Source organism: Lichenostomus cassidix, chromosome 4A (genome assembly GCF_008360975.1).
Source record: "Lichenostomus cassidix isolate B80296 chromosome 4A, HeHo_3.0, whole genome shotgun sequence".
NCBI classification, from domain to species: Eukaryota; Metazoa; Chordata; class Aves; order Passeriformes; family Meliphagidae; genus Lichenostomus; species Lichenostomus cassidix.
The window spans coordinates 6,024,742-6,168,920 of record NC_139485.1 but is presented as its reverse complement, the minus strand read 5'-3'; the positions used below and the strand labels follow the sequence as shown (position 1 = coordinate 6,168,920).

Below are 144,179 nucleotides of genomic sequence, written 5' to 3'. Positions count from 1 at the left end.
ATCTAAACAGGGACAATGGTGGATTCTGAAATCTGATATCACTTTTGGAGAAAAAAGATTATGGGATAAACAGCAAATATACTGACATAAACCCTTGCATTATGTTTGTCCTTTATGAGGTGAAGCCAAGGATTATTCTTAGATGTAAGCAGGATACAAGCCAGGTCTCTGTGTGAGACTCAGCACTTTTTCAGCATCGTTGTGGATGGGGATCAATTACCTGTGTTTTTCTTAGCCTGTGAGGCCTAAGATGATATAATGTTCCAGCTAGAGTAGAAAGCTCCCCATCCTGCTGTTCTTCACTGCTAGAAAGATCCTTTGGGAAATGTAATTCAAGAGTCTGAAGTTTTTTGAGTCCTGGGTAAGAGATCCATGAGAGCTCTTATGTATGAAATTTGCTTTCCCAGCTCCCAGATAGGTTCTGAATGCTGTGATTACAGGGGCACTACATGGTATTCCTGGGACAGACTGGGAAAGATTTGCTAGTGAGATACATCAGTTCAGCTCAAGTTCCTTGTGATATGAGTTGTGTAGAATCACCCAGAGAGGATAATTTAATAAACTCTCAAATATATAAATAAATAAAAATGATCATCAGAACTGCCTGAAATATTAAAGGACATTGATAAATAAATTACAACATTTTAAACTTGGGCCCCTTTATGAAACATGTTTTTAAAATAGCTGTAAATAGCTGCAACTTTATTCTGACTCAAGGAATGGTTGGTAGATTTAATCTACAATTTAATTTGCCTCAGAAAAACATAACAGCAATGAGAAAGAATTGGTCAATCAACTGGCTACATGTTATTGTATCAATGCTAGTGATCAATTCAATTCTTCACAGGCACATACATCACTGTAAACCTGGTCAATTCCTTAACTTCTTTTATATTACCCCTGGTTGGCACAGTCACGAGTGAAAAAATGTTAGACTTTCTAATTTCTCTTCCTGCCCTTGCTCAGAACACCTGCACATCTTATTCAAGGGTTTTGAGTGAAACCCCCAGGCTTTGGCCAAGGGAATAAATAACTCTGTCATCTGTGAATATAAGTGAGATGACAAGATGAAATGTCACCTGGAAATTATTATGCAAAATAGAAGGAATGCAGAACACAAAACAATGTTAAAATTTAATTTGCATGTTTTAATATTATTGTCTTTTTATATTTTAAAGGCACAATATAAAAAAATATGACAAAAGGATAAATGAATGTAGCATAATTAGCACAAAAATTACATTTAATTTGTTTTCTGGATATTGCTTTGTCTGTATTATAAATGGCATGTGGATACAGTAGAAAGTGAAATAACTCAGAATATTAAATTCTTTTAAGATTGGGCCATGGGGGCCTTAATGTCTTGTTTCATTCCTGTCTCTAATTTACTGTTCTTGTGTTGTCAGCAGTAAACCTTGCACAAAAATGTCTCTCTGCCCCAGCTCTGGGCTCTGCTGGTTTCTGGAGCAGTGTCTGCAGTGAAGGCTAATGGTGGGGGTGGTTTATACTATGCAAACCAGGCTCCCTCACTGCCATGTTCCCAGGTAGGAGCTGAGATTGTGCCCATTCCTTTCCTTTCTGAAGTGCCAGCAGAAATTCACAGTCTGGGAGCTTTCTGATGAGATGTGTTGGAGTGATAATGTGAGCTTTGATAAAAGCCTTAAAAGAAAATTTAGTCAGCTGTTGGATATTTGGGTATTATCCAGTGACCCCATATTGGTAGTTGGGAATTACTCAGGACAGTGTTTCCTTGTCCAAGGTAGTGTGTAGAGGTATGTTTTTGTAAACATCAATTTAACACCAAAAATGATGATTCTCCAGCAGCTTTTTGATAGAGGTCAAAATCTATGGGTCTGTTTTTGTTTTAGGAATGCTCTGCCCAAACCTACCTGTGGCACGTGTCAGATTGGGAAAGATTTGGTAGTGAGATACATCAGTTCAGCTTAACTTTCTTGTGATATCAGTTTTGTAGAATCACCCAGAGAGGATGATGGGCATAAAACTCTCTTAGAGACCTTGAGAAGTCATTGAGTCCATCTCTTTTCCCTGAGGCAGAATGAACTATACCTAAAGAATTGTCAAGAGTAATTTATCATTCTAAGCTGTTCTTAAAAACCTGAAATGATGGTGAGGCTATAACCTTACAGTCTAATCCTATTCTTGATATTCTTAGCATTACAATATTTTTCTTATGTTCTACTTAAATCTTCTCTATAGCATTTTAAGTCCATTGTTTTTGTCCTATGCCCACTGGGGAGGAATACAATGAAGCTCTTTCCCACCTTCTGTCTGAGGATGCTCAAGCTGTCTGCAAGCTTTTGTGAGCTCTAAAATAATTTTATTCAACATATGCTGATCTCATAGTGCTAGATTTTTAACGTGGTGTCTAGACACTCCAGATAATTAGCATTTTTACTTATTAATAGGAAACAAGGAGCCACGCAGACATGAGAAGATATTTTATTTTTTAAAGCCTAGAGTTGAGTAATAGCTTGTCTGTGCAAATGGTAGTGGGTTAGCTAACATGGATTTCCATGTTTCCTATAATATGGCACTAACCTTGCTGCAGAGACATCTTGTGAACTCTTGGGGACTTCCAGCAAGGCATCATTTGAAGTGATCATTTGAAGCTGAAAATTTTGGTGTTTTTCTTCACTCCTTCATTCGTGACTAGTATCTGTTGAATAAATATCTGAGGAAGCCAAGGGACATCTTTTTCAGGTTTTACAGTTCATATCACCAGCAGACGTTGACTCTATGAAGCAGGAACTAAGCAATGTGATGGGAATGGATTTGCAATATCAGGAATACTATCTGGATGTAGCTTTAGCTTAGAACAGTAGCCCTTCTTCAGTTTCATTAGTGGTTTCCCTTTTGTTAAATGTGACTAATGTATCAGCTCAGTTTGTGAATACTCAAAGTGAGGCCTCAGAGAACTCATTTGTTACAAAAATCTCAACTCATTTTTTTTTCAGGAATTAAGCTTGATAATGAAATGATAATGTCGATGTTATTATCCTCCAACATCATAATTTTAGAATTGAACATAAAGTCTATTCCAATTAAAATTGTTTCATGGAACATAAAATCAGAATGCTGTGATACTGGAAACATTTAGACATGCACATAAGCTCTTAAAAAAGTTCCCAGGCACAAGAACAAAGGTTTTATTAGTTCCAAGGATAAGTCAGCCAAAGTGATCTTTATACATTAAAACTACTGGTTGCACATTGTGCTAAAGAGGACACACTCATCCCAGGAGTCTGAGCACAATACATTTTTGAAAGAAAATGTAGTAGCATTTTAATAAGAAACACAGTTTTTTTGTGAAGCCAAAATGCTAAATAAGTAAGCAGTGGGCTTTCAGGCCACTGTTAAATGAGGAACAAAGACTGTGATGAGAAGCATCTATATACCAATATTACATACAAATTTCACTCTGTTCTCTGAAGTCTTACTCGTTGTGGAATGAATGCCAACATCATCCCTAAATTACAAACATTATGAAAGACAGCATTTCCCCCTGGAACTTGTTCTCACTAAGAATAAAGGTTTGTAGCAGAATCCTGGTTCCCATCTTCCTTTTTTAAAGGGGATGAGTGGGTAACCCTTGTCCAACTAATACTGCCTTTAATTTCCATGGGAAGAGCATTTTACAGAAAAAAACCATGTGTGGTTTTGTCTCCCTTTAAAATAAATCTTTTATTTGCATCTTATCCACTGGAAAACCAATCCACAGGATGACATCAGGTCACTAACACACCTGTTTGAAGTGGGAATGAGAACATCAGTCACCTGCAGGTGAGAGAGAAAGGTGGGAGTGAAAAATCAATTGAATGAGCAACTCTTTGGTGTGTTCAAGGACAGGATCTGTCTGTCCATACTCCCCATTCCCTTTCTGTCTGGCACTTAGCAGGATCAAACCCTCTCACTGCCTCTGCCAAGCAGGAGTGTTCTGGGAGCAGCTGCAGGAATGTGATTGCCAGTGCAGAAACCTCTGCTTTGCTTGACAAATCTCTGCAATGGACCAGTGGATTGCTGGCCCAGCTCCTTGATTCATTAAAAGCAGGCAGATCAAATCATAATTGGTGACTGATCTTCATGTTAGAAGGACAGTAAATTTATCTCATGTAGTCACCTTGGCAAATCAGATTTCTTCCTGGTTTCCAGACTGAGTTGATGGTAAGACTTATCTGCCTCTGAGGAGTAGCTCCAGGAGCCCCAGTCAGGCACAGGGAGAGGCTGACACCAGCCACAGGAAAGCACCAGCTCTCCAGGGAAAAATTCACCTTTAGAATGCTGGAGCACCTCACAGCGAGCATGTGAGAGCACTTTGAGGTGCTTTTTTGCAGCACGCCTCAGCTCTAATCCTTGCTCCAGTTAGGAGCTGCCTCACCCCTCTCAAAAATCCCTCACCATGCTCAGTGTGTGCCAGGGAAGGCATCAGGGTGGAGGTGCTCAGGAAATGCACTGTTCCTCTGTAACTTATTTGTTCCCCCAAACACAAGCTCTGAGTGAAATTTGAGATGCCTTCTTGCAGGATCACCATGGTAATGGTTGAAGCACTAGTTGGCAAATTTTCTAACAAATTTTTTGTTAGAATTTTTTCTAAAAAAATCTAACAAATGTTTTGTTTTCTTAAAAAGTATTTCCTCCTGCTTTTTGAGCATTGTTTGCAAACCTAATGCCAATGTTCTTTCTTTCAGTTAAGATTTCTAGTATAGTCCATCTTAGAGAAAGAAAAGTATGTCAGGGAGCACATATTTAAGCAGGTTTTAGCTGTGTTTCTAGTTGCACACAGAGTTGTGGAGCTGATTGCAGTACGTAAACAAAAGATAGAGCAGGATGTTGTGACTTCACTCATTGTGACAGCAGTCAGATACAAAATCTGCCTTCAGATGTTGTAGCCCAGAGGAAACAATGAAATCCACTAAGAACCTGACATCTATTTTTTTAAGATCCCTTTTCAAAGAGACAATTGCTCAGACATGTGAGGGTCTATTTCACCTGATGTTTTGAACAAATTGGCAGCAGAAGCTGGTGGCTTTGACAACTGTTTGTCACAGAGGTGTGTAATACATCAGTATTTGCAGTAATTAAGCTTTATGTTTCAAAACATCTCAGCAACTACCAAGCAAATCCCATTAAAAGGAAAGACAGCTATACTCCTTACTGGGTCTTCACTGAAAATATCCCTTCCTCTCAGTCCCCCATACCTGATTACTTTTGGTTGCCAGAAAATATTTGCTGTTTTGTAAAATCCTAGAACTCCTTTGTGGGGAGGTTGACATCATTGATGCTGACTTGTTTGGCACGTATAGCCACTGGGAAATATGGCTGACAAATATAATGGACTCCTAAAAGCAAAAGACTCAGAGAAAGAATAGTCTGCTCTTCTGCATTGAAAAAATAATGTTTGGCAGAATACACAGCAGTTAGTGGAAGGAACTACTGCTTATTTGCTGTCTAACATTTTCTTCTTTAAACAAGTTTTAGCTATGTGCTCTCTCTTATTGTTTTTCTCACAGTGAAGCTACTGTGAAGTGCATGAAATCTGTGCAAGAGCTTAGCTCCCCATGACCACAGAGCAGGACCAAGCCGATTAATTCTGCTTATGCAAAATACTTTCTCAGACTGAAGCTTTTATTCAGGAAAATGTATGAGTGGCTGGGTGAGACACGGCTGTTTCCTCAAATCCACACTGCCCAGAAAGGTAATTATTCAAGGAACAGATGTTAGGGTACTAACCACACTATCTTTGCTCCTGAAGCCAGAGATACAGGAGAGGATAAGGAAAGAACACACATATGTAGTGAGAAAATTTTGTCAGCTCTTATCAATAGTATAGCAAACTGAAGAACCCTTGGCAGAACAGGGGTTATTATGAGTTTCCAGCTCTCAAGCTCTGTGTCTCAAGTGCTGTCCAGAGCACACCATGAGGCGCCTGCCCTTGCCCCAGGAATGCTCTTGGGCCAGGGAGGCAGTGGCTGCTGATGGACAGCCGCAGAGCAGGGCACAGAGCAGCAGCAATGATAAACAGGGACTGCAGCTTTGCAGTCCAGCTGAGAATTCTCTCTGATCTGCAATTAATTGAAAATTCACTGGCAGAGCTGAGTGGCAGAAGATCTTCTGGCTGCGGCTCTGCCTGAGTGAGAGAGAAATTTGGGATTTCTGCAGGTACAGTGGTGAGGAGTCCTCTCCAGTTCAGGGCAGAGATAAAGCCTTGTCTTCCCGCTGCAAACCTTGGGGGTTTGTGTTCATGGCAAATTGACTGTGAGTCAACAGTGTGCCCTGGCAGCCAGAAGAATTCATAGTTCTATGATTCTGTGTAGTTTCCCTGCAGGAAGGCAGGATGGCTAACTTCCCTAGGCTCTTAGGAGACACCCCATAGTGCTGTGATCTTTTGTGCCTGCCTCTTCTTGCATGGCTCATGCATCACTCTTCCCTTCATTAGCCTCATCATTCCTTTCATTATCCAAAAATCATTAGCCTCTCGTGCTGTAGAAACTCAATCCTGCCAAATACCAGGAAAGGTGCCCGTGCAACAGACAAGCCCACAAGCAAACCAGCTATTTAATCTTAAAAATAAGCTACCTCTTCCTTCAATAGCAATACAGGCAAGAAAAATGGAAACACACAAAATTTAGAGAGGGATAGAAGGATGAAAGCAGCTTGTATTCATTTGAAATAATTTCATATTAATATGAGTGGAATCATAATTTTTAGACTTTTTCAGGCTGCCTTTTTTTTTATTTGATACAATCAAGCAGAATCTGCTGCATGGAAATGTCACAGAAATATCTTGGAAGTCTGGTGAATAAAGAATTTCTGCAATAGTGATAGTAAAGGAAAACATTTAACTGAATCTTTTTTTAAGCCTAACTCCTTTTCTTTGGGTTTTACAAGTTAGAGTTTTCTGAGATGTGCTGCTGTCAGTCTATTAGGGAGCACATGCACAAATGCACCTAACAAAAACATAGAAAGTGAAGATGGTTCAGTTACAACACAATTTAAGTTTAGTTTTCATATGTTTACCAAGCTTTCAGCTGCAATTCTTTTAATAACAATCAGAGAAGCCTCCCTCCTACCAAGTACTACTTTCTTACAAAGGTAGCTGGACAAATTTAGGGACCAAAGCTGAAAGACCAAAGGGTGGTTTCGTCTCTGTAGAAATGATTTATTGCATATTTTTTCGCTTCTTCAAGCAACAGAATGAAATTTCACTCTCCTTTGGGAGTGGTAGAGACAAAATATTTGAAAATGATTGAAGTGGCCAAAGTGTGTTCATATGTTGCTTCACAGCAGTGAACTTCACTGGAAATCACAGCTGTTGCCTCGAGCTGAGTTTCTGATCATCGCAATGAACAGCTGTGTCCCAGAGCCCTTGGGTGCCTCTGCCCTCGGGCAGACCTGCAGGACAAGGACAGGAGAGGGGAGCTGGGTGTTGCCAGTCCAGGGGCCTCTCAGGAACAGCACTAAGCACAGATCTGGGCTGTGCTGTCTGTGTAGATTTTTCTGAATTTGTTCATGCCAAAAGATGCAGTTAGTAAGTGCTTGGCACAGCCAGACTGAATCACAGGGAGACATTTCCTTTTCAGCAGAGAGGTGTCTTCCACTTCCCAGCATTAAGGTGCCAGCTGGAGAAAGTATTAACTTAACTCCCTTTGGGAGCCCTCCAGACACCTGTGGGATTAGTTCAAAGGAGTGAGAGTTCAATGGCATGACAAAGAATTACATGCCCATGCCCATGGAGAACCATTTTGATAGAGCTGAAATATGGAAATGAAATGCAATATGTTAAGATCCTTATATAGGGCTCCCACCTGCAGACTTGTCTGGTGCCAGCCCATGAATGTGAATGGGAAGAATTCAGATTCCTCCTATCCTTCCCCTTTCCAAAACAGAGGAAATTACCTATGTAAGATGTACAGAAAAGAGTATTGTTCTTACTGAGACAGAGCAGGACGGGAGTTTTCTTTGACCTGTGACAGACATGGTCAAAACATGTCTCCTGATGGTACACCTTTTTGTCTGGTTGTAATTAACTCAGCTTGAACAGAAATTTGGGAACGGGCTATCATCTCTCCCATACCTTCCAAAGAGGCAAACATAAGATCTTCAAAATGGGGAAAACCGCAGGAAAATATTATGTAAATCCAGTGTCATGTAGCTCTCTTCCCCCTGGGAAATCTTAGCTATATTCCCTAAGTAAAATCATCACAAATTTAACACAACTCACTGCATTTCCTCAAGAGGTAGAGGGCTAAAAAAACACAGAGCCTGAAGTATGTGCTGGCCCCTCTGCAGTAGTTCACTGTGTGGCAGAAAAATCTTCATTATGCCTGCTCAGAGTATATTACTCCCCTGGCCTCCTATTCCTCTTTTAAACTGAGCATTAAATTCAGACTGATTTCATCAGCAAAAGAAGCAACAAAACAAGAAACAAAAATGTCAGAAATGTTACAACATGCTTAATTTAATTGGATTTTCTGTTCTGAATCAGGAGAATGAAAGAAACATTAGACAGAACATGCCCAAATGTTAAGGCAGCATGAACAGCACCATCTGTCACAATATTTCTCTAGTTGTTTTTAATCTCTTACATAGTTAAAATTGTGTTTTCTTAGTGAGAGGCATTATTGTAGAACATTTATCTATTATAAACAGAAGCTAAAGTATTCATTATCCCCAGGATCCATTAGAAAGAATAAATGACTAGAAGAGAGGTAATTGTACACTCTTCATGCTCTGCACCACTTAATATTTGATAGAAATGTTGGAATTGTCATATCGTACTTGAAGGTCTATGAGTTTGTAATCCTTCTTTCAGAGGTGGCCACCCCCATGTATGTCAGGAAGGGTGATAAAATGATAAAATATCTTACAGAATGAACTGGCTTGGAGGAAAAGATTCTTCTTAAACCCTAAGCGGTTACCAGAGACTGAGCTCAGAGAGAACACAGTATTTTACTCCTCTCTTGTTTCTTTAAGTGTGTAAACCTATTTAAATCCCACTGAATTTTTGGCTCAAAGGCCCTAAGTGGTCTGAGTATCATCACACTTGTGAAAAGGCTCATGAAGGGGCTTGAGAGGAGCACAGGCACCTCAGTGGCACTGCCTCCTGCACTGGGACTCACATCCCTACACAACTGTAGGCCTTTGTGGCCAAACAGTGAAAAGCAGCCTTCTGATGAGTGGTCTGCAGATATACTAGTGCAGACATTCAGCTGGGGTGAATGTGTGACATCAGAGCTGCACTGATGTCAGGGCTTTGGACCAACCCAGCATCTGATCTGCTCTGTGCCCATGCACAGCTTCAGATCTTGCATTTCTCTCTTGTGAAAATTATCAAAAGATAAAAAGCAAGTAAAAAGGCTTCTCAAGAGAAGTGCTTTTGAAACACATAAAGAACAGCTTCTGTTAGTACAACTTTGTTAATTTCAGTCTCAGCTCTTAACTTTTCTCTGCTTTTTTTGTCAAATTCCTCATTTCTGCAGAATCTGATTTTGCTTTTAAAACACCTAATGAAGATGCTTTTTGATGAACACACAAGCTAGGAAGCCAAATGTTTAAAACAATTTTATTTGAGCTGCACTTTAGTATATCTAAACCTCTAAACATCCTCTCTGGTAATCCCAGACTGTTAATCCATGCGAAACAGAGGATGGGAATGCAGAGCAGCTGCCCATGTGGCTCAGCGACCAGCTCTGCCTTGATTTGACATATGCTAGCCAGTCCAGGCAGTGGCAGTGCTGGCACAGCCTCTGTCCAAGGGAGATAATTTGAGCTCCTTCCTGGGCACTGCCGTGCTGGTGGAATGGGATGTGTCTCAGCAGGCTGCCGTGCCTGGGCGGTCCCCTCGGTCTGTGCGATGCCACTGGTGGGGGAAGAGTTCAGGCCCTAGGGGTGTCATGTTTAAGAATGCCAGATGCCTGATTATAAAATGCTACAATTTAACAGGCTGCCACAGTTCCAGTGTTGCCAAGTCTTGTGTTTTTATCATGAATCTCATAATATTTGATGTTGTACTCCAAGCCACAGCAGCTGAATATTTGGGGTTATAGTTAGACTGTTCACATTTATGCAATTTTTTTAAGGTTATTTTGTAGCTTCCTAGCTGTGAAGAAAAGCTCAGATTTGAGATGCTAAAGATAGTATTATCATCTCCAGTTTTGTAAATAGTTTATATATATAGGCTTGCTAGAGCCTATATATAATTCCTGCATAAACATTGTGGATGCTGTGAGGGATAAAACCCCTCCTCTGGTGGTGACTGCTGTATCTCGGTGGACAGCAATGGCAGCTTGGATGTGAGTTGGTTTGTGCTATGCTAAGTCATGCACCAGGGCTGGCAGAAAAAATGTAAAGTACCCCAATCCTTTATAAAGTTGCTCAATAGAAACTGGGCACAGGCTCAAACACCTGCTGTTGTAAATGGACAATGCTACAGAGATGCAAATAAAAACATTGGGAATTTGATCTAACATATCTAGAGGCAAGTCTCTCTTTTGACTTTAGTACATTAAATAGTAATTTTTTTCCTCATAACTTTAAACACAACATTTATGTTGAGTACTTTAATATGCAGCTATGTGGAAAGACACATTTGATAACATGCCATTGCATTCAGAAGTAGAAGGACAAAGAAAACATACTTGAGGAAATGTCCTACCTGTCAAGAAAGGCAAAGCAGAAACCAGGTGCAAAATAGCTGCTTTTAAAAATCCCTTCTCTGGACGTTATGGAATTTAAATCATCAGTCAAAAATATCGTATAAGAAGGTCTGCATGCATTGGCAGCAGTCCCTAAAATATAAGTAACGAGCAAAGAAAAATCTTCTGGGAAAAGGTTTTTCTGAATTGTGTACTTTGCTTTTTCACAAATAGGTTATTTTTTGTTGACATCATGTCTCTTTTATAAGAATTAATATGGATTGCAAACATAACTAATGTGGTTAATGCTTATCCAATGTGAATGCTTATCCAATTACTGTCTGCAAAACAGTTATGTCACAAATAATCTGGAGAGCAAGCCTGAAACCCTGACCATGCTGGAGTCAATATAATTTTTCTGTGTGCTGAGTGAGGTCAGGATTTTCTTGGAAGCACTTTACGGTAGCAAAAATGACTGCAGCCAGGAAATGAACAATAAAAGGGATGGGTTTCTGTTTTCAGGTAAGGGAAAACCACCAAATCCTCTTGGCAAACAAGTGGTCTTAAAATACAGAATAACATTCCTTCGTATAGGCACCCTTTTAAAGTACACCCTCAACACGAAAAGACATCACTTATACTTCTACATTAATAACCTACTCATGGATTTATGGTGGAAACACAGCATTGGGGAAAGTGTCAGTCAATGGAACAGATGCTGAAAGCTGTAAGAGGCTTATATGGAGATTATATTCACAATCTGTTTCAGGAGTACATGTATATTCTGTCTTCAAATTCTATTAGCTGATAAATGTCCATTGGCTTATGGGCACTAAGACTCATCTTTGAGGCTCAGGCCACAGACCCTGCAGAGAAACAGAGCCAGGAAATGAGGAGGCTCCTGTACATCCCATACATTTAATATGACCGATTTAATACAGGCTCTTAACTACCATGGAAGGTCACCGTGGGATGTGTGAATTTTGAGCAGGGTGCAGTTTAAAAGGGCAGCAGCAGCATGATCCAGCAGCCACTATTGAAGTCCCACTGCAAGACAGAAGAGCAGATCAACCACCCTGAATATTATCAGCCTTGAAAAGGAAAGAGTACGAGAGATAGGAAAAAGGGAAGAAGCCATTGGTGATTTAGATGAAGTTTAAAAGGAGAAAAACAAGAGATGAACAATAAACTAGTGTCCATTGCCTCGCAATAAAAGTGCTGTTTTCCCTCTGCAATGACTTGTTTACATGTTGAAGCCATCAGTTTGAAAAGCAGACCAAATCAGGGGTTGTGGTAATTCGTTATGCTTTTTCCCTGCAGAAAGAAAACAATTTGTCAAATCATACCCTCTCTACTTTATCATGGTTTGTCTCTCATTTCCCAGTTTGGTCAGAGGCTGGAGTTTTAGCTGGATGTAGTCCCCAACAGAAAAACCCAAAAAACCAAGTGAAACCAAAAAAGTCCTTCCTTTAGAAGATTGGGCATGGTTTATTTAGATGTATTCATCTATGTATTGATATAATGTATTACCATTACATAAACATTATCTTTCAATTCCACTGCTCCTATGTAGCCAGAATGGTCAATGTCCAGAGAGGGACTTTATAATGTCTTATAAAGGTTTTTAATTATAAAAGAATAATATTCAGTACCTTGTGATAGGTACTATTTAATAAAAAATCATAATTGCTTGGATTTTGTGATTATTATTCATGGTGGTAAATTGCAGACAGCTGCTGAAATAATAAATAGATCTGATTCATGTGATTCTCTTTTTTGAATCTCTTTTTTGCTTGTATTGCTACTCAGCTTCTTATTCAGCTTTGGCTGATTTCTGTCTTGTTCTCTTGAGCTACTAAAATTAGACTTTATTCTTGAAACCCATCAACACAATAGACAAATACAGACCTCTGTTCATTAGAAGCAAAAATATCTTGGGACAAAAGCTAATGAAAACTTTTGTTGATGTACTGAATACACACATGAAGAATACTTAGACCTAGGTAGTGCTAAACCATAGAGTTAGGTCTGAATACTTGGGTCCCACTGAATTCTGTCAGGCTCGTTACACATTGAGTACTTTAAAAAGCACATCAGCTTGCAGCTGAAAAAACAGGAGCAAACCAAGGTATTGCAGTTGGTCAGATATAGCTTACTGGACATGATGAACAGAGCAAGGAAAATATTTTATTTGTAGAAAATTCAATTACAGATAGTTAAATATAAAATTCAAGATTGTTATATATATTTATCTGCATAATTTTAGGAGAAGTTCTGTAGTGCTATTCAAGGATAAACCAAAATATTTCAGTCCTTGCTGAAAGATAATGCAGAACACTTCTTATGAGTAGCTAGTAGTTAAGACAGGGCTAAAAGCAACGATCAGAGTTGTAAAAGCAAGGTAGAAATCTGTAAGTGGGTTGATGTAAGCATTGAAGGAACACAAAATGTAGGAGAACAGAGTTTTTTAGCTGTAATAGTGAGTGAGCTGATGCATTCAGTATGTCCTTAAAATGTGGAGCCTCTACATGATTTGCGTCCAAGTGCTATTAAAAAAGCACAGGAAGGAGCTCATAGGTTACTTTGCAACAGGCCAGTCCTTGCTGTGTTCTACAAAGTGGTATTTAGGGAGTCCTTATTGCTCATACCTGACCATTTTCTGAGTGAAAGATTTCTTCTCTTACTTTATGACATTTGAAAACCTCCTTACTCAGGAAATGTCTGCAGAACAGGTGCTGTTTTTCCTTTGTGGAAAACAGTTGTTGCTAGTTGCACACACAGTTCTATTAACCCATACTTATTCTGTCCTTCCACTAAATTCTATTTCTGCTGAAGCAGAATAGTAACATCCTTTCAGGGTTTATGTTTAATGCACTTTCTGAATTTCATGTTGATGCAATGCTTCAGCTGAGTCTTTTTCAGACTATACTAAATTCATGAGGTAGAGTGACAGTGCTTAATGTTGCTCGGAAGTCCATGGAAAAACATCCATTAATTTCAATTGCTCCTGGTCTAAACCTTTGATGAAAATGGTTGGCCACATGGGGCATAGGGAAGGCACTGCTCTTTTGGTGTGTTTTCAAGCTTTCTGTATATTCAGTGCTGTGCCTCTTATTGCTCTGCACCACAAAGGACTCTGCTGCATTTAACGAGAACTCCTGACCTCATTACACTTGTCCATGGTGCCTTTCTCTTTGTGAGATCCCCCAGCACTTAGTGAGATATTGATAAGTTGAATTATCTGCAATGAACACCTCCTGTGGGCTCAGAGACTGTAACCCTTCCTCCACCAGTGTCCTGCTCTGGTGCAGGCTCTGGGTCACTCAGCAGGGTGAGGGTTTGCCCCCCATGCACACTAAGCAGCTCTCCCTGGCCCCAGATTACCTCTCCCACTCCAGCAAATCTTCAGCTGCTCACAGCAACTGCACAGCAATAAAATAATTTGGTGCAGCAAGTGGGTGGACATTAGTTCCATGTGAAACTGTGAAGGGAACATAATTACTGTAGGCAGAATATAATTACTCGGAGTGCGATCTGGCTTGAGCTTTATGGGCTAAAGCTTTCCTTTGGAGACAAGTACTATTGAGATTAAAGAGCATAACCAGCCTGTGCTTTTGTTTTAGATTTCAGATGAAAGATGGTTAGTTCATGAGCTCTGAGCTCATGATGTAACATTAGTTCATTCATCTGTCACCTGTGTGAGTGCTATTTCATGTTGCACTTTCTTTATCATGTGCAGAGAGATACTCAGGATTCTCCATAAGGCTGTGCCTTGGAAAGCCTTTCAGCCAGCCCCTGCACCCTGTTCTACTAAAGCTCATCCTGATCTGCTTTCTGTTGTCCACCTCCCAGAAAGCAGGAGAGTCTTCAGAGATACTTTAAAACTATAATCCCAGGGTCTTCTGGTGTTTTTTAAAACTTACATATTATTTTGTATTACCTTGCTCAGCTGGGAGACAGTACATGTTTTATTCTGGTCGTTTAGTAAGATATTCAAAATTGCAATGAAATAAATTTTTTATTTTAGATACATTTAAATGTTCTATAATTCCAGTTTTAAGGTCTAGTATATTGAAAATGTGTCATATTTTCTTCTAATTGCACTTCACTGAGAGCTGTGCTGGTCACAAATACAGAGCCAATTTCCATGTGAAGATTTTATAAAAATTATTGAAGCTGTGCCCTTGTTTTATGCATAGTGCTGAAGCCTTCAATTACTCTTACCATGTTTGGGTTTTGGTACACCTACTAAACACACTTTTAGTATAAAGAATGAAAAAGGATTTCAGGAAAGGGCCAAATTTTCTGGTCATAAAGTACAGACGCAGAATCAAAGAAAGCTGGACTTGATGAAAAAATATGGGTATGCAAAAGGCATGTGAAGCCTTTATGTTGGGATTTTGTAATGCTGGGTGACTGATTTCGCATTCTTGCCATTTCTCTGATGTTGAATTTTTTATGAAACTCTATATATATGCTTCTGAAAATGTAGTAAATGTTTTGAAGATTAAAGGGTAATCCCCTCGCTCCAAAATCTTGCTGTCTAATTTGAGGCATGATTAAACACGAGTAACTGACAAGAGATATTTGGCAACCCACAAGATATGGCATTGGCTCTGGGAGATTGATGATGGCTGCTGTGGACTAATGGTTGCCAATTGCAGTTGGGAAACTGATGCACAGAGTGGGGAGGAGAGCACAATATCTGGGATTAACTACAGACCTGCACTGGTGCCTCCCTAATCCTCCTGCATTCTCTTTTCCTCTTTTCTTGCTTAAAACAGCCCCTCTTCTTTAGCCTAAGTAGCACAGGAAAGGGATTTTTCTGAGTGTGAGGTAAGATAATATTTCTTACAATGAAGCAGCCTTTACAAGAAACATATTCATTTTCAGTGCAGTTGTCCATTAAACAAGTTTTCTTGTCAATACTGAATGGAGTTTCTTTGTGTTGTGGGAAAATCAGTGACTTCAGGCCTGGAATCCTGTGTTGGGCAGGAGGAAAGAGGGAAAAGAGAGAGTGTTAAATCACAGTTGATATGATTTATGGCAATGTTTTTTCACATCATCATTATTGAACTGCTGTGACATTCAGTCTGTGAAAAAAAATTGTGTGGGTTTTAACACCTGAAGTCATGAACAGAAATGTGGCTGAGTTTACTTTTTTTTCAAATTTTATTTTAAAGCAAGACCAAGATTGACAGCACCTGGTAAGAACAATGCTTTTCTTAACCACACAAAATATATAACAGAGGAAGCAGTTGTAGAAAAAATGACAGAAACACAATGTAGGGGACTTTATCAGGGAAAATGAAAGAAGTTCACTCCTATGCCTTCCATGTTCCTGATCTCTGTTCGGATTGCTAACAAGGGTGTGGAATGACTAAGGCCTGCACATTTCTGCCCATCTGTCTGCTAAAGTATATTCACTCATGTTGCATGAGCCACCACACACTCAACAGATGGTAACAGCTCCCAGTCACTTCTAATTTAATTCAGTTTTGGACTGATAACCCAGAGCTCCCATGAAACTTAAAGGGAATCTTTTGTTTGTTGAGCCAATAAAAGTACAAGGCCCTTGAATGTTATCAGTCCTCTGAACTGTTAACTGTCATAGACTGTTTCTGCAAAAGTTTCCTTTTGTTTTTTTGGAAAAGAAACACAGTGACCCACATTACACTGCACTGATGGAGATTTATAAGTGTCAGTGAAATTTTATGGTGGATTCATTTTGGTACCTAGAGCAGCGTTCCCATGTTGGTGGGCATCAGGAGCCTGTTCTGGGATATTTTCATCACCAGTGCCTCCTGTTCCCCTCCACAGCCAGATGCCAGAGTGTCAGTTGGTCCCTGCTGGGTTTCTGTGTGAAATGTGTACCAGTCTCCTCCATGTGGCTGAGAGCAGAGAAGCTCATGAAGTGAACCCCAAACTTTAGCCACTCCAGTGCCTTGCCAGGTCTAATTTTGTTGTATGCATTGTCACTGGCAAATGTCTGCCTTATGCACTGACCCTAGTCCTTGGGAAAAGTTCATACAGGCTATATTTCATACAAGAGACACATCAAGAGGCTTGTGGCACATTCATATGGAATAGCAGTTTGGTATCCATATACCAGCTCTGGTCCCAGCACTGAGTGAATAAGGTTTTTGTTTTGGACCCAGTCTCATCTGTTGCAAGATATTGGAGAGCTACAACAGTGATAACTGGAAATGAATTTGATATCCTTGGTAGAAATCCAAGTATTTAGTGAAGTTACCTATGGGTCACTTTGTGGTAAACAGAATAAGAATTAAGTCTCTAAGATTAATATTCATAATGTCTGTGAAGTACTGAAACCTTAAAGATGAGAAAGCAGTCATTCCTCTTAATTGCCTAAATTCCAAACTATTTAATCTCCTTCTTAAGGAAAAAGTACTGAATTGCAGTGAGCAATATCATCCTCACATTATTTCAAGAATCCTTCAGTGAAGATCTGTGCTTATTTATGGGAGGAGGGCAGAGCCCTCCTGGAACCTGTGAGAAGTCACTGGGGCATGGTCATGCTTACCCCTGTTTGTTGGTTTGGGCTATGGTTTTGGTTGTGAATTAAAGTTTGTCTAACTTTATCATCTGCTTGCATATCCCTGACAATGTTTTATATCGAATAGGAGAAAAGGTTTATCTAGAGCTATTAGCTGGATCTATATTTTATGAAAATAGTACCCCACATCAAAACATTTTTATGCCTCCAAGTGCTTTTGCATTAATAAAATGCCAAGTATAAAGATCATTCAAATGCCTCAAGTAGGCCTTGATATTAGAAAGCTGTATTAGCAGGCTAATTTTTTTTAATGTGTCTCCAGAACTTATGGGCAACTTTAGCATTTCTGATTTTCCTTAACAGTGAGTTTCAGGGCAGCTACTTGAACTTTTGGGGATGATGCCCTGAGTTCAGACATAGTGTTATTCTATTTAATGGTAATTTTTGTTCCCTGTGAAGGAGTTCACTGCACTTTTTTACCTTTATTTTAACAATGCAGAACCCAAAAGCTCTGCATTCTTCACATAACTGGATGGAAGATAATGTTTTCCATTGCTCAAAAGGGGTAGAAGAGTAGTTTTACTGATTTTTTTCATTACATTTAAAGTAAACCACAGTTTGATGCACACATGACTTTGCTTACTATCGCTGTGAGAAGTGTAGGAATGTTAATACTCACCATCTGCTAGAACATGTGCATGGCAAAAGTAACTTGTTCATAGTATCTTGCAAAAAAGAAAGAAACAGCATTTCCCCCCTGTTTTATAAATATATATATACCTCAAAAGTATTAATGAATAAGTACAATTAAAATGAAAAAATTTATAAATTTTATTCTATACATAAAGATGTTTAGGTGTGATACTGCTGCTTTTGGCTCTTTCACTGTCATTTCCAGTTATGCACTGGGGATAACAGAAGAAATTTTCTAAATGCCTCAATCCCCCATCTTTTCCATGCCTGGAAAGTGGTTTAAAACACAGAAACCTACTGTGAGCGAGAAGTTGTAGGATCAGGGCTTAATATGATTTGGACAATTTAGTTGAAGTAATTACTTTAATCTCTTTTGATTCTGATTTTTTTTACTCGACTTTTTTCATAATCACTTTGTCTCTGCAGGAATCCTTGCCTCATCAAGCTTTATTAATTTCTTTTTTTTTCCTGTTCAAATGGGCTGAGTCAGTCTAAAAGAGAAAGAAAATTGAAAGAATGAAATATATTTTTAAAGTCTTCCTCTCTATTCCATTTGGTAAAGTACAACATTATAAACATGCTTCGAGCTCTCAGATGCTGTAATTATCTATGTCTTGAAATATAATATCTTAGCTTTTTTGACCAGTGTTCTATCCCACCCTATATGCTGAGGTCAGTAATTCACTGGAAAATGACTATTGTTAAATGTATGAAGTTTGGGTAGATGCCATTGGTATGGGAATGAGGAGTAGATAATTTTTCTTTTGAAAGTCAGGCTACATGATCACAATGGTTTCCGATCACAAGATCTGTAAAGAAGATAAAATGCACACCTCCCTGCTCTGGATCTCAGCTGGAGATATATTTGAAACGTTTCTGGTTGTAAGAGATGATTCTATGGAACCATTGTTATCTTTCTTCTCTGATTGTAATAGATGGTTCAGTGAAATAATTACAAAAAACTCACCCTGTTCTCTTGAAATTTCTGCTCTGCAGAGAGTCCCAGCCTCAGGCCCATAGCTTGTTTTGTAAGGAACTGAGTAGTGTGCAGTAGAAGAAGCCCTGACCCCAATTCCTGTCAGAGGAGGAGTGCTGGGCAAATCACTGCTCCCTTCTTCACCTCCATTCATTTCTGCTCCTGACTCCTGAAGGGAGTTCCATATCACACAACAGCTCATCATGTCAATAATTCTGCCCTTTCCTGCATCATGGAGAGGTCATTAAAATGTAATTTAAACCAGTTTTGAACAATCAGGGCCAATTTCCAGGGCTTTAGGTTATGAGAGAAGTGCTTTTCTAGGTTGAGTAGTAAATAAAATAATTTCACATGAATGTGAGAAAAGGAGACATCCAGACCTTGACTAGATGTAATGTGAACTTTCTATAAATTATTGACTGAAACATATGCTTATTTTCTTCCTGCTACACAGTCCCTATTTGATATTTTCTTTAACTAGCTTGATGTGGGTTAGGGCAGAGGGCGAGAGTGCCCTATCTCTGAGTGCTTTTGCAATCTCTGCCCAATTACTTGTGTCTCTTGCCAGACCAGACTTCACCACAGTACCCTGGGGAATTCTGGTAGATGAGAGAGGTATCTGTGCTTTGCAAATCATTATGAAACATCCAGGAAGACACTACTGGCATCCTGGGTCCTGCTTTAATGATTTGGCTGCTGCACCATGTTTGTCCTCTGAGCTCAGCCAACAGTGACAAATGACTGCCAATTGCTCAGCTTTTGCTCCCATGTACAAAACTTCCCAGTACCTGAAAATCAGGAATAAAAAATTCAAAAAAATGGTAATTTTGGTTGGGCTGGAAGGACAATTTGCACTGTAGAACTAATTCTGCAGTTCCTATTCCTCCCCTGAAATAAATCTTCAGCTCTCGAGTGACTAGAATACAAATACATAAATCTATCTTGTTTAATTATAAACCTACTGCTTTTGGCCACCTCTTTGGGAAGTATGACTGCACAGATTTTGATGACAGTTGTAGCTTGAGCTGCAAGCACACCACAATAAGAAAGAAAGGGTTCATATTCAGGTTAATACAATTCATGCCTTATTTTTAATTTCACTCCTTAAGGAAAAAAAAAAAAAACCCATATTTCCTAATGGACTGTTTCTAATGAAACAGGAAGAAGCAGAATAAATATATATATATATATTTTAATACTTGTTATTAATGGGCTTGCCAAGTGGTGAATCATTTGCAGAGCGGAAGGTTAAATACACATAATGTAAAACAGCATCTCCACAATGACAGGAATAGCAAGATTTAAATACTGAGTAAGGTTTCTGGTTGTAGCTGAAGCTCAGAAGCATTAAACAGCTGCTGAAACTGTTTGACCTCACTAAGCCTGTAAACAATATGCATTTTATGTTTAAAAATGTCACCACTTCAACCACTGGCATTAAGAAAGTTTGGCAAGGTGCCTATAAATGTGAATGTATTGAGCTTGGCCTTTGCCTCCTTGGAAGTCACTGCTACAATTACTTTCAACTAAGAATGAGGCAGAGCAGCTGATAATTTTTGATATAATTCTTTTTTCATGTCACTTGCACTTTCTGGGCCTCCTGTTTTGATGATCCTTTTCTAGACAAGCACATCTTTATTGCATTGACTGTCTTCTTACACTATATAAATAAATTTTAAATCAAATACTGTGGCTACCAACAGTAGTCCAGAGTTGCAGCCCCAGTATCACCTGCAGTAATACACTGAACCGCCAAGGCTTCTCTGTGGATCTTGTAATTCTCTTTAGTTAGTGCTGAAAGGCTCAAAGAGATGGGATTTCAAACCTTTCCTGGTGTAGCTTATTGTGATGGTTGTGTGCAATGACTGTCCTTCTGCTTAACAAAGCAGGGACCACCAGAGCAAAAAGAGGGATTTTTGAGAGTTTTGCCTGCATCAAGGCTATTTGAGCCTGAGCTGGAATGATTTGCACCTACTGTGGATCATCATAAATATTTCCTGCTATTTGCCAGCACATTTCATGTGCATATTGCATCAGCCTACGTGAGCTGGAATGATGGGAAAAAATCCCCATTAAAAATAGTGTTTCAAAGACATCATTGTGTATTTTTTATAGGACTGCACAGGAAGTTCATTATCTGACTTAAACCCTTTTAAAACCTTCTACTTTCCTTGAATCTTGAATTATAGAGTAGTGCCTGGGTTCCTGATTTCATAATTCAGCCCCTATCAGATGTACCATGCATTGGCTTTCTCCCAGGCAAGAAAATTAAATAAATGTTCTTTATTTCTACATTCCCACCAACGATTCTGTAACATTCAACCTTCACAGGACGAAACATCATGGTTCTTATTGCCACAATATGGAGACAAATCACTGCTGTTTTATTTAAGAGTGAAAAACACAGGTGTGAGTGAGGTTTATGACAGTAGAAGAAACACAGCTTCAAAGAGATGGGAAGCAATAAATCAAATGATAAGTTAACACAGTGCAGAAGGACTGACCTTTCTTGATAGGGAAACAAAACAAAAAAAACCCCAAACCCCATCTGGGAAATTCTCCAGGAGACAGTTCACTGAGCAGCATATAAAAAGGTCATAGCATCATCTGGGAGGGATTTTCCCCTTAGACTTTGTGAAAAGGTTTCAGATATAACCTGCTAGATGAGGCATGTTAGGTGCTGTGGGAGCAGTTCTTGTTTGCCATGGCCTGTGCAGTGTTCAATAGGTAAATAGATGGGTGGGGCCTGGAGTCAGCTTGCATCAAATGCTGTGGCTGGCTTGAGATCAGTAGAGATCTGTCTGTATCAGCAGCTGATTGTCAAACCTCAAAAGTAATTTTAAAAACTATGCAAGAAGAAGAAATATTTGCATCCCTTTCTCAGCTGTTTTTATAAATACTTACCAAACTCGCTCTCTATGTAAAATATTACTAGTGAAATTACAGACATTACATTCAAAACTGTAATGTGTGGGATCTGCCTATCACAGTCTGTAAGGTGATCAAAGAATGCTGAAATGGAAAAAGACATTGGTGACTTACAAGCATTACAAAACATTGTTTTTCTTTCAAGAGTACCAGCTGATTTCAAAACAGCAAGAGCTTTGCAGGTGGATCCCCCCTGTGCAAGAGGATTGCCAAAAGGATTGCTATCTAAATAGGAAAAATTGGGCAGGAAAAACACAGGCAAGGATCCATGACCCTGGTCATACTCCAGATTGGACTGGAGTCACCTGGGCCTTGCCCCAGTGTCAGTGATTACAGATTGCTTCCTGCAGAAGTCATCAGTTCTGTGGCTTGCACACAGCCTGATTTTGGAAATGCATCCTGTTCCTGGGCTCTGCCTGCCTGCTTGGTCTGTTTCTGTATCAAAGAACAGAATTGTGCACATAATGGCCTCTGTATGTGCTTCCATGTTACTTGACATTTGTGGCAGGTGTACTTTACAGATTTTGGTGCAGACTCATGGCACTGCTGGAATGCGACTCCAGGGACAGAGGACAGGATGTGACAAAGATGATTATCTGCAGAAGGAAAAAAAAGAAGAGAAGTTGGTACAGAGGAAGCCTTTGGGTAACCATCCAAATTTTGGAATACAGACAAAGGTAAACCTCCTATTGATTCCTAATGCTCAGTGTTCTGAAACACTTATGACATCATCTGTACAAAGAATTCTGGTGACATTCATTTGGAATATAGAATTTGTGTGATATGTTCCGTTTTTCATAAAGGTTCTGTATGCTGGAATTCACTCCTTCTCCCAAAGTGCATATAGTCAGGAATATAACACACACAAACACACACACACACACAGAAAAGAGAAGCTATCTGACACTAATGACCTTACTTGTAGTATGCTAAACAGCCAAATAAATGAAGGCACTGGGGGTGGCGAGAGGGAAGATGACTACTGGGAGATTTGACACAGAGGTGACCTGTTTGCTACTCTGACTATTGTGGAGCTAATTAAACACAGCATCCCTAGAAATAAAGTGCTGGAGAGAGAGTGAGTAGTCAGTTGCTCTCACTGCATATGTCACTTGGGATTATGATTATACCCATTGCTAAAAGGCAGTTGAATAAGCAAATGTTGTTTTGCAGGAAGTAGGAAAAAATTCCATCTATCGTACTCCACAGTGAGACATGAAATGTATAATTCCGGTAATGAGCACTGGAAGGATGAGCTATGTTTTAAGCCATTTAAGTTATATTTTAATCCTTCCTTCCCCTGTTCTGCTTAAAGAGAAGGAAAAATGATTTTATGTAACAAATGCACTTTGTTGCTGTAACAGTGTATATCTGTGGCTTTATGCTGGAAACTGTCTGAGTGCTTTATTGCTTTGGGGCTTTGTTAATTTTGTTCCCAACCTCCTCCATCACTGGCCAAACTACCTCAGATCCACACTCTGGGCACTGCATATCACCCGACTGAAGATTCCTGCAGGGGATGTGTTTGAATCCCAGAAGGTTTTATTCATTTTTGCTTTTATTTTTCAACTACTCACTTATTTTTTTCCCCCGGATCTGATGGGACTGCTACAAAAACCCAAACTTTCAAAACCCTGTGCCCATAACCATGGCAGTAAGGTGTTGGCCATCGGTGTCACCATTGGTCTGTGAGTTCACACTCATGCGCCTTCAAATCTGGAATATCCCAAGGGCTTTGGTCCAGGGTGAATGCTCCAGCTGAAGGTGGAGATAGGGCTAGGGGTGTGGGGGGACTTTGGCTTTCCCCAGGACCCCTGAGAGAGGAGGGAGAGAGGATAAGCTGGTCCTGGTGACTGCCTCATGTCTGGGCTGGGCCTTTGGAGCCTGCAGGGGGGTCAGAGGTGGTCTCTTCTTTTTTCCTGTGAGGAGGGTGTGTGGGGAGGGTGTGTGGAGCCAGTGCCATGCCAGTGTTTCCAGGCTCAATCCTGGAGATGTTTCTTTGCAGACTCCCTTTTCTGTTCCCCCATGTGCTCCACTGCATGCACAGTGAGCTCAGGTCCCTCAAATCGCTGTGCATGGGGCAGGCTGAGCAATGCAGCCTGACTGACCTTATCCTGAGTACACCTGCACCTCTGGTTTGTAGGACTGTGGCCTGGAGTGCTGGGGAAGACAGTATGGCATTTAAAAAGTAGCAATAAATGAGTTCACAGCTCTGAGATCATCAGTGAAACCACTCTGAGTCAGTGGAGAAGTGGGAAAGCAGATCCAGAGGCCTGGGAGAGCCACAGATCTGCTGGTTCACTGTATTTCACATATGAGGCACCACGACCTGGGCTTTCATTTCTTTACTGCTCTAGATGGAGTGAAGTAGGGAAGAAAAGGCCACTTCTTGCCACACCTTTGGCAATCACATCTCGCTGTCTGGTTCACACCAGGGATAGAGCTGCTGCTCAGAAGGTTATCCAGAACACTCTGTGCCCCTGCCATAGGCACCTTGTGCAGTGGATGTCCAGCCAAGCCCATGCCAGACAAACTCCATATGCTGAGATGTTTTCCCAAAGGCTATTTTAGCTGTGTGTGTTCTTTAGCTGCCGTAGTGCAATGAAGTCAGTCTGTTGCTGAAATCTGAGGGCAGCAGTGCCACTTCTTCTCATTTCAGTCACTGGAGGAAGCTGATGTGTGCACTGTAATTAAGAAAGGAATATACTCTTTTGCATTTCTTGTAAAGGAGTAGAATCATAATTTACACCAATAATTATCTTAATTTCTGCAGGAGTCTTCCTAGACTGCTTTTTCACAGACTATTCTCTCAAATCTTTCTTGTTTTTACCACTTCACATGAACAGTGGTATGAATTAATTTGTACTGCTGTGCTATATGTAGTCACTCAAAAGGTGCTTAATTTCCATTGAAAATATTCATATGCAAATGTTCCATATTTTTGAAGTGGTTGCAGTTCTGCTGAGGAGGTAGATCCGCCTCTATTCTACCACACAACAGATTTCTTTTATATTTAGATTTTTACTCTGAGAAGAGAGCAATGTACTCACTGAAAATTGGTTGAATACAAAAACGAAGCACTAGCTTTGGGTTGTCAAAATTAGATACTTTAAAGTACAGAATTAATAGCTCCCAGTTTCTGTCTTGTCGGTGTTGGCATGAGGCAGAGATGCTGTCAGGCCTCAGGCTGCAGTCTCTGCCAGTTGTCTCTGCCCTGTTGCTTGCCTGGCCCTGCTCTTTCTGTGTATCTTGGTGGTGTATTTCTGTCATCTCTGCATCCTGTGCCTCAGTGCTGCTGCTCCTGTGGCAATGGAGAGGTCTGTTTAGGAGAATTATACACTGGCTTTATGAGAAGGGGAAAAAATTGGCACTTTTAAATATCTCTCTGAAGAATGAGTTTGGTTTGGAATTTTTTTATTGGTTTGTTTTTTCTTAAACTAGTGTAAATTATAGAAGGAGATTTTTGTAGAATAGATGATCCTTTATAGAAGGATGATTTCTTGAAGTTCTCTTTAACTTTTGCAGGATAAATAGAAATCAGTAGGAGGTATTGACTGTAAAAAGTATAAATTCTGGGCTGTTGCAAAACTGGAAGTATAATTTTAATTTAATTTCTTACACTGAACCATTCCTTCTTGGTGGAGGGCTGGCATTGCTGAGTCAGGGTAGTGCTTTGAGCTACTCCCAAACTGGTGGCAGAATCTGCATGATTTAACACAGTTCATAGTCTTTAAGGATCTTTTGTTTCCCATCTAGATGTTTTGAGATATGTAGTATTTTGTTTTCTTTTGCTTGCATGCATAGATTTACTTTGCTTTTAAACTGAGTAATTTTCAGGGAGAAAAGTATTTCCAAGATGGCAAAGAGTTAATATTTCTGTCAGAAGAGGAAACTCTGGAAGTGTCTTTATACCATAAATGAATGGGCAGACATTCATTAATTTGGACTGAAATCCTCCATCTGATGCAAAAAAACCTTGCCATGGGTCAGTTTTACAAGCTGCTGAAAGACTGAAAATCAGAATGATTGGAAGTAAAGCTAGCAATGTAAGGAGATGTGTCAGCTCTTGCAGGGGATGTGATTGCAGATGTTCATAGGAAGAACACTAAATCCTTGTCCTGACATGAATTTTCATAAACCTTTCTGCAAGCAAGATGAAACAAATAAGGTGATACACTTGTTTCTGTATTCATCGCATTTGGCTCAGCTAAAAATAGTGATTAAGCATAATACATAATAACATTAGATTTTGTGGATGGGAAAATAACTTTCCCATCCTATGGAATATGAGCTCTGAGAACTTTTCCTGCTCAATAACAGAATGACACTGGAGCCTTTCAGAGTCAGAGTGAATTTTCTTTGTGTTTTGTTTGTTTTAAATTGCAATATTGATGGGGAGCACAGAAACAGCAGCAAAACCACGCAGCAGTTGGGGCTCATGGAGCTGGGATATTCAGTGTTCAGGTATTAAGTTCCTACTGTGAATCATGTACAACATGAGGATTTTGGAGTATGCCAGGTATTCAGAATGGGAGCCTGACTGCTAGATTGGAAAGGTTTGCTTCAAAGTGCGATTTTAAATTTTTTTTTTTAATTTTTGCATTCCTCATGGTCACTCTGGACACTGCTCTGTGTGAGACAGACAGCCCATATTTGTGGGTTATGTGCTTCTTGCAGCAATATGTGTGTTCATCCGTAATGCATGCTTGCAGCAGGACACAAACACAAAATAATCAGAAAATAGAACATTTTACTGGAATTACTGTGATAGTTCCATATGCAAATAATTCTTTCAGCTCTTTGCATCACACACTCTCTGGTCAGAACATGTTCACCAAAACCTTGTGCCCTCCCAGTGTAGCTGTGAAACACAGTCTGTAGAGAGATACTGGAACTAAAGTTGCACTAAGAGTTGTTGTCCTTGCTCTGATTTAGGGAGGACTAATTAATCAGATTGGATCTTGTGGACAACCATAAAACTCTGTTTTGCTGCCGTGAAGCACTAGACCCAGTTGTTGCTGCCTTGAGTTTTTAGTTTTTAAAGGCTGGGAGCAAAGACTGGAAACTCCTCTAGGTGCAGTCTGAGAATGGGATGTAGGAGTGGGAAAGAGCAATAGTGGAGCAGCAATAAGGGAAAAAATCCAGCCTGCAGGAGCAGTTCTTCTGTTTATAGTGGAAGGATTATAGAAAGTAAGGCATATGTGCTGCATGACTGAAGATCAATATGAATTCCATCTCCTTACAGGCATATTGATCTGGGACACGTACATCACTCGTAATCTCCCTGCTGTAACTGGCAAACCAAAGTGTAAAAAATGAGGATGGCAGGGTTGAGTTAGGAGATTAGAGAAAAAAAAATGTTAAGAAGTGTACACTTTTGATCCTTGGGGTGTGAAAAGCACAAGGTCATCTGCTGTTATGACTAGATTGAGTATAAAAGCTAAGTGACTCGATTTCATACACCTACCCTGTAAAATATTTTGGTTTATGTGATATAATCTTCCTTTCCATTAACCTGAACTGAGTCACTTTATAAGCAGCTTGAGTTTAGCGTATCAGTCAGATTGATTGTGCCTAGGAACTGTGTCTAGGTTTGGGAGGACACTGTTTATGTGTTTTTAAGCTTTTTAAGAGTTGAGTAAGAAAAGAACTGTAGGCATGCCTGTGAATTGGCAAGTGGCTTTTTCTCCGTTGTTTGTTTGTAGTTATTTTTTGTTTGCTTTGTTTTTTGAAAGTGACATTCAGGAAAGAGCAAAGGTCTGATGCTCCTTTTAGTCTTCCCACTTCAAAGAAGTCAGTAATTCCAGTAGGAAGAATTGGCCTTGTTTGCATCAATGCCATTCCATGAATAAAACTAAATGACATCTCTGATCTTTGAGTTGGTTGTGACTAATTGTGCAGTTTGCATGGATGAATATAGGCAGGCAAGTCCTTGTGATGCAAACACCAGTATCTAATCTTTCATAGAAAGTAAGGAGATTTCTTATAGAATTTAAAACCCTTTCTTTTCCAGAGCAACCATACCTTGCCCCAAAAATCACTTTTCAATACAAACTCCAGGGATGTTCCCTGACTGTGTTAAGGGTATATAGGTAAAAACTAGAGGTGTGCCGTTGGGTGGAGATTCTAATGCAGGACTTGAGCAGCCTGATTTATTTGTGTGCTCAGAGCTACTGTATTGTCCCCATTTCACAGAGAGGAGTCAGATGATGGGGTTATGTCAGTGTGATACTTAAAAAGGATGTGTCAGAGACATATGCAATGACTGACATGTGGATGGTAATCAGAAAATCGATTTGAATAAGGAGTTTAGTGGTTTTTCATATTGACATGGGGTCACGTACGAGATTCCCATTAAGCAGCATGAGCAGAGTTTACCTGTGGTTCTTCCACCCTCCCTATGAATTTCCTTGGTGATATGTATGCTGGTTTCTGGAATGATTGTCCTTCTGTGCCTCCTGGGAGGCAGGGCACAGGTGAACTAAGCAGTGGGAACAAGGCTCATCTGCTGCTCTTGGGCATCTGATGCCCTTGCACACCTGTTGAACTATTTCTCTGTTCTAATTTTTCAAAGAAAGGGTTTTTATGATTGATTATATTTGTATCTCCACTGGCTGCCATCCTGAGCATGCAGTCTGGCAGCTTTTCAGAACTTCTGCCTGGGCCATGGCTGTAGCTGCCCTGTCTAAGACCTGAGTCTTGTACGAAGTGCTGCTATTTCATAGGCTTTGAAAACTCTGTGTGAATGATTCCCTGAAAAATGCTGCTTAATGATTCTGCCAAAGTGCAAAAGGGAAGTTGAGAAAACAGAGAAAAATGAGGGATGTCAGTAAGTATAACTTTCCCCTCACTTCTGCAAAGGTTTTTTTTCTGAGTCTGTGGAGATGAAGATGTCTTTTGTTCATGTCTCAGCATTTATTCCCAAGACAATGTTTGAGGAGATTACTGAAGTAACTCTTGATTGCCAGTTTATCCACAGTACTTGTGTGCCTCAACTCAATCCAGAGTTCACTATGATTAGTATTTATTTGTTTATCTTTGTAAAACAGCATTTAAACATAATTTGTTAAGTACCTAGGTTAAGTTTCTGAGTTTTATTGCTGTTATACAGATCTTATGTTACTGTCATTGCTCATATTGCAGCATGACACTTTATTGGTAATTGATGTTCATCACTGAGATTGTGTTTTCTTTTGGGGATGGGGAGAAGGACAATTAGTTTTAATACACAGGGCTACTTGGGATTGAAATCTTCAAGTCTGAAGCAGATGGCAAGTGACTATCAGTGTGTTTTATGACAAATTAATCTTTCCAAGCTATGCTGAAATGATATTTTTAAATGAACTTTAAAATGCATTGTAATCTGCTGTTTGTTCCCTGGGAGCCTTAGACAAGTATCTCATCACCTGAAACTTGTCATTGTGTGAATGGGGGATTAGAGATATGGCAGTACCCTTGCTTTGATTTATCATGATTAAGGACAAGGCTAAATTAATTTGCAGCGCTTTACTGCATGCATGACTGTACAAAATACAGAGATGTTCTAATGGATGGGTGAAACTAATACTTCAGTTCTCTATCAAGCCCTCTTTATTGATTAATGGATAATGTACTCCATGCAAAAAAAAATGTATTCAAAACATGACTTATTTTTCAGTGAAATAATTGCTTTAAAAATTTGTTGGGGAGCATTTTTGTGAAGCATTATTTCATCTGAAAGAGCTGCTTCGGAAGTCCCTTTGCCATCACACCCCAGCTGCTCCTGGCTAGAGCAGTACTTCCTAAAATATTTGAAAATTTTGGGTTGGCACACTTGCACACAACTAAAATGTGAAGGAAATACCCACATGTGAAACAACCTGCCACCTCACCTGAGAGGAGAGGAGAGGAGTGCATTTTTGAATAGTTAGAAATTCTTTCTGTAGAGGCAGTTGCAGCAGGAAGGACACTTAACATAAATATACATATTTTTGGAAGAAGCTTTTTTCTTCCTTGTTGACAACCCAGTGATCAGAGTAATGCCATTTATGTGAAAGGAAGAAGAAGCAGAAAGCATTTCCTAATTTGCTTAGGGGTAACTGGAGTAGAAAACAATTAAACATGGACAGGTATAATAACAGCCATCCATCAAAATAAATGATTCTCTAAGTCTGAGAGCTCTGGGTGTCCTGTTAGTTCCCTACTTGAATTTAAACAAGGGCTGTTGAGGTCAGCTCTCTCAAGGCAGAGACTACTCTTGACATTTCTTAGTAAGATGACAGTGAGCTGCCTGTGCTGTCCTGCAGAGCACCCAGTCAGCTGGGACTTTAATTCTTAGTGTCAAAATCAGGCTGTGTGTGCCATGGTAATGCGCTGTAATGAGGATTGTTCACCTGCTGCTGGGAGGCTGCATGGGCTGTGCTGCTCTCAGGGATCTATTCAGGGCAGCTGAGCTCGGGGTAGGGATGAGGCAAGAGTGTGACAAGGGACACCTGTGTCTCGGCCAGGAGTGACCCTCAGAGACACAGAAGGAGCTCCAGACATTCCTTAACTTTGACTGGGCAGAGCTAAAAGCCCAGGAGGCTCTTTCTTTGGAGTCCCTCCTTGGAGGTACCAATTTGAGCTGCTGTTTTATTATTTACTTGTTACAATGAGATTAATTTATTTTAAGGATGTGGATGACTGAGATTCTGCTGTGGGAAGCCAGGGGTTCAGCCTGTAAGGAAACCTGGTGTGACTGTGAGTGGGTGGCCTCAGGCCCAGCTCAGGTGGTGCAAGGGTGAGTGCAAGGGGCTCCTGGATGCTCGGGCAGGGCAGTTTCCTGAAGAAGGCAGGTGATGGGTCATAGTGACGCACAAGAAGAGCATGAGGCAATGCTGTGGTGCAATGCACCAGAAAATACAGGGAGGAAGAGAAGATGAGACTGATGGAGCAGCATGGAACATGAGGAAAAGACAGAGGAGAGAGCCTGGGATGGGGTAGGAACTTCACCTGGGCAAGGAAACAAATTCTACCTTTGGAACAAATCTGACTCCTATGCCTCTCTTAAATGATCTATGGAAGGCCAGGAATCTTGCTGCTTATTAGCAGCAAACCAGTTCCTAGTTCCTGAAGTATCTGCTTCCCACTGGGAAGTTAACTTATTAGAATGCAGCAAAATAAGGTCAATTGCTCAAAAACTGAGCAGGGAGATTTGCTTGTTGATTTGCTTTTGTATTTGTCTGTAAAATTAAAACATCTTTCAGAACTTGACAGAATAGAAGTATATTAACTTAATTGGCATGTTGTGTAGATTAATAAAGTTTAATGCTTGAAGGTTGTAAGTATGTTTAGAGTTTATTATGAGTGTTAATCAGAATTAAAAAGCTCTGAGGAAATTTCAATGCCATAAGGACTCCTCTACTCATATAGCCCTTTGGTATTAACTTACTGCCAATATATGAGCTTGTCATAAAAATGTAAATGAGGAATGTATTGGTGTAAACTGCAATATCCTTTTAGCCTTAATTTCCTCTGTCTTCTTGCTGAGAGAGTCTGATATGGGCACTGACTATGCCAGCAGTTGAATGCCTTCATGGTTGTTTGGGGTTGATTCTGAGATCCCAAAATCATCCCTCTGAGTTCCGGAGCACAGAGAACAGGTCCTTGGGGTTGTTGCTTTGGTTTATTTTCTTTCTCAATTCACACTGTATTTTTAGAAGATTCAGACAGGCTGTGGCTGTTTTGAATGTGACACAGGTACAAGTCGTGGCCTGGTGGTTAAAAGTGGAGTGCAGTTATGGGATGAGAAAATGTTAAACCTTCCATGGCTATAGGAAAGATTTTGTTTGTTTTTCAGTTCTGATACACAGAGTATTGGGTTTTGTGATGTTGAGAAGTTCTGTTCATGTCTAAGTGCAGGATAAAAGAAATATGTTGCTTTGCTTTGCTCTTTGAACGCCCTCTTAGAAAGTCATATTGAGGGCACAGGAGTCAAAAGCAGTTTTAGAAGTTTGATCATAAATATTTCAAAATGCCCAACTTTTTTCCATTCATGCTTTCATCTCCTAGCTTATAAATTGCAGGATCATCTTTATTTGTGACTAATTCCACAAACATTGGTGGAGTTTTGCCCAAGGAGAAATTATCCCAGGATGTTGAATTACATAATTTCTAAACAGAGGTGCTTTCTTAGCAAACCTATAAACTCTGTTAAAAGCAGTGCAGAAGTAAGTGATCCTTGTTGTTTTGTGCTGAAAGTGCAAAAGTAATCTCTAGAGTTCCTCATCCCTTGCCAGTTTTGTTCCTACTGTGTGTACAGTAAATTTCATAAAATATTAACCTATAGTAAATATTTAATACATTATTTATTTGTATTATATAAGTTCACTCTCCAATATATGAAGTGCTGAATAGATAGTTATATAAATATTTTAAAGTGACAAATATATAAATATTTAAATGGCCAATATAAATATTTTAAATGTAGGAACAAGGGCCACATTCTTCTTTTTTCTCAGAGTTGAGTAGGTATAACTGCTGACAGCACTTTACTCTCCAATTCTGAATAAAAGCCTCAGACAAAGAAATGTATGTTTTCACTTATGTCAGTAAACTTTGGATTAGGTTAGTAAATATAGTAAGTTTCAGTATTTCATAAGGACAAAAATTATATTATTGTTTTATGCATGTAATAGAATTTGGGAAATATTACAAAGAGACAAGGCAAGTATTGGCTTAAATTGAAAATGAAAAAATGATTATAATTAAATTGGTTTCAGCTGGTTTCATAGAATTGTACGAATAATACAAATGAAAAGACTTGGGTGAGGGAAGCAGTTTTCGACTAGTAGGAAGTGTAAGGAAAGTTCTATGAAATTCGGCGCCTGCGTGAAACTTGTCCCATCAAGCAGAAGCCCAGCAGACATTCTAAGGCACTCAAGAGCATGAACACTTTAGCAGTTGGACCTAAAATAGTCATATTATGTACAGAAGAGGAAGTGATTCATGCACTTATAAATGAGACAGGACAACTAATCCATCATTTCCTAGAGGAAACAAGAAATTCTCTTTAGAGAACTTGAGAAACTTGCTCAACAAAATAGATGTTTATAACCATTGGTGGTGATTGTATTATTTTTCTTTCCTTTTCCCCCCATTTTAATGAAATTTTCTTCTTCAAATAATGTGAGACAGAAAGAATCAAGTCATTATTTGTTTGAGGCTAATTAAAGCCACAATTATATAAGCTGTCAAACAGTTGAAAATTAGGAAGTTTCTGCTTGACTTCTTTAAAGATATCTCTTATTAACAAGTCTAAATTCCTGTGCTCTGTTCAAGAACAAAACCAATCAGCTCTGAATAACTTATAATTTCTATATTAATTAAGCTTAATCATCCTGCTAAAAAAACACACACACAGATGCTAAAGTTTATCTTCAGATCAGCCGACATTTGTTTGCTCTTGTGGCATGAAAAACTTACTAAATACATGATGCTGAGCTGTGCTTTCTTTTGTTTAAGCAGAGGCAAAACCACACACAAAGTCAAACTTTGCTACTTTGAGCTGCACTAGACAGCTTTTGTGAGCATCTCAACATCTGCTGAAGGAAAACTTTATTGGGTGGCAACTTACTGTGAAATAGGAATGGCCTGTTTAGCAGAAAAGATGCTTCTGTCAAAGCTGTGCTGGTTCTCTGTTACTTTTTTTTTTTTTTTAATATTCCAGAGTAGAATTAGAAAGGGAGAATAATTATTTGACTTCCTGAAATGCACCAGGATTGAGTCAAGCTGAATCAAACTTGCTGCATAAATTAGAACTCTTCTGTTTGCAAATAACTGACAAGTCATGTAGCAACTTCTTGAATGTGAATCAGTGGAAATGACCTGCTCACTGCACTAGTAAATAACAACTGTTCATAATAGTTCATTGCAAGCATTCAGAACTTAAAGAATGCTTAATTTCTGTAAGGGACATTCCCAGATGCCTTAGTTTTCTCTCTACTATTGGTAAGAGTTATATGAGTAACAATTTCAGGACCTGCTCTTAGAAACATAAATGTGTAATGGATGGGAATTGGAGTGAAGTTCACCTATTAACCATGTAATATGCAGTGTTGGCTTGAATTTTCTGGCTCTATTATGTTTGAACTCCTTTCAGTCAAAAGCATGATAGAAATACCTTTATATTTCTTCCCCTCTACTTTTTAGTTGATTTTGTTTGATTATGCAGGTACTAATTCTATGGTGAAGGCAACTGGGCTGACACAGGTTGTTGCTCTATTGTGCAAGAAAGTGAAGAATATAATCTACTTGTTGAGGAGGAAGGGAAGCAAGATAAGGAAGTTAATAGATGTTGATGTAATTCATCAGATCTGGAGAGATGCTTTTTAATTACAGCTTGCTTGATTGGAGTTTGTCAAAGCTGATTACATTTTCCTCATGAGTATTAGTATTCTTTTGAAGTTAAATGGACTGCACCTTTGCATTTTGAACTTGGCTCGATGGTAGCAGACCCCACAAAGGAAATGGAATAGGACTCAGCTTTGTGAGATGGTGCCATGTACAGGTTGTGCAGTAGCCTTCCTGGGGATTAGGCAGCTGCTTAAACTTTAAGACATGCTTTAATATCAAACTAAACCCATGCAGAACTAGGTTTCAAATTAGTCTGAGAGAGTATCAGTGGAAAAATCTGCTTTCCTTAGCCAGGGAAGTATTTAAAGTTCAAGTAGATGCAGTTGCACCACAGCTGACAAATGTTTCTTGGGTTATTATTAAAACTACCAAGATCTGTCCTTCGGGTGAAGATGTACTTTTAAAATCCAGATTCCACACATGGTTTAACCACTTAGCATAATTGTAAAGTGGGTACTCACAGGGCTGTATAACAAAAATATATTCATATTTGGGAATGTTTGTGAGACCTTGTCTGTTTTGGCAGAAGCTACAGTTTAGTACTGTTTAGATTTCTACAAGATAAACAGAACCACTCTCCCTTTGTCCTCTGGTGAAAGATGAAGATAGTTGAGCAGCATGAAATATAAATAAAATCTGTACCTTCAGTGCAGACATAGAAATACTTTAAACTGAAAAAAGAAGTAAAGTTGAAAAGAAGTGAAGTAAAAAAATGAGGGAGACTTTGCTGCAGTGTAGCTCCCTGTTTTTTGGTCAGTGCAAAATATCTGTCAAATAACACACCCCAGTCAAATTGCTGTCGTTAGATTGTTGCTCTGCAGAGGTTTATGTTCTTAGGTCTGAGTTGTTATCACTTAGAAAAAATGGTGTTTCAGAGGTCCAATTTATTGCCAAGTGCTTCAGGGTCCTTTGGGAACAGATCTTTGTTGTACCAAAGTGCTGTATGTATGAGTTTTAGGGAGAGGTGTTGTGATGCTGATAGTAAGGCAATAAAAACTGCTTGAGGGAATCAAGCCACAGAAAAATTAAGCTCCCTTGGAAACAGCTACTTGAGATAACTTCGGATTTCTCTTTAGCCTCTTCCTGTATAAACTGGTTATTCTTCCACTTCAGGGAAAACTAACAATAAATTTTTGCAGCAAAATGAAAAGATGAAGAAAAAACCCTGCCCGTAGTCAGATCTAGCATCATGGAGTTTCAGGCAAGCAGAGCAGTGCATCAGATAAGTACTGCTGTCCCAGTGCTGCAGAAATGGCTCTGGACTTCTGAAAGGTCATGAAGCACTGCCAGCATTTCAGTGTAAACAGGAGAGCAACAAACCTTTGTTTATAAATCTATGTAGCATTTTGATGAATTTCTATGTTATGTACTCTACTTAATTTAAAGGGAGGGAGAGAAGTGACATTTTTAAAAAAAATATTTCCCTGATAGGGGAATGAGAGAGACAAGTTATTCCATCCAGGAATGCCTATAAAAATTGCTTCTTGCAACTGCTGTGTAAGGACAGATTCCTAAAAGCTCCTGGGAGAATAAAGACTATCTGTAAAGCATTGACTTCCTTCCCAAAAAAAATTTCTCAGCAAAATAGAGCTAGTCAGTTGCACAAATGCCTTCTGGCTTTTTCTGATACCTGATCTATCCTTGAATGTCTGTTAGTAACCCATGAGAGACTTAAAGGAAGTTCACTGGAATGGGTAAGAAGGGAAAGAAGATTCCAAGTGAGGTCAGACACAATGGCTCCTTTAGACACTATTTGCATGTTCTTGTTTCTAGTGTATCTTAGTTTGTTCAGATTCTGCTTCCAGATGAACTGAAAGCCAATATCACATGCTGTGGCTCAAGGCAAATGAGAAATGCATGTTCTTCCTGTAGTTTCATGAGATTCACTGGACCTGATTGCAGTCCAGAAAGAAAGGAGAGAGAAAATGCATGAGCTTTACAGGGCATCCTTAGAGGGAGTGTGATATGCATTTGTTTTCAAAGACCAGTTCTGTTCTGCTCAGAAATCCTCAAGGGATTTTTCTCCCTCCTGTGCTGTGGAGATACCAGGATGCAGTAATGTACTGCAAGGGGAGTAGAACTGTACTTGTACTTAGTCTAACATGCATCTTATGCCAATATGAACTTTGGGCAAATTACCCGTCCCTTTAGGGTCATATTAGTACTGGAATTGCAACTGCTTATATTAATATTGAATTTACTTAACTCCCTTTGCTTTGTAGAGATAGGCACAGAAAGGAAACATATTAGTGTCAGCAGCAAAAGATAAAACAGTTTTATTGATCATGGGATAGACCAACTCATCTCTGCTGGAATTGGGAAAACTTGAAGTGGAAAGATGCTCTGAATAACAATCACACCTGGGAGTTTTTCCTCTTTTTAAGATAAGAGGTCTGGATTTAGGAGGAAATTACTGTATTTTACTATTGAGTGCAGTCCTAGTAGAATGTAATTCAACAAAGAGCCCCATAACCCTGGATGAAGACTAGGTGATAAAAGATGTAGTCCTCTCACAGTCTGGTTTATCTATGTGTAGAGAAAGAAACTTTTGCTTTTAGAAGGTGAAATTGGTATGTGCTTGAAAGTACCTTTTCTGCTATACAAGCAGGTATGTAGGAGAGGAGTTGCCAGTACAGACCCACTGACACAACTCACAGTTGTCTCATAGAGTGTATTCACAGGGTATTGGCAAAAAGATTTTTTCTTTTGCTTAGAAGTTTAATTTCCTCTTCAGAAGCTTGAAGTGAAATCAAAGCCTTGTGGTGAAGCTGTGTCTGTGTTCAGGGCTTTCCCAGCAGGGCTGCCAGCACCTCTGGGATTACCTACCTGCATGCTTCCCTTCCCCTGCCTCCCTTAAGCTTATCTTCCACAAAGGTATTTTGGCAGAGATTTCTAGTACAGGTCATTTACAACTGAGTTTTACCTTCCTACTGATTTTATTTCTATCACAGGCATAAATTAGTAAGGAGAAATGCCAGAGGAACAGCAGTAGATACCTGGCTGTCTTGTGCCACTGAGATATAATAGCTCGAAGTAAAAGCTTGCTTCCCTTTAGGAAGAAATTATTGCTCTTTTGCGAAAAGTTATTAATTTTTTTATGACTTGTCTTTTTTATGTTCTTAATTACTTGCTGTACAGTGGACATTTAAAATCAGTGGAGCTAAGTGATTTGTAGAATGGGAATAGGATTTAAACAAACAAAAAAACTTAAGGAAAAGAAAATAGGTTTTGGTATATTTAAGTTCTCAGGAATCTTGATGCCCCAGAAATGGTGTTTAGATTTTTTTGAATTTCAGAAGTCTTCAGAATTTTATTTCTGCTGTGGGATTTAGAATTCAGTAGGACTCAGATCTTAAGGGAGCTTTTATATTCTTTAAAATAGTGATGTCAAGTGAAAGCTGGCAGTGTTTTTAAGGCCTGTTGAATCAATGATTTAGGATCTATGGCTTATTTTAGCAATTGATTGGCAGCTTTGGACCCAGTATGAAGTGAACATGGTTGACCTTTGCCACAACTTCTTATAATCACATTATGATAACACCTTTGATTTTCCACTCTCTTAAACAGGGGGAGAGAGATTTGTGAAGATCTAATTCATTAGTGAGACTCAAGGGCTCAAAGCAGAGTTATGCACTGGCAGAGGGTTAAAAATGTGGGTACCTTGGAATTAATTGCCTTTTAGGTATCTTTTCTGTAGAGGTTTGCAAGCTTGACTTGTGCAAAACTGCTCTGAGAAGGACCTTTTATTTGACAGCAGCTGAATAAGTTCAGAAGTATTAACTACAGCGATGATAACTTATTGTGCTTGCATTTTATTTAGCAAGATCTGTTTTTACAGCAACTGACGTGAGGCCTGATGAGAAATGAGGTACCTTCATAGCCTGTGTTTCCCACCAGCTCAGATGCCAAATGCTTCACAAAACTACAAGTTGCATTCAGTGACTATCACTGACTCACTGTCATTTTGATAGCACCACTTCATTTTGATGTTTCACTCTGGTACTTTCAAAAGAGATGTCCTTTAAAATGTGAGAACTGGGCAATGGGAAGTTTGGGGCTCTTCATGCTGTGCTGTAAATCATTATTTAGATTGCTTTATAGTTCCCTTTCACAGGCATGGTTTTATTTGCTAACTTGCTTTAACTAGCCCCGTGCTAGAGATGCACCTCAAGATGAATTTTTGTAGGAAGTTTCTAACAAGTTTTGCATGTTTCTGAAAATGAGGTTAGGAAAAGTTATTAGCTTATTAAGCAATAAAAAGCTTTGCAACATAATATAGCACACTCGTGTTTTGTAAAAGAAAGGAGTTATTGTGGGTTTGGATGTTTGTGTCCATTGAAAAATCTCTGAAACGTGCCCTTTAAGCCAAAACCAAAGGATTTTTCCAAGGAAAACAGTTTGTTGTGTAGTTACACAGTCTCTCATAGTGGGTGCTCCCCCATTTGTCATTATACTAACAGTATTCATAGAGCAAACAGGACAATAATACATATAAGGAAGATGAAAAGAAGATTCATCGTTTTTATGCAGATTACACAGTTTGCAGTTGAAAAGCTGGTCTAAGAGCCTGAAGGTATTTCTTCTGCTTAGCAAAGTTGAAAATTGAAAGGTTATCCATAAAATGGAATTACTGACTTCTCATATGCTTCTCACTTTCTATCTTTTTATGTTAAGAATTATAAGAGAAACTAAGAATGGAAGAGAAAGAAGATGTAAAAACTTAAAATGAAAACATGAGAAATGGGAAGAAAACAAAAGCTTGCTCTCTCTCAGAATCTGATTCTGTAATTCTTTACAGTTTGTCTTAATCTGCAGCTTTCAATCACCTGGGTTTCTGGATTATTTTCACCAGGCATTTTTGAATTAGAGAACACCAAGTGTTTAAACAGGATGGGGCTCGAAGGCTCTATTCCATATATTTTCTATTAATCTGTGAGTAAAAAACTACTGAGTTGTACCAGGTATCAGCATGACAACAGCTGCTCACAATGGTTTGCTTTATGCACTGTTATTGGGAAATGCTTTTAAAATGAAAGTCTTTCCTGAGCACTACCTAGTTATCATGATAAATTTCCATTTCCAGCACTGTTAGTAGCATTGCAAGTGCAGCAGTGATTTACATCATTAGACTGCTGCAGATCAGTGTTGAAAAGGCTGATTGATAGGGAAGTGGGTGCCTTCTCCAAAAAAGCAATTGCTGACAGTCACTGTTTCTTTAATCATCCATGATGATTTAGGTAGGTTAGCCAGCATGCTCCAGGGAGTTAGGTATTTAAGCAAAGATGTAAATCAAGTAGTGGAAGGTTTTTCTGGGGTACTTAGAATTCATACTTTAAATCCTATTTATTTCAGGTAGTCTGATATAAAACCATAAATGTGATGCTTCTTTCTGACCCTTTTGTCTATTTTAGATCCCTCCTTAAGAAGCTGGTTTGTTGGTTTCCTGATGTTTATTTTCTGTGATTCTGGGAAGGATTTTTTCAGTGCCTGAACCTATTCTTTTTGAAAACATATCCTGCATAGGCCAGGACCTTCTGCCTAGTCTTAGTAACTTCAGTGGCACTTTGGGCTGCTTCATGAAAAGTACTTATTGATGAATAATGCAAATGTTCTTTCTATTCTAAGTAGAACCTCAGAGAACCACAGGATTTTGCATTCAGGTTGTGTGTGAGAAGACAAAAGCCCAATGTTTCCTTTCTTTGTGATCCCTCCTTGGAGGAACCAGCTTGAGCTGTGATTTTATTATTTAGTGGTGGCATCAAGATTAAATTATTTCAAGGATCTGGGCATCTGAGACTCTGCTGTGGGAAGCGTGGGGTTGAGCTCATAAGGAAACCTAGTGTGATTGAGTGTGGGGTGGCCTTGGCTCAGTGTTTATCCAAGCTAGGATACATCAGTCAGGGCTTGGAAAACAGCTCCCCATGCTGAGCACGTGTGAAGGTTCAAGGTCACTAGAGAAAGCTGGTGTAAGTGAAAGGTGAGATGATTCCAAGTGATGTGTTCTCAGAATGAGCGTGGAGAGGTTTTGCTGCAGTATTTATTTCCACTTCAGGTAATGCTTTGTAATTGTGTTTAGTGTCCAATAACATAATGGAAATTAAGTCTCTCTGTTGGTTGACTACAGTTTAAAAATGGATTACTTTTCACTGGTGATTATGCCACAGAAATAATACTTTTTTCAATACTATCTGCAACTGTTGGATATCCTATACTTTGCAGTACCTCTTAAATAGTAAGGAATAGTAAAAAAACTTTTGGAAGCTCTTCATTGTTGTTTATGCTCAAACACCTCACTTGTTTTGTTTCAGGTGGAGTACATGTGTACAATAGTTTGTGTAGATTTTGAAGATTCTGTGGTTGGACTAATATAGTTGTGTTGCAAGCTTTTATTCTGCCTCCCACCTCAAAGGGAAGCACAATGCTCCCATATTGGCTGGGTGACGTCCAACAAATAACAGAATCAAGTGCTAGAATATAAATTTATGCAACATGTCTGCGCAATTTGAAATAACAATTCTAACTGCTGGCGTCTGCTGCATTATCCATGAACAAGAATAGATAGTACTGGGCTAAATTATTCTACACATACATTTAAAAAGCTTTACTTGACAAGAGCACACTGTAGAAGGGAAGCAGTAATCTTTTTTTTGTAATGACCGTGTCAGTATGGTTGCTGGAATTGCTGTGTTGGCTTTCAATCATGGATATCTAAGAGTGTGAGGGTACATAAATACTGAGTAAAATTCTTCTGTTGGACAAAAGCCCTCTATGCCAGGGTAATTGAGGCCAAAGTTGGTGCTGCCACTCTAATGGATGGCTGGTGTTTGCATATGGATTTCACCTTGGAACTGCTGGTGACATGCTGTGAAGTAACTGCAAAAGCAAAGCCTGATATTGGTTTGTTTGTATGAACCTTCAGTGGCTGCTGCAAAAGATTGAATGAATCCTTATGTTGTGAGGACCTAAACAAGGTAATTACTGAAGCTTGTTTTCTTAAACCAAGGAGCAGCTTGTTTTCTTAAATCTGTGATAACCTCAAAACTCAGTGGTTTCAGAATCCACAGTAGCCCATGTGAACAGCTTTCTGAGTAAATTAAATTGCTTGGCCTAGTGATGTAAGCTATCTTCAAGTAATGTGTGGTGGGATTTAGCTGAAGACAAAAATGTATTTTCTATTTGAAGAAGGACAAAATCTTCAAAGTTAAACAAATTCTCTTAGACTCTCAGGACTCAGACCTTGGTTTCTGTGGGACTGCTTATTTGCGATTCAGCAGTGATATGCTGTTCACTCTTCTAGACTTTTTGCAAAATGCCATTTAGAAATAAGAGAATATTTTAAAAAGTGATGCAGAGATGGAGAAATAGGGCTCTTGTACATGGGACTTGGAAGTGCTGCTTTTGCAATATGCTATGGTGATAAAAACAAAGCCAGGATTTTGACATCGTTTCTTTAAACATCAAGATCTTTAAATCAAGCTTGTCATGTGAGAAATAAATCTACTGATGGACCAAATGATTTATTAACAGTCCAGATGTCATTTTTTATGTAGGAAACATGGCTGACTTGTATGTTTTACCCATCTGGGACAGCCTCTACATGTTGCCTTAGTTTGTCCTAGGCCTTTTAAGGTAAGAGGGCCAACAGCTTTTAACAGATCCTTTTATTTTTATGTCCTATTGTTGTGGACATATATGAAAAGACTGAAATTGTGGCGCCAGATTGCATGATCATTCCAGTAAGAGAAGTATTTATACTTAATCAATTTCATTGGAAAAAGAGGATGTGGCAGCTGTGAGTAGCTGCTAATTATATCTAGCCCCCAGTAGATGGAAATATTGCTACAACTTTGGTGATTCAATATCGTGAAGTTTCTCTGTTTCAGGGACCTCATGATTCTTTCCTTCAGTCTTACACAGTAACTTGTTCACAACCATAAATCAGCTAGTATCATAAATAGCTTTGCAGAATACAAATCTGAGGCTTTTTTTGGCTCTCATTTATTGAAGTTGTACAAATGTATTGGGTAACATGAAAATAGGCATTTCTAATTATGTTCAGAATATAACTAATCTATCTGTAACTGTGCTGGTCATCTGTAATGACAAATTGATACACAAGAAAGGTGGAATAAACTTCAGGTTTTTTCTAGTTTTGATTTATGTGTCAGTTGTATAACAAACAATTTGGTGGGGGGGAGATTGCAGATAGACATTAGGGGTCATCAAATATTTCAGTTTGTATTATGCACTGTAGACCAAAACTAGAAATGTAGTTGTTAAATGAAGAAGAGATTTCTTAGTTTTCTTGAGATTTCTTAGATTTGACTGTGATTACTCTTACTAAAGAAAACTAAATAAAGGATATACTGTATATGTCTGAATATATGTATATACACATGTATTTATTAGAAGTAAATGAGAAAGTAAAGGAAAGAATAGAAAAAGGATGGATAGATACGAAAATATAAAGCAGAACAACACATGTAAACAAATATACATACTCTACCTGATAGATGCTAGTATCTATATGCATATATATACATATTAGTAAATAAAAATGCAAACTAGAATAACAGTACAGTTCTAAAAACTAGGACTGGATCTTATCTTATTGGGGTGCCCCCAGGCAATTCAACATGCACTTATTCCTGACAAAGCTTTGTCTAAACTAGTTTTGAAAATATCCAGTGATAGTCCATGGGTTCCTTCACTGTCTGCTCCAGAGAGGTCTTGACCATTAGGTAATTATGTTAATTATCTTGATTCATAACCTGAGTCATTCCTGTTTAGCTTCTGCCCATCTTGCACCATCCTAACTACAGCTAATAGAGGGAGCAACATGTTCTCATCTTGACTGTAACTGCTCTGACATCTTGAGGGCCACTGTTCAGTCAGTACCATGTGTTTTCAGGGCAAAAAGATAACTAAAAGAGTCAACCATTGATGTTTTTTCCATGCTTGCCTGCTGCCCCATTGTGTTGGTTTTGCTTAGCCCAGAAAATCAGCAAGGTGTCTTTAGCATCTAGGGGAAATGTAAACCCTTGGACACATGTATAGATTGGGAAGGTATGGGGAGAATAAAATTGTAATTCTGCTGATGTGAAATAAATCCTAGGAGAGCCCAGTAGTTTTACATGTGTTTTGGATACCAGGTCAGGAGGGGGAAGAATCTTTTATTGTAAGATCTCTCTCAAATGCCCAGTTTCAGATTATGAATTCTCCTGGTCTGTTTCATCCTTCCTGCTTAAAATTCTGTTCCTCCAATTTGGGAATGAAGATGCTTTTATGCTACATATGATCAGCCTTCCTAAGTGTTACAATAAATACATTTGCAATAAGCTGTTTGTAGACCTTGGGGGAGGATGAGAAGGGAGGCCAGGGGAGCTGTGGAAGAGAGATTAACTTGCTGATGAAATATTCCATGAACAAAATAAAGGATAAATCTGAATAAATTATTTGCAGCAGTGGCTTGGTTTCCAGATGCACTGACAATGAGATAGTACGTTCCAATATAATTTATTAATTCATTTAGAAAGACCTACAGTATTTAAAAAGCTGATGAGAAGGTCACCAGTGTAAAACTGCTTTGAAAAACCCAGCATGATTTTTTTTAGAGGGCATCAGGTTCCAATGTGCCTTTCAAATGCTGTGTTTTTGTGAACACTATTCTCATGTTAAATTGTTAATAATTTTGATGGAACTTTGTGTGGTTAGAACAGAAAAGTATGCTAACACTAATGAATATTTCAAAGTATGAAAATGCTTTCTATTCCAGTTTTTAAGCCAAAAGAAAAGAGTAGTGAAATATTGCAAAATGCCTGTAGATTAAAATGGTATTTTTGAAATGATTTTGAAATAATTTAGACAGATGCATTAAATTCACTCCTCAAAGCCTTCAGTGCATTTGTACATTAATCTCTGCTTTGATCACCACTCACAGTTTCTTTTTCCTCCCAGGGAGGTCAGTGTTTGTGGATTCCCAGCAAAGTAAACTTTAGGGTCTGCTTCTCAAGGCATTGTTGTGGGCTGCTCTATTTTCTGATGGTTTAAGGTTAGGAATAGTTCAACAGTAAAGAAACAGTTGTTTCTTCAGAAAATAAAAGTGTTTTAATAAAATATTAAAGGAGACAGGAGTAGAAGGAATTTTGTTATTTATATTGCTTTCAATTATATGTAGATTAATTTTATACTTTTTGGTAGAATTTACTTAGGGGCATTGGGAACCTCCAGGAAAAATTTAACATCTTTGCATATGATACTGTAAGAAAAGGAGGTTTTGTCAAGGACTTTATTTTGTTGTATCCTGTCAAAATCTAAGCCTGCCCAGGCAGAAGGGAAAAAAAGCTGATTGGTTGGGTCTCTAGGCCACAATAATGTGAGGGAATTAGCATAGCAAGTGATTGGACAAAATAGTGGTGCAAACTCAGGAGAAAAACATATCTATGTCTTAAGAAAAAATAGAAAATTATGCATTCTTCCTCTGTTGGCTTAATGTGTTATCAAGAGGCGCCTTAAACAAGGTGAAATTTGTCCTTTCTTGTGGACTACAACCAAGGAGAATAATTATCAGGAAAAGTTTTCTCCTGTGAACTACAAAATCAGTCTTTAGGTCAGAATAAATGATAATGAAAAGTATGGTTATTAAGTGTAATGCACGGTTTCTAGAGAATAAATCTGAAAGGTCATTCAATAGGGTATTATCATACAGAAGCTTTCAAGTCTGCAGATTGTGATTTGGTTAATAAAATATGCTGAATATTTAACAAATTTGCATCATGTATGCTTCTCTTATCTCTGTTGAATCATTAAATGAGAAAATGTAACTCCCAAGAAACTTTAAGATGAGGATAGAAGTGAAACTCTTCCTTTCAAAAAGACAATCTACTCCTGTGAAAAGCAAAATGATAACAAAGTAAGAACACAAAAAATCCTCAAAGCCCAGTTAATGTATTTCACAGGCAGGGACTGCTGCTACAGCATTTTTCCTGCAGGATTAGGAAACAGAGGGAGCCCAGAGGTAACTGAGTCTGGGGAGCAACCCGAGGGTGCTGCAGGCTCTGTGGTGGCTCTGCCTCAGCTGGCTCTGGCTTTTGGTTTTAGTGCTCCCACTGAACCTGCACACCTGAAGTCACTAAGTGCTAACAGAGGCTGCTTGGAAAGTTCATCCTCTGCCAGATCAGCTGGCAAATGTAACAGAAAACACTGGGTTTGGGGGACTGGGGTGTGGCAGGAGAGAGAAGAGTGATGTGAGCAATGAAAAGTCTTACTCACTCCTTGCACTTCAAGACTGGCCATGGTAGGATTTTGTTGTTTTTGTTGTGTGGGGTTTTTTTTTGGTTTGTTTTTTTTTTAAGGCTGTTAAGGCTTTGTATAATTTGTTTGTTTGTTTTTTTAAAATTTTTTGGTCATTTTCATTTTGCTTTTTTTCCTTAAGGAAACCTGGGATGAGCTTCCACAAGCTTCATAAGCAAGCCATTGAATTCCTTTCTAGCGTTATTGTTAGATGCTTAATTTTAAACCTCTCTGCTGCATAAGTAAATGCATTGCATCTGACCATGATAATCAGTTCATCACCCCACTTGCACAATGTTAGAACAGGGTGTTCTTCATTCTTCATGTCTTTCCTTGCATGCCAGCAGGTATTCCTTATCTAATGATTCTTCTTTTTCCCCTGTGGGCAGTTTCCTACATATTTTTGGAAGGGTCCTGCCCTTTGAAGGGAATATCCTGAATTGAAATTAGGTTTCAAAGGGATTGAAGGCTTTTATTAAATATCAGACATATGCTCTTGAATGCCTTTTAAACTGGAGTCCAGTGGCACACAGAATCCAAAGCATCTCCTCTACCATGCTGCTAGTGTAGGTTATTTTAATGGGCTTCAGTATGTAGGAAGAGTTGAAAAGAAATTGCCTACTGTGATTCACCAATACAATTTTCCTTTTTTTCCTTTAATTTATGGATTAATGTTTAAGTATCCGCATTAAAAAAGTTTGTTGTCTTGTTTTCCTCCTCCTTCTTTGACAAACAGTGGATGTGTCACAGGTCCCTCTGATTTTACAGAGGTGTTGGAAGGAGAAACAAACGTTTTTCTTTACTGAAGGGAGAAAGCTTTAGAATACTTTCTTAAAAATGATTCATATAGAAAGGCTTGTTTAAGAAAAAGAGTATTTATATCTAACTCATAGTTTTTCTTTTAGCAAAGAATCAAATAAGAAACAACCTTGGGAGGCAGCATTAATTTAAAGTTAAGGTGCTCCACTTAAATTTAGAAAAATTAGATGTTTTATTCTTGAGCTTTTCTAAGAGCTGTGGTGTGATTTGAGGGTGAGTTTTTATGCCTCTCTTTTCTCGCTGTGAAAATGGCCATGTTCCTGTAAACTGATTTTATGAAATAATTTTCTGCTTTGTTTGGAATGCAATTTTGATTTAAAGTATATTCTTAGAGCAGCTCTTTTTATGAAAACTTGTTAAAAAAGAACAAAAAAGAGCTAAAGAACATAATATTGGCTGGGATGTCCTGGGTTGTGGCACACAAGTGGATAACAACTCAAATTCAGTTTTTTGTTATTTCTCAAATAATTCTTCCAGTGCACTGAAGGATGTAAGAGGAAGGATTGATGTATTCCTGGGGAATTCTAGCTGGTTGGAAGTGGAATCTTTTAACTCTTTTGTTTTAATGATTGTGAGAATGTGAGTGTTGTCTTTCGAGGTGTGAAGGGAGGCCTCAAACTTGACCAAAACTTTTGAAGCAGAAGAATCTCTGTAGGTGCAGGAATGCAGTCAGAGCTGTGCTACCCTACCAGTGAAAACATTTCCAGAGCCTTGTGTCTGCTACACTCTATGTTGGAACAATGAAAATAATGTTAAAGTATTATGTATAGAGTGCAGACTTCTTGCTTTAGGCCATATCAGATGAGAGTTCATTCATGGTTCGCTTCTTGATCTAGTTCTTTTTGATGTTAATGTTTAATTTTATCAGGGGAATATGAGAATATGCCACTGCCAAATCCAGGGATGCTCTTGGTATTTCACTTGATTTCCAGCATCCTGATGCAAATGCAAATCCTTGGCAGACATGACTGGCATTGAATGAGTGTAATACATCCTATTTGCATTTTGGGATGCTGTGGTGATGGGAAAATGGCAAAAGAGAAGGTTGATTTGGACGTAAGGTTTGTACTGCCTTTAAAGGAAGTGGTGCTAGATCTCTGTGGCATTGAAGTTAATTGTCCCCTACAGTATGATGTCAAAACTTCTGTGAGTGTCTGTGCTCCACATTGTGTAAAACAAAATGTGGTTTTCAGTGCATCTTTGGGGTGGGGAACCAGTCTAAGACAGATTTTCATGGTAGTAACAATGCTACTAAATTTTCCTACATTTTCCCTCTACTTCATTAAGAGCATTTTGGAACTTGAAGTGTTTGGAGCAGAGTTTGGTTTCTCTGGTGAACTTGAGAAGATCACAGAAGTTCCTGTAATTGTGTTAAGACAGGAACATAGCAGAGCTATCTTAAGATGAAATTCCAGACAAAATGCCTTTGGAAAGTAAAATTCTTAAATAAATTGCAAAATTTTTGCTAGGTTTTTTTTTTTTCTGTTGAGAACAAATATTCTATAAAGCAGTAAAGATACTCTTGTGTACCAAAGCAAATAGGTTCTCGCATCTCAGTGTTTGAAAGTTGTTAGAAGTGTTATTTATTAGTTGTCTGAGATACAAATAGAAACCATTAGAGCAAATGAGCTCCTAATTAAAAGAAGGCAAATTGTTGTTGGTGGGTATTTAAAGAGGAGAAACCTAGCATACAACAGGGATTTTTTTTTTCTGTACAGTTGTATTGGATGTGCAAGAAAGAAAGTGGTTATTAGCCTTAAAAGCCCTGAGAACGAGGCCACAAGTTTTAATTAACAAAACCATGTCAGTTGTTAACTTTTTGCTGTTATAAATACTAAAGGTTGATCTCTCAGGTTCTAGAGAGCTAACTCTTTTATTTGTATGGTTTGGTTTTAAAGAGAACATTCTGGACATCTGAGCAAACTTTCTACCCCAAATTTGAGATTGCTGCAGGTTCATTCTCAGAAGTGGGGATTGGACAAGTGGAAGGATCATATGCCATTAAACCAAAACTTTATGCTTACAGGTAACTGTGTAGCAGATAATTAGCTCCAAATTCAGGTAGTTTTTGTGCCTGTGCTTCATAACCTGGAGACTTTTTACTGTGCCTTATTAAAAACTTTAGTGGAATGAATGAATGAACGAATGAATGAATGAATGAATGAAGTCTGCTAAACCACAACCCCTGGCTCCATAATGTGACTGTCCTAAGTTCCTGTGATAGCAAGAGATTTAAGTGAAGCCATTCAAATATTGTTTTTGGTTGTTTCTTCTACATTGAGAGTTTTAGAGGTATGTTTGATATGCTTTAAAATGATTAAAAGGGCTTAATGTAAACATTTCCATTCACATCTCAATCCTCAAGTCAGTAAGCTTTGGTTTAGTTCTGAATCTGAACAAAAAAAGCACTTTGACTTCTGGTGACCAGGGTTATGCCACCTTCAATCCCATTCTGCTGCCAGCTTTTGTACAGATAGAAGCTAATGTGCAACATGAATTGGTTGTCACTGCTTTATACTGACTTTTTATGCTTTATACACACAACATACCTTGTGTGTCCTCTTGCTGCTCAATATTACAAGGTGGTTGTTTGTTTCAGAGGAGTTACAGCAGCGTAATGTTGACTTAAACCTTAGCTTATTGTTATGGTAACTCTTTCATGTGGGCAAATGATGGGAAGGTTTGAAAAAAATTGAGGCTTGTTGTTATTTAGATGATAAAATATGAATGTATTAAAGTACTCTAAGACATTTTAACACCTTGTTCTTGCCCACAAACAGGAATTTAAAAAAAAAAAATCAGTGTTCACAGTTGGACTTAAGCAGTTTAATAGTAATTCCTGAGTGTTTCTTCCAGTTCTGTGTGCTTGCTGTAATGAGCTGCAGTCTGGCACGTTCAGTCAGATCCAGGGCTGGCCAGCCTCATTAAGGGATGCTGTGCTATCTGCACAGGGCTGTGCAGGTTTAGTCAGGCAGCTTTGCATGAGTCTGTCTTGCATGCTGCAAGCAGATGGAGATTTGCTTCAGTAAAATAGGTTTTCATCATGCTACCATCTTTTATTCAAGGGACAGATAATGAACCCTCATTTGTTAAGCAGCATAATGAGAGAGAAATCAGACTTCTATTTAAACATTTATTGGAAATGAAGTTGGTGTTTTTATTTCTACTGTTCCTCCATACTGATTGTTTCAAAAACTTTTTCCTTTTGTTCCCCCCCTCCCAGTTTCTGTTTTCTACTTCTGCTTATATTTCCTCAGACTTAAAGCTACAATAATTCCCCTCAATAGTAAAAGGGATCTACTGGGGGTTGATTAGGTCCATCTGGCAGAGAAGGGAAAGAGCATCTTTGCTCACAGGCTTGACAAGCTGCTAGTGAGGTCTTTAAAGCAAAGTTGCCTGTGAAGGGGAATCTCAATCCACCCCACTCCCACCAGTTTGAATCCAGTGCCAGCAAGAGATGCCCAGAGGAAAAGGGGAAATATAGGACCCATTTTGAAAAAGAAAAACCCAAGGAACTACAGGCCAGTCAGTCTCGCCTCTATGCCTGGCGAAATGATGGAGCAGATCCTCCTGGGACCTGAGTAGGCACAGAGAAAATAAGGAGTTGATTAGTGACAGCTGATGTGGCTTCACTAAGGCCAAGTTGTGCCTGACTAGTTTGGTGGCCTTTTATGATGAGGTTACAGCATTATGGAGAGTAACTGATCCCATCTGGCTGGACTTGTGCAAAGCACCTGACACTGTCCTGCTCAGTGTCCTCATCTCTAGACTGGAGGGACATGGACTTCATGGGTGGATATGGGTCTGGGGTGACCTTCCAGCGCCTCAAGGGGCTTCAGGAGAGCTGGGGAGGGGCTTTTGGAAAAGGGCATGGAGTGACAGGACGAGGGGGTATAGCTTCAAACTGGAAAAAGCCTGGTTTAAATTAGATATTAGGAAGAAATTTTTCTCTAAGAATGGTGAGGCACTGGATCAGTTTGCCCAGAAAGGTTCTGGGCTTCCCATCCCTGGGAGTGTTCAAGGCCTGGTTGGATGGAGCTTTGAGCCATCTGATCTAGTGGAAGGTGTCCTCCCTCCGTAGCAGGAGGTTGGAACTAGGTGGTCTTTAAGATCCCTTCCAACCCAGACCATTCTATGATTTGCTATTTCCAGACTGACGTCTCTTTGAATTTAGATATTAAAATAATCATTAGGTAGCAATGACTTTTGTTTTCTTGCAGATATCAAGCAAATGTTAAATATTACACTTCTTTCTACTTTGTAGACCAAGGAGCACTTTGCTAAGGGAAGATGAAGTGTCTTGAAGGGAGAAATTTTTGAAAAATCAAGTATATCAGTTTTAGGCACAGATGATGTGGATATATATGCTAATGATGGTTTAGTCTTGGGGTATTTGTACTGTGGTTGTCATTGGTAACTTAACATTAGTTTCCTTGGGTAATTGCAGCTGGTACTGTGTCTGACTGGTAAAAGCAATATCATAGTTCTGTAGTTAAAAGTGACTAATAGTAGGGTTTTTAATGCCTCCCACTGCAAAACAGTGTGTCATTACAGCACTTTCTAAATATATCTTATCATGCATTTATCTTTTCCTGTGCTGATTGACTCCTATTCTCCTGAGACATATTTAAATGTAATTTTATCTTTCAGTGGCAGAAATGCTGATAGTTTATCCTAGAATGAAAATGACATTGACAATATTTTTAAAAGAAAAGGTAAAAGAATCTCAAGCCAGTTTTGCTTATGTGTTGGCAAGTGGTTAGTTCTAATATTATCTGTAATTTTTAATAAAAAGAAATCACACTGATTTGAGGGGATATTTGGAGAATATTGGCAGATTGTTCTGTAAATTTGTTTTGAATTGTCAAGGTAATGCATTATTGCAACTCCAAACGGTTGCTTTGCCATTTTTTCTTTACTGTAGCTGCAAAAAATATTTAATATATTTGGAAAGGAAAAAGCTGAGCACACCATTATGCACATTTAACAACAGATACATTCAATGACAGATGGCTATGCATGTTGAGTGTTGTTTTAAGCTATAATTGGATGCTTATGTAAGTATGCTTAGTCAAATATGTGTAATTAAGCTATCTTGTTAGGCAGGCTAACTTGCAGGGCAGGCCAGGTCTCAAAGATGTCAAAAGTAATGGTTGTACTGGACTTGTTCTGTTGAAACACTTACCTAAACAAAACCCAAATAGAAGCATCTGTTGTTTTCAGTTATTGCTGTTTACTGCAAGGCCTGCAAAATCAGATGAAGATGAAAATTAAATGACACAAAATGCCATGGGAGTTTTTGTCTGCTCTATTTTTAAACCTTAAGACATGGTATGTATACGAGAGAGGGAATGAGAGTCACAAGTGACATTTATTCTTAACACAGCTGGTAGCTTCCTTACTGTAATTAGGTGTAATAGTAGTGCAGAAATGTCTAGTTGAAGCCAGTAAGTTGGTGGATACTAAAGAGAGTCTTGAAAATTGATAGGATTGTCTGAAATCCATTCTTACTGAGTAATATCCTGAATTCACTGTGGACTATAGGAAAACTACAGTCAGTGAGGACAAGGTGTTCCTGCTTCTTGATGACAAGAGCTGCAGAAATACAGATGTGCTGTGCTCATCTGCTCCTGCTGGGATGTGGAAGGAGTGTTTTCCCCATGAGATAAGAAAATCTTTTTGATCTCCAGAGTTGGCAGGAGTACTGGGACTTTTTATATTTGGTCACATATGAGGTGGCCTGATTTATAGCTATTTATCATAAGGATTTTTTTCTCCTAATTATTCTGTTCAATTTACCACTGCTCCTTTGCTTGTAGAGAGCAGAAAGCATTCTTTCTCCTTTTCATATTATGACAAATGGAGAAAACCAGCAATTTTGGAAGAACTTCTGTTCAAGCAAAGTTTAATTAGTTGCTATATTAACACAAAACTTGGTGTAGTTCTTTAAATTAATCCACAGCACTGAACTTTTCAAAATAATGAAAAATGTGTTCTGTACTTGTATTTCTATTACAGCAACTTCAAAATGTGATTGTTATTCTTTATGGACTTGCTCAGAAAAAAAACCCTTTATACACAGAGGCCAAGGTGTTTTCCATACTGCAGTTAAGAATAAGCATCTGTTTTCCCATCAGTGTGACACTGGGAGAAGTATAAAACTCATGTTTCAGGTTTAAACTAGGAGGATTATTGTTTTGAATGTTTGCGTGTTTTCTATGCACAAATATACCTACTTTAAACAGAAGCCCTCTTCTGGCAGAATGTTTTTAATAATACTAATATTTTATATTCTCTTCACGCACTTTCCTTCAGCAAGATGGGTTTCCAGGAGGTGAGGTGATCGATCATCTACTCTTTTTCTTCTGAGCATGATCATGATTTGTAAAAGAGCACTTGCTGGTGTCCCACACATGGGTGGATTCTCTACTGTAGTTAGCAAACAGAATCTTTGCTTTTGGCTCTCTATCTAACCCCCAGAGAAATGCAGGATTACATGTAGTTCCTATATTTGCATCTCCCTCTCAGGTTTTGCTGTCTGTTTAGAACTGTGTGGCCTGAAATTTCTCTGTTGTTTTCCCCAGGAATTGAATAAAGATGATACTCTATTTCTGAACTATTTCTGAGACTGAGATGCTTCATAATTAAGTGCCTTAAGCTCAGGCTTTCCAAGTATCTTGCTGCATCTAGTCTGGAGTCTTGAGCAGTCACATGGTGACTTCAAGTTGCTGGGCAACCAGGAAATGCAGTAAATCTGGAAAATATCAGTGTTTTCCCCCATAACTATTCCCACGTCTTTATAAATTCTGACATATGGATTACTCTTGTGTTTTTTGTGCATCATCAGTAAGTTTAAAATGTCAGGGCTTTTTAAAAGTGGATTTGATTTCCCTTCAAATAAAAAGACAACATATGTACCATTTTAATTGTTGTCATATTTAGAATAGAGAACAGAATTGGTTAGAAAATAATTTGAGCTTTAAGTCTTGATCTTAGTAATTTCTGGTACCTTGCCTTCCATATCTACCAATTTTCAAGGAATATTGTTTGACACAAATGCTAGGCTGTAACTAGAACTTTGTTTCTCTGTTTATGACGTAATTTTTTCATGTTACCTTAACTCTGTGACTAGCTACAAGAAAAAATGAAGCCCTGCAATGTTGTCTACAATTGAGTGTCGATGCTTGGTAATAGTAATGGATTTATTCCCTATAGATAATTCTTTCATTTAGAAGTTTATCAGTGTATTTTAAGCAAGAAGACCAAATAGCCATGTTTTCCTGTTCCTTACACAATATCCCAAGTTAGAAGAGACCCACAAGGATCATGGACCAGCTCCTGACCCTGCAAGGACCACTCCTACAATCTCACCTTGCTAATGGTGCATTCAACTCCTGCATCCAGGTTGGTGACAAATGTGTGCAAGCAAAGTGTGAGGTCAGTTTAATCTGACTGGGAAGAACCACTTTTCCTCTAGGAGCACACAGGTTGTTGCTGAGAATTTTTTTTTTTAATTTGCACCTAGACAGTACCAGATGAGATCTGAAGCAAACCCTCAGCTTCACTAAGGCGTAAGGTGCCGGAAAAGATTCTCAGTCTTTGCTTTCCCCAATGGTTTGAACAATGATATCTTCTGTTGAAGGAAATTCAGGTGTTTTCCTTTTTTGGTGTTAGTTTTATCAATTACATATGTTCTTGGATATGAACTTTTCATCCTTGGGAATACAGTATTGAGAGAAAACAATTGCCACTTCTTTTTTGCTCCTACCTTTCTAGAAAGAAGAGGCATGAAACTTTTTGGAAATGCTTTCCTTGCATCTTCAGACAATCTTTTGTTCTGCTGTTGTCTATAGTTTTCAAACAGTTTGAAATGTCTGCACTAGTTTTGACATGGTCAAAGATCCTTTATTATTTTTTTCTTACTTTCAGTAAATAACAAAGAAAACCTTACGTTTTTGATGTTGCTGTCTGGTTGCTATGAATGTGAGGGAGAAGAACCCTTTCTATTTAAAAAGAAAAACAGTATCAGGCTTCCTTAAAAAAAACTGAAACCACCAAAACCCAGAACAAACAGACATCCTACATAAAGGAAATCTTCTTTGGCTGTTATGGTCAATTAGCTTGGGCAGTGAGGAGGCATTAAAAGCATGAATTCATTCTTCTGGGATTTGGGATTGTTTTGATTATTTAGAAATGAAACCCATAATTAACAAAACCCCTTAACAAGCCAAATAAAAACCAGTAAAAACCCCACCTCAAAGTATGTTAAAAACTTATTTTAGTATTTCAACATTTTCTGTGTTCTAAGTAAATGTTAGCTATAACTCCTGTTTAAATTAAAAACATCTTAGCTGTTGCAGTCCTCATTTTCAGTCATTTAATGTGTGTGCTGTGCAGCAGCTTGTGGAGTTTTAAGTTACAGCAGAAGCATTATCCATGTAGCCCAAAGAGGAATTTTTATTAAAAAGAAAGCATAGAATTTTGAAAAAAATGGATTTGGTCTTCTTCACAAATTTCCCACTGTTTTTTTTGTCTTTGTACATGGGTATGGAACCCCTTGCAACTGTCTTGATGCAATACTTGTCATTGCTTTATTCTTAATCTATGCTTTTAAAAGAGGAATTCATCCATTTCCTCTTAAAGTTCTTGTGGGAATGCTGTCGTTTTTCACATCAAAGCTTGTCTTTATAAACTTTTGGAAATGTAGGCAGTAACTTTTAGTCTTTCTCTCTTTGTGAATATTGTCTGCTTGTTTGGGAGCCTTAATTCTGCTGTGACAACTTTGCACACTTCTCCCTTTAATTACTAATTACTCTGTCTTCATATCAATGCTGTTTTTCTGAAATGCACCTGCACAACTGAAAGTAGCCCTAAATATTATTGCCACTGCCAGCCCAGCAGTGTGAAACACTTTTTTTCCTCTCAAAACCTAAATTTGTGGTTTATAAAGTGCATAAAAATATTTAGCCTATTTAGTCCAGACACTGTGTTAGGATTTCTACTTACCTGGCCTGGGAAGCAGGCGTGACTTTAGAAATAAGAGTGTATGAATATATAACTATCTTTATATAAATAAACCTACATAATTGTGTTTTCAAGTTGGGTGCAGATGTAAAATTGATAGAATATTTGTTGTTGGATCAAAGTTATGACCATTTGTTCTCCTCTTTAAAAATAGATGTAAAAACAAAAATCACTTTCTATTAATCACTTTTTATCAAACTAAAGTCTGTGTTGCAGCATCTGTATGTTTTGGTATAAGTATTTATTTTGCTTTTGTGGAGATATAGCTCTATAAATATCTAGCAATAAGTGCTTTAGATATGGATAATTGGTGTTTGCCCGGTGAATTCAACCATTATTTATCATAATTTTGTGTGCAGTCAAAATTATTTTTTGAAATATAAATTCGTTTAAAGGTAACTTCTGTCAGGCAAAGTATTTTAAAAAATCATTTCCATTTTTCATTCTTTCTGGTTGGTGTGTATATCCATATCTATCTACAGATGCACAGATATAAAAATATATATAAAATAAAAGATGGAATGTATGAAGCCTTTATGAGCATTTTCTTATAGACTAATCTAAAGCTGCCAACTAAAGAAAACACAATAAAAAGCTCAAATTTATTGTGTTTTAAATTAGTTTGGAATGTTAGTGGAATAAACTCTATTTAAGAGCTCCAGCAGTAAATTCCAGGTACTGCTTACTTAAAATATTGCACAGTATGTTAGTGGAGAAGTCTGAGGTCTGCTCAGCAGAGTTTCTTTCACCAGTGGTCTGTGTGGGAATGTTAATTTAAAGTTTAGATGTGTTTTCTTGCACCTAACATTCCCTGGATGCATGTATTGTAACAACTGCTGGCAATTTGAGAGCTGCTAAATGTAAGTTTTGCAAATTATTTCTGCAAAGCTTGGTGTTTCTGGTGGAAAAGACAGTGGGACCTTGCTGCTTTTTATTTTGCTGATAATTGTGCCTGTACACTGTATAAACAAGGAAAATCAGAATATTTTTGTAATATGTCTAAGCCTTTTAGGACGTATATTCTGCACAAGCTAATTTCATGCAGACTCATGCAATTATAGCCTCAAAAAGTCACTGATATGTGTGTAAAGCTTTTTATTTAATATTTTGTGTCTAATTGGGAAACTGCAGCTACCAAACTTGTAGAATTTAATGAAACATTGAGCCTATTTAAAGAAATCCTGATTTTATCTTAATATGTGAGATGCAGGAAAATTTGTGCTTATCTTCCCATGTCTCCAATATTTTTATCAAAATTAAACCAGCATTTCTCAGCAAATGTAAATATCTAGTGGTCTCTTGAGCCTTTTCTTTCATCCTGAAAATTCTTCCTCTGTTTTGTTGATTGTTTTTTTTCAAAAATTGAGCTAGATCCTTTGAAAGGCTTATCCAAGCTTAGAAAGCTTTTCTGTTAACCTGGAGTGCTTAATAAGGATGTAAAATTTTGTGAGAAACATATGTTGAAATGTAGTCTGCAGATGAAAGCAGTTGGAAGGTGATGATTTAGGGGCTGTTTAACCCTCAGTGGAGCAGCTGAAAATATTGTCTGAGAGAAAAGGAATGCTTTTATGTTAATCATGTAAAGGTTGTTTTTGGAGAAGAGAGGGTCTTCTGCAATGTGGTTTCTTAAAATAGGAATTTCTAGGAGCAGGGATCAGATATTTGGTGTGCTCTGTGTGATGGAATTGAGGAAAAGGTGGGTTTTCAACATTCCATTTTCTTGAGAAGGTATGTGTACCATGTAAAAGACAATTTAAAAATCATATCAGATGAACCTCAGGTGAAGTTATTTCCATGTAAAGTAAAAATTTTGTCAAAAAAGTGTAATATCCTACTTGTAAAAGCAATCCTGAAACAATGGCCTCATCTTTCTAAATTGAAATGAAAGAGGAAAGAAATAATGGTAAATAGGTTGTGATCCATGGTTAGCTCACTGCCCTTAGTTATTTAATGGAAATAATATAAGTTAGACTAAGGAGATGTTTCTTAAACATACTAAATTAGAATATTTTATAAATATTTTATAAATTTTTCAGATATCACCATTGGAAAAAAGCCTGAAAGGTCTCTTGGGAATTGTTTTATGTCCTAGAAGGGTTGCAATAATAGCAGAGATAGAATATCTGACTTGTAAAGTAAGAATATGCTTTTGAACTTTGAAGCTCACTCCTAAGCTGAAAAAAAATCAAACTGTTATACATTTATGAGTCTTATTAAACATATTACTAAATGGCTCAGAACTGTTTAATTTTTTCTCTCTCTTTGCAATAAAGCTTGTCTTCATCACTGGATGTCAAGGTGATTTATACAGGAATTAAGTGTTGTTACAGCAGTTTGTCAGGTTGGGTGCTGACATGTAGAAAAGTCAAATCATTTGCCAAAGATTACTCAGCAGACTGGTGGAAAAGCAAAGAATAGCCTTTAATCTCTTCATTCTGACTCACTCCACTCCCATAATCATTGGGCCATGGAACGAAATGTGAAGGATTATAGAGGTTTTATTACGTGATGCTGCTCCTCTCTTCCTGTGTTCTTTGTGTGGGTATATGTTGTTTGACAGCTGACTGACACTTGTACACATTTTTATTCACTTATGTAACATTAAATCTTATGTATCCTTGGCTGGTAACATTTTTCTTGTTTCATAAAGCAAGCAGGAATGCAGCTGTCATATTTCCTTGCTTCATACATCCTTTACAGAGTTTAATCAAGATTATTATCCAAAGGCCTGTGCTTAATTGCCAAAATTTCATGTTCTTGAAATCCATGGAAATGAGAACTAATCTCCAAATTCATCCCAAGATCCGAGCTTTTCCTTTGAAATCTGGGTGTTTATCCTTCTTAAAGTTCAGAAGTATTAGAAATGTGGATTCACATTCATGATTTACATAAACAGAACTACTACTTATGTCTTCCAGACTCTTTGGAAGGGATAAATATTACTTTTTGTGTGTAGAATTTCATAGGAGTGTGGGGTTTTTAAAATTAAACTGGATTATATGAACAATGAATGGTAATATCAGTGTAGATGTGTGTATGTATTGATGCCTTCCCTTCAATGACTGCATCATCACAAAAAACCCTTCTGCTTTTCTTAATTATTGAGTATATGTATATGCCTTTCAATGTGGAATTTTGCTTTGTGTTTATGTCTAATTTTTTCTTGGAAAAAGCTCTTTTAACTAATCTTCTCCAAGCATACAAATCTGTACACATGGGGCATTGGGGATAATCAAGTTTATACTACCACCAGGCAGGACTTGCTCCCATCGAGCTGCAGATCCAGGAGATGATTTGTTACCTATAACAGGCATGTGTAAACTTCAGTGGCAAGAGAGTTCAGTTCTACTTGTAAACATCAAACTTTTCTGAAGATTGCATCAGGGAGGTGTTTACTCTCAAAGCTAAGAGTGAGTAAACTGGGATGAATGAAGTAACTGTCTGCATTTTGCACAGAAAAGAGAGAGTCAGGCTGGGAAAATAGATTGGCCTGATAGAAGAGGAGGGAACTAGGGGAGTCCAGAAGGACACTGGCAGGTTGGTTGATTTTCTGGGGAGTTTTCCTTGAAGGCTACTGGCAGAATAACTGACAGGATTCAGGGTGGGATAAGGAAGGAAGGGGAACTGGAACTAAAGAATTTTCCAAGAGAAAGTAAGGCAATATTCACTGAATTGCATGTTTCTTTTAGAGACTTTATGGGGAAGAGAGGGTTGGAGGGTAGGGAGGGAGGAGTTTTGTGGACCTGGAGCCTGGATGATGCTAAACAGGTGCTGCCAGGCTGAGGGTGTGAGCTCTGTGAAGCTCCTCAGGGCTGGGCACAGCTGCTGCTCTGAAGATAGCAAACGCAAGGCTGCTGAGGAGCTCTGGGGTCAGCCTTTGTGCAGAGGTGGCACAGTCCGAGAGAATGTTATCTCTGCTTTTCCCTAGAAAGGCATTATGATTTCCAGTCACTTCCAAACTAAAATGTTGAGTTTACTCTGTTATTGCTGAGTAAAATAAGTGGATTTAACTGAAATCAACAAATTCATGTTGCAATTCTGAATGTGAATTATTTCTGTCTTGCAATTAGTCTGGGTATTTGGAACTTACTATGTGGTATTTTATCTTTGACCTCGATTTTCTTCCCTGTGGAAGGGACAACATGTCTTCTGCTGTGCTTTATTTTATTTGAATAGTAAGTGGCAATAAGATAAACTTTCCATCTGTCCTTGTGGAAAAGAAATTACAACACAGGAAGCAGTGACACAGTCACTGCAGCTCAAGTTTACAGCCTCTGCATTTAGTCAAAGAAAATTGCTTTTAGCTGTCTAGATTTAGAATGTACAAGGAAAGGAGAAAATAACCTTCAAAATATAATCCTCCCAACCTCTGTGATATCTTAATTTTTTTTGAGCAGCATGACCATTCACCAAGAGGACTGTGGTCTTTTACAGCATCGAAAATGAAATATTCTGCCCTTATACTTATTTTTGATTGTTGCTCTATGCAATGGGAAAATTAACTAAAATGTAAAGGTTCTCATACAAGCTGTCAAAGAGAAGAGATTTGCATCTCACATTTTTGGCCTTTGTTTTGCAGCATCATTCTGAAGGAAAGACAGAAACTAAGATGAAAGAATGGCTCTAGCAGTTTGCAGTGGAAATTGTACCTGAGACAGGTGTGACACTATATCCCCTTCAGGAGGATGAAGTTCAGTGCTGTTTCATGGACTTGACCCTTTATTCAAGACAAAATAATTGAAAAAACCCTCTTAAACTAGGTAATTCTTGCTAGATTAGAACTCCAAAATTGCAGCTATTAAAGGAAGAAGACCATACTCAGGGAAGAAGAGCACCAGTGAGGTGACAGCTGCTGGTCCTGCAGAGAAGTTGCTCTGAGCTCTGCAACAATGTGCAGTGCTGGGCTGGGAATGGGAGATTGAGCCATGGTGAGCAGGAGGCTTTTCATGATATTTGTGCAACATTGGAACAGTTTTGGACCAAGTTCTGGTATAATTTCTGATTATTTCCAAATGCTTTTCAGGGTTGGTGTTTCAAATCTGATCTCGATTGTACCTGTTTTTCACTTTGGCACACATAAACCGGGGATATTAAATACAAGCTGCTGAAACAACTGCTGTGGTCAGGTCCTCAGGGTTTGGACAGCAAAACTCTGCTATCCTGCAAAGTTACTCGAAGCAGCACGTTGTATTGCTTCTTAGTACTGTCACCTATGAAGTTCAGGATGTTCTGCCAAAGATGGAGGAAGTAGTGGGACACAAGATGTTTCTTACCTTGAAAATTATTTTTATGTAAGTGAAGCGCTACTTTATTTCTTCAGACTTTTCCATAACTACCACAAATAATCTGTGTAGCTGAAAAATTTAATTTCCTTATCCTTCTGTGATACAGATTCCAAGATGAAAACAATATTGAAGCAGTTCCCTTGGAACATACTCAGTGTCTGAAAGTATTTAGAAGTCATTAAGTCTTGGTCTACAAGCAACCAGAATTCATGTCCTGTGGGGGAAGGGAGAAAGGCTCCTTCAGTACAATATTAGTTCTGTTTGAAAAGTTTAGGTGAAATAGAAGCCTTTCTAACTGCTCTTAGGCAAACTGATGTGTTGCAAGTGCTTAAATGGAGATGATGAAAACTGATCCACCCTGATGACCATAACAGTTGCTCCTCTGTGTAGTTTTAGTTTCCTCTCCTGTATCCAAAATACTTGGTGTTCACACACTGGAAGTGAATTAGATGCTCACAGATTACATTGGCTGTACTGAGCATATTTATTGAAATAAGTGGAGGAAGACTGGGAAGGTAGAAATAACATCTGCAACAATACTGTGCAGTATCACTTGACAACTTTCACTACAGAAAACTGGAAATTAGTATTTTCTCCTTTTTAATCCTTATAAAAGGAGATATGTTGTGGGTGTGCAGCTCTTTCATCCATGTGGATTTCCAGTGTGAAAAAATCTTAGCTGTTAACCTTTAGCTTTCCTTGGAGAGGCAGAAGGAAACATTTTGGAGCCTAACAATCATGTTAAATTTGGTAATAACATTAGGCATGGATAATCTTTCTAAAAGATGCATTAAATAGTTAAACTCACTTTTTGTGTGAGTTGTTTTTGAAGCAGAGATGTGGAAATTCAGGGGCTGTAAAATGACAAATTTAGCAATGTAAGATCAAAGAGACATGAGAATAGGGGGAATAGAAGTGTGTATCTTTAAAAGTATATTCTTCAAGTCTGACAATACCCTAAAGGTTTCTCCCCAGCCTAGATAAATGTGAATTGTATATATTGCAAGAAAGTAAACAAGAATTTTTTTACAAAGTTCTTGCAGTGAGTTAGTAGCTTATTGTACAATATTTAAGAACAAAACCACCCCTTAATGATTTTCTTTTTTTTTTTTAATAGCAATGTATTCATCACAATGGAAATCTCCTGTGGTAAATGAATCTCACTGAAACCACTTGCTTCTGCTTGCTTGTCATACCCAGTAGAAGGAATCAATATGAAAAAGCCTGGCATAACTGGCATGTATTATAAATAAAGCTGTCTTGGGGAACTACATAATGATTCATCAAAATAGACTTATAAGTGCTCAGTATCATCAATCATTTCACTTAATCTTGGTTTAGCAAAAATATATTAACATATTAGCACAGAGTTTTAAGGGTGAAAAAGGAACTTTCAAGCATCTTTGACTTAAAGCTTGAAAAATGTAGAGGATCTCAGAAAGCAGAAAAATGATGTAACTCAGAGCAATGCAGATGAATAATTTTGTAGCTTTATTCATAGCTGTTGTGCACTTTTGTTTTTCTGTTTTATTTGACCACATGAACTGTGGTTTTAATTTTCTTTTTGTGTTTTATTTAGTCTTTTAATATACTGGTGGCATTTTAATTTGGCTATGTACTTAATATTTCATAGAACCATTCAAGCTGAAAAGGACCTTTAAGATCAGGCCCAGCTGTTAACCAGCACTGCCAATTCCACCCCTGAACCCCAAGCACCACATCTACACATCTTTTAAATATCTCCAGGGACAGTGCCTCAACCACTTCCTTGGACAGGCTGTTCCAATGCTTGACAGCCCTTTCAGTGCAGCAATGTTTTGATATCCAGCCTGAACCTCCTCTGGTACAACTTGAGGCCATTTCCTCAGGTCCAGCTGTTTGGGAGAGGAGCCTGACCCCCACCTGGCTACAGCCTCCTTTCAAGGAGTTGTACAGAGGGATGAGGTTCCCCCTGAGCCTCCTTTTCTCCAGGAAAAACACCCCCAGCTCCCTCAGCAGCTCCTCAGCAGACTCTGCTCCAGGGTGTGGGGTCTTGGCTGCTGTCCCTCCTGTCCCATCCAGGTGTGACCTGGGGGCTCCTGGTGGGGCTTTGAGGTCCCCTTGAGGTCCCCCCTGTTTGGCAAACCCTCTGTGGACTCTGCTGTGACTTAGGGGGAGAGAGACCCTGCTAGAATTAGACCCAGGCTAATGATAAATATAAGGATTGAAAACAGTTTTACTTTGGAATAGCTGTCAGGAGTTTTATGAACAGATGGTCTGACCCTGTAAGGGTAATTATATCATGATCCTAATTAATCACAACAAGACTGACCTTGTATTGACTCATAACATAATTTCAGTTAGAGAATCCTCAGTCAAACTTAGATTTTTATTTTATTTTTGCTTTTTTGTTTTTCCTTAGGTCAGATACCATATGCTCTGCATGCAGTAGAGCAGCTTCAAGAGATAAAAATGTAATCACGTGTTGGCAAAGTTGACACCAGTTATTGCATCAGGTGAGATCACAGGACTAAGAGGTGAACTTTTGAACTGGTGAGTCCAACTCTTTTTCTTCTGAACATTTATCCCATGTCTGTGGTGTATTCTCTTGCTAATGTCAATGAGTTTTCTTTCCCAATAATATAGTCATTAATTCAGCAAGTCAGGTTTTTAGTAAATTATTTATCTTGCCATATGTCATGAGGAAATTTGTTCATTTTAGTCTGGGGTCTAGGTTAAGTTATGTGCTTCCAATCATAAGACCCAAGTAATTTCTTTGACCATTTCTGTTAAGAGTTTGTCTGATTTTTCTAGGATTTTTCTGTTTAATACTTCTCAAGACTGGTTATACCCTTGTGGTTAGGACTTTATTTCTCCAAATATCAATGCATAAATGCTGTCTGGCTATTCACTTTAGTGCATTTTTTTGTTCTATTTCTAATTATGCCTATTGGGAACTTTAACTGTTATATCTTAAATGTCAAAATACCATGTAAATTACTGCTTCCTATGGGACAATGATTGTTTACTACTCTGAAAAGTCATGAGATGTGATGATTAAACTATGAACAGATAAAACACAACTAAAGCAAATATTTAATGTGCATTTTTATTTAAATAAAAACCACTCTAGAGCTCTGAGGGATTTTTTTTCCTGTTGTTTTTTTACCTTTGTTCTTTCTTCTTTGATCAAATGTTGTTAAGGAAATGACACAAAGTGCATGTGGTTGTAACTCTGATTGTGTTTTGTTGTTGTTGTTGCCTATTGTGTCTGTTTTAGTCTGAATCTCTTCAAAACTTTTCAATGGTGTAGCATAATGACCGGTGAGGTCATCCAGTAACTACCAGTAATGAGAAATAAAATGCTGTAAATAATCAAGCCCCTGTAGGAGATAAGGCACTTCTAAAGAAAAAGGAGCACTGGGCCATTATTTGCTTCATAATCCTTCTGTCCTTTCTAAATGTGCCAAATATAACAGTTAAAGAGAAGGAAAAGTGCTGAAGTACGTTTTGTGCATTCCAGGTGTTTTACTGAGTGATAGTGGAGAGCATTCAGCTAAATGTGTTGTTGCATTTTTACATGGATAACGCTAAAATATTCTGAGGATCACAGCAGCTCTCAGACAATGGGAAAAGAGAAAGTGTTTTCTGTATCTACCCATTATGCACACATAGCTGAAATAATTTTGTCTCTTTGATCTTCCTTTAATTTCAGCTCTAGTGCATATTCTCTCTTAAAGATGCAGAATTCTGCCTGTTAGTGTTTATATTTCTCGTCTCATGAGGGGTCCTTAGGAAGCAAACTTTGAATTACAGAAAAGAGGCCACAAGAGCTGTTTTTGTTAGGTAGCTTTTGTCTTTTAGGGAGTATTCATGTTTCTTCCACATATTTCCCAAAGCCTCTCCTAGATTTGATACCCTTACTTTTCTAGTGTTGTAGGAAAAGTTTTTTTTTTTTTAATGTGTAGGTGAAGTGACAACAGAAAAGAGGCTGTTTGCTTTTTATTTCTGTTCCCATTTTCTTTACCTTTTTTCTTTACCTTTTTTTGTTTTGTTTTGTTTTTAATTCAGTGCTTTCTGTTCTCTTGGGGTTTTTTTTTGAACTCAGCAGAATGCTCGTACTTGAGTAAAAGGGATGAAAAAAATGCTAATTTTGGAACATTCCAAAAAAGGGACTAACTTCCCATTTAAGACAGGAGAGATTTGATAAATTAGATGTCAGTTTAAATAGCAGGCTATTTTCAAAATTGAGGAACTTCTTTTTTTGAGGAATGATGATGAGTAGCTATAGCTGGGAAATGTAAAACTTGGATCTTCATGTTGGTATTTATGCAAATGCTCTCCCTCAGCTTAAGAACCTGGTAAAGTCTTTTAATTACAACTTGGAAATGTCCATGTATAATTTGTTAAAATCAAACAATGTTTCTATAATATGTATGGAAAGTAAAGTTCTTTTTATCTTTCTTAGGGTTTTAAAATACCCTCTATTTTACTAAAGAGCTTGTTTAAAACTATGGATTGATTTGAATAGCTTTCATCTCTCTTTAATCTCTCTTACTTATTTCCCTGAAAGTGAAGTAAAGTTTTGATCTGAGGTGCTAGAAGTATTTAAGGTTGCACAAACTCTGAGTGGATGCAATGTGAGTGCAACTGAACCGCATGGATGGTAATGGGGTTTGAATGTGCCTTTGCAGGATCACATTGTCTGGCCACCTGCAAATGTTTATTTGCTGCTTGTTTTTGCAGTGGAAGGTTGTTGCATCACTGACAATGTCGTATCATGTTCTCTGTGCTCTTTTCATACTCTCTGTCAAGGCGATAACATTAATTTGTGTCTATTTGAATAATACTCATTGTCACATGGAAAAAGATCTTGTGACAAGCAAGGGATTTGTTTAGCAAACACACTTTTAAGAAATGACAATTTTGAAGAAGCTTCATTTTACAGGAAGGGGTCAGAGTGGCTAAACAATTCAAATCCATGATTTTTATCTCAGTGTGACCATCTGCTGATGTGCTGGGCATATGATAAACAAAGTTCACTTTCTACGGTGAAATCTAAACGTTCCATAAATACAATGATCACTCTTTGTCTCAGTTTCTGATTGCTGATTGCAGCTTTTTTGTTTGTTGAATGATCCCAAGTTCTTAATGCATCTTGGTGCTGAGTGCAGGATGTGGCCCAGTATTTTGTCTTCATGCTTGATGTCACTGGCACACAGAAATGAGCCTTTCAGTCACAGCAAATACATCAACCTAAAACTAAAGAGATTTCACCTATAAAGCTATTGCTGCAAGAGTGGGATTCAGATCAATGAAGAAGGTCTGAAGAGGAGAAAATGTGATTTGGCTGCTCTGACTGAGGCTACTGCTGGAGCTTCCCAAGCTGGAATTACTGGTCTAGAGGTCAAAGCTATTCTTCTTAATTAGACTGGAATATGGTGCAGACAAAATTGGATAATTCTAAGAACTACTGGGGAGGGGGAAATAACCCTCCCTCCAAAATCCACCCTAGCAATCCATCACCTGACTAAAAACCCTCTATGGCCCTGCACTTAAAAATTCCTGTATTAAGCCAAGGTGATCAGAGAGGAAAAAGAGATACTTTTAAATTATTCAAGATTAGCCACTTGTGTACCCATGAAAATGCAAATGCAGCCCCAGGAGGTATCAGCCCTATAGGGTTTTTTACATAAGTGTTAGTGACATAAGTGCTGAGTAGCTGTTTTATAGGCATCCTTTAGAATGAAAAATGAGCATAAAGTAGAATTGAGAGAGAGGTGGACAAGGACCATAACTAGTGTCATCCTACGGGGGGACCAATGGTTTGCCTTTCTAATGTAGGAAAACAAAGCATGACTAGGGGATTTCATTAGTTTTTATGTGTATCTGTATTTAAGTACCACAGGAAAAAAAATCCAAATCCTGTTCTTTTGAACCAGGAACCAACATTGACACTAGTTTTTCATACATTATAAAATATACTCGGATGTCAGAGCTAACAAAACTGCAAAACCAGAGTTTACAGATACGGGAGCTCCACACCGCAGCTTGCTGGCAGTCTTCAAACTGCATTTATTTCAGAATGACATTGAGGCCAAAGAGCCAAATATTAGCACATTATCAGGAAATATTGCAGGCATGTCAGTCTGGTACCTAATTACCAGGGCATATCAAGCAGGAGGAAACTGCATAGCCTTAAACTCCATCCTTTTATAAATAAAAACATCTGTAATTGGGAAGATGAAGTCCTCATGTACAGACTAAGGGCTATTCTGTGTTTTCTAAGCATGTGAACACATTTCTTGTGATCTAGAACTGGAAGCCCCTGAGGAGAATTAGTCACTGTTGAATAAACCAGCCTACCAGCCTGCAAAGTTTCATGAAAATGTTTTGATCAAGACTGTGACGCTTCAGCTTGTCCTTTCCAATAGACAGTAATATGTTAGAAGTTGTCCCAGCACTTCTGCCATCTTATTTCTGCCAAGGTTTTGTAAATATCAGCCACTCCAAACCATGCAGGAAAACCTATCTGTTCATCACTATCTCAAAAACAGTTTTGATGTCAGTTTCTGCTTCTTGCAAAGGAACATGCTAAAGGAATATTCAGTTTGTATGTGGTGAGGTGACCTTTTAAAAGCTAAAGGATTTCACATTTTCCTTGGTTGTTGTAGCTATCCTTCTTCCAGAAGCTTGAGCTCTTCAGGTTGAGGAGCTTTGATTTTTATAGAAACTCTCAGGCAGGCTTTAAAAGAATTCTGAGCTATCACTGGATATATTATATTGTCTTTTTTTTTTTTTTTTCGTTTAGGTCTGCTGAAGACTTATGAGTGTCTTATACAGGGCTAAGGATAATCTGTCTTTCCTGTAAAATAACTTTTTTATTCCCTACCTCTTTTTGTAGTAAGCTTAGTAATTTGTCAGAGTGAGTTTTGTTTTTTAGCTGATGTTCTTTCTGCTCTGGCATCTTTATTGAGAATTTTCAATTGACAATCAGAAGGAGAAAAAAAAATTTACATAGACTCAACTTCGGGATTCTTGAAGGAAATTGATTATATATGTTATTTAACTAGTGATGTCAGAAAATTTTCATAAAGATTTGGTAAATTCAGGCCTTCTTGATTTATCTAAATGGAAACTTTGATCAAGCCAGAAGTAATTATAAAGCAGCAATAATTTGGCTAATGTTGATAGCAACTCATTTGGTGTTAAATCATTAAAGAGATCTCCCTGATTCTTTAAAACTGTAAAGATTTCACTGATAAATAGCAGTTGTTCAAATCAATTGTTATTTTTATTTGTTATTATATCTGGAATAAGGCAAACTTACAGGGACGTAAACTTGTAGGAATTGCCCTACTGAAGAGGAGCTAGCTTGTGATACATTTCATGTTTGATACAGTGGAAAGTGGGTCCAATGGCCAAATTCTCTCCTGTTTTATCTACTGTGAAAGAAATACTTCGTTGAGGTTTGGACAGTGAATATTGACTCAGGATTCCAATTACATTTGTGGATCAATTACAGACTTCCTGTGCTGCTGCAGCAAGTAATTTAAGTGACACTTTCCTTCACCTTCTCCTGTATATAATGCTTTGCTGAGGCATTGCAAAGATGAAATCCACTACTAATTTGTGAGCTGCATTGATTCTGCAGTGTGAGGGCCATATTATCCCATAAACGAGTCGTCAGAAATCTAATTATATAAAATTATATAAATGTAATTATGTATTATCTGATTATATTTTCCTGAAGAACTTCACAAAGACAAACTCTTAGTTTCAGAAATTAAACATGGATGCTGGGCAAAGGAGAGATGAGACTGAGAGCCAGTAAAGTATTGAGTTGGGAAAAAACCAGTTTGTGAATTCCTTAGAGAACTGCAAGTTTTTTTTAATTCAAAAGCAATGTGAAGCATAGCCTGCAAATTCGGCATGTTTTATGTAGAAGTTTTTCCTTGAATATATGTTCTTATTTAAAAAGTGAGTGACTAATATATGCTTTAATGAAATGTGTCTTGGGGTATTTTCTTGGCTTTTATTTTCTCAGGCATGCATATTGATTGAGTATTGACTGGCTGTTCTCCACCATCGAAGGAAGTCCTCAGAGTTGTGTCACAGTCAGTGGATATCTAGAAATGGTGGAGACAACAGCCACATTTCTATAGATAAGGACAGGTTTTTAAGCCTTCCCAACATGTTGCCAATATTAATTTGTGATTGCTCTATGAATTTAATGAGCCAAATAGTTGTAGTAAAACACAGAAAAAGCTATAAAATTTTCCCTGTTACTACTTCTGTGTGAAAAATATTCTTTTCTCTCCTACTTTTTTCCTCATTTTCCATAATGTTGTGTGGTCTTATTTGTTGAGGACTGAGTGGTTTTTTTTCTGTTTTGGAGCATGGATGCAGCTTAGTATTTGGTACACTAAGAGTAATGGCTTCAGTGAAATAGATACCATGTAGTCTTTTAGGGACAGGCCTGTCAAAGTATTTCATCTGTGCTTTACACATCTCTGCTTTCATCTTGAGCAGAGACTGACATCTGTCAGATTGTGTGGTGTGGGGGAAATGTGACTTAAAGGTTACAAGAGCAAATCGGATTCTGGATTTCAGATACAAGTGAATGGGAAGGTCCTTCAACAAGTAAATGAGTTAGGTTTTCTCTTCAGCCTATTGAGCAATGTTTATGGAGATTAACAATTCTAAATAAGATATAGAGAAATATAGATTCATAAAATACAGTGATAAAATGCTGATTAAATTGATAAATGCCACGGTCAGCATTGCTCTATTCTACTGATTCCATGTATCTGCTTATTACTTGGGAAACTTTATTATCATTTGATATCAATAATATTAAGCATGCTTTAATCAGGGAGTAGTTGTACCAGTATGTAATAGGGCAGACAAAATTTCATATTACTATTGCAATCATTAATTTTTGATGTTGTTATTGAAGATTAAAAAAAAAAAGTATTGGCTGGTAAAAGAAATGGTTTCCATGTGAGGTTTATAGTATTTAGTACCAAACTGTTATTATCATCTTGTACATTGTGCTCCATAAAACATAGTGACTGGATACTAAGACAGTACATGTCTTTGGTTATAAGCTAAAATTTAAAATGGTGTTGTAGACAAGAAAACCTTTGTTATAATACCAAATTTATTGCTGATAAGCATTTATAGTAATGCATATTGAAAGATTGAAAATTCAGTTACATTAGCAAGGATGTATCTCTAAAATTAATATCTCTGAACTTTTATGAGCAAACCTGTATTACTCAGATTTAGTGTAGGACCAGGTTATGTTAAAACTATGGTTAGTACAGATTTGAGGAATAATCTTTCTTTTGCACTTTCTTATTGAAAATATGTAGATATATACACACACACATATACTATGTATGTGTAGTTCATGTGTATGTAGCCTATATGTTCCTCCTGCACATTTAGGATTGCTTGCATTCTTAAAATCCAAACCTTAAGAAACAAAAGTACAAGCTACTTGTACAGTTATATTGTATGGAAAACTTAGGAGAAGTTCATTGTTGGGCAAGGCTTGTGATTAAAGGCTGAGCATTGTCCCTGACTGCTGTGTTCAGCACTGTGTGAGATGTCTGCCTGGCTGACTTGCCGCTTGCTATCAGCTGTCTCTCCCCTTGTGCTCACAGAGGATGAGAATTTGAGTGGTGTGTGACAAGCAGAAATGCTCTTCTGGTGTTTCTGGTTTAAGTAATTATTTTTCTCCTAATGAGGTTAATATTCTCAACATGAAAGCACACACAGGGAGCCCAATTGCTATAAGAAAATATAGAACAGTGAGACTGAGATTCTGAGGACTTACCAACAGAGAGACAGAAAGTCTTAGAATTTTTTTTGAGTGGTTGCAAAGTGTTTATTGCAATGCTAGAATTAAGGGAAGAATTGAGATGAAGAACTGTTACTGATATTGGTTCAGGAAATTGCGGAGGGGTTGGTGGGGGAAGTGTGGCAACATCTGAACTTTCTAGAATACTGAAGCAAAGTACTGTTATGGGAATAATGCTGGGTGGATTAGCTGTGCTTATTGTATTGCAGTCCATGAGCTCAGGTGGGAGTACATTGCCAGATAATTGGTTAAAAACAGCTCTGCTGACATTTTGCAATGAAGAGAATCATCAAAGCAATCTAAACAGGCTCCTGTTCCCCAGTTCTAAACTTGGCAACTGCCACATAACTACTGTGTTTATTGAGCAGACGATGTGTAACTTCTTTTCAAGACTTTGCTGGAGATCCTGTGCACTGGACACCATTATTTCTTCCTTCTGTTGCTATTGTGTTCTATGTTTGTAACCACATTCAGACCTTGGGTGTGGTCTGCTCTCTTCCTCTGGTTTGGGTTTTTGTTTTATTTTTTTGTATGTGCCTCTCTACTCTTTTTCTCTGAGTTATTTCACAGTGTAAAGACAGACCAAAACTTCCCCAACCAACAGCAGAACTGTCCAACCAGAGAGCGAGCATAAGGCCAAGTGGGGAACTACAGAAATTTCCCAAGCTATTTTCCGAACAGCATTTAACGAGATTTATTTGATGACAGGGATACTTTGTATACTTGGAAGATGGTGTTTAATTTGGAAATATGTAAAGAATGCCCGATGAGAGATAAAATTATATTCTGCAGTATTTTAATGCGTTTATGCAGATTCAGCAGGATTTTCCTTCCAAACAGAAAACTGCAATATAAGCTTTTAGTTTTCCTTTTGCAGAGGTAGTTTTGCTGGAATCTCATTTCTAACGACTCTCATATTGTTTACACCTACAGTTTTTGATCTTCTGTCCATATACCAGCTGTCAGGAAAACACCAAGCCCACGAGTTACTGATTAGACGCAAGGCACAAAGAACACAAGCTGCTACTGTTTGAAAGCTCAGCACTCTTTCCAAAGACTTTGCCCCATTTGAACTGTATCAGTGTTACTTTCACTAATGATACATTGTATAGCTTGTTTGGCAGTGTGGGAGTTTATCACAAGTTTCTCTTTTGTCCAGCCCTGAAATCAGGCTAAAATATGTAATTACAGTTACTTGTCATCAGAGGTCGTGTTTTTCAATAAAGAGCTGTGATGCCTCTTAAATAGTTTCTTGATGAAAATTTGTATCAGCTGTCCATAAGAAGCAACAGTGTGATCATGCTGCCTCAGAAAAGCTTTTTATCAAAGGTTAGAAATAATCTCTAGCATTCAAGAGACAGTGAATCTGCAAAGAAAATTATCAGGTCTTTGCAGTGTTTGCCAATTTGCTCAGGTGTTGGTTCTGTTTTGGTGGTAGTGATTTTTTTCCGTTACTAGCCTCAGCTTTGAGGCAGCAGCATCTGCTTTATGGAAGGGGAAACAGAGCTCTGTATCAGGAAATCTTTTGTAAATATTGTAATAGATGATGCATTTTTCATACCATGTGAGCGCAGTTTACTCTCTGCCAGCCAAATGTCGAAATGGGAAGCCTGCAGTAGTTTTCCTCCCAAACCCATCATTTGGCACCTGCATGTGTAAGAGATTCCCAAATTTATGAGTTAGTTTGCACAAAACCTGGTATTCTTCCACATTTTCTTGGAGCAGAAGAAAGTTTGAAAGGTTTTGTTCAGGCTAAGAGTTGCAAGTTTAGGTAATGATCAGTTAAACTTTTGTGAGCAACTGTTGTGTTTAATCATTTTACAGATAAGTGAAAACTGGGGGAGTCAGGGGAGGGTGAAGCATCTGTGCAATCTGGAATATTTTCTTTGCTTCACCAAATAAATAAAACAGGAGAATACAGAAGGTTTGTTCATCCAAGCTCTCAATCTCCATGATATAGGTAATTAATTTTGTTATGAAATATGCTTAGTTTGAGACCTGAGCATTTCTAATAATTAATGCAACAATTATGTAGGCAATAATATAGACCCTTTCTAAGATGAGTGTTTTTCTCTTTGCATTAGCATAATTTTTTTCCTATGGAACAAGAAATAATTTCCTGTCTTGTTTCTGCCAATAAAAGTGCGTTATTTGTTTGTATCTCAAATTTTTCCATATAAACTAAACTTACTTTGAGCCTATACATAAAATGTTTTCTCTAATTTGCAAGACTCTTAAAATTTAAAAGTCTATGCCCACTCTTCAGAGTTATTTAGAACAATTGACAAAACACTTAATGCTGGTGTTTAGATTAAAAGTACCTTGACTTACACTTGGCATTCTTTTTTTAAAATTGCACAGTGAATGCAGGTTTTCAAGAGAAATTATGTGATTACGTCAGGCCAGGAACTGAAAGGGAAAAACAGATGTTTTAAAATGATTTTTGCTGGTCCTTCTTTTACCTGTTTGCAGTGGCAATGCCTACACATGTAGTACTAGAGTAGCACAGTTGGATACCAGTGTTGTGACTAACACATCTCGATCTGTATGAACTAAATGAGGGATATACAATAAATCCTGCCTATACACACTTGCAATTCAGTTCAGATTTTGATTATATCTTTGTCAACACTATTTTTTATCAAGATATTGTATGATAAAGGAAAACACCAAAACAACAAATTTGTTGTTCTTCCCCCCTCCCCTTTTGTACTATCAGTGCTTTAACATCAGGAGTAAGTAGATGGTAATTGACTTTCCAAATGGGGAAATTCAGCATGATGAGAAGCACTTGCCTGGGAGCTGAAAGAGGGAAAATCAATAAGGAAATGAGAAAGTGGCCATTTCTAGTACTCCATTAGCTACTGTGTAATAAGATCCCATCAAATAAATCTTATCAGCAGAACAAGTGCTTTTAAAACCAGAAAATTTCACCAATTATGAGAGTTAAGACTGCTGTTTTCCAGTACCGCATGTATAAACAGTTTAACCACTGCTGCATGGAGCAGGCAATATGTAAAGCACCAGTGCATGTGACTGGACAGATTGCTATTGATTTTGGTGGGGTTTGGGGCAAGCTTTAGTAGCCAAAAAGATCAGAATTGGTCAGCTGAAAATGAATGATGACATAGGCCATATTTTCTCATTCATTTTCCTATTGAGTAGAGGGAGAGAGAACAGAGAGAAAAGATTAAAAAAGGATGCAGTGAGGCTTGGAATTTCTGGTATGCTGCTTTAATTTGATGTGACATCCAAATAAGAGTGATATTTTGTATTAGTGTAGGATTAATAGAAGGATTGCTTTATTTCACTCATTAATAACATCTGTGTTTACTAGAAGAATCTAAGATATTATAGTAAAAGCATCAACAAAGGAGTTAAGTGAGGAAAACCACAGATCCATACATTTGATATTAATTTTGTAGTGTTTAACTTTATTGTAGGAGTGGAGTTCAGCAGATAGTTATCATCTCAATTCCTGCTAATTTTCCTTACACAGAAACTTGTTTACTGGTCAGCTGTAACTGGTGATTAAATTGGTGGTTAACTGATGGTCAAATGTTGTTAATCTTTCCTAGATTGTCTTTTTTTTTTTTTTTTTTTTTTTTAATTTCCCCTTCCTAGTGGTACAGAAGAATTTTTTAAAATATCTGTTTAGAAAGCTTCTTAACTGATGTAAGATTACTCCCCTCTTCATCCTGCCGTTGTAATACAGGATGCATGTTTCTTGCAGTAAAGGTGATATACTCAGCTAAGTTTACTCTTGCTTCCGCTGATCTCAATGGGATGAGATCTATAAATACATGTGGAATTGCTTATGAATTAAGAAACAATCTTCTTCCTACACTGACAAATAATTTATTAGGTCAGTCTAAAACACACTACTTGGGAGACTGATGTTTGCCATGTTGTATCATTGATAAAATAATGGATGTTAAATAGAATACAGTTTTGCTATCAGGATGTTCCTGCTGTTTTTTTGTGTTATTTGTTTTCTTCTGTTCATGAAGCGCTTTATAATTGAGTTTCTACTAATTTTATATTCATAGAATTTTAATTATATGGGCTTCCCTCCTGGCATGCATTAATGTGGTAGCACCTAGAAATCTAATATCCATTCTGGTAATAAATTTCAGTTACTGTTGGAATAAAAGTATTTTAGATCAGTTAGAATATCACTCAAATTTACGTTTTCTAGGACATCAAGTCTCAGGCTTTAGATTTAGTGTGAAATTTAGTGCAATTTGAGCTGGGAAACAGCCCTGGGAATAGAAATGCTAACTTAAGGCTCATTCCTCCCAACTTCTTACACCCAGCATTCAGGCTTACAGGGCCTTCTCTTGGCTCCAGAAAGATGGAGAATATTTCTTCCCAGTTTCTGGGTGATAAATGGCTGGCAGTGCTCTCAGTGGTAAGTGATGAAGGTTTGGGAAAGTGTCACATAGAGGAAGATGCTGCAGGCAGGAGCATGCAATGACCTGGCCTGGGGCCCTGCTGCCTCTTTGAGTTGCCATGGGACTGAAATAGTAAGTATTAGAGAGATTAACTTTTAAGACTCTAAATCCTGTATTTGCTCTAGCTTTTACTTTCAATAAAAGAAGGTAAAGAATAATAGGTGCAATGGAGAAAGGAGGAAAAGTGTTGGTGCAGGTGACAGGCAGCAGTTGCTGTTCCTACCCATTAGGCACTGTCAAGAAGCCTGTGAGGTATCTTGCTTCAGGCTGGCATAGTCAGAATTTCTTTCTCTTGTATTGACAGAGTATTTTTTAAATTATTTTTTGATATATAATCAAAACCTGACATTTTCTTTGAAGAAAGAATGTAGAGGAAAACTGGATCTATAAATTTACTTTGACTCTTTCTTGGTTTTGTCAGGCCATAACATGCCATTCAGCTGAATGTTTAATGTGTCTTTTGCTTGTAGGCTTTATTTAACATTTATTTCTAGATGACTGATGAAAAAGTATTTCACTTGCATTTGATTTGAAAATGATGATTCTTATTTTCAAATTATATTGTCAGAATCCTTTCATTCTCCTTGCTCAGAAGAGAATGGGAAATAATTCTGCACCCCACCTCACTGTGGATGTGAGTGTATTTTTGTGTGTGCAGATGTATGTCATACACAATGCATGTGAGAGGGAGAGGTGTTGTGAGCCACTGCTCTTCCAGTGCTGCAGAAGAATGTCTTTTAATGCTCTTTTCATAGTGGTTGCTATCCAGCACCACCAGGTGAATGTAGCTTTGAGGCTGAAGTCTCTGCTTTTTGTGTCTCCTCTGAAGGTCCCATTTCCTTTTATCTTCAGAAATGTATGTGGGTGTGTGACTGTGAGACTTCATTGCATTTCAGAATTAGTATGGTTTGACTTTGAATTAGTTAAATAGAAACTATTGTGTACACAGTAAGTTACAGAGTAATTTTTTGACAATTTCAACCTCTGGAGTTGTGAGGTGTAATTCTAAATTTAGAGTCATTAAAACCATTGCTGTATGTCAGGAATCTCAAAGAAAACACCAGCAGTGTGCTATGAGTTGAATGGGCTTGAGAAGCACATATTGTATGGTTATTCTCATTTTTCTAAGTGGCAATATCTTCACATGTGTGATCTATTTCTTTTAGACCTTTCAGTTACTAGTATAATTTGTCATGTGTTTGCATGAGTGTTTGATCGAAATTAACCAAAAATTAACATCAATGAAAAATCAAGATGGTAAATTATGAAAAGGTGGGAAATTTTTCCTGCCTTTGTCAAACTAAAGTTATATGAAATGTATTCTATCTTTACAATTCATCTGAGAATTTATTTTATTTGGGGAATACAGTTTACTGAGAAGCAGAAGAATAAAGTTTTAATTTGTTTCTTCTTATAAGCAAAACTGCAGTTTGCTGTGCTAATTAGAGCAGCTGGATTACACAGCCTGCCTTAAATCCCTGAGGAAATCAGGAAAAGAGGCTGGATTTAAGTATTTCTTACTGTCTCCAAGGTTTTAAATTAAAACCTCTTTTGGTTAATGAGAAAAGCTTTGAGATTCAGTTTTTATTTGGGGAAGGAGTGACAGGGAATTCTTCTCTATTCATATTTCACTCAAAGCATGGCCTTTTGATTTAGAAAAACTATCCCAGTCAAATAGTGGGCAACAGTATTTTAAATTGATTGGAGAAGGCTGAGGTCTCTGATAGGTACCTGAGCACAGAAGGGAATAGAGTATAGAGAAGCTCATGGAACAATAAAAGACATGTTGGTTGTCTCAGGTCTTTCAACAGATATACGACTTTTACCCAAGGTAACTAATATATAAAAAACTCCACTTTGGGACATGCATTTGGCTACTCTATCAGATTCTGGATATTCTAAGCCTGATCTCTATTTGCATTATTTTTCAGTCTAAGTTCAAATCATAACTACTCTGATTTTTTTTCTCCCTATCTTTTTAAGTCTGATTGTGTAAGTCTGGTTTAGTGATAAAAAAACACTGTCACAGCTTCTGAGGTTTGATTTGAAACTTTTATTATGGATAGCTTGATTGCAATGTAAATGTCTGGATACTAATGCTTGTCAGCCTCAAACACTAGGAAACCTTTAATGTGCTGACAAAAACATGGGCTAAAAACAGCCTTTGAAATACTGTGAAAAGAATTTACTTAACAAGTGAAGAGAAAAATGTCAGTTTGTTTTGAATCATGAAAATGAAAATTAATGAGAATTGCTACATATGTAAATGTATTGCTTCCGAGAATTGTGGCAGAGATCTTCTCTCACCATCTGCAGTGAGGAGAAAAAATCCAAAGAATTTGTATTAGTGAATCATTAGCAAGCCTATCTAATGGCAATTAATGGATAGAATAGGAAGAGTAATTTTATATTGGGGCAAAATTTACCTTCACCACCAGGTTTTCCTAGCTTGTAACCTTCATCTCCAAAATACAGGGCTTAACTATACAAGTGAAATAAACTTACCTAGCAGCAGTGTTATAAATAATCAGATTAGATAGGTGCCTTAAGAATAAGTGGCTTTACTATGTAAACCCCTGCATTCCATCTTTTGGATATAAATACCCATTCCTGGTAAAGAGCATGGTAATACAGTGTGTGAATCTTGTGTGTAATTTTTTTTTTCTGTACCTCACCTGAATTCTGATTGCTTGAAGTCATATGGCTGTGACCATGAGGCTTAGATTATATTTCAGTTGCAACAAAGCCCCAAACTAATGATAGAAAGATCATATGCAGCTTAAAATTACCTACACAGTTGTGAAAAAATCAAAATGTGCTAATAGCTTTAATCACCTACTGATTTTCTTAGAATTAATGAAGGCTCAAGTCAGATGTAGTGTAAGGAAACCAAAGTGATTTGATAATGAACTCATGATATTGTCACTGTGAGGTGCAGTATTAAAACTACTTGTAGCTGTGTGTTTATCAGGTTGCAGACAGAGGACTGTCACTGGGCAAGGCTTCAATCCTTCACTCACAGGGTTACCAGTGCTGCATTATGTTGTAACTGTAATTTCCACAGACAAGGTGTATTCTGTTCTCTGCTCTAGGGAGATTCCTATTTCTTGTCTAAATCTCCACAGTGGGAATCCTTCTTATAAACAAAAATAATTGATCTGTGAGACATGGAGAGGATGTTGGTTTCTCAGGGTGGAAGGTGGAGCTCACCCTTGTGCTAACCTTACCACGGGCTCTGTGCTAAATGGTATCTCCTTAGCTAAAATAACTGTGTTCTATTGAAAGCAAGGGAAGGCAAGGTACACTCAGTTTTCATCCAGAAAAGCTGAAAGAACAGAAAATTCCTTATGTCCTTTCTGGGATCTTATTATATGCAGTATACCTGGTAATACATCTAGAAGTTTTACTTTGAAATGCTTAGGTGTTTTCAATGTTAATAAAGGACGCTGCAGCAAATTCTACACATGGACACTTTACTATAATTACTGTGACTATGTGCTGTAGTTTTATTTAAAGTAATAAGTGGTTTCATTTTCTGAAAATTATTTTGTTTAGCCAAATGTGATAATTTTTTGTACATCAATTGTCATAAACAAACACTATCAAAATGATACAGTGTGACCAATACCCATTTGGAGAGATTTTTTTTGCAAAAAAATTTATTTAAAATTATCTAAAAAAATGTTTTATACAGTGTTCTTACTTACAATATTCAGGCAGAAAGAAAGTTTAAGATCTGTTCTGATTTATCAGTGGAATATTAGTTTTAAAATCAGATTGTGAAAATTTGGCTTTCAGGGATGACTATTACTGCAAATACATCTATTTTGAGCCTCTGGGGATAACAATCCTCCTACTAAAGCAGGGTCACCCAGAGTGGGTTGATGGGGTTACATGCAGGCAGGTTTTGAATATCTCCAGAGAAGGAGATGCCACATCTGGAATTTAAATTTGAAGTGGGAATTCATTACCTTCAAAAAAGTCATTATGACCAATAGTTATTAACTGATGAAGGGACAGAGCCCAGTATGCAGAGAAAAGCATATGAAATTAAAAACCACCACCTGGACCACTTCACCAGCAACCAAGAATTAAATGAAGTATACATTCAAAATTTTAGCACAAAACTAAGTTTTGCAATTCATTGTCCCCCTTTATTATTAACATTAAAAAGTCTTTATTAAGAGTATAGATCTATTAAAAAAAAAAAAATGTTGGCATTCATACTCATGTGTCCAGAGTTCAGTGAAGTACTGAGTATTATGCTTCTGTTTATAATCTATAAACCACATGAGGTCCAGAGGAATTTTTTCCATGTTATAGAACCCTGGTGATTTTTATAGCCCCATTATATTAGAAATATTCAGTATAATTCTGTGTTAATGATAGAATTGTAACTAGAGAAGACATTGGGATAATGTGCAATCAAAGTTCCTTATGCGTTGAAGTTGCACACATGCACTGAGGAGTTTCAAGAATCCCAGCCTTAGTTTGTCACAAATATGAAATTAAGGATCTTCATTGCCCCAAACACGCAGAACGGTAGAGTTCAGCAGCCATTGTGCCTCAGTGTGAGTGAGTGTGTAATGTGTAGGCCAGTGATGAATCAAATAGAAAATGCATTTATGACTATTTCAGTCTCTGAAATGTGCCTAGAGTGAGGTTAATGCTCATCATTCTACATCACTGCTTTAAGGGTTGTGAGGAATCAAAGACAAAGCTTAAACAAATTAGCATGAAGCTGGCCTAGTTTAGAAACTCTTTTTCATAGCTTTCTTAGTCTTAAAAGGAAACAAAATTTTACCACTACCTGTAAAGAAACCTTTTACTGGCTGCCTGCCAGAGGGAGGCTGGTGATCAAATACAGCAGCAGCTTTGCATTTCTGTCAAACAAAGCCAGAAGATTTTAAAATCATTAGAAAGTGATTACAGAAAAGCAATGAAAGAAGTAGGTAAAAATAACCATTATACCAGCAGCTGAGGTTTCTGAAATTTGATAGTTCTTATTCCCAGAATATCTTGCATACAAGGAAACCTCTGCTAGTGGAACATGAGCTTCTAAAGTGGAAGACACTATGGAAGTGCTTTGATTTATAATTAATACAGTGCAAGTGCAATAGCATGCCAATTCTTTCAGACTATTTCACAGAGCTAGTGAACTTCAGAAGATACTGAATTCAATCTTGGAAAGAGTGAACAATTTTCATTTCACTTGCAGATTAATGGGTGTAGATCACATTTTTTAATTTTTTTTTAAATTTCTAATACAGAACTGTGCTTATATCAGCAGATGAAAGGAATCTCACACTGACAAGCAGTTTTTCTGAAGGCTTGATATGGGCAGTGTGGTTGTTTTACAGCTGCAGAGGGAAACATGCAGGCAATGTCACTTCCAGGATGGTTTCTCATTTGAAGTATTTGGAAATATCTCCTGGTGGGACATTACTGCGCTCTTGTCTATCTCCAGATGGGCAGTGACAAAATGGAAGCTTGCAAATTTAAAAGTTGGCACTTCCATTTTAAGATCAGAAGTTACCAAGAAAATTTAGGAGTAAAAGGTCAAAAGGTTTAGGACTAGAATTGCAGAATTTGTCAGCCTGCAGCAATGTCACCAAAGTCAGTGCAAAATACAGTTTTGTAAAATTGCATCATGTGAAATTTAAATCAGTTATTGAATTTGCCAATATCTTACCAGAGAATAATAAGTTAATCAGGAGTTGAAACTTAAGGGTGTGGTGAAACTTTCCTTTTTGTACCATTATAATATTTAGAGTCAGTAATGAATTACCAATTATTAATTGCAATGCTGGAGCCAGATGTCCCACCTCAAAGTAGGTGCACTGGTTTCAAGCTTTGGCTAGTGAGAGCTGATTCAGATGTTGCAAATTCAGAGAAATCAAGGCTGACGACTATTTGGAAAAAGTCTGAATGCCCATAGTCGTCGTGTTGTTACTTAGGCTTTAATAAAACTACCAAAACTTCCTCTTGGTTTTCTCACTAGAGTCACATCAAAAAGGCTACCAACGTCCAGGAAACTTGTGCATCATTTCATGTTTGCAAATTCTGGTGTTTAACACTTAGAAAAAGCTACATTGAGCATACCACCCACATCTCCCTATTTTGTGATGCTGTTCTATTTGATTCTACAACCAGCAATGGATATCCCAGTGCTGTTAAGTACATATTAATTGGCTCAGTTTGCATACTCAGTCCTGCTAATTCCCCAGTCAATATTTATAAGGCAGAGGCCATCACATACATACTAATTACATCCAGGGTCCTTTCAATACACTCAAGATGAATTTGTTCCTAAGAGGCTGGAGTACAAAATACCTGTAACTTCTACAGTGAGGCACAAGTGGCTACTTTTTATGCATTCCCTATTTTCCTTTTTCTCATGCTATTTGTACTGGTTCCAGGCTATGTAATATGTTGTGCACAGTCCTATATGAATACTGTCTAGTTGAAAGTGATTTGTGTTTCTGGCCTGCTTTAAATTGTACAAAAGGTAGGAGACTTCCTACCTGCTGAAAAAACCTGGGAAAGGAAGTATTAAAAGGGCTGGATGTAGAAATCTCATAAAGCATTCTGCTTAGAATTTCCTATTATATGCCATTTACCTCTATAACAAAGTCATTGAAGTGCATCAAGAGAAGTAAGCACATTATATTTACTGATAGTACTTAGCAGTCTAGGATTATATTGAAAACATGAGTTACATGCTGCATGTTTAAAATATAAGATTTATCAGTATTCACTTGTAATGCTTCAGAATTCCCAGGAAGGTTTTCTTATTGGAAGAGTTATCTGTGGTAATACAAAGAATTTGTATTTTGGGGTGGGTAAAACAGACTCCTGGTGTTTAGTGAACTACAGCATTTTTCACTTAGGGACAATGGAGTACAATTTGTCTCCAGTGGAGGAATGCCACCTAAAATAATGTAGTATATGCATGTCCTCCTCTTCTCAGCAGATGTTGCCAGCCTGGATAATAAATTGCTTTAGGATGGACTACAGGCTGATTTTGATAAGGTTCATCAGGTAGTGAAAGGGTTGAAGGCACTGCAATTGTGCTGATTTACAGGAGTCAAGATTTTTCCAATCTCTATAATCAGTCTCTGAGACTGTATTAAAATGTTCCAGCACTACCACAGTATACCAATGAAAAATAAGCAGGGAATTTATTATCCATGTGCAAAAAGGAAGGTATATTGAGTTTGTGTGGGAAGTTTCTGGCAGTGGGTGATGCTGCATGGTTGGCTTCTGTGAGAAGGTGCCAGAAGCTTCCCCCGTGTCTGACAGAGCCAACACCATTTGTCTCCAGGATGGACCAAGACTGAGCCCAGCAGTGACAGTGGCAGTGCCTCTGGCATAACAGGTTTTGAAAAGGGAAAAATCAGCCGTGCAACAGCAGCTGGAAGAGAGGAGTGAGAATTTGAGGTGCTCTGCAGTGATGGAAATGGTTTGGCATGTGCAAAAGTGTGATGTCCCAGTCCTCTCTATGTATCAAATCTGAGAATTCTGTTAAAGCCTAAACTTTTACCAGGATTGCACACTTTTGTTCAGACCTACTGTGACAATTTTAAACTTAAAAAATTTTGCCTCTTCTAAGGCAAAAAAATGTATACTTCAGAGAAATTTTAGTTTTACTTATATTCATTCCACATCACATGCACACATACAAATAAACCCACGAGGGAGTGTATTCAAAATAATTACCCCTCACAAAAATGCAATGGATACTGGATGTATTACCTGAAAGTCTATTTGTGCCTTCAATTTTCAGTGTTTTGAAAATCAGGTGCTTTGCAAAATGTTATCTGTAAAAAAAAATCTTCAATATGTAAGTAGAACTTGCTGGTTACTGATTAGGCCTTCAATTTTTGTATTCTAAAAAGACATTCTTAATATATATGTTAATTATACATATGTGTAAAATTCTGTATAGGGTTATACTTGATTATACTCTTCAGTTTCTAGAATATGAAATTAAAAGACAGTAAGGTTAAAAATTCAATTCTGGACTTTAAACATATCATCCTTAATCCTGTAGCATTTCATGTAATCTTATACAATATTCTTAAACATGTAATGCCATCCTCACATCCAAAAATGTCAAATTTCTCTCTGCCTCTCCACTGACCCATTTTAAACTAATTGTCCATTCCTTACATCCTATAGCAGTTCAAGATCCAGAAGCACTCTTGGTATTGAATGAGAGAAGACAGGAAGGACTGAGTCAGATGCACTTTTAGAAAAAAATCTTCTTTTATTTTTGTTTGCTAGGTTATTTTTGAAATGTTGAATTTTTAACAGGTAGTGGTGCCTCTGCAACCCTGCATTGCCATGATTCTTGATACAGTCTTTCATGCTTCTTTTCAACACAAAAAAAGGAAAGTAGCCTTGGGAAGCTGAAGGTCTCCTTCAGAGGTATTTAAGTGTAGGTGTATTTCTAATAAAACCTTTTGTAACATTGAACATAAAAAGGAGAATGCTTAATCTGAAAAATCATTATTATCATATCCAACCTCTGATTTATAACAGTTGTCAAATTTTATCCCCAGCGTTATTATTCTAAAGTAACATTTATCAAGAAATAAATTCCAGTACATTTTATGCAGGGGATTTAAATCACTTTGGAGTTGTTAGAGATGGATCTGATGTTCAGCCTCCTAAACAATCCTACAAAATTACCATCCTTACTTTTTCAATATCTGTTAACATTTTTTGTTTATATTCACATACTCTTTGGAGTAGGTGAATGCAGTATGAGCAAGGACTGGGAAGACTTATGCAGCAGTGAAATAAATAACCCCTTGGTAACTGAGCACACTTAAGTAACTCACTGGTTCACAAGCAGTTTACAAATTTTAAAAGCAAATTATGTTGTGCTCAATGTAGTATAAGTAGTAAGAATATAGAAATGCTTGTAACACCTTCTGTACCAAGAGCTGAACATCAGAAATATAATTAAAGACAGGAATAGAGTTGCAACAGCCTCTGACAGTGATAGGAAATGGGAGAGATGAATGATTGTATCTGAAATGGACAAAGAACATGAGGTTCCTGATTGAAGAATAATAATGAGGTGGTCAGACACAGATCGGGGAGAAAAGTTAATTTCATTTGAATCCTTACAGTGATGCATTAGTAATTCTTTAGGAACCAGCGAGAATGGCAGCTTAGGCATTAAGAAAGGAAAAAAAAATGAGGAAGTTGATTGGGGAAATGTTCCTTGAATTGCTGAACTGTGCCTAAATATTGTTTTAACAAAATGATTTATTCTGAATATCAGAGAAAAAAGCCAAATACAGGAATATAACACCAAGCTTCCAGAATGAGAGAGAGCTCTCAGTGAAGAACAGTTCTGTTGGTAAGACACTGAAGAAGGGCATCCTGTGTATTTAAGCCTTGTTCTTGCTGTGCTATTTTTCTGTCTGCCTCCTCTGGCTTGCATCCCACGTCACAGGCAATGTTCTTAATGTACAAAAGTCATTATAAAAGAAAGTCAAAAGCAAGTGTTTGACATTTAGTTTTATTTATTGTTCAGCTGGTTTAGCTTTCTGATTTGTTAATCAATTTTTATGTATGAGTAGAAGGTTAATGTAGAACCTTTCATGGAAACACATGATAGCTAGCCTTAAAGACTTTATTTGGACTTTTGGAGAGCAAGGTAACTTCTAAACTTCTTAGTGGATCACATCACCTTCTTTTAGTAGTGATTTTTGTTCATTTATGGCTTAATTAAAAATGGGTTTTTTTAGACTCTTTCTATTCAGACTCACAATTACTAGCAATGTAAAATGTATTGCTGTGACATCTTTGTCAGTTCTGGATGGATTCAGGTAACTCTGTGCAATGTACTGACCTTGCAAAGGTGTATTAAAGGTTTTCTAAGTTTGGATAAACTAGTTACCCTTCACAGCTTCGCTACCTTGATTATGACTGCTTTGAGTTTCCCACTGTGCTTTGATATGTATTTCTAATTTCATGTTGCCTTTGTTTTCATAGATGCACTTTAGAATTTCATTTTTTAGGAAGTTTTCATTTTATAGTGTCCTGTTTTTAAATACCTATTTGTGGGCTGTCTGGACTTGTTGGCTTTCTTTTCCCACACTACCAGTTCACTCCAAGGTGATGAGATAATCCTGATGCTGGTGTCAATTGCTGGTGACCTCCTGGAAATCCATTGGCTGTGGCAGAACAAAATTACCGAGAGTGGGAGGAGAATCAGAGTTGAGATTCTAACATATTTAAATCAGCTATTCTCCAGGATAGAGGGCTTGCATTCATTTCTCCACTAACTGTATCAATACATTAATTTGAGCTGTTTCACTTTTAAGGGTTCCTGCTTCACTGAGAATTGTAAACCATCAGCTGTAATTTACAAAGTAGAGTGATTTAGCTGCTTCATCTTTATGTAATTCTGAGTCTTATCATCCATGGGCAAAGCATCTCTGATTAAAGTCTTTCATAACACCATGTGACAGTAGAATTAGCCCTGAGATCTTGCTCTGAGTTTAATTGATTAGGAAATATGAGTGTTTCAGAAATGAAAATAGTTGAGATCAGCTAAAAGCATGCATGAAAGAAGCTCTGTTCCCCTGAAAAAAAAAAGAAAGAATTCAACAGTCAGGGGGCTAGACTGCTACAACAGTGACAGTACATTCACACCTTCAGATTGTGTTGGAACCACTGTGTTTGTCATTAAAGCCAGCATATTCTGTGGTTTAGGCTTTGCGGTGAAATCTAAATAACTGACTGATAACAGCAGTGATTATCTCTTCCACTTTGGCCATCAGTCTTGTCAATCTCCAGGTCTTGGATGGAGTAATAGGTAGTTGAAACCTTCCCACTCTACTTTCAAATCAGTGTAATTTTCAAAGAACAGAGATGGGAAGGTAAAAGTAATTAGCAACCTTCCCGCTTTGGCCTTGTTATGAAAATTTTTGTGGTGATGAGAGCAAAAAGTAACCACAGCAGGAACATGCTACCATGGTCCTTCCAATTAAAATAGTTTTAATTACGGCACAATTATCTGTAAACCTTTTTTCTCACAGCTGGTATGCAGCTTGGTTCTATTTTTGTCTGGTAACACTGGGATAACCTGGCTAAGTAATGGATTCCACTTAGAGACCACTAAGAAAGTAAACTGTACCACAGAAGATTTTAGAGCCACATTTGACAGATAACTCAAGTGTCCTTTCCTGCTGCTCTGCTTGGTTTCTCTCCTTGCAGATCTACATCTCTATCCTGGCTCCATTCTATCAATGTTTTGTGTCAGCAGGAAGATCTTATTTACCTCAAAAAGCAAAATGATACTTCTAGGGACAGAGTGGAAGAAAACTTGCAAAACAAACCCTTTTTTATGTCCTTGAGATCTGAGTCCTATACTAACTTGGAAATGTATATTTATGATTTCTGAGAAATTCTCTATGACTTAAACTCTAGGGTAGAAATAAAGCAGAAAAACCAGATGTACTCAAATTGTTGCAGGATTGATTGACTATCAATAAAAATATAATAGAATAACATGTAGCTTCAAAAGAGAAAATGGAGAAAAATATAAATTACTGTAATAGTCCAAGGTGACATCTAGTTTTTAATCTTTGAAATGATTTTGTTCAAAATGAGTAATATTTAATTCTTTCATTTTAATGCCTGGGCTTTTCTGACTGCAAGGCATCAGTGAAAACAGATCTAATTGTGTGACTTTTCCTTAAGGTGCTGTCAGTAATTCTGGCTATTGTGGAATTATTAAATGTCTTTGGTAGTTGTCACCAGACAAGAAGTTTTATTGAAGTGGTTTGAACTAGAATGTCAAACTATATTGTCAAGTTTTTAATTAAAGGGATAGCAAAACTAATGATCCCCATTGACCCAGTTTTATTTCAGATAAAGTACAATGAGTACTTGGGTAATAAACTTAAGAAAACTGAAAATTAAGATTTTTTTTTTTTTTTTTGTCTTTGAAAGAATTTTATGCTAGATACTCTTGTGTGTGCATGCAGACTGTGAGTGGCACTATTTTATGTGAATCACACTTCTGTCTGATTGCAAGCCCTCAGCTGGTGGGGCTGTCAAAAATCAATATTAGTAATGTCTTCTGATATAAATCCTGAGAAAGACTAACACAAGTTCTTCAGTAATCCTTGTTATTTTCAGGTCAAATAGAATCTACTTGCTTTCTCATCCCATAGAAAAGGTGCCTTTCTTTAAGGGTTAAGGGTAGGTGAAAAGCCAGGGCATTCTTGAAGAGATTTCTCTTCCACATCTATCTTAATGTGACTTCAGGACAAAATGATCTCATGTAATCTCTCTAATTTCAGTATCAAAATAAATGGTAGATTAGTATAATCTTTCACTAAACATGTAGAGTAGAAAAGTCAATATTAGTCATACCACATCTGTCCTTTTAAAAGGCAGTGGTTGTGTTTAACTTCTTGGCCTTATGTGGTCCTGCAGTGAATAACCTTGTGTTATTTTTAACTGTGTCCTTAGCATAGCCCATTGAAGCCTAGCAGAACACTTTTTATGATTTTAGAGTGCCTTGGATCTATCTTTTATCTAAATATGGCCTTTTATTGTTCTGAATCAATAAATCTGATGCACTGGCACATTTTCAAATGTTACCATTGCTTATTCCCTGAATGGCCTCTTTATAGCAAACCACCATGTTGCCAAATGGCTTTGGGTTTACTTTGCATTGATAAGTCCCAATTTTATAAGTGTAATAGATCTTTAAAATGAAACGTGTTCCTGGCTGGCTGGTCCCACTCAGGGTTGCAGCCAGAGGCTCAATGTCTGTGTGGGGAGCAGTGACAGGATGTGTCCTCAAAGTCAGTGCTGGGGCTGGCACTGCTGAAGGGTGACATGGACAGTGGGATTAAGGGCACCCTCAGCAAATTGGACAACTCTGAGGGGTGTGGGGTGGCTGACATGCTGGAGAGAAAGGATTCCATTCCAGAGGTACCTTGATGGTCTTGAGAAGTGATCCTGGGTGAACCTCAAAGTTCAACAAGGCCAAGTGCAAGGTCCTGCACCTGGGGCAGGGCAAGCCCAAGCACAAACACAGTGGGCAGAGAATGGATTGAGAGCAGCCCTGAGGAGAAGGACTTGGGGGTGTTGAGGCATGAAAACCTCACTTTGACCTGGCAATGTGCTCTTGCAGCCCAGAAAGCTAGAAGTGCCCTGGGCTGCACCAGAAGCAAAACTGGCAGCAGGTCCAAGGAGGTGATTCTGCCCGTCTTGACGCCAGGAAATTCAGAGCTGTGAAAGTGGTGAAGATAATTAACCTATCCTTCCTGCTTCGGCTCCCGGAATTAATAGCTCAAGAACAGTGGTACTTTTGAGTTGTTTTGAGCTTTGCAAATTTTCTTGTTTGGATTTTTAATGCCTTGTGTAGTTATGGTGGCGTAAGGACCAAAAAGAAAATATCTACTTTTCCACTAGACAGCATGTGAGTTGTTCAGATAACTGTTATTCTCCCTGGATCTTAAGGTATACAATAAGACATAACCTTAACATGCTTTGTGAGAAGTACTTGTTCTTGGTAGAAACAGTATCTTGCTAGCTATATTTCAATTATATATTTACCAGCAGTTTTCTTTTGCTTCAGCTCTGAACTGGAACATCAGCTTAACTGAGAAAAATTGTACCTCCATGAGAAAATAATGGGAAACTCAATAGTGCCTGTGACTGACTAGCTGGGGATTTCTACTTTCCAGGAACATCTTTCTGAGTGTTTCTAGATCTGTAGAAGTTTATAGCTGAATGGGAAGTTTGTTTCCTGGAAAACATTCAACAGGTATAGTGATGGCAGCCCTTAATGTTTAGGAAAGGTGTTTTTTGTAAGTTCCAGAGTGTTCAGCTTATTAAAGCAGATTTTCTTACCCTTGTATTTAAAATGTTTTTTGGGTATTGCTTTCATATTTATGATAGCTTAAAGCTTTCATGATAGTATTTTATTCCATGAGTATATTTTGGGTTTGAGGAAAAGCTTCCTTTTCAGACAGTGAGCACACATCAGACTAGAAGAAGTGACTTCATGAAAAACTAGGTTGGAGTTTGGGTCCATGTGTGGAGCTCTACTCTTTCCAAGGTTTTTGTGATTCCCCTCAAATGTAAAACCTAACTAGAGAATAGCAAACCAGACATGACTGTCATCAGCCAGATAATTTCTGACTGCTGGAACTCCTGCTACTTAGTACTATTTTACTGTCTTAGTGACAGTAAAACATGTAAGGGCCTTTTTGTATGAAAGGCCCTTATATTTTTTACATAGCTTTTATTCAACCAGCAGTTGTTTTGGCTTCTGTGCCAGACACATTTGTGATGTGAAAAAACACGAAATGCTTATTCTTTTTTTTTAATCCATGAAGCTGAGCTGATTCTGCCTTTTTTTTTTTTTTAAGTGTGAAACCCAAATACAGGAAGTTCACCTGCAAGTGGTAATATTACAAGGATTGCTTCTGTGTAATTAATGCATGTATGATTTTACTAAAATTTTTGGGAAGTTCTGCCCAGTGCTGCAAGCAAAATGTTCCAATCTTGGAGTTTAAAGTAAATGACATTTGCTGGCTGTTGTAGTGTAAACTTTGTGTTTTCGTGACTTCATCTAAAGTGCCAATTTCTCGATTCAAAGCAAAACAGGAAAAGTTACATGAACATCCAGCCCTTGGTCTGAAAATAGAGGTGACTTCACTTGGACTATTTACCTGAGAGAACGTGAGGTTGATAGTATTTACAAACACTGTTGGACGGGTTTATGAGTAGATTTTGCAGGATTATCTGAAAGTGTATTTTGGCATTTGCAGTTGCTACAACACAATTCCTTGTCTCTAGCAATTTCACTGAAGAGGAGAAGGAATATTTGTGGCTAGAAAAGACAATCCTTTCCTTATTTTCCTCTTTGTTGATACAGTAGTTTGTTAAAGCTAATCCAACCTGACACCACCTTGTGTCATATTTAATTACTCTCAAGTTTAGCATCAATTTTGAGCAAAGCCCTCCGGTTAAAATCCAGAACAATTCAATTTTTTATGTTGCAAATAAATGTTGAGAGATTCTACAGCAGATCAGAATGTGTTTGTAGTTGAGCAAAACATAAAACTGTGCACCTTCATGTACCTGGATCTTAGCTGTGCCTTAGCTGTGAGTGTGGTGTGGGCTGGAAGAAGACAGATGTGCATCCAAAGGAGCAGCCTGGGGAATATCAGACCTGGAAATCCAGCAGGAGAATGTGGCTCCAATCTGCTAATGCACCACTGAAACCTGCTTAAGGGAAATGTTAGCTCCAAAGTACTTTTTCCCCATCTTTTTAACTGGGATTGGCAGGAGAGGAAGGTTTTATTTTAGAGTAGGAGTGGGCAGTCTAGGACCATTTAATGAACTCCTAGACCCACATACTTAATGAAATTCTAGAAAGAGTGTAATTGGCTATAATTTCTGGGGAATTTTCAGTTAACAGAGGTTCACCAGCCTTGACTGTGGTGATTTTAGTAAAGACTGAGATTAGGCTCTCTTTATCAGTGTTTAGTTTAAAACATAATAGTCTAACCAAATCAAGATGAGTTTTTGGCCTTTTTTCTTTAACTTATTTGGAAAATAATGATCTAAGAATTTCTTCCTCCTTGCAGGAAATATTTATTACTAAGAAAATCTGTTTCTGAAACCCACTGAAGTATAGAGAAGAAATAATTTTTGTAATAGGCCAAACTAGCTTTGCTTTGATGTAATATTTTCCTTTAAGGAAAATAATGAAAAGACTAATGTATACATATTCATTAAATTCTCTCTGAATATGTAGCTCCTTGGTGGATTGCCCATGCTTTAAAATAATCTAAAGCTCACAGCTTTGCATCAGAAAAGCAGAGATTTCTCTCTGATTAACCCACACAATTTTCTTAAACTGCAGGTGAATATATTCTGAGAGGTACTTTGCTGGACTCACGATTCCATGTTAAATTGTCTTAAAAAAAAAAAAAAAACCCATCTCAAGGCTGATTGCTGATGTTGAGCAGGACTGGTAGGGATAAACCATTAGAACAAACTGATGCTGCAGAGCAAGCAAATCTTTTCCATTGTGTTTACATTTACATCTTGGCATTGTACACTGAAAGGTCATGATTAAAACATGGAGAAAATTCAGCTTTTTTTTTTTTTAGGTTTTGTGTATGCTGGAATATTTAGAACTTTATGGAAGGCTAGGCAGAAGTGACTTGAAGTATAGCTCTGGCAAACTTTGAATAGCTTGATATGTGTAACAGAGAGATACTGTAGTCATATTTCAACTAGACATGGAAGTAGGATGTTTGAAATTGGTGGGGTTTCTTTGTTTTTTGTGGTGGTTTTTTGGTGGCATTTTGGTTTGTGTTTGGTCTTTTTGGGTTTTTTGTTTGTTTGGTTGGTTTTTGTTAGTTAGACATCAATGATTTAAATGCTCCAGATTAAGATCACTTTTGTCACAGATTGTGTTTCTCAGTGGCTTAGTCTCTATAACACATATGTTCAGATTTTTAATAGTAATCAGCCGCTCAGTGCTTGTAGGATCTGAGTACTTAATATGTTTTCAAAGTTCCACATTCATTCTGTATTTCAGTTTCACTTTGTAAAGCTGAGATAATGTTATCCCTCTTCTTTACAAGGATATTGTGAGATAAACGCATTAAATGCTGCAATGTGCTTGGGACTTATGCTAATCTTAGGAGTCTAACATACTCTAGTAAACTAAGTACCTAATGTGTCTAGATGTTTTCCTTCTTCAGAAATTGCTTGGGTAAAACTTAGCATAATATGAATTATCTTTGTAAATAAGATGAAGGTTTTGGTGCTGACGCAAATACCAATACCAAGGACTCCAAATGACTTGAATGAACTTTGATTTGGTCCATTAAAATTTCTCATGAACAATTTTCAGCACTCAGGTTCTGAAAAATTAATTTTCATTCTGATTGTGTCTTGTGTTATGAATAATCTTGAGGTTTTATTCATAGAACTGTTATGTGCTCAAGAATATTTGAGTGTTGTATTTATATAGCTCTAATGACTGTGACCATTTCTGTTCAGGTCACAGGAATTAGGTTTCTGAGGCAGTAAATATCACCACTATTAAAGGCAGTTATTCATCCATTTACAGGCTGTCAGGTGGCATGACAAATAACTTGCTATTACCTTTTCTGTGTTAGGAGAATCAACAAATGTTTATTCCTTCCAGTGTTTATTCCCTGCTTTGTTAACCCCTTTTGCCTGTTCCCCCCTTCCACTGCACTTGGTCATGGATGGAGTGATGCCCTTCACTTGTGAGAGAGAAGCAGCAGTAAACCTTGTTGACCTGAAACAGCGAGTTAACAAATTGAAATGGTAAATGTGACAATGCTTTAACAAGATTTGATAGCAAGGCAGACTTGACTATTCACTGCCTAAAGGACAAGGTCAGAAAAAGCTGTCAGGGAGAGCCTCCTACTAAGTCTGGAGATTCAGGAAGGACCCTCTTGTTTTCCAAACTCCTCCTCAGACTGCAGCTGGATCCAGTCCCAGTCTCAGACATGATCAGTGGTGTCTGTCCAAAGGAGTATATGTGCACAGTCAATCCTTTGTATCGTTTAGCTGAGGTTTCAAAGGTTAGCATGCCACTGATCACTTCCTGAGGATCTGTAGTGGCAAGGAAACTTTCAGCCTTGTGGGATAACCTTGAGAGCTGTCCTGCTCAAGGGGAGCTCCTGGAGTGCAGCCACGTCCATGTGGGAGACCGCAGTGGGCCCTGGGCTGTCCACTATTTATAACGAAATGATTGACTGATGGGGATATTTACATAGTGGCAAGACGTCTGGGTCAGTGTTCCAGACAGCCCTTGGCTGCCCTGAAGCCATCTGTCCCCAGAGTCCCCAGGAAGCTGATGCAGGCACCACAGTCCCTCTGGCTGTTGGGGCAGGGAGGAGGCAGCACACATCACACCATCTGCAAATTAAACATCAAGCCTCTTCAGGAGAAATGCAATTACACTCCAGGATGTGGATGTGCTGTCCTGGTCACTGTTCTTGGTCAGATCGGTGTGGGTCTCTGCTAGTGAATGCTGTGCAGTTCCACCAAATCAGACCCTTTTGTTTCCACTGGAGTTTTGTGGTTTGCAACACTTCTAATGGCTCTACAGAGACAATTGTCTGTGATCATGTTTAGAGGTTTTGTTTTGGAAACAGGATCTGTGTGAGCAAAATAATTAATTCTCATTGAGCAAAAAACTCTTGCAGGAATTGGAAGGAAATCTTACAAAATTTCATTGTGAAGTTGAGTCTTGAAATACACTAATAAATATTATGTGTGGTATTTCAAGGCATGGTACTGAGAATTTTTGACAAATTGTAACTTTCTGAACCTTATTTTCTAATGCAATGTCTATGATGGTTCGTATGCCTCTGAGTGTCATAGCAAGGAGCATAAATTGAGGCAGGTTCTCATTTAAGAATCCAACCCCTGCAAATAAGTTCAAGTGATTTTTAGATAAAGAAAATTAATTCAGTAGGTTCATTATCAGCATTCCAGTAAGTACTAGAAATAATTTTATTTGCAAACTAAATCTATGGAAATTAACAAAGCTGATAAAATGAAGAAATATTATTCATATTTAAAGTGAATTTCTTTAACTATTCTAAGGGCAAGCAAGATAAAATGTCTGAGTGAGTTTAATCTTTGATTTATCGAGGCAAATAAAATTAGGATTCTTTACATTATAATGTTAATACAGCCAAAATTTAAATAGTTATCTTAAACATTTATTATGACTGCTGTATCTGTTAGATAAAAACCATTAATTTTAAGTGCCAACAATATAAGATAGGAAAGTGTGGACACTTGGCTAAGGAAAAGAGGATTCTAAAACTCACTTAATCACTTACAATGTGTAGAGGAAAGTGCAAATTAAATTTTGATCTGAAACATTAGTGATTACATCTCCATTTTCATTCACCAATACTAGGTACATGGTATTAATTCCTCTTAAAGGAATTGTTATAGTACAACTGTTTTGTAGCTGTTAGTTTTTAAATATAAACCAATAGTTCATATTGCAATTTTTTTTCTTAAAAGACTCAAATTTGAAAGAGAAAATCAGCTAAATTTTGCTTCATAAGCAGGATGCCTAGGCAGTTCCTAGAGTCTGGCTTTTGAAATAGTCGTAAATTGTTACAGAGCACACCAGTTCTGATATTCAGATATGAAACCATTTGCATTGTAATGTTTGAAATACATTCCTCCTTCAAGTGTTACATACAAAGTGCTCCTCTGCAGTTTATGTGTTCTAAAGGTTCCCTCCCTCCCTCATTGTTTCCCCTGTCTGTCACAGTCCTGACTCTGACAGTGTTCAAACTCATCGTTCAATCACACTGTGCAGAAGTAAGGATACAGCTGTGACACAGAATTTTAGGCAGGTTCTCTTTAATGTGAGCTTAAACTAATGCAGTTCACAGGTTAGGCCAACTTTGTGGCCTTGTGAACAGCAACTATCCTTAAGTGGATTTTGTCCTCCACCCCTTACACTTGCGCAGAATGGGATTTCCTATCCTGGTTTTGCTGGGGTTTTTCTTCCCGCAGGCTTTGGGATCACCCCCTCCTGCAGCTCGCGGACTGACACAGCGCGTGGATTTCAGAGGCTGCAACCAGGGGTGTCTCAGAACTTCATCTATGCGCAGCCTCAGATCCACGTCAGGGTGGAGCAAGCGGATGATGAGGTTCTTGCACTCTGCAGAGAGATTTTTTGACTTGAGGAAGGGAATCTTCCGTTGTTTCTGAATCTGAAGCATTTCCCTGACGTTGGAACTATCAAATGGCTGTGAGGCATAGAGCATTGCGTACAGGATGATTCCCAGGCTCCACATGTCAGAAATCCTGGGGTCACAAGGAATGTGCTCGAGCAGTTCTGGGGCTGAGTATGCAAGAGACCCACAGAAAGTGCTGCTGAGAATGGTTTTTCCATTTCCATCCCGAGTCAAGGGTTTTGAAAAGCCGAAGTCTGACAGCTTGAAATTAAGATCCTTATCGAGAAGGATGTTGTCACATTTCAGGTCCCTGTGGGCAAAGTCCAAGTCGTGGCAGTGCTTGATGGCAGAAGCCAACTGCTGGAACTTGCTGCGAGCCACACTCTCGTCCATCGCACCCTGGGTGGTGAGGTAGTTCAGGAGGCTCCCCTTTTCCCCCAGCTCCATCACGATGTACACTTTCCCAGAGGACGTCTCAAAAATCTCGTAGGTTTCGATGATTGAGGGGTGGTGCAGGCGCATCAAAGCTTCCATTTCCCTGGGGAGAAATTTCTCCAGGACATTCTGAGAAATTTTCTTCTTGTCAATGATCTTGATGGCCACTTTGCATTTCAGGCGGTGGCTGTAGGCAGATTTCACTTTGCCATAGGAGCCTTCTCCAAGAGTGTCGCCGAGGCTGTAGCCCTTCTTCTTAAGCACCACAGCATCCATCCTGGGAGAGCTGCAGGGATCTGCCCCAGCGGGAGCTGCTGTGCATCCTGTGCTGCTGGGCTGTGCTCCACGCCCGATGGTGGCTGCAGGGGCACTGCTGTGCCGGGTGCCTGAGTGGGTTCTGTGTGATCTCATGAACAGTTGTCCTGGAAGGTCAGAAGAATCTTTGTCATTTCATGGACCTGCTCTGTGACATCACGGAGGGTAAAACTCAACACAGAGTTGAGTGCTCTGTGCTGTCACTGACAGCTGCCCCTGCACATTGCAATCAGAAAATGGAGATAATTTCTCAAAGATGTCATCCTACTCTGGCCATCTTAAAAAGAGAAATACAGTGTTTATATCTTGGTTTTGTAATGCTGTTTTTCAGTTGTGCTATTGCTGTACATCATTGCTACAATATACTGTGCTGTTTTGGTGGATTTGAGGAAGATAACAAAAACCACCTGAGGACCTAGACTTTGTGGAGCAGTGCATTGAAAATCCCTTTTTCTTTTTTTCTCTTTTTTTGGTGGAATGATCCATGCTGATTTGTTAATGAGTGCTGTTTGTTGAGTTTGATTGCAGTAACAGGTGACTGGCCTGAATCTTCCAGGGAGTGTTTCAGAGTCCCACCAGTTCAGTGATTTTTGTCAGTATTGTTATGAGTGTTCTAGAAGTCTGTTCCTTATTTCAGAAGAAAATAATTCTATGCAAATTCAGAATAATCTGATAATAGATTAATTATCTGCAGATAATCTCTCTGTACACGCAGCTTTCTTTCCTTGCTTTTAACACTTAGTGCTAGTAAACTTCCCAAGAAATTGCAGAGAAAAGTTAATTTTTATTAGCCACGATACCATTGCAGAGAACAGCCACAGAAGCAGATTAAATAACTGGAAGTCACAGAAAACTGCAATCAATTTCAGTAATAATAATTTTGTCGTTGTTTTCTTTGATATTAGATGAAATACTCTGAGTTGATTTCAAATTGATGGCATTCCTTTAAACTGAAGGTTTTATTCCTGAGCCTACAAGGTTACTATAGATGTGAACAAACCAGAAAGTTTAACTGCAGGTTTGGAATGATAGTAGTTCTCAAGGGATTAAACCTTTTTTTCTCCTGTATTAAGTGGTGCATATTTCTCTTGCATCAAGTCTTTTGGTTTGATTTTACGGAGGATTTGCAGTGGATATTTAGCACATGCTGCTCTGCATATTTTTATGTTAGTCTTTCAACAGTTATATGGAAGGGAAAATACCTTTATTTTTGGGGAAGGGGAAAAGAGCAACTCCCTGATGTTATTCCAGGGCAAATGTTCTTAAGGGCATGGACAGTTATGGTAATTTCAAATTAGAGGTGTTACTATTCAGCATCATGCTGTCTGTCCTGAAGGTGCAGGCAATACCTGAACTGTGAGAGGGAAGGCATAAATCATTGTGATGACATTGGAAAGAACAAAGAAGAAGAAGAAAAGTCTTTAAAATATATGCAAGAATGCATAAAGATTTACTGTGGACTATTAGAGGTGGTTGTTTCCAGGACATTAATTTAATTGGTTCTTTTCAGGTATAAATAAAAATGTGGCCTTGTATTAAATGTTGGCTTGCCTCATATCACCTACTCATGCTTAAAACCACTCCCACTGCTCGTGTAGATGGCTTATTTTCATGTCAGCCTGGTAATTCTTTGGGAAATCTGTCTTGCATCTGGACAGTTTTATATTTGTGAAAGGTACCCAAAATGTATCATGCACACCCTGCTTGTTGTTTGTGTCTTCTCATTGTCATTCTTTCAAAATTTGTATGAAGGGATGCAGAAAAATATTAATTTTGGTGAAATTGTTAAGCAGTGATTTCCACCAAAGCTGTGGGGTAGAATTAACAGAATACTACCACAGTCATTTTATTCTCACAATAATTTAAGGGCATGATAATTTTTTAATAAAAATGCTCATATTTTTACTCTTAATATAAATTAAGACAAAAGTGAGTGTCAAATCCGAGTGTATCGACTTTTGCATAATTTTTTTTAGTAATTGCCTGCTGGTATGGTCACAGGCAATGGATGTGGAGAATGGTAGGTATTTGTTCCCTGCTCTGTAAGATCAGTCATGATGCCACCATGGAACCAATGGATTGGGAAGGAGGATCTATGTTCAGCAAAGCAGTTAATTCCTCTGGTGTTAAATGTGGTCAAACTTAATCAAAATCTAAGTGAGAAGTCAGATCTATTATCAGTGAAATACATTTTTGTCTCTGTGGGTGTTAATGTAAGATTTTCTTTAGTTAAAGCAGCTTATTGGTGTTTAATTAGAATTTTGAATAATACTTAGAATCATCAATATTAACAAATTTACCAAAATTATACAGTTTTTTTCTGGTGCCCATCTGTGTCAGTTGCAAATGTAATAGACTCAGGGCTTTAATGATGCAAATTAAATTTTCCAGTGAGAGAAATGCCAATATAGGCCAAGAATTAATTCTGAATCCAAAGGGGGAAGAGCAAACTATTAATTCATTACATCTGGCAGAAGCAAGTCAGTAGTTTCCTCTTTAATTACTTTTGTTATATTTGGTCTTAAATGAAGAGGAAACCAACCCTTCCTGTCCAGGTTGTGCACATGGACTTGCTGGACTCCTCATCTCTCAGACAGACCTGGATTTCTGTTGCTTTCTGTATTCTTCCTGCTCTGTCATCCCCTTTCATAACCCTCTTGGGTCAGGGGATGGAGAGAGAGCATGGAAATCTCAATTGTATCAGGGTGGGCCCAAGTGCACCAGCAGTGCCTCAAAATCAGGTGTTTCACACTGGATCAGGATGAGTACAATAGGAACTGAATGGCACACTCCTAGTGGGGAGAACAGCTGGAAGGCAGATACATTTTAAGCCCTGGATGAGTATTTCCTTGCATGCTAAATCGTCTGGAAAACAATTTTTTTTTTATAGCTGTACACCCCCATTTTATAAAAACAGGGTACCTGGAGAATATTTTTTTTTCTGGAATAGAATTCATGATGGAAGGAAAGGGTCCAAAGCAGCCAGCACCATAGCTCCACACCACCTTAAGTCCCTTTTATAAAAAGGGCTTTTTTTTTTTTTTAATTTTCATTAGAAATCTACCTTTGAAGTGTATTGATTTAGCTGATAATACATTTTTTAAATAATACTTGTGTTGGTTTTGGCTGGGGTAGAGTAAATTTTCTTCCTGGTAGCCTCACAAAGCCTTTCACTCTCTTTACCCTGGTGGGGTTCAGTTGCCATCTGGGGTTTAACCATGAGACTGTTGAAGGCATTTTCTAGCCTTACCAGAATTAGGTATTGATTTTTATTATTTATGATTTCTTTTCACAGAAATTTCACAACACACTTGTCCTGGTTTTCTAATGTGGAAGAATTATCACACAATAAATTTAATAGATTTTTAAGAGTATTGTCATGGGAAGTACTCTGGTGGCATTAAATTCTTTCTTGGCAATTTCATGGAATATTTATCAGTGTCTGGAGGAACTCTAAAATATGATTTCTTTGTATAAAACATCTCTGGAGATAAAAACTTTAGGTTGACTTTTAATTCCAACTTTGCACATGTGAGTTTTTTGTTCCTAAAGTGCAAGATCTGGAGTGCAAGTCCTGCTGTAGAGTTGCAGTGTGAGGTCTGACTTCTCCATGGCTTTCTGCTCTCCTCTGTAGTTCTAGGAGAGCTGGAATTGCTGATATTCATGTGGAAGAGTTAACATCCTGGTAATGACAACTCTGCCAAAGCCATCCATCATATTTTGGCTGAATCTGGCAAGAATGGGGAAACTGAAAAGCAAATTGCTAACTTTAGTGAAGAGAACCCTTTTTTTTTGGTGACACAAAAAATTGGTCAGAATTAGGGATGAGCTGAAATCCTTAGTTTTCCATGTCCTTGTTTACTGTGGGGACTTGTATGTTGTGGCTGTCTTTTCTCTGGATTGACCAGAGTTCATATTCTAAGAACTATCAAAATAGTTTTCCCCAATAATTGTAAATTCCATGAATTAAGACTTCAAAAACAGGCAAAACAGAAAAAAAAAAAAGAAAATTTTCAAGCAGTTCTTACAGAAGCATATTTGTGTTTTGGGTTAGTCACTTGTAAGTGTAAGAATGGTAGAAAAGTCCTTTTTTAATTTCCTTAATATTTTGCTTAGGAGTACAGTACTTTGAATAAGTACATGCTGTGAATATCTTGTGTGAAAATAGTACAGGTTTCATAAGAGTGTTGCATAAAAACAAAATGAGAACAGACTGTTTCTGTGAAATAGTCACAGGTATTGACCACTACGTGGGGAACATTTTCTCCAGAACATGTTAGGGCTTTTTTTTTTAGGCATTTATGTTGAAAATAAACAATTTAATTAAAAATAAATCCCATGTGCTGGATGAAGCACCTGGCTGCTTGTGTGGAAATGCTTTTAGGTTTATACTCTATGCAGCATTTGAGAAATCCCGCCTTACCTGTCATGAAATCCTTTTGTGCAAGAGTCAACCTACGTGAGGAAATAAACAGATGGTATAATTCAGAGTACACAAACTGCTAGCTTAGGTAAAATGCACGCTGCTGATAACCCACTAAGCCTTCCTGGGTATGTTAATCCTAATTTATGTTAAATCGTAATTAAGACAGTTTTGTTTATTGCTTGTAGCCATGAGCACCTGGAAGACTGACTAATCCCATCCATGTGTTGGGGACAATCCAGCTGCTATTGTTAGCTCAGAATGCAGAAAAATTTGTATTTGTGAGTTGTTTTCATTGGTGTTTTTTCAAGCATTTATAGAGGCCCTTTTCCCCATTGGATCGGGAACTGAACAGAAGAAACATCCTAAATAAAATGGATGAAGGGATTTTTGGAGCAAGAGGCCAAAATCTAAATAAGCTCCCTGGGTTTCCAGCCAAACTTTAAACCAGAATATTTCTGATATACCCATGCAAAAATAGATTCACAACTTCTGTTGTAGCTGTGCTTCTGTTTGGTGTTGCACATAAAATTAGGCATAACTGTCAGATTTTCAGGATTCTGAAGGGTTTTATTCAGGGGTGCTATCATAGAAGTGAAATGATAAATGATGGGCAGAGGAAAAGGGGCAGCATAAACTGAATCTCAGGAATAGAGCCATAGGAATGGGGAACATCTAAACTACTTTCTGTAAAATTTCAAGTTCTCAGTTGCGTCTTTTTTCCAATGATAGGCTAAACCTATGTTTTCACAAATATGTTGCTGTGTATGGAAGAGTTTTGGACCTGTACCTCATACATGTAATCACACAATCCATCTGTCATGGATTGTGCCATCAGCTGACAAGAATTAGGGGCTGAAGGTGAAACCAAACAAGGACATGTATTTCATAGTTTGTACAAAATTCAAGTGTCAGTCCAACTGTTTTGCAAAACCTTCTGATTCTTCCAATGTTTAACTGATGGTATTTGCAATTACATGGATTTTCTTGCCAGTTAAAATTAGATTTGATTTTTGGAAGAAAGGAAATTAGAAATAAAGAATTTGCAGTGTGCATATGTGTGTTATAGAGCCTAAAATGAATGCCATATCTGTAATAATTTTGTGTGGATTCTTCTTACAGACAGCAGAGAGCAGCAGTGTGATGACCTGAATCAGAAGGAATAATGTTAAGGAATACTGAAACTAACTAACAAGTTAAATGCTTACAAACCCCCCCAATTATTGCTTTGATACTTGTGCATTTGGTTTTGAGAGACTTTTGCAAAAAAAATTAGAAGATTGGGAAAAAAAATGACATCACCAATAAAATAACCATCATGAAAATAATGGTCAAGCAAGATGTTTTCATACAGTAAAAAAAGTGACAGCAGAGGGTGGGTAACTAATTGTTCAAGGGAAATGAAGGATAGATTAGTGTCTGAGCTGTTTTTAGAACCGTCCAAAATGATGACATAGAGACAAAGACAAACATTAGCTCACGGATTATAGTTTAAAAAAATTTACTTGAGTGTGTACTTAGTAGTCTAAAAATTGCTAAACTCAGTTAAATGAATTTTTGGAAATCATTAATTATGTCTCCAGGTAATTTTAAAATCAGTTTTTTTGTTCATCTTAAGAGTTCAGAGGTATGGCTCAAACCAAATTAAATCATTTAGGATAAAATTCATCCTGTACAACTGTACAACATGAAATATTGTTTCTAAGGACTTGAAAATAGTTTTTTCGTGTATCCCACTTCATTTGATATTTTATTAACTCAAACCCAACATTTGCTTTTTTTATTTTTTTATTTTTTTTTAATTTTTTTTACAGGTGCCTGTGTTTTACCCTCCATTATTTTCCATAGTAAAAACAGGGTGCAGACTCTGGTCGGTAATGAGCAGATATAAATACCTATGAGTCAGATAAATTATGCTGTATCCCTTCATTCCGGGGAAACTGCTACACTGAAGGATGTAAGCAGATGCTGTTGCCCTGGTGATTGCTCGCTGGAGTCTGGATTGCACCAGCTCTGCATTCCTCCCTTCTCCTTTTGCATTTTAGACTGCTCCTATGGACAAAGGCTGCAAATGAAATGCAAAGAAATTAAACAGCAAGCATAGAATGTCATGAGTTGAAAATGGCATGAGGATTATAAAGAATTATCACAGTGTTAATATAGAACATAAACAGAGATGCATGAAATTTCTGCCAAGCTGATCTAAGGGCCTGAGTTTGTGTGTCCCATCTGAAGTAGAAGAGACAGCAAGTCTCTTTTTCTGATTTATACAACTACTTTATGATAGTTTAATTATCGAGTTGTCTCTGTGGAAACTTTTTTTACTCTTTTATTTTTTTCCTGTCTCTCTTTACAGCTTTATGCCACAAGATCTAATCTGAAGTACACTGAATTAAAAATAAAAGCTGTTACACTCCACAGATTATCCTCAGAGCTCTGAAAAAAATACTGTTAATCATGAAATGTTTATTCTCTGAATTTTTCTCAATATTTTTCCCTCATAATGAAACAGCCTTCATTTTGGAAGCAGGTGGTCCCTTAGGTATTCAGAGTTAGTTGTATTCTTGAATTTGTGTTTTACAAAGATTTTGATAATACAGGCTTTTCTTAATGCATTTGTAGCTGTCAGTTTTTGAGCTTTGTGTACTTCTCATAGCATGTTTTTAAGATTCTCACTTTCTTCAGAGAGCCTTAACATTTCTTGAGCTTGAGCAGCATGACTGAAATTCCAGAAGAAGCTGTTATGCAGCAAGTTGCTTTTCAAACAGATCTGATCCTGAAACTTTTTACTGCACTATGGTGTAATTTCATGCTCTCATGCCAATTGTTTGAACTGGTACCAACCTCACATTAGCTGATAAGACAGAAAATTTCAATCATGTATAGAAAATCAATAATTAAATAATTTTGGCTCTGCTTTCTTCAGTCTCAAATCCTGCAATCACTGCATCAGCCGAGAATATTGAACATAATCCTTTCAATGCATTCATTGACCACATGTGTCAGCACCTGCATCTCTCAGCTGGCTGCAATCAGAATGAGTTTTCTGATAGAGTTTTTTATAAAATAAGAATTATTTATTATTTTTATCTATCTGTAGACCTGATTTGACTGGTAGGCTTGAGTGATTTAAGGCCAATAATAGTGCAATTTCTGAGCAGTTTGGTGTATGACACCTTTTTTTGTTGGAGTCCTTGTTGACTGCATTAAGGGGAAAACAAATCACTAATTGGCCCCCAGTAATGTAAATGACTCAATGTTCCTAAAACCACAATAGGTTTTTATTGCGAGGTGTGGTTTGGGAGATGTTGAACTTCCTGGTAATGTTAAAATCATGGGGATAGTAGACAGATTTTCTTATTTCTCCTTTTATTTTGCTCTTTCTGAAATTCCTTCTTGGACTGCTATGCAGTTTATTTCACTGATGGATTCTATTTGCATGGATTAAAGGTCTTCTAAATCAGAAGCACAGAAAGAAACTAAGAAAGGACAGACAAAAAGGACCAACAAAATAGGACGACAGTAAGTCATAAAAATAGAAAAGTATCAGAGTCAAAATAGAAAAAATCTTTTCTATTTTGTCACCAGTGATTTCTTTCTGGTTGATGGTGTATTCCAGATTATCAAGTTTCCAAGTTTTGTTTTATATTTAAATGTGTTGATTGATTGATTTTTCTCCAAAATCATCTCTGTGGAAGGTGTTAGCTAATTGGTTTTTAGTTTCAGAAAGACTAGCTAATTGGTTTTTAGCTTTAGAAAGACTTAAGCTCCTTTTCAGGAGACAGCTACTAATGTAGTCCTTTTATTTTGCACTCCAAAGGAGTATGATGGTACAAAAAGTGTGGCAAGGAGCTGAGACTTGCTCTGGTGTGACAGTGACCTTACCCCAACTTTTTCCTTGCAAGACTGAACCAGATTTTATGATAAATTTTGGTACCAGGCTTCTGACACAGCAGTGTAAGTACCCCAAAATCAATTTGACATTTCCTAATGATCAAACAGTCTAGTTTGTGAATAAGTAATGCTGTGCTTCTTTGGAGATATTCACAATGTTGCATACAAATGACATGATTGTGTCAGTTAAAGGCTGAATTAGTAGAAAGCCTATTTATTGTCCCTGAAATGCAAGGGTTTCCTCATTTCTGCTGAGGTCTCACAGTGGAACTGTAATTGTGAATAATCCAGAGAAGACAGTGGAAGAACAATGACTAAAGACAGAAATTGTGAAAATAACATAATAGAAGCCAAGTCAAGCTAATGAGGTTTTTATTAAGAGGTAAAGCTCATTGAACTTCTCCTGCCAGTTGGCTTTTGGCTGATGATATTAATTACTGTGTTTTGGCCATCACAAGACTGGTTTTCCTGGTGGACCCAGAAATAGCTCTGTTGCATCAGAACTGACACTTTCCATTAAGTATTCTGCTTTTACCTCTACCTGCCTGCATGAGACTGCACTTGCTTTGTCAATGGAAAAGCTTATTAAAGACAATGGGAGCCTTGGCACCAGCAGGATCATTCTAACAGTATGTTGGTGCAGTGCATTAGGAAGAGAAAGGCATCTAGAATTCACAGAGCTAATTAGGACATATTCTGCCTTTTCTAATTGTGTGTGTGGGTATGCTTCTCTCAAAATCATGGAGAGATTTTAATATAAATTCAGTGTGGTGTGAAACCTTTTCCTTATTTGTGCAAAGGCACTCAAGTCTTACCATCACTTTATGGTGTTTATCTACTTTATGGCTAATGTGCTGCTGAACTGTAAACAAATACAAACAGGGTTATCAGGCAAAACACATTAACATAAACATTTTAATATCATGCTCTTTGTACATCTTCAAGTGGACTAAGTATTTAAATGAAACATTAACTCTTAGAAGTAAAATGCAAGTTTTATTGTTTTCTTTCAGTAATGTTATCCCACTATTAGACTTTGCAGTATGTATTTTGCTGTGTTCCACCACTGAAAACTGAAAAGTCCCAGTGTTTATCAAAAGTTTTGGTGTTAAACTAAGAATTTAAAAGGCAAGTGAAAATTTTTGACTTGGACAACGTGACTTGAAAACTAAAGTATTTTGTGTTAATGAGTTGACAGCTTTGATCCTGCTGGGAGAGGGACAGAAATCAGCATGCATCTTGACTTTTTGGCATAATTCATAAGAAAAGGATCTGAGTTCCATTCTAGTTCACATCAAATTACATTAAGATAAATAAAATATTGATTAGGATTAGAAATAGGAATAAACAATCTATCCTTGGGGTCTTGTGCACACAGAAAAGGGATTCTGACATTAAGAAATGACACAAACCTAATTTATTAATAATATAAATGGATGTTCACGTTGTGCGGAAAAAAAATCCTTTGCACCTATTTTTTGATATGGAGTAGAAAGAAAACAATGTGGCAGAGTAGTATTGCCCACATTTTTTTAGATTTCATTAATGCAGTCAGTAATTTTCATAGGTACAGATTTCTAAAAGATGATGAGGAATTTAGATATTTCCATGACAGATGATGGCACAAGCTCTGATGAGTGGTTTGCAATTTAAAAAAAGGTACCTGTATTCTCACACCTACCAAGAAGTCAAGGAAATTCTTAATATCTTTTTATACCTTATAGGGATAGATGTGTATACAACTGAATAAGAAATAAACCAGAAATGGAATACCAGCAGGAAAGTTGACTATCAAGCAGGAAATTAATATAATATAATATAATATAATATAATATAATATAATATAATATAATGTTTTTTCTGACTTTTACTTTGAAGGATTATAAAGTGGGGAGGGTTTGCACTTCAAAATAGACCCTGATCTGCATTTTTGTGTAGGAAATAACCCTTTATGAATGAGAGAGACCTAGGTGCAATACATGTTTGTGATTGATACTGCTTCTAGTGTTGCTCCTCTTCCAGAGAATACCTCAGTCTGTTTTCAGTTTCTTTTGTATTTATCTTTCTGAAAATGGAAATGCATGCTGCAGTAGTGGTTGGATTACAGCTTTTTTTCCCCCTCTTATTTGATCTAAACAGTCTGTATCTTGTCTCAAGTTACTGGAGTCTTTTCTTTTTCCAAGTAAATTAACAGGATTGTCCATTAGAAAGGAAATCTGTTCCCTGGCAGCAGAGACAATTCCTTGATAGCAGCAGAGTCTTGACCTTGTTGAGTCATCAGGTTGGCTTAACCTGAACAGCTGCTTACAACTTTCATAATTTTATAAAAACTTTGAAATGCAGAGTTCTGGGGGTATTTTGGCTAGATATGTCAAACCTTAACCAATAATGAGTCATTTCAGTGAGTAGCAGTGTGTCAGTTTGTCTTTTAATCTTGCAGCTATGTCAAGTTAACTGCAGGTACAAGATCAGATGCAAAGTCTTGACAACATTTTCATTCCCAGCAGATCTGCAAAACTCACTGCTTTTTTCAGGAGTTAGAGATATTTTGTTGTAACCCACTAGATAGTATTGAACACAATAGGAAAAACCCTCTGTTTTAGAGAGAACTGTGTTAAATTACAGGAATACTGTTGCCTGGAAGAAAGAGAACGTTTTCAGTTGGATTTTCTCCTGTTGTATAAGGTATATGAGGATTAATTTGCTTTTATTTTTTTTTTTTGGCAAGTGATTTACTTTGCATTGCTTATACCTCCTGAATTTTGGGTGTGGGTTAATGCACAAGCTTAGTTTTACAAATTGTTAGAGGGGTCTGAGGAGGAAGAGTGGATTCCATACTGCAAACCACGTTCATTGTATGGACTGCTGGCTCACAATGGGCTTCTGCATCCACCTCCCTGTCTAACACCCCATAATAAGTGTCTTAAGTCAGTTCTGATGAAAAGTTTCTGTGGGAAAAAGTGCACATAAGGAAACCTAACCATTAGGAGTTAGCATAAACATTGCAGAATTAACACAGGAACAGATGGACAATTTTCAAAAGCTGAACCCTTGGCCACAGAGAGATGCAGAAAACCTAAGCACAGACAAAGCAGATTAAAAGCTAGGAACAGTGAAGAGTTTGTTTTTGAAGCAGATTTTTAGAGGAAAAAAAAATTCTCTGAGATATGGTTATGATTGTCTGAATTTCTTTTTAACTTGAGTTTTTCCTTGGAGAAATGGTTTACTTTTTTTCATTTTTCTAGCTTTTCAGCAGAATAGGTGAGGTGATCAGAGGTGACTATGGAAAGGTGTTGGAGTGAGTAAGAGGACTAATCCTATAAAAAACCTCCCTGGGATCCAGTTTCCTGAACAAACCTAAAAATTACATCTCAGGACCCTAATTAGACCTTCAGAACTTCTCCATAGCTATCCAAACTAGGTACTGATGGAGAGTCTCTCCCTGCCCTTTCCACTCATGTGCTTCTCAGAAACCCTAGAGTGGTGTTTACTTCATACAACACTCACTGCTTTTCTTAGATACATGCTGGTTTGTGGAGTGCATTTTTCTGTAAATATATTTTAGAAAGGGCCAAAATATTTTAATTGTCTCCTGGATATTTTTTCCTTGGTGTCAGAAATTAGGCTGATTAATAGTGTTCATAAAGGGGCAAGATCACAGGCACAGCTGTCTCTGAACATTACTAAAGTTATAAAACTGTTAATTTCTCAGTGGTATCATTAAAAGAAAAATATTTTATGCAAATGTATTTAACTTTACAGGTAGTTATTCAGATTGTGGGAGTTATAGTAGTGCCTTTTTAAAGACATTTTACCTGTGTATCATTCTGGACATTTTCATTTGACTCTATTAGAATTGATAGCTCTGCTCCACGCTAAAAAAAAAAAAAAATCTAGTTTTAAATTTTAGTTTCCTTAGGATGACAGATCATGACCAGCAACTAAATTTTAAACAGACATTAAGGTAAAATTAGCACAATACTGAAAGTTTCCAGTGTTTATATCTGTGCTCAGCTTACAAAGCTGTTCTCTATTCAAATAAAAATAGAGAATAGGTAACAAAACACTGTGAGCAGGACTATTGTCTTTTGCTGCCCATGGACTGCCTAAGTAACCAATAACCAGTTTGATGCATTTTTTCCCTTTGCATAACTCAAAGATAGTAGAGTTCTGTACAATCAGTTATGTACAATCAGTGACATAACATTTCAAACCAGTAAACTGATTCACTACAAGCTGTTATCCCAAATTGGGTAAAACCAGTAATAATTCCCTTCTGTTATTCTCTTGGGTACAATGAACTGTATTGTGAACCAGATTTAGCTGAGTATGTGGAAAGAGAGCCTGATAGACCCTATTGAATCAATGGACACCAATTAAAGTCTTTAGAGATTAAGAATATCTTCCTGTTCAATAGCATTTGTTATCTTAGTTTTCAAAGCTCATGATATTTTTCCTATTTCTAAAAATAATAAGGATGTTCCTAGTGAAACATAGGCACATAGCCTCAAACCCAATTTGTTTCAACAATTTTTCTTTGCGTTTTAACGCGTTCTTACTCAGATATTCAGCATATATCATGGCAGTACAAAAAGCTATTTTTTCTTTCTTTCTGTCATCTATGTGCTCTTCATCTTCTAAGCATTAAAAGAGCCCTCTGGCTGGAGTGTTAGGTGATCTTTATCTCCATTTCATTATATCAGTGAAAGAAAACAAACAGTATTTTTAAAATGTAATTGAACCTTTAAAAAAAATCTAATTACCCCAGGCAGTAAATGAGAATGGGACACTTAAATTTTAGTTTGAATGCATTAATATTTTTAGTATAAGTCTATTTCAGCCACAGTAGGCTACAAAACAGATGAAGTTTTCAAGGCATAATTTTTTATCTATTGTAATAAGTTTTCACTGTGTTGCAGGTCAAAATGAGTTCTGTAGTTTTAAATTAGTTTTTTTTGATATTAACAGCTTAATGGCTGTGGAATTTATATCAGGATCATGATAATTTTTTTAACTTTAAGCATGTTATAAAGGCAATATAAAAAGCTGCTCAAATTATTAAAAATTAGATTTTTTTTTCACTAAGAGAGGACCAACCAAATTAATGAGATATCAGAAAATCAGAACATTTGCACAAGGTACAAAATATTCCAGAAAGCAGGTTGCATTCATTATGTGTTTCATCAGTAAGCACTGTTGGTTCTCTTTTGCATTGCAGTGCCAGCTGAAGTTCAATGCCAATAGAAGGTCATCGGGGAATGAATGGATTCCAACACTACTATTACTTTATGAGCTATTGCTCATTTCACCACTTCAACAGTGGGAGAGATAAATTCTCTAATCCTGAAGTTATTTGAATTAGCTGCTTAGAACCTTTTTGTAAATGATAATACTCTGAAGCACCTCATTTTTCCATTTTTTGTGCTAAGAACTTATTGAACAGAAACGCTCTGTACTGTACATGTGCCAAAGCAGCCCATGGGAGGTTTGAATATCTCTGAGTGGCGTGGTGCCAATGACATCTTGAGCTGACTGTGCTGTCTTAAAGTAACAATCTAGAATCAGTTTTAAGCTTAAAAATTAAAATCTCTGCTGTATGAACTCTTGCTGTTTATGAGCAGAATAAAGAGAATTTGAGTTCAGTGGGCCAATAGAGATGATGAGATTGCCTGCTTCACTTTTCTGAGCTAGCACAATGAAAGGATGAAATGATCTCATAAAGATCCAATTGCAAACATTTAGAACATGTCTTCTCTGGGGCTTTATAGTAAATTCAATGACATCAGGAAACTTGTGGATTGGAATTGTGCATTCACAACCTCAAAAAATAGCAGTACATCCCCTTGAAACCTGAGGTATTTACTCTCATTTCCAGTGTATCCTTTTGGCTAGTTTACAAGCTTTCCATTTAGTTTTGGTTTTTTGGTTTGTTTGTTTGTTTGTTTTCATTATTCACTTCTTTTTCTTTTATTTTGGTCATGGTTCATACATTTATAAGGGTCTGTAAATACCAGTTGGTAGTGCAATACCTGAATACCTACTACAGTTTCTGTGTCTAGACTTAAATGCCTTACCATTGCACCTCCCAGAGCAAATCTTGCAAACTTTGGTCTGTTCCACAGTAAAAATCATCAATGTCAAATTAAAATGGTTTGTAGAATTTCACTCTTTATTCTCTGACAGGTATTTCTTGACAGCCTGGAATTTGCACTGACCCCTGTTTGATCTTTCACACTCTTGACAACCTCAACCTGGAAGTTTGTTAAAGGGTGCCAACATATCTTACATATTAACATCTGTATTAAACTGAGGTTTTAAAAAGAATTTTAATAGCATTTGGCACCAGATAACTTTTAAATGGTGACAATTGTATGCTGTTATCATTGGAGATACAGTCCCTGATCATATCAATTGACATATCATTTGACAATGGTTCTTGACTTCTCTCTGGAAAAAGCTGCTGGTTCAATTATACCTGCCCATTCTATTTCAGGAATATTTAATGAAATTCATTCTTTCTCTGGAAGATTTTTTTGGCATATTCAGGTTGCATATACATTTTATTGGGCTATAGCTGAACACATGGAAATGTGATGGACAGAATGGTACAATTTCTACAGTTGGTATTTCAGTGTGAGCAAGGACTCTTGGCTAACACCTGTGTGCTGTGAACTGTCATGCACTGCACAGGAAAGAAATATTTCCTCCTGTTTATGAGCTGGTTTGGTCTTGGTCAGCACAGGCTGAGTACAAATGCTCCACCTATTTATTCCCAGGGATGTGGTCATGTCCTACTTCCTGGGAGCAAGAACAGTACAGAAAAATAAATACAAAAGATACTTTTCTGTGAACACAGTATGACACTTCAGCCCTTGCAGCTGTACATAGCAACAGCACCATCCTGACTTGGCAAAATGCTCAGGCAGGGCCATGGAGTATCTGGGAGTCTATTACCATGTTTGGAATGCTAACAGTTTAACTGTGGCCAATTTTGAAGCTTAAGAATCACTTCAGAAAAAAGACCTCTACCTCCTATGCTGCTCTTTTCTCTGGAGAGGTCATCATAGTCCTCAGATTCTTGCAAAATTTGAACTTGCTGTCTTTTTCTCAGACAAATTACCAGTGATTACAACTGAAGAAAGACTGCAAGCCATGACTGGTAATTATTCTAAGAAATAATTAAGAAGCAGAACAGAAAAATAGTACTGAAGGATGAAGACAGCTACATTGTAACTTATAGCAAAAATGCTGCAGCTTACACCGATAAAGAGTTGGTATTTTTGTGTGTTATGTTGTAGGAAATGTAGTCTTCTCACCAAATAGCCACCGTTTTTGTTTTTAGCCCAGGAGGTAAGAGCCATGAGAGTTTGAGTCGTCAGAATTTGAGTGGTTCTGAGAGCTTGTGCTATTCCAACCATTCCATTGTCTTTTCTTGAATCAGAATTGACTCTTTCTAAAGCTTTCACTCTAACATTCTCCAACCTGTTACTGAAAACAGACAAGGATGAGTATCACAAAGTGGGCCTATTGACTTGAATCAGTGATCACTGCCCTCATCATAAAATCTGAGAAAATGTGGCAAAATCCAATACAAATTCTCCTTGCTGTACTTTAATTTCCTAATGGCTACTCTGAACTTAATGGACACAGAGAGCAGCTTAGAGACATTTTTTTTGCAGTAGCAAATATGAAAAATCCTTCTTGTTTTCCTTCAATCTCTTCCTCTATGAAAACAGTCCTTAAAAGAAATGACCAATCCAAAGAGAAGTTAATTCAAAATGATGGATGTTCTTGAGCCAGTTGACTTCAGGGCTTGGTCTGTCTGATGCTGATTGAAACGATAGGAAAGTGATCTTGAATCACAGAAACTGCATTTTTGCCACATGAGGTGCCAGTGCCCTCATTCCTGCTGCAGCCAGACACGAAGATTTCTGGGCAGCCCAGAGCTGGCTGAGCTGCTCAAATACATTAGCAGTTTTAGCTGTACCATGTCCCAACCCCTTGCCAGCTGGACGAAGGGGATGGAGCCATCACACCATCCAGGATACCCAGATGGTGTTCTTTACTTTTAATTCCCTGTGCTTTTGCTCTCTGCTAATGTGCTTTCATGGTCATGTTTGCCGTCTATTTATCCGTGTATGTAAAATTAAATTTCCTTGTTTTCTCCTCCCCTTTTATTTCCTCTAGTTGTTTAACATGGTGGCATCTGTGGAATGCTGTAACTTTAATTACATGTTTAACATGCAAATTGAGGACAAGGAAAACTTAAAATATCTACAGATTTTAAAAAAATTCCTGCAGTTTCCTTTGCAGCCTGAGAGCATGCATTGATGTTTTTAGTATCATTGCAAGCACCTATTCTTACACATAAAAATAAGAAAAGAGGTTGAATACACAGAAAAATACAAGGCAGTTGGTATTCACTCCCTAATTTATTTGTGAATTATGTAATTTTATCTTGGAACCCTTATTTCCTAATATTAAGAGTAGCCATTCCAGATAAAAGGAGTGAAGCTGAAGTTATTTTGAAAATATTTAATACTTATCTCTAATTCTTAGTGAAAATCTTATTTTGCAGTTGCAGTGACTTTTTGTCACATGCCCTTCTTTGCCCTTTGATACTCTGGATTTCAGTACCTTATTTTAGCATTCCTTTTACATGGTCTGCAAACTTTGGAGTTAAGTTTTATGTGCACTGTAGGAAGCAGAAAGACAACAGCCTCTGAAGTTATCAGAAAGAAATTGCACCCTGTAAATGCATTTTGGGGTACTTCTGCTAGTCTTTATCTCCAGATAATCGCGGGTATTCAGGAAACATGAACATCTATAAATACTCCATTTCTGGTTTTCTGTTATTTATATTTGCATTCACAATTACTGGGCAACTTCAGCTTTTCCATGCTGGCACAGCCCAGATTGACTTGGGTAGCTCCATGCAATAGGAATAGAAACCCTCTATGCTGGCACATGGATAATGAAGTGGTATGGCAGCAACATCACTTGCATAATTATGCTTCTGTTGATGCTGAAGGAAAAGCAGGCATTTCCAGCTTAATTGTTGCCCTTGTCTCTGAGAGGTCTGGTCCTTCCAAATTCTTTTTCTCTTAAGAAATTTATCTACAGGGTAATTAGGAGCACAGAAAAACCAAGTAATGAAAATGTGTGAATGTGCAGGCAGCAAAAAATGTGTCATGAAATATGCAGCATGCAGAATTTATATTTCTCCTTCCCCTCACGTGATCCAAATTCATGACTTTATTAGTGGTGTAAATAGGTGTTTCTTGTAATTTGTGACTAGAAAATGAAATTTAGAGTGTAAAGGAGTAACTGGTATACAGGTCATGTGTAAAGCTTCCCAGATGTGGATATTAAATACAGTGTGCTTCAGTATCAATAGAAAATGCCACTCTTATTCTTTTTTTCAGTCATGGGACTTTGTCCAAGCATATGGTATTCAACAGATTAAATCCTGTGCAAGGCTAGAAATATAATACAGTAAATATGCCTTATTTTTTATTAAAACACTGGTAGATCATTTAAAAAATGCCTTTATTCAGGCTGCTAGAGTTGTGTTGAAATCCTTAAAGCATTCAGATGGTGCAGTAATTGCACACATCTGATGCCAAGACTGCAAAACTTTGATGAAAGCTGTAGCTTTGTTTTTGCTGTAGATTGATCTTGTTCATTGCTGCAGTGAATCTAACCAAAAAACTTCAGTAATATCTTCCCATGTTATATCAAAATCTAGCACTCAGAGTCCAGTGAGTGATATCAGCAGCAGAGCTAGTAAGGGAATTTATATTTGTGTTGGAATAATAACCATCCCTTTAAGTTTATAAGTGGTTTTCCTTTTTAAGAGCTGCTAAGTATGCAGCAGTTGCCTGAGCTATATGGACTTTCTCATTAGGCTGATGAACTTCAAAGCAATTGGGGCTTCTTCCAAGTATGAAGGGAGGACACACAATACCTTTCAACTGAAGTTAAGGATAAAAAGTGCATTTTTTCTTTAACAAAATGTTCCAAATAATTAATTTCTTTTTCAACTAAAAGCATGTATACTTTTTTCTTCCAGCAAGCCACTGTTTCCCCTTGCCATTTCTGATCTGCAAATTAAATTTCACTTGAGTGAAGGCCTTTATTGACCTGATTTGTACCAGATCTTCCTCTGTGGAGTTCAGAATAGGTACATAACCTAGGAATGAATTCTGGCCACATTTTACTGCAGACAAGTACTTCAGTATTTCCTCAGTGCTTTAATTTTCAGGCTTCTAGATTCTGTTTTGCTGTGGTTTAACTGTAGTCTGCCCAAGTACTACTGGATATGCATAATTTAGATTGGATATCTATTTAGTTTTATTAGAGATAACATGTAAAAGATTTTCCATAGAAAGCCCCTTATTTTCCATTTTAATAAATCTCATTCTGGAGACAGATTATTTTTTTGATTTTAGCATTAAGGAAAGAAAAAGCAAATTCTAATTTGAGTCTTGAGTCTAGGAATGAAGCCTAATTCCTTGGCAAAAGGTGAACTGAATGAGCTGTAATGCAGTTGTCCCAAAGTTATTTCAGTTTTCAGTCCAAATAAACTGCAGGACCCAGCAAAGTTATTTCCACACGGTAAAATTCTGCACTGTGGTGAAGACGACCTAGTATTTTTTTTTTTAATGACTAATAACAAGCTGTGAGAGTAAGACTTTAAGATACAGATGGAAACTACTGACCTTTTGAAATTTAGCCTTCCTTTTCTCATGTATTAGATCACGGAAAATATTGCATATATATATAGAAGAGGAGGGAACCATGGTACAAGGGTGCTGCTGAGCAGGGAGACTTGTAGGAGGTTCATGAAATAACAGGGACCTCTAACACTTATGTGTGGTTTTCCCTTTCATTTCCATATGTTCAGTGTGAGATTTGTAAACTAAAGATGATTAAAGGGGTGGATACTAACCTGCTCTGTAGGAGTAGCTGCTCCTTGAATCAAGGAACACTCGTGGGTGAGGGTAGATTGCTCCAGGTCAGTCGTGCTGCTGCTGTACCTGGGCAGGCCCTGGACCTGCAGGCTGCTCCTCAGGATGCTCTGTGTCCCTAAGGATGGAAGGCATGGCATCACCTATTTACCAGCTCTCCCTTCTAATGCTCTTACAAGAGCTGTGGCACACATGTGGGGACAGCAGGAGCCTGCAAATACATGTCACTGCTTAGTGCTTGTTGAGTTTTACAGTGATGACCCTTTCCTTAGAGGGATTGTATTCTTATGAGATTTGCAGGTGCTAAAGGTAGTAAACATTCCTCTGCTTTTATGAATTAGGCTGTTAAATTCCTAATATGGATTTACCATAAGAAAAAAACAACCTACATCTTTTGTAGGGGTGTGATATGACATGTACTTTTCATTTCTTGGGGTTATATGCTACTGTGCAATGTGATGCACTTGGACAGTATTTACCCTGTGTGAGAGGGAATCCTTATTCCAAGAACTGAAAAGATAACATGAATTGAAGTTTGAAAAAGAAATTTTTGCAGGCTGTAGAAACTGGCAATTTTTGTTAATTTCCTTTTTTTACCCCCAAGAAGGGAGAACCAGGAAAAATGTATTTCATAAGTGTGCATGACTGCTTACAATTTTGGCAGTGGAGCACAGAGCCTACTGTCCCTCAGGTAACGTAATTTGTTTTCTGTTTGCCTAGGGACATACTAAAAATGTAACATTTTGCAAGAAGGCAGTGCAACACATATTAGATGATCATTTTGTGATAGAAAATGCCATAGAAATAATTTTGTGTTTTATGACATGGCTTTTAGTGCTCAATGGAGTATCAGCATTACATATATATGCACAATAATATGTCAGTGGCTTTAAGATAAGGGTGAGGTCATACTCTATTGAAGTTGTAGCTATTTTAATGAAAACACTATGCCTTTTTATAAAAGTCAAGACTTAGTTGTGCTTTTCTGAGATGTGGGAAGGCCAAGAAAAATGGCATTCAGATGAAGTACATGGGAAGACCAGCAGTGTAGAAGGAAATAATTTTATTGCTACTTCTTCTTTTCCTCACTATTAATTTTCCTTTTCTGTTGCTTGTGCTCTGGTTTTGTGAATTGTTCCAGACTGAACTTGATGTTAAAAACAAATGTGTTTGCTGTAACCCTGGATAGCACAAATATTGTGCCTTTCATAGGTACAGAGCCAAGAAACAATAATTTCACAAAGTCTGCTAGAAGGAAGTGGGTCATGGATAGGAAATGTGGTTTGCCCAAATGGTGCAATGTGGGCATTAGTAGAGAAATTATCACTCTGATTTTCTCAGGGGTTTAGGCTGGATAAGTGATTCATTATCAGATGAACAATCAGGTCTGCTGGGATTAGTGCTGCTGTACAGTATATAGGAAATCACTGACAATTTGTTTCTTGTGCTGATCAAATTAATTGTGATTCCAAAGGAAGGATAAATATTTTTTGCAGTTCCACTCTGTGTGTTCTGCTCAAAAAAGAAAGCTGAGTTAAGGTATTCTGACCATAATCATCTAGCTATTCCTAATTTTCTCAAATCAAGGAAGTTTTGGGATTCTTTAATCTAGCAAATAAAAGCAATAAAATATTCAATGTCTGGACAAATTCAAGTAGGAAATAGGGACCAATTTTTAACAGCAACTGTTATGAACAATTTACCAAAGTTCTCTATCACCTGAAACCTTTAGATCAAGGTGATGTTTCTAAAGCAGACTTTACAGTTCACCTATAAATCTCTTTTGTTTGCATTATGCTGTTGATTCAGTAATACAATTACAGTGGTTCTATGTGGTCTCAGAGAAACTATTTTTCACGTACTTTTTCCATTTGTAAGCAAAAAGTAAAGCTGTTTGGTTCTTCATCTACACAAAGTTGGTTTGGCAATACTTTTGGGATTTGTAGTTCCAGTGAATGTCCATGATCTATGGAATGAAATAACAGAATGTATTTTTTATTACTACTTTTATTGATAACTTTTTCTGACTGGAATTCCCTTTAACCCTTCTGTATTGAGAAGTCTGATTTGCTAATTTCAGTCCATCTTGCCCACATTCTCTCATTCTATCCCAAACAGAATCACATTATGAAACACAGAAGATGATATAAATGTTTTTGTGATGTTAACACAAGTGAGACTGAAATCATTTGCATGTAGCAATGTGTTTCCCTTGCTAATAATGGTTTAGAGTTACTGCTGTAGGAGATATTCCATCCTGAGGGATAGGCCACATCCTCAGGCTGACTAAAGAGAAACACTAGAAGTGTCTGAAACCCCACAGCTCTGCTCCTCCTGGCAATGGGAAGCAGATTTTAGAGGAAACAAAGCTGAGTGAATGGCATACGTTTCCTTTATTAATTCCTTACAGTTTAAGCTGCAGAAAAATATGTGAAAGTCAGCACAGAAGGTCTGTGATTGAAATCCTCACATAAATGTATTACTACTTTGAAAATTCCTCCCTTCCATCTCTCTGATTCTGATATGCACATGGTGGGAATCTTGAGTGTGTCTGTAGACACCAGCAGGATGCAGTGATACAAGGCTGGTGATGGGGAAATTGGAATGAAATACCTGAAATAGTGTCCTATTTGATTCATGAAACATCATAATGTACAATTTTTACTTAATTTTGTTAAGGGCTGACTTTAATTAAAAAATCTGGCAATTATATAAACTGCAATGATGCATAGAGAGGAGAGGACACCAATATTCTCAGTTCATGGGAGCATTCTCTGTATTACTTGCAGAGTTGGAACTCATTATGTTGTTTACCTCTGGAAATCATCCTTTCTGTATTTCTTTTTCTCAAGCGGCAGCTTCTCTATGACTGTGTTGACTGGAGTATTAAGATATGAAAAGGTAATCCTGTAACAGTAGGGATTCAGTAACTGTTCAGAAAAGGAAGAAAAAAAAAATCCTACTATGCTCAGAGAAAAGCCTAGACCCTATAATTAAGATAGCATTTCATTTGACAACTGAACAGGAGCCAGACCTTCAGTCATTTTGGAGCTGGTATATTGCCACCAATTATTTTAAATCTCTTTAGTTGCCAGATATTGTTGCTCTTCTGCTGCCTGGCAGGACACCAATGATGCTGATCTATGATCCAACCAAACAGGAAGAATAAATTAACAGCAATGTAACTGGTACATTCTCAATCCACCAGAATTAACCACAAGTGCAAAGAGACAGTTATAAGGTAATGACTGCCTGCAGAGTAGACCATGTTTAAGATACTCTTCACTGAAAAAGAATGTGGAAAGGTCCATGACAATTAGGTTAAACTAATTGCCTCTCGTATTTTAAGAAAATATTTTAAAAAGTTATAAATTCTGAATTTTATTCATGATATTAAGTGCACACCTTGAGTTTTCCAAATCAGAGAGCAAGGTCTTCTGACCAAATTCCCTATTTATGTTGAATTTTTACACATTGCTGCCATTTATTGTTGAGCATGCAAGACAACCTGTATCATAATTGGAAAATTGTTTGCAGTACAAATCTCACAGATCTTTCTGCAGCTGAAGTAGTGTTCTTGTATCCTGGATATGTGCTTGACCACTCCTGGTGGTTCTTAAGTAAGCCTCTATTCTGGAATATAAACTTCTCTCTAACAGCTCTTAGATTTGCTGATGCCAATGCTCAACTGTCTTTAAAGAAAAACAAAACAAAATATACCTCAAAAAACTTAATTTCTTCCCTCTTAATTGCAAGGAGAATTCCCAGGAAATAAGCCTTTGCTTGTCACCCAGGTGGTTCTGGTGAGAGAGTAGAAGGGAGACTAAGAACCCTCCAAGTGATTTGGTGAATTTGTTGTATAGAACTTTTGCTTTTATATATTCATTGTTTTTGTTGTTTGTAGTTGAAATTGTTTGTTCTGATATATTTTTTGAAATTTATAAAGGGTTGTAATATGTATTCGTAGAAAGGCTTGAGTTGGAAGTGGCTTTTTTCCATGCTGTGAATCATAAATACAAAATCCTTAACATGAGCACATTTTGTTTAATTTGTGATGTTGTTTTCTAATGAAAAATGAAATGCAGCTTTTAAAGTAACATAAGAGGATGGAAATCTTTTTACCTTCAGAATTCTAAAGGGAGCCCTGTGTAGGAACCTAATTGAATTTCATGTAACAAGACAATGTTTTGGTTCTTTTATTCAAAAGGAAGGGTTTGGTATTCCCAGAGGAAAACATTTCATTGTGGCTTTGTCCTTTGCAGTTAAATAGCACATCTCATCTAGGTTTTATACATTTAGATAGTATACTCTGATTTTTTTTTTTTCTATTGGTTTTGGAGTCCCTGAGTGATTCTTCTGATAAGAAATGTTCTTTAAAAAAAACCCTGCAAGTATTTTATCTGAAAACATTTTTTAAAATATGTGAATCATAATCTATTTACTGATGGGTGATGAAGAAGCTGAGGTTGGTGTCACTGTGATTAAATAGAGTTAAATCATGTGCAGAAAGACTTGTTGCTTCAATGTACGATCATTTTGTCCTTCCCTGCATCCTTATTTAGAATGGCACTGCCTTTCAAGCTAAATACAGAAAGTAGCACTAACAAGTTTTCACAGCTCTGCTTTAGGGTTCTGGAAGGTTTATTTATATGTTATATCTCAAAATCTTGCATCTGAAGCTGGAGTCCTGCCATCTGTGGTTAACTGCGCATTAAGGGGATTGCTGCCAATACAAGTGTACAAGACGACAAGGATGATCAGCTGGAAATTATCTGCTAGGGAGAAGATAGAAGCACATCTAGAATATAGCTAAAGCCTTGGATTAATGGGAGGTGTTAGCTTTCTGTGGCACATATGGTTGTTCTTCAGTACTTCCCTACTTTTAACCCTCTGTAGCTCTCAAAGGACGTTTTCCCACATCCCCTTCCCCCAGCTACATAATTGCCAAATAAATGGAGCCTTGTGCTATTTTGGAGAGTTATTTCACAGATTGAGCAGTGAAAAAGAAATACCTTCTAACGCTGGACATATCCTGGCATGCAGAGAAGACAAACAATATGGTTTTACATAATCCTGAAGGTCAGCAGCACTTGCATTTAAATCAAGGAGGTTGTGGCTGTAAGGACTGGACTTGGCAAAGGTGCCAACACATTGGCAGTCTGTGACCATCTTTTCCAACAGACAATTGTTTGAAATGATTTTGTGTAAAAGCACAATGTTTTGGTTTGGTTTTAATTTAAGTGAAATCTTTGGTATACCCAGAATAAGGTATTTCATTATGATTTTGTCCCTTGTAGTCAAATAACTCCTCTCCTCTAGGTTTTGTGTGTTTAGATAGTGTACTCTGATATTTTTAACTCTACAAGAACATACAGGCCTCTCATTTCAATGAGACTTGCAGAGCATGGTGCCATCTTAGCATCTGACTGGAACTTGGATCATGATTTGTGTGCATGTCTGAGCACTGTTTGGTGGGAAATTCTGGTGTGACACTGATGGCTAAAGAAGTTTGCAGAGGCAGTGGAGTTGGGCATTTGCCAGTGCAGGTCACAGCAGTTCACTGGGTGAAGATTTGCAGTACCTTGGTGTTCTCCACCATATGGTAACTACTTTTATGGCTTGTTTTTTTTGTTGGTTTTCTTTTTTTTTTTCTTTTTTTTTCCTTTTTTTTTTTTTTTTTTTTTAGTATTTTTAGCAAAACCTTTGTGGTTGCAGGTGTGAACATCCTAAGTTAATAAAACTAATACAGGAAACAGGAGACAAAAAGGCCACTAGCTTGATCTGATAGAAGTTGTTTAAACACAATGTGTAGTTACCCATCTTATTCATATGAATTTTGGGCTCAAATAAACCCTCAGTATACAGGTATGGCACTTAATTCCACACACTCACAAAATAAGGTGACCTGAGAAGTCAAACAAAAACATGATTTATGGTTTCCACCAGTGTTGGTGGTATTTTTAGTATACGTTCATTGTTTCTTGATTTCTTCCTTGCAGGTGATAGAAATTGGCTGGTGGAAAACAACAAGGTAGAAATACTCTGATAACTTTAAAGTAAAATAAATCTCTGTTGAGCAATTGAAACTGTAGCACAGAAGAATGAACAGTTTGAAGAAGTTCTGCACATTGAAATTAACTATAGCAACACATCAAACATCTAAGTAGTGGCATGGATGGAGAACTGTCAATGTACACATTGGAAAAGGAAAAATGTTTTGAGCTTAAACTGAGCCATTTGTATTTGAACCAAAATTATTAACATTTTCTGTGTGAGAGGGATGTGGGGAAAGATGTCTTAGTTTTGCTTGCAGATTAATTTTTCAAATGAGAAAGGGCAAGTTTCATTAGAAATGATCTCCCTGTGTTTATGAAGAGGAGGTGAAGGAAAAGGCAATTTCTGGGTGACATTCATTTGGGTTTGCTTTTCTTATATGTGCAGCACTCATTTAGGCAGAGTTCTGGGAACGTGTATGGAAAATATATTAGTTTGTGACTCTCTTGCACTGAATTACTGCATGACCTCTCCTTTACTCTTCCTGCTCTGCTGCAAAAGATATTGAACATCTGAGGATTTCTTCTCCCCCACACCCCCAAATTTACATGTCAATAAACCAGTATTATACACAGAGGAACAATGAAGGAACACAGATGTTAATTAATCTTAAGATTACACAGGACTGAAAAGTAATTTTAGAAACTGCACCGAGTTTCCTGGGTATTTCTATTATCCCGGGAAGAACAAAGAAATCCTAGTACTTTTCTGCTTTAACATTTTATATCAGGGAGGAATAAGTTGTTTCCTGTCTTTGAGCAGCCAAATCCCAGCCATGGCAGCAGGCAAAGAGCTGTGCTGCTTCTCTCCCATGCTGCCTGCTCTTAGTGACGAGGCACAGAGCAGTAGGACTGATTTTCCTTCCTGCAGTGGGCAGGGAGCAGCCATGGCACCCCAGGGGGAGCATCTCTGTGCCAAAGCAGAGGAGAGGTTGACATGCTCTGGGATGTCTTCTCCTCTGGCCCCTGATGTGTTCCTGGTGTGCCATGGGGGATTTGTGGTTCGTCCCCAAAGACAAGGACCAAGGTGAGCACTGTAAAATCCTCCTCTTCCACATTTCAGACAGAGGAAGTTATTTCCACACTGTTGTGAACAAATAATGACTGTATTTCCTGCTTAATCAAAGTGTGCTCTACCATGGCTGCACACAGAGGAGCTTCTCTAGGGGATGATTCAGATCAGAATCTTAATTTGTGCTGCCTCCTCAGTTGCCTGCAGGAGGGACTGGACTCCTGGATTCAGTTCCTTAAACTTGAGTGGCAGAAAATGGAAAGTTGCATATTCCCTCCCTAGGAACAGAATGTGGGAATCACCAGGTAGAATTGCTTGCTCTGAGAGGTACAGTCCTATCATGTCCACGGCAGTGATTTAATTGGTGGTGAATTTTAAATGTACAGCTTATGTAAAAGGAATGCAAGGAATACAAAGACTCAGCAAGACTGGTGGAAAAAAGCTCTACTTTTTGCATGGAATAAAGGATGTCCCTTTCTAAAAACAGTGGCCTGTGAAGAGCCTTCTGTGCATGATGGTGAACAGAGCGGAGAAATGAAGAAATTTTGCCAGTTTGTTAGAAGCAAGCACACTAATGATAAACTATGACAATTTCTTTTTTGGAACTTCATCTTTTAAAGGAAGAAACATAACCATAACCAAAAGCATAGGATTGTCATAGGGGAGGAGGTGTTTTCTTTTAGCTGAGAACTATTTCCAAGGCTGTACATCAAGGGAGTTTTCACTTCAAAGCTGTCTACACCAAGGAATAGAAACTTCTAATGAAACTGATGGTTAAACCCTCAACTATCACATCATAAGCAGTTGCTCTAATAGCGCCTGCAACTATTGCACATCCTCTTTGATTTGTTTCATTTTTGATCTTTACCACCTACTGGACCAACACAGCTTTGTTCACCCTCACTGAGATTTTTTTTTTTTTAATTAACCAATATACCAATAAAAATACATTAACAGACTCTCATTATCTTTACGTGATCATTATTTGAGCTCAATAAAAAAGGACATGAATAATACCTGATCGGCTAGTCAGGAAAATCAAGTCTTACACAGGAGAAAGAGATCAAGGCTACATTTTTTAAATAAAACAAATTCCTGTCCTTTAAATAGTGCAATTAATTATGTGATATATGCTGCTTGTGCTGCATATTTCCCTGTGCTGTAGTTAAATTGCATAAAAAAATTGAAATGCTGTTGTTTTCTGTGTTTAAAAACAGATTTTAAAAGTTATATGTTCTAAGCTTACTGAAGATTGGGTTTGAACATACAAATTCTGAATATCTTTCATAGTGGTACCTGTATTTCTTCTTAATAGAATATTGTATTGATTCAGTTTGTTGTATCAAATAATATCTGGGAGTGGGCAGAAACATATGTGGATTTCTTAGTCAGAAACAAGAGGGAAAATCCAAAGTCATCCTAATGATCTGAAGATTTTACTAGTTTGTCATTACTTTTAAAGAAAAAAAAGTTGATTTATATCTTTGGAAAAGCTTTAAGATTTCTCTAATCCCCTCTTACAGAATGTCCTTCTAAGTAATAATTCTGGTGAACTTTCTTCCACTGGCTAATGGAGGCAGTCTGACAATCATTTTCGCTCCTGATGTGATTTACGTGGAGGAAAACCTTCTCCCACAGTGCACATGTGTGTGCATGCATGTGTGAATTAGGAAAGGAAGATTTATCTCCACATGATGAACTCCCAGGTCTGTGCTTAAGAGTCAGTCAGTGTTCTGTTAAAAAATCTCAATGTGAGTCAGTAGTAGTAGAACACAAGCCAGATAGTATTTTAATTGGAATTATTTTCATTATTCTTCCAAGCACTGAATTTACTGTATTCCCTGAGAGTTTGTGACACTTCTATTTCCCTTCTTTCTTTCCCATGTTCTCACCCCTGGTAAAGTGCATTTCTTTGAGTTTTCTTAAAGAAAAAATAAAAAGGAACAACAACCGGAACCCAAAACAGCCAAACCCTTGGGAATGGTTGTGCAGAGCTTTGGAATTGCATTGGTAGACTTCATGTAAATCACATTACCGTTACCAGATTAACATAAAAATACACAAGTTCCTCCAGGGTAAAGTGTATTATGAACACATTTGCCATCAGAGACAGGCAGGAGGTACAGAAAGGGGTTTGGACTTACTGAAGTTTAGCAGAGTCCTACCAGATGAACTCAGAGGGACATGTTTCACTCCTTTTGCCTTTATAAATCTTCAGCTGATAAGAATTTCTCACAGCCATAAGAGAGCAGCCTGTTCTATACTGGGCTGCCTGTTCAGGGAGGCTGCAGTTTCCAAATTTCAGCTCAGGCGGGGGCTCAATCTATTCCCAGACAGGAGGAAGACTAATTTTGAAGACTTATTTCTTAGGACTAGGCGAAAGGCTGCTAAGATGTTTAAGGGGTGGTAACACCCCACACATGCAGAAAGAGAGCTGGGACTGCTTATTCTGGTGCTGAGATGACTCAGGGGGATTTGTTGAATATATGAAAATATCTGGAGGGAGGATGTATAGGAAAAGGAGCGGATTTTCAGTGCTGTCTAGTGACAGGGCAAGAGCAATGGGCACAGACTGAAACACAGGGATATAAAGAATTCCTTTATTGTCTTTTGCTGGAGATGACTGAGTGCTGAAGACTACTTGGAGCAATATATTTAAAATGCCATTGTGAGGGTAAAGCACCTTATTGTTCAAGCATTGAGGAAGTGCTCCACCAGTGAGTTTTTTGATACTCCTGTGTTCCCATTATTCAGGGAATTCAATTTTGATGCTGTGAAGTATAGAGTGCATATACATGATGAAATTATCCAGCCTGACTCAGGAACCATGTAGTCAGTTTATCACAGGAGGTCTGCAGCTTCATCTGCCCCTGACAAATAGATCTCTTGGCAGGGATGAGTGGAATGTGAAGAGAGCTTAGTTCACATATCTACACTGCAAGATTTATATAAGATTCCTCTAATTTAAATGAAGGGGAGTAGAAACATAGAAGTTGCAGCTTGCAGTAACATTGACTGGATTTGGTGTGTGTCTTTCATTTAGATGTGGGTTTGAACCCTCCACTGTTATTCACACTAGGTCTGGTCCAAGCCACTGAAAATGTATCAAAATCACAGCTTCTCCACAGTTTGGCAATTTGATCTGATAATGCCTGTTCTCTGTACAAGAATCTGAGAAATGAGTTAGCAATTTGAGACCTAGTCAGTGCATAGTTAGAACAGGACTGTTTCTATTATATAGGGATACATTTAGTCAAGTAAAAGGATTTCTTGAGGAAGGCACTTCATCTGTTTTGCTATAAAGTTAATTTTTAGTTTGAAAAAATCTTATGCTATTTTTCCATAAGTATGTATTATTTCAGAAACAGATTAAAGGGAATCAGTTCATTGACTGTAAACACCTCATTTATTTGAAGTAATTATGTGAAAAATTTATTCCAGGAAGAATATTTGATATAAAATGAGTCAGTAGTATGTCCTAATGTTTCTGCATAAATGAGGCTTTGTCTCAATAAATTAGAGCCTGTAAAACCATAATCTTAATAAACTTCACAAATTACTTTGCTCATGACTGTTAAACTGGAAGTGTTATCCACTCTAGAGGGAAATAATTGTTTTCATACTTGTTTATTTCTGACTATCACAGTAATTGTAAAGCATTCTCTTTAATGTAATCCCTTATACAGTTGTATATAAAAAGTGACATGAGCCATTTTGTTTTATAATTGAATAACTTTGGAAACCAGATTTTCAATCTTCAAACATTGTTAAATTGATTCACTTGGAAACATTCAAATAATTTCTAGAAAATAAATGAAGAGTAGAGTAGGTTTATTCTTGTTTTTGAATGTTATTCCCTGCTAAACAAGGTTCTCAACTATTCCTGAACAGGAACTTCCTATGTGCATGGCCTGTTGAAATAAATGAGCTGCCATGTCCATTCAGCAAATCAGCCGTGCATTAATGTAATATTAAGTTTATTAACAGGTCCTTTTAAATGACCACGATAAACTGCACCTTTCATTCTTTCTAATTATGGGAGACAGAGTACTGAAAAGCTGATCTGAATCATGATTGGGTGGCTTTTGCCTGTTATTCTCTGTATATTATATATACAGAGCTTTCTACTTCTGTATCACCCAAACTTATTCCCTAGATCTGCATTGCAAATCCAGATAGAAACTCCTGCAGGAGCACATGGAGATTTTAAGGAAGCAGCTTTGGAATTACAAAGCAGTGTTTAGAGTTCCACTGCAGCAGCTTCACGAAGAGAAAAACAACAATCTCATCCTGACTTTTGCCACTGCACCCTTGTTCTCCAAATTACTGAATGTTTTCTGGTCCTTTGTCTTGTTTTGTAATGGGTCTTAAAAGGGAAAGAAGTCGAGATAAACACTGGTACCTCACCTACCACAGGGTCATTGGGCTGAAAATTACCCTTCAGTGGTGGGTCATTGTGTTCTTAAATGAGAGGCTTTGTATTATAATGGAAGTTAATTATTAATAAGGCTGTGAGAAAATTGCCAGAGTAAATTTCTAAAATACCCTGAGCCATGATTGAACATTTTCAAATATCTAATATTTCTGGGTGAATGGGGTCATTAATTCTCCATTTACAGAATAAGTGGACTGCTCAGGGCTGTGGAAAATTCGGAAGCTATCTGTGATGAGATATGATTTCAGGTTTTACCTCCAAGTTTGCCTTTCGGGGTCAAGGATTTACTGTGTAGGGACATTGAAGATTCTTTAAGCTGCTGCTTTATGTCCAGAAAGTGACACTTAAGACTTGGAGTGAGTGATTTTGCATTAAATCCCTTGGATATGTGAAATAACATTTTTGATCACTGCCTAGTGGGAGGGTGTGTAGCCACAATCTGTAAAGGGAGGATCAGTCTTGTGCTTATTTCATTTTTCATGTGATTCAGCCATGTGAGATGACAATCTTTTAGAATGTTAATATCTAGATAGTATTTTAAGACCAAATTAGGACATTTTGCAAAGCTGCTATGGCTTGTTATGGTGTTGTGCTGAACTTGTATTCTTTTTCTGATTCTTTAAATCTGGAGTTACAGGGTGAATATAACCATGAGCTGTTGGAAGTGGATGTTCTCTTATTATTATTAAAAATGCAGCATATAAAAATGAAAACTAAGGGGAAAAAAAGTGAAAAAATCCTAATTTAAAAATGACACTTTTTTCCCCCAAGATTCCTCTTTCATACTACCTTCAAAACCCAGCCCAGAAGCAGATAAAATACATTATCTTAGCTTTTAGAAGAATTACCTAATCAAGACTGTAGGTAATGAATTGTGAGGTCATTCTAGGGAAGGTTATATTGTGAATATAGAATGGAACTAAACCTGAAAGGAGTGTAGAGCAGATATGATAAAAATTTGCATAAACTTACTATTTAGCTTCCACCTGTCACAAAGAAGTTGTAGTCCTGCTGGTTAAAAACATTCTGTGTGGCTATGGATTTGATATAAAAATAATTGAGATTCTGTGCATTTATGCAGAGTCTCTTTGTGCTGAGCTCTTTTATTGGCTCAGATCAAATTTATCTATTGACTTTTGCTTTGCTTCAGCTGTCTTTTAAAGTAATTAGGTTTTTTTTTGACATCTTAATTTATTAGCTTCCTTACATTGAGAATTTTTATGGATTGTGGTCATGCTTACAATTTTGAGAGTTTTCTTAAAACCAAAATATTCTATATAAAGGTTTTATGAATGAGAAACATCAGGCAGGGTCTCTGAATAGGGTTGGGAATGTAGGATTACATGCAATCTTGTGACTTTTCAAGACTTTTGGCATCATTTGAGGGTCAAAAAAGAAGGCAGGGAATTCCATTGTTATTGTACTTTATTCTAAAGTGGTGTTTTCCTTCACTATGAAGAGTCAAGTGAAAGGCTACAACCATGCTATTTATATGTTTAAAAAACCCCCACTGTTTTATCATAATATTTATATAATTATATATAAAAAATCTTAAGACTGTGCTGCATATGGGCAATCTCTCTTTTGGTAAAGAATAAGGCACCAGAACCAAAGGAGATATGGAAACTCAAACAATTTTTTCATTTCTTAAGCCCCTGAGCAGGTTTCTTGCCCCCTCATGGAGATGAGACACCAGGCTGAGTGCTCCTTATCTCCTGCTTTTCCATGTTAGGCAGGGCAGCTCCTCCTCTAGGGGCAGTTTGTGTCTGGGCTTTCCAAACCTGCAATAAATGACACCACAGTCCTGGGCTCCAGAGCACAAACCAAACTAGAGCTATGTCAGTAAACTGTTGATCAAGTTTGACTTTTTGTCCAATTACTTTGGGCTTTGCTAATTAGAAAACCCCAAACCTTTCAGTAAGCTGTATTGTTTCACACTGTTCCTGTCCATCTCCAAACTTGAGGAAGTTTGGGGTTTTTTAAAATATATTTTGGCATTAAGATTACTTTCCCACACCAACTATTTTGGTGATAAACTGTATTTGTTTGGGATCTTTCTACTATGAAATTCTGGTTTGTAGTCCTCCAAGAGCTATGAAAAACCTACTAAAAGGGGACAGATTGGTTTTTAGTGTTGAAGAGTGTGGTTAGACACCCACTTTGCATTTATAGCCAATGGAAAAAAGACAAACAGTTCTCACTTAAATAATATTTTTAAAATATTCATTAGAAGAAATGTGACAGAGGCTTCCATATTCTGCTAAATTTTGGAAGTAGGTCTTAAACTGCCCATTTAATTGGTGGCACTTTGCCCTTACACTCTTTAAATCTTTTCCTTTACATTTATGACAGTTTCAGATATATTTATGACATTTAATTATAGGAAAAGAGACCATTTCTTGCCATAGTCATAATATCACAGAACAGCTGATGTGGAAATTAATGATAATGAGACATACTTAGTTTCTTGTTACTTTATTAGTAAAGGAGTGTATTACTTCAGAGATTGTTCTACACTTGAGAAATATTCAGTGCAAAATGCTGAAGCAGTCATGACATTCAAGTGAGAATGTGAAGATTTATCTTGGCATATGGTGATAGAAAGAAGGCGATATGTTTTGACAAGTATTGTAATTTGACAGTTAAAATAAATACACAGTCAAACAAAAATGGGATGGTTGATGAGAAGTATGTGCTGTGTTCTTTTCCTGTGGTTTCCCTGTTTGAATAGCACAGGAGCATTTATGACGTTGGTAATCTGGGACACCTGTGGACTCTGAGTGAGAACTGATGGCATTGTATCTCACAGCATTGCATTCTTTGGATTTTATTTCCAGAAACAATGGTGCAGCACTGCACAGCAGGAATTTACCAAAGTGACTATTGCTTGGAGGTGAATCACGAAGGTTATCACAAATGACTATGGTTGGTACTTACTTGATGCCCCTTTGCTCAGCTCTCTGTACCTGTTTTGTCCTCCAGGAGTTTCATGGAGAACCATCTTTGATATGGAGATGTGCTTATTAAATGGTACAAATGATTTCTTGGCTTTATCCAATGTGTTGATTTATTCAAACTGAGGATCTGACTCATAACATCTGTTTTGTTCATCACTTGTTCTCTTGCATCACTATTCCTATTTATTCTGTAAAAAAAAAAATTGGAATAGTTTGAAAGGGAACACAGAAAGACAGACTTTTGTTAGATGCAACTTTTTTATCCTTAGAGAAACTGAATATTGGTGTATACAGTTGCCAGCTCCTACTGTACTTTGATGGATACTTTGCTTTTCTGCCAGGAAAAGGATCTGAATACATTAAACAATATATTAAACATAGCATAATACAGCTTCCTTTTATTTACTTAATTGTCGTTGAACAGTTCTTACCAACATAAAGGTATTTGCTTCTTAAATCTACCTTATTATAGAAATGATACTTATAAATCTGTTAGTCTCAAATTTAGATTTGATCCAAGGCTTATCTCATTTTCTGTTACCAAATGTAACTAGACTTTATTTCATTTTGAAATTTATATTTATATTTTGAAAGTTTCAGGGGGCTTCTCTGTCAGTAGCTGCACTTCACTGCCCAGTATGTGTCACTATCTTTTTTTTTTCTTATATTAGGTAATAATGAAGAAGTTTAAATAACCATGGCTGTACCATTTTCCAGACCTGGGTCTGACCTATTTAGTTTCTTTTTGTGAGGGAGCTGTTCCATAACTTTGATCATTCTTTCCTGTTCTCGGCAGTTTGGTTATTTTTTTTTTGTTCTGACATTTCTCTTCACTAAAGGAAGGAAGAGGGATAGAACCACCCACACTCTTTAGGTAGTGAGCTTATTATGGTTTTATTCAGTTGCATGATAATGGTTTCATTACTGACTTCCATCACTAGTGGCATCACTGTGTCTGAGAAACCCTTAAGGGAAGATTTTTAATTAACCTTGAGTGATTTCCCCTCCCTAAATATTATGTCTGATCTGTCCCTCTAAAAAAAATTGGAAGAGTTATAGGTTTCCATGGAATAAAAGGTGTTAACAGTCTCTGAAAAATCAATGTGGCAAGGTTGCCAGAGTTTAGCAGTACTTACTCCTAATGAGTAACAATACTTTAAGATCTCAGGTTGCCTAATTTTTTGTTTCTTAATTACTAGTCAATGAAGGCCATGTTCTTGAACAAAAATGTAAGGGGAAAATTATGACTTGGAAACTGTCTGACTTTTCCAAGCTCTTCAATTTCGCTATCTAGAATAGATTAAATTGCTGCAACAATCAAGATTGCTCCTTTGAAAGTAATTTAACCTTATGTTTTTGTCAAAGAGTCTTTAAGATTTTCTGTCAAGAAAATCTGGACAGATCAGCACTGATACAGTACAGGTTTAGAGCTGTGCAGAATATTTAATTTTAGTTGTATGAAATTCATGTACATATTAATTTTAAAAAGTGCATGATATCATTTCATGTACATGAGGCTTCTGTGTTATGTAAAAGAAGTTTCTCTCTGTGTGATTGTTCCATTTACAGAAGGCATATACAGGAGGCTTGTTTTAATAATGCCAATGCAATAGTTGGTTAGGTTCATTGCAGTTATTTCTATTTGTTAAAGTCTTTATAACCTTATGTGAAAAAACCCAAAAGCCCACAAACCCACAAAACAAACAACAGAAACAAACAACAGAAACAAAAACACAACAAAAACCACCAAAACATACAACAACAACAAACAAAACCCAAACCAAACAAACAAAAACCCCAAAACAAACCAAAACCTGAAAAAACCCAAACCACAACAACAAAAAACCCCCAACACCAAACAGAAAAAGCCCAAACCAAAATAACACAGGGCAGAATCAACCAGTCTAAAATTCACATTCCATCTTCTGTTGGGTTGTGTAGTGGTTAGCCTTGATGCTTTAAGATACACAAGGTAAATATTTCACTGTCTGTGTCCAGCTATACAGAACATTGAGAGAAAACAGAGATATTCACCAGCTGTGTCACAAAAATAACTATAGGAACTCAAGAAAGTGAATTGCCTCCTTCCAGTGGGACCCAGCCTGCCAGTTCTGTGTTTGGATCTGTTTTTCATGAGCTTCTAACTTGAGACCTCTAATACAAATGGAACAGTAATCTTCTGAAAGCACAGGTGACCTTAAGCTGTGCCTTCCCAGCACTGTCACTTTGTGTGCTCTGCTGTTTGTGAACCCTCATGTCCTCCCAGCAGGAAGGTGGTGCTGGCTGCCCATGACCCAGCACAAGGCTCTGTTTGACAGATAATCATGAGAATAAAATAGGTTTTCTCTGAGGCTCCTTTCTGCCATTTATGCCTTTTGTGATGAAAGGGGGAGAGTTACCCCTGCTTTTGGCTTTCATCCTTCTGCAGTCTGACAAGGACACAGTGATGCCAATGGGATAACATGATCTGCCAGCACCAAATCCTCTGTGTGTGCTGCTTCCCTGTCCTGTGCATCATGGGCTGGACATGAGAGAAATATTGTGCTTGGGCCATTGTAGAGGGAAGAACTGAGACAATTAGTGAGGGTCTTGATAATGCTTTTTAGGTTGCTCATTGAAGACCTCTCTAATTTATGAGATCTTAAACTGCTCTGTCTGAATTATTAACAAAAGGGTGATACATTTCACAATAATAGTGGCTTTAGGTCATGGAGGACAGGGTGTGTTATCTCACTTTACTGGGAAACCAACAGAAAGGATATCCTGCAGACAAGAGGGAAAACTGAATGCTTTGGTTTGAGGGAGAGGATAAAACATCTTTATAGGTTTGAGGCTAGGGGACAGAATGAGATCCTAAATTCTGGAGTGGAGGTCTTGGTAATAGAGTGGAGTTTCCATTTCTGGAGACTCTGTCCTTTTACAGTGGAGAGCCTGTTAATCTCGTGGTGTCCTTGAGCCAGCCCTGAGCTGCAGCTCCCTGACTGCAGTATCCTTGCTAGCCTGTGCTCTGCTGGATTGAGTCAGTGTCTTCTCTCTGACACACAGCTGCTGCTCCTCGGGGCACAGCAGGTGAATCTCGATGGTAATATTGAACTGACTCTTTTATTCCTGTGGAAGGTTTAACTGCATGTTGCTAAGAAACGGGAACTGCGTGTGGGAAGAATTGAATTCTGGTAGGAACTCCAAAGTTGGTTTCCTTTCAGAACACAATCGCAGAAAAATTTGTTTTTCACCATTTAGGGAACTTCCTCATCAGCTGTTCACTGAATGGCTGGTGCAGTTTTGGTCTTGCTCACAGCTTGAGTTGTGTTCTTAAAGAAGAAATGCAGCTAGATCAAACACTTTGTAATTCATATATTACAAATAATTCTGAAAATTATTTTCTGATTGAATGACACCCAGGCCATATCTTTTTTTCTTTGTGTTTGTAATATCTTTTTTTCTCATATCTCTTCTGCTAGATCAGCAAACTATCCCTTACTGTGAATCCTGAATGTTGTGTCTCCAGTGCATTGCTTGGACAGAGTAGAGGCCAAGCTTGTTTTTGCAATCCTGAATCTACAGTACAGAGAATGTCCTGATCTTATAGGAAGCTGAAATTGTATATCTAATGCTAGAGGTGAGCTCTGTGGGACTTTGACTTTACACCCACTTCACCCAGCTGAGCAAATGTAAGCAGAATTCTTCACTAGATCCATTTAGATAATGAAGTTTTGTGAGAGTCTGCTGACCGAGTAGCTCCTGCTCAGAGTAAGGCTTGAAACCTGTTAACAGGCTGCTCAGGTACTAGTGTTTCAGTCTTGTTATATAGATTATTCTTATTAAATCTTAATCCACAAAAAACTAAGTCTGTAATAGAGGAGCTAAAGCCATGTGAGAAAAGATGTGCTATTGGCCTACTCCAAAACTCTGCAATTGCCACTGAGCTCAGCTGGGCAGATCTAGATTACACAAAATAATCTGCTGAAACCTGACAGCTTGATTTATGCAGGGAGCCGGCTTTGAGTGAAGCAGCAGAATGATTGTTGGGAATATATTGGGGTGGAAGGTATTTAAAGGGCAATTTTCCAAAGTAAGTCTGTATGTGAAAGGCATCTGGTGACACTCCATTCTTTGGGGCTGGGCCATTTGCCCTGATTTATTTGCAGTCAGCTGTCCAGTCTGTCCCCTTCAGCTCCAGGAGCTCACCCTGAGGTCCCATCGTTCATTTCTTTCCTTCTGATAAATGGAGAAACTCCTGCTTTTGCTGCTGCCAGATCCATTTGAGGTTGTAACCCTGGTGCCAGTGTAAGAGATGCCCTGTTCTTGAGCAGAATACTCAGCTTGCTTCAGGGCCTCTGTCATTTGCTTTGACATTTGCCTGGTATTGGTACTGCTGATGTGTTTGATGACCAATTAAAGGTGCTGCCTTGATTCATGATGTGTCTGAAGATCCTGCCAAGGCCTATCTGTGTCTACCTCTTCTCAAACAGCGATGGTTTTCAGATAATCCAAACGGTGGAGCAGCAGTTTGCTGTGGCAGGAAGGTGGGTACAGCACTTGCTGTTCTGGAACCACGCAGAGCCTGTGCTCTCAGCTGAATGTCAGCTGTAGATGGAGGTGTGGAGGGCTGGCTGAAAAGGAGGATGTGTACAAATTTGGAAGACACAGAGCTGTGTGGGCTAGATTAGGTGAATGGGGTGAAAAATAGCAAATAATGAGAGCCATTGTAGTACAGATCCTGCCGGCAGCCATGGAGGTGGTTCATGCAGCACAGCTCACTTTGTTGCTGTGGTAACCACTCTGAGATTTTGTGAATATTTGTGCTGTGTAAAAGGGGTTTGGGTAACCTAAAGATAGCATGTATGACTCTATTGCATGAGTCCCTTTGGTGGGAATCGAGACTTTGATTCCTTTAGAAAAACTTACCTGATGCTATTTTATTTTTCCCAAGGTAGGTGAAAAATGCTGAGAAATTGGCACTTGTGTAGCCTGGGGAGTGGGGTGAGATAGTGGCAGTGTTTGGGGCTTGTCAGAAAAACTCAGCTCATAGTTCCACTTTCTTCCCAACACTTTTTTGTTTGTGTGTTAATTTAAGCTTTCAGTATCAATACTCAGTCCTCATGGGATGACTCTTTTTAAAACAAGGGATGCTGCCTGCTCCTGTGAAATCCAATTAGGTAGGAGATGTGTAGAGCACCATGATCACACTGTGGGGAGTGGAACCTTGCTGGAGGAAACATGACAGGAGCTGCAAAGCCCTGTGGGCATCAGCCCGTGTTCTGGCAACGTTGGTTTCTTCTTTTGGTATTTCTCGTTTGGCCACATTTAGGATTTTTTGACAAGATATGTTCTATAAAGGTTTCCATTTTCCCAAGTGTAGTGAAACTACTTCAGCAAATACCTTGTACAGCTTCTTGTTCCCAGAGGCTCGAGGAGTGGGAAGGCATTTGAACTGTTCTGTCCTGATCTCTCCAAAATGCTTCTCCTTCCTGCAGATCCCAGCTGCTCCCTGAACGAGTCTCATTCAGCACAGTAAGGAGCAACAACGAGCAGCTCCTTGCCTCAGAGGAGGTGAATTTACAGGCTGAACTTTGCAGCAGCTTTTCTGGTACAATTGTCTGACGTTTCCCAGCGCAGTGTGTTGGTTTCAGTTGTGTTGCCCTTTTGCTGATTAGTTGAACTGCTGCTTTAGCAGTGCATCCAGAGGTGTGTGTGTAAGTTTGTGGTTTTCCAGGGAGAGGTATTTAGAAAACAGGAAGTTCTGTTATGTGTTTTTGAAGTTCTTTTTAAAACAAGGCAAACCAACCCAACCCAACCCAATAAGAAAACCCCAAATGAAAACAAAACCCTGCTGGCTCAAGATCAGAAATTTAAAGTTTGGTGGAGCTTAAATACAGAATTTTTCTTTTCTTCGAGAAATCCTCTCAAAAATAGTTATTTATGATTTACAGTCATTTACCTGAACACTTGGCCCATACTGCAGACTTGGGACTCAGAAGAGTTTCTCACCTCACTTTTACACAAGACTTATAGAATTGTTTAGGTTAGAAAAAAACTTCTGAGGTGATCGAGTTCAACCAAGGACACAGAAGCATACATTTGAGGTGTGCATTTTTCTTCAGGATGCTCTTGGCCATGACACAGATGCAGGCAGTTGGGGATTATGGGTTGCAGCTCTGTGTTTTGTTGACAGGTGTTAGCCCTGGGGGTTTGCCAGCCCTCATTGAGTGAGACTTCCTTCTCCTGTGCTGAAAAGCTGGCAAGTGACAGGAACTCCTCTGATATTTTTTCAGGATGTTCAGGATCCCTCCTGAGCTCTGACTTACCCACTGCTGGGAGCCTAGTCTGGTTAGCTGGCAGATTATTGGTATTATTGTCAATAACTGCAGTCTGGAGGATTCTGGCCAGGAAGGTGGTGATGCACACACAGAGAGATCCAAATGGTTTGGTGTGACACTTGTATTTCCTCGACATAGTTGAGAACACTTTGGACACATGACACTTGCTGGGCCCCAAACCACAGCTGCTCAGACCCCTCTAAGTTCAAATTCCGCAGGTGTTCAGTTCAAGGAGCTGTTAGGGCATTGTGTTCTTCTCTTTTAGAAGTATCCACAAAGCAGGTGCAGCTAAAAGTGGAGATTTATGGACAAACCACAAGGGCAACTGTTGCTATTCAGATGTCTTTAAGTGGCATTCCCAGAACAAATTTCTTTCAAAGGGTTTAATCATCAGTTTCCCAATCTTTATGACTTTTTTTTGTTCCTTTAACCTAAAATATTTGCATTTTTTCAAATACCTTCATGCAACGATAGATTAACACTTTTATTTGCTGGCTGCATTCCCCCTGATTCTGCTTCCACTGGAAAAATTTATTTCTTGGTGATAATAATGAAATAGAAGGGAGACTATGGCACTGACAAAAGCTGTAAAATATGTAAATAAAACTAAGATTTCTTCTCCCATCGTCTGTCTGGGGATGGCAAATAACAAAAGGGTTGTGAAGAATAATATTTTACTTCAGGTTGAACAGTAAACCAGTGATAACTTAGATACTCTGAGATAATTCAACACCTTTATCTTCAACTATGGCAGAAAATCTTGGTCCCACGCTAATTTTTGAATTCAGGTAATTCCATTCTGCCTTTTCTACCTAAGGTGCCTTTGGTGTTCAGTTATTATTTCAAGGTATTCTTTTGTGATTACCTCTTCTCCAGGAGTTTTATTTTCCTAGTAAGTGAAATGTTTCAGGTGTATCTACAGAAAATGTGAATAAGAGATAAATGTATGGAATTGCATCTTCAGTTTGGAAACAGTATCTCCATAACAAGTCAGAATTTGTTTGATTGGACTTAGAATAATGTCTCAAATGCTGTATGGTATTTTTGGTTTTTTTTTCCTGAATGGTTTAATTGAGTGAATTTCTCCTTTGAGTGAATAATTTCCTTTGAAACATAGTCCTTTGAAGTGCTAAAAAAACTGCACCCACAGCATTAGAAGAGTAACTGCCTTGTATTCTGTTTATGGTGCTCAGTGATAGACAGATGTGGTACCAATTCTACTTCTGGAAGTTCTGGGTGATATTAACACTAGGAAATATACTTAATTTCTCACTTCCTTTTGCTTAACTGCAAAAGAGCTAAAATATGAAGCAGTAGAGATGTATAATGAAGGCTAAAGGAATTGTAACCCTCATATGCCTTATTACTTCAGTATTTATAAAATAATTTACTGGAGTTAAGTTTCCAATTCCAGCTTTATGGAGAAAACAAGGTTTATCATAGGCAAACAGATGGTTTCCTGAAATTGTTATCTTTTTTCTGTTCAAAAGACCACAGTAATAGGATATCAGCAATCCCTGGTGAGGTGAGTCTGTGACCATGGAGTTTATACACAGGAAATTCATAGGCTTTGCTCTTCTTTACTAAAGAAGAGATTTCATCTCTACACTAGAAAAATATATAAAGAATTAGAGGGGGGTAAGGAAATTGTTTCAGGCCTCTGGTTTTTGGTTTGAAGAGGAAAGTAGCAACTCAGTTTAAAATCCAGATTCAGCTGCTTTTGAAGTAGTTGTTCCTTTTCTTCATTCGGCATACTTTTGTAACTAAACTTTCTTGCAAAAAATGTAGACTAATGACTGGGGAATGAAAACAGTCATCAAAATTTCATTAAGTATATATATTTGAGCTGTCATTTAACTGTGATTCTCTCTCCCAGGTGAATGTATGACAGGAACAATACTCATGGGATTCACCATGACTGACTTGAGATAAATGTAGCTGTAATTGCAGATAAATCTCAGATAGTTCTCTGAACTTCCTGTATTTTCAGGGAAGGCACATGACACATTTCAATTCCTCTGGCCTGATGCATTTCATAATACTTTGAACCATACTTAGAATTTTCTGCCATTTTACTAACTATAAAGATGTGTATGCTGGTAGCTCAGAAGGTGTTTTGTAAACATCTAAAATGTAAATAGTTTGCAGCTTTCTGTTCTGAGCTTTTGGTGAGGGATGGAATGTAACAGAAAAAAGGAAAAACATCTCAGATTTTTTCAGATTTTCCTACGTCTTCTGTCCTGGGTACTGTACTATTTTTGCAAAACACTTAATTTCTCATAATTTTTTTCCAGTACTTGAAGAAGTCAGAGTAATATGTATACAAGTTATCCTTCTTCCTAATGCTTTCACTTTTCATACTGTTTATTTCCAAGATTTCCTTAGGGGAGGTACCAATGCCAGGAGAACATCAATCCCATTGAACTGTGGCAGTAATTTTGTTTCTACTGAGTTGGAGAGAGCCTGTGTATTAAAACACTACCAAGAAATGGTGTATGAGAACTTACAAATTACAGAATGCTACAAGTATATCACGTGAATGGGTGGGTGTGAAAGGTATCACAGCTGATAATAAGGAATCTTCTGGCTCACTGGAGAATTTCACAGTTCACAATGATCAAATAACTGAATTCAAATGAGAATCTAAAATCTCTTTGCTGAGTAAAGAGGATTCATTCCCTAGGCTTGAATTTGATTCTCTTTTGGTTGTTCTACACTGGGGTGATCAAACTTGCAGCTGATTATCTACTGATGCTGTTTCCATGAGACACAACTGAAATGAATATGCTCTCAATAGAAAGCATCTGATTGCAGGGTGAAAGACCTTAAAATATAAAATATTTTATAGATATTTTAGGTAGCCCATTTCTTAAGGTATTTTCCAAGGTGTTTGATGAAAGTGCTTGCTATCAAAAACTAGAAGTATTGCTCTTTGTCTTGCAGAAGGAAGGAATTAATAATAGACCTGTTATACAACCTGAATTTTTATCTTCCATACTCCAGACACTGGAGTAGTGAATGGTGTATGAAAAGAATAGATGAGTATTTAAAAAACTGGAAAAATGCATTCAGGATGAATTGTTGAAATATTTGTTTTTACGTGAAATTCTTAATCTTGTTGTGGTAAAAATTCATTTGATATTTCCACAGTTTTTATTAATTAGAGCCTTCCGTACTTTACAGTGAATCTCTCAGCTGTGGCTGAGCAATAATCATACATTTCCTTATCCAGCTTGACAGTGCTGATAGCTCTTGTAATTCATTCTCTTGATTATGTTTGGCAACTCATAATTTGTTGGTAGCTGGTGTATCAGAATGAGAGTTCCTGGCGAGCATTCACACCAATAAACTCTCATGACATGATTTAATTAGAGGGAATTACCTGGATGTTACCCCTACTTGCTTTCCCTTTTAAGGGGGTGTAAGATAAACTGAGGGTCCATCCTATCAAAACAGGAAAAAGGACAAACAGCCTAAGCCTTGATGGACAGGGAGCTTGAAAGAACAAGGAACTTAGTCCTTTGGCTCTCATGCTGATTTGTCTCTCAATGAGACAGGATATAAATAAGGCTTATTGAGATATGACAGGAGATTTTTTTTTAATAAATCTTACCTATCATTTGATGAGTGCCTTATTCTTACTTGTAATCAGAGATTATCTACTTGCATTTGTTCATGTGCATTTTTGTCTTCGCAAAAGCCTTTGCTCCTCCTTTGGCTCACACACATAGTCTGACATGTGCATGATAAAAAGCTGCACCATAAGTGAACCTGTGATGAGTTCCAGCAGTTCAGAATTTGAACTGTACAATCTCAGCCAGTGCCTGAATGCTGCCACCTCTTTTGCCAGCTGGCAGTGCCACTTTATAAAAAAAAAAACAAAAAAACAACAAAGCAAAACAACAAAAAGTCTCAAACCCCACCAAATAAAAAGGCCCCTAAACCCCAACCCAACACTTCATGCATAGTGTGGAGAACTGGAAAGATGCCCTGAGGTAGGATTTCTACCAGAAAGTGCACAAATGTGGTAATTTGCACTTGCACTGTCGTTGCCATGTGTGGCAGAAAGGAAGAATGAGCTAAGTAGTGAACTAAATAAAGCTGTCACCAGATTTCATTTGTATGAAGATATTTTTGCTAGACAATTTTTATCACACAGGATCTGTCTATTGTCAGCTTGCAAAGCATTGTGGGATCTGTCCAAGACACTTCAGTGTTCATTGACTTTCTGTATTTGCTATACTAATTGATTATAATTAGGAGTATTTTGGGAACAGTAAATGCAATTATGAGAACTTTACAGAGAACTTTTAATATTAAGAAATATTATAGTTGTGGGTAATTTTTGGGTAATATTTTTCTCATGAGTGACAGCAGTGAATCTGAAAATCCTTTAACCCTTGCTCTGTTTTTCCTCTTTGTGCTTTTACACAAATTTTCATTTATAGTTCACCAGTGTCTAATGACTGAATGGAACTTGTTTATTTACATCTGGCCCTCCTTTTTAGATATACAGGAATGTAAAAATTATTAATTAAACATTAATAGTAGAAGTGAGAGTGGCACTTTTAGCATGATCATTCTGTCAGGAGATGAAATGAAGATTTTTTTGTGTGGGTAACAAAAAACCAAGCAGAAGAATCAAAAAGATCCTCATGAATAAACATGATTTCTTGAAAACATCATCATTTTCCCTGATCTTGTTGTATCCTAGTCCTTTAAAAATTTTTATTATTTTGTTTTTAGAAACAGTACTGAGATGGGAGGGTAACAGCAGACTTGCTAAAGGCCCATGGCATGTGCTACCATAATATCAGGATGGTTTAAAGGCTTTTTACAGTCTTAGTGTTTCAAGTCCAATCCCTTTTTTTCTGAGATTACCTGGCAGTGATGTAGCCTGAACAGATTGTTTGCAAGCCCTGGAAACGTTGAAGCAAAGGGGGCACTTTCACTGAAGCCATAGATCTTTGCAACAGGAAAATGCCTGCAGCACATGTTGTGGAAAAGGTAATTCACTTTTGACTAGACTTTCAAATGAGCAGAGGCTGTAATTTGCAGCTGAAGTACTAAAGGTGGGGGATTTGTGGTTATTTGTTTAAATGATTAAAATGCAAAATGCAAAACCACAAAGGACAAGAAATTCCCTGAGCAGGAGCAGAGCTGTATTTCCCATATGGATTCCTGGTAGTCAATGAAATTACAGATTTGAACATCACCAAAATGTGATTGTGATATCTTTGAATTTCATTTTTTTTTAACTTTAAATAATATATCTGACATCTGATGATGCATTTGGAACTAAAAATAGAGAATGTTGATGTTTCTTTTTTCAAAAAGTTCTTATTTTGGAATAAAATCATAATTTTCAGTGTCAGAATTATTTGCAGGAGTATATTTGATTTTTCTGGCTGACCATCGTAAATGGATCAGAAGCATAGCTTTCAGGACTAGCTACTTTTCCTTTACAATGTGTGAAAGTCTCTTGATTTCACTTCCATTTGCTGGAGTATCTATTTTCAGTCCTTGATTGAACCACCCTGATTCCAATTATACATAACTCCTCCTCCTTTGGATCATTCCCATTTGTATACAACTCCTAATCAGAATGATTTCTTCTTTCTTTTGCTCTAAATAGCTTCTGTTGATGACTCTGACTTTCCTAGACAGGGGATTATATGTCTGCAATACATGATGAGCATGTTTCAAACCCTGCATCTTCCCACTGTATTGTTTGGCTGCAGGAGACAGCTCTGGAAATTCTGTTAACTGCCTCACTACTCTTTCTTTAGCTGTCTTTAACTAGGGAGGTAACTTTTGCAGCTCAAATAAATGGTGCAGTGGTAATGAGAAACTGTGTTCTGTCTAGAAGGCTGGGAAGTCCCAAAACTTGTATATGAGAGATAAAAACCACTTTGTTCTGAGCTCTCTTACATTTTTACAATCAGAGGGGGTCATTGAAAGCTAGAAGAGGAAAATTTTGGTTGGCATTCTAGCCAGAGTTCTAGGATGAAAATGCTGTGTCTGTTACCTAGCTGTAAATTACTTTTCTGGGATCAGGAGTAGAATTTATCAGGAACTTGGTGAGAAAATAGGGTGGTTTTTGTTAGATGTCAGAGATGTCATCTGACTGAGACCTGGAAGTTTTAATTTTTAACACAGAACTTTTGATGAGAAGAGTATTTTGAAGCAGGGATAAAATCCTGACAACTGTAAACCATGTTAACTCGGTGCCTGTCAGTAATCCTGGTGTTGAGGGGGTTTGCAGAGAAATTCCTTAAGCCTGTCAAGAAACAGTCTTGGAGGGATCAATAGTTAACTACTGGGCTTCCTGTCAGAAATATCTGAAAAAGTGTGACAGTTTAAAACAAAGGAAAACAACCAACATGATACAAACAAACATTTGCAATGTTACTTCACTGGAGTATTCAACCATGTAATAGTCACAGTGATCTTCCTGGCTTTTATATTACTTAAAAGCCACAGTGAAAGAAGGAAAAACAAATTCCAAAAACATTTCTATGCCAGGAGCAGGGTTGAGGGGTTGCCACTCTGAGACTGTTTTTTTCCTGCATGTATCTGATTTTGTATAAGATAAAGCTCCAGAAATAAGTTCTATGTGTGCATAAAAATAAATCCACTAAATTACTAATAATTGTAACAAATCAAGTAATTTAAATAGAATAGAGAATAACTGGACTGAAGGACCTTTGGGATGTGGTTGGTCTCACCTCCTGCTTAAAGCAAAGCCAACACTGAAGTTAATTCAAACTTACAATTTTGATTAGGTTGCTTAGGGTCATGCAGAGCTGTGTTATTATTTCCAGGGATGGAGATCTTTTCCACCATTGAAAGTTTTCTCCTAATATCTTATCAGAATATTGCTGGTTTAACTTATGTCTGTTCTCACCTTTTGTTTCAACCTTTCACCTCTGAAACCATGCCAAGTCCACCACTAAACTATGTCCTCAAGCACCGCATCCATATCTTTTAAATATATCCAGGGATGCTGCCTCAACCATTTCCCTGGGCAGACAGTTTTAATCGATAACCCTTTCAGGGAAGAAATTTTTCCTAGTATCCAATCTAAACCTTCCTTGGTACAGCTGTGAACAGCCAGTTTCTCCAGGAAAAAGCTATGGGAAATTCTGTCCCTGGCTCTGAGATCAGGCTGACACACCTGAGGTTCCCCAAATTCTGTTTCTGGCCTTTCTTGTCGATCAGTGTCACATTTGACAGCTAATAAAAATAATAATAATAATAATAATAATAATAATAATAATAATAATAGAAATTCTTATGAAATAGTCATATATGACTCATTGCATTGTGCCTTTTTCCTCTGCAAATAAAACTACCCCATCTTGTGTATATGTATAAAATAAGAAAAAATATTTTGTGACACAGGAGTGTATTTAAGGTTTGAAAAGAATATATAAGTCTTGCATCTTGTTTAATTCATGAGTTTGAAGGTGATGCTGTTGTTGTATGATCATGTACTGTATTTTATTACCATATCACCACAGTTAAAAAGAAGCCATAGTTTACTGTGTCAACTGCATTTGCTCTGTGATTTCCATACACTTCTTTAGTATTCTGATCATTAATTATTTCTAACGAGTATTACTATTAGTGACAGCCTAGTCATCCTTGTGGGTTTTTTTAAAATACAAAGTGCATATCTAGTGGAGTTTATGACCTGTGTAAACAGGACATGAAAAATATAGCATTTATACTCCTTTTTAACACTTATTGAGGTATATTCTTTTAGCAAGTAATTTTGTGTTAATGCCTCTGCACTCTGCTTTTGACTGATAACCTGTAGATTCTGCTGTTTCCTTTGGTTTTCCCTATTCCATAAGTCATTTTCATCACTCATGAGGTTAATTGTTTTATATTTGACATCTCTAAGAAATAGGTACTCCATAGCTACAAACAGGTTGGATGCAAATGCACAGGTAATGCTCTGCTGAATAATTCCTTTTACTTCGATTAAAGCACAATGCTTTTATAAATTTCAGAAGGTATATAAAGCTATATCTTTTTCATTGCAGTTTTATCACACTTTACAGTTAAACTAACAGATATTTAGGTAACAAATGATTGTATATGCATAGGAAAAAAAATTTTTAGGATGAAATGGTATTTTTATTACTTTAGTTAGATAATCTCTAAACAGGTATAAAGGGAGTATGCAGTTATGTTACTGATACATAGCTCCATAACTTGAGTCTTATTTCTTCTTGATTGCTCCAAGCAAAAAGGATACAAGTTTTTCTCAACACTGAACACTGAATCACAACAATTTCAAAGAGAAGCCCTATCAAGTCGAGTGGTGAGATGGGGAAATACAAGAAGGGAAGAAGTCGATAAGAGTGTTCTTGTTGCTGGAGAAGTCAGAACAATCCATTCCTTTGTTTCTGCTTTATTTGGCCAGCTTACCCTGACCACTGGAACCGTTTAACTTTAAATTGCTAAAATATTTGGAAGAGTTAATGCTCATCCGTAATTAGCAGTTAATTGACAGTGCTGTGTGAGTTTACCTTTTGCATCAGCCATGTTAGTGTGAATGCACTGTGTGCTGGAGCACTGCAAGAATCCAATGCCTTTTTAGTTGATGGAGTGTAGCTGACATTCTGCTGAGGTTTATTTTGAGGCCAGTCGTGATGCATTGCAATCATAGCCTGCAAAACTTGACTCACTGCTCGTAATTTTTAATATATTGCTTTCCAATAAAATCTCTGTTCTGCAGCTCTTC

General features: G+C 37.6%; 1 protein-coding gene and 1 long non-coding RNA gene across 2 annotated transcripts; one reads left to right on the top strand and one right to left on the bottom strand.

The window, feature by feature from the left end:
• Positions 1–30,210: 30,210 nt before the first annotated feature.
• Positions 30,211–122,776, top strand: LOC146437382 (uncharacterized). The gene is made up of 3 exons (XR_014852331.1): positions 30,211–30,355; positions 62,960–63,090; positions 120,647–122,776. It is a non-coding gene; the product is annotated as an uncharacterized LOC146437382 (long non-coding RNA).
• Positions 94,274–95,467, bottom strand: LOC146437383 (testis-specific serine/threonine-protein kinase 2-like). Its single transcript, XM_085060287.1, has one exon. The coding sequence runs from the start codon at positions 95,454–95,456 to the stop codon at positions 94,362–94,364; it is 1,095 nt and encodes a 364-aa protein (XP_084916413.1). The 5' UTR covers positions 95,457–95,467; the 3' UTR covers positions 94,274–94,361.
• Positions 122,777–144,179: the final 21,403 nt, after the last annotated feature.

Bases quoted from the DNA above. Each gene is read 5' to 3' on its own strand.
- LOC146437383 (XM_085060287.1), bottom strand. From the start codon at position 95,456: ATGAGATCACACAGAACCCACTCAGGCACCCGGCACAGCAGTGCCCCT.